We start from the raw sequence: 144,179 nt of genomic DNA, 5'->3' as shown, positions 1-144,179 counted from the left end.
AATCAACATCTGGTCTGTGCTGGTTGACAGCTCCCTTGTGCATTTCGCCCAGACAACCACAAACACAGGACACTCAGGGCCTCATTTCAACCTTGGCAGTCCGAAGACCTCCAGGGCCCCGTTGGTGGTCTCACCGCTGACAGGCCAGCAGTGAAGACCGCCACATTACAAGTGTGGTGGTTTGGCCTCTGCCAAACTACCACATTCCCGCTTGTACCGCGAGGGCAGTAGGACAACCAGGCTGGAGGACAGCACCTCTGGACCGGCTGTCCACTGAAGCCCGCTGGCGGTATTGGGAGTCACATGTCCACCAGGGTTTCCGGGGCGGTAGCACATCTGTGAAAACCCTGCCGGAAAGGCTGCCGGCAACAGGAAATTCCATACCTGTCAGCAGCAGATGACTCCCCCATACCCCCTTCGAAAACAGCACCCCTCTCCCCCCAGACTTGGCGATCGAAAGACTCTACACGTATTGACAGGCTTATCATGGTTGTGTCCATTTTCATTTAAATTTACCTGACTCCTACCTAATGGTTTTAAGAATTTCACCAATGGGACACCTTGGTGCATTCTAATTTACTTCTTTGACACATTTGACATTTGGAAACTTATTTTGCATTGCCTTGAGAAAGTCATGTTGATGAATCATGTGTTGGCTGTTGTTTCTCTTGATGTATGATGGATACTACCTTATGGAATACTTTTGGATGAACAATAAACATGACTATACATCAGTTTCGAATTGGAATCTTCAGTGACACATACGGAAGCAAATTGAATGTACATGGTGTGCCCTGGTATATACTTATGAACTTTCCAGCATCATGTGGTATTCATATGATGCTATCTGCATTCTTGGTGGCTGGATGCTCACCAGTTGGACACCCATCGAGTTACTTGTTAGTAACATATTGACTGCGCTATCTTGATTACAATACATATATGTATAGGAGGTGCGAACATTGTACACAGCCACTTTTCTTTTTTGTTTACCCCTCTCCCCCACCCCATCCTCCCCGCATACATGCACCCACACCCACACGCACCCCGCATACATGCATTCACCAACATGCATACCTACATGCATTCACCAACACGCATACCTACATGCATTCACCACCACGCATACGTACACGCATTCACTTGCACCAGCAGACACACATTCACACAAACATACCAATGGGCACTCACTTCAACAATCACACACGCATACACACTTACATTCACAAATGCATACACACTTACATTCACACACACGTACACAACACCTCCCTCTCTCCTTCCCCCTCCCCTATCAGAAGATCAACTTACCTTGTCCGGTGAGGAGGTTGTCCGCCAGCGAAAGGAAACAGGCGCTTCCACTGCTGGAAGCGCCCCACCATCAGTAAACCACCACGCTGTATTACTGCTTGTAATACGGTGGGCGCAGTCCTTTTGGCATCGCGGTGACAGCTGTGCAACCGCCTCTGCGCCGCCAACCGCCTTCTGGCACCCGCAGCTTCGGCGGTCTGTGTAAAAGACTGCTGAAGTCCAAATGACCACCTCAGTCTCATCTGCATTTATCTGCATATTGAATGGGTCTTTCTGGGCTGGAAGGGTGGGGGGCCTGACACTTACATTTCAAAGGCCAGTTGCCTGCCCTGACAAAATAGACTGATCAACACCCCACTAGGACCCTGGCAGACAGGACTGGACTGAAAGGGGAACTTGTGCATTTCAAAACCACTCTTTTAAGTCTCCCCCACTTCAAAGACATTTTTGGGTATGTAAACTGGGCCTCTGACCCCACCAACTCAGACACTTCTAGACCTACACCTACATCTTGTCAAGAGGAACTGCTTGGCTGCCCAAAGGACTCATCTGGACTGCTTTGCTGAGAAGGACTGCTGCCCTGCTATTGCCCTGTTGCCCTGCTGGCATCTGACTTTGCTGAGAAGGACTCTGCCTTCCCCAGAAGTGCTCTACAAGGGCTTGAATTAAGCTTGCCTCCTGTTTTCTGAAGTCTCAGTGCTAAAAACACTTCGGCCCTCATTACAACATTGGCGGTAAAAGCCGCTTACCGCCGTGCAGAAGACCGCCAAAACACTACAGCGGGCGCGGAATTCCGCCACAGCTATAATGACCCACATCTTGGAATCTGCCGAAATTCAGATACCCACACAAGACCGCCACACCAAAGGTCAGTGATAAACTGGCGAAAACAAAACCTCCACTGTCACGCCAACAGAAACACGCCCATGATATCACGACACACGAATCCACGCAGCGGTCTTTCAACCGCTGTATTCCATTGGCGGTACACACCGTCGTGCTCAAAATACACACACCACTCCCACACACCCAACACTATATAAAACACACACCCACATCACCCACAAACCCCTACGACCAAAAATTAGAGACGAAGGCGACAGAGAGAGCACAGCAATACACATCCCCACCACACAGAGGCACACCACACCATCACCCACACAACATTACACGAACAATACACCACACACCACTACACATCACCACACACATCAACACTTACACCACCCCACACATCACCCACACCACCTCATGTCACGCCAAAGACACCCCAGGTTTTCCAAGGAGGAGCTAAGGATCATGGTGGAGGAAATCCTACGGGTAGAGCCACAGCTATTTGGCTCACAGGTGCAGCACACATCCATAGCCAGGAAGATGGAGCTATGGCTAAGAATCGTGGACAGGGTCAACGCAGTGGGACAGCATCCAAGAAATCGGGAGGACATCAGGAAGAGGTGGAACGACCTACGGGGGAAGGTGCGTTCAGTGGTATCCAGGCACAACATCGCAGTACAGCGGACTGGCGGCGGACCCCCACCTCCTCCCCCACAACTAACAACATGGGAGGAGCAAGTCTTGACCATCATGCATCCAGAGGGCCTCGGAGGAGTCGGTGGAGGAATGGACACTGGTAAGTTAAATCTCAACTATTATACCCCCCACCCTATCTGCATGCCATCACACACCCCCACCCTCACCCCCTCCCCTATCACTCCAACTCCTCACTAATGTACTCATAACACAAACCACACATCCCAACACCAAGCCCTGCATGGAAAAACAAAGCATGGTCAGCCCTCACCAAAGCATGCTCACTGCACATACCCATTACAAGCCCCTCACCATCATCACACAAACCCACACACACGAATGCTTGCACTGGGGTACACAAACACCCACCCATTGCACACCATTACTCACACACATGCACTAATCATGCTCTTATATCCCTGCAGGACCACTACGGAACGTCACCACACCGGAGGGTCCAGACAACTCCAATCCACCCACAGAAGAGGCCCACAGTGACGACAGCAGCTCTGCCCTACTGGATCCTGATGACCAGCCCGGACCATCGGGGGCCTCGGGACAGTCGGTTCCCCTCACACAGGCACAACCCAACACTGACCTTCCACCCTCTGGTAACACCAGCACAGCACCCACCCAGCGGGCCCATACCTCCGTACCCAGGACACGTCAATCAGCGGTGTGTCCACCACTACAGGGACCCAGGATAACCCACCACCCCAACAACAGGGACCTGGGGGCAGTGGTAGTGGGCACACGGTCCAGGGGACGGAGGCACAGGAACACAGGGGAACTGGGAGGGCTGCTGTGCGACAGGGGGCGGACAGGCCAAGGGAACCCACCCTCCACGAGGCCCTCTCCTCCATCATGGGAGCATACCACCACTCCCAAGAGACGATGGCGACGGTACTGGGCAAGTTTCAGGAGACCCAGCGCCTGCAGGACGAACTGTATTTGGGGTTCAGGGAGGAGCTCAGAACCATCAGCTCCGCCCTGGGCACCATCGTAGGGGTGCTGAAGGACATACAAAAAGGGACACCGTGGCACTCCAAGGGGCCCCTGACACTAGCATGGACGATGAACTGCCCACCACCTCCGCCGGCCCTAGTGGACAGGACGCCCCGCCACAGGACCACCACACCAGCACCCCACCCAGACGGACAACCACCCCGCAAGCGGTCCCTGAGATCCAGGAACAGGACAGAGCAAGATGGCAAGACCCCCGCCAGGAAATGAGACCACCCTGATTGTCCTCCCCCTGTCTCACTTTGTTACCCTGTCTCGATTGGAACTGCCCCATCTCCACTTCCTATGCCCATATGGTCAGTGCACCTGTGTGACTAATGGACTGGACTCTGCCATGGACATTCCTCCACCGTCCCCCATCACCATATCACTACCCCCCTCCATTTTTGAGCACTGAAATAAACACCCTTGAACCACAAAACAATCTGGAGTCAGTCTGTGATTTGGTAAATATGTATAATCAATGACAGTGTCAACATGCTTTCCATTTTTATAGCCAACATACCTATGTCATACATCACAAGTCCTTGAAGGATGCAAGCAGATGACACACGTTGCTAACCACACCTGTGAAACCGTAATGGAAAGGTACAACTCAGTGACCAAATACTGCTAGGAAATGACAGACAGGTTAGAGGTAGAAGTGTGAAAGTGAATGTAATGGTAAAAAGAAAACTGTTCTCACCTGTGTGTCACTGGAAATATTGCCGTATGACTGACTCCCTGTTGTCTATGTCTTCTTCCTCAGCGTCCTCTTCATCACTGTCCACAGGCTCCACAGCTGCCACAACACCGCCATCTGGACCATCCTCCTGCAGAAAAGGCACCTGGCGTCGCAAAGCAAGATTGTGAAGCATCGAGCAGGCGATGATGATCAGGCACACCTTCCTTGGTGAGTAGAATAGGGAACCACCTGTCATATGCAGGCACCTGAACCTGGCCTTCAGGAGGCCGAAGGTACGTTCGATCACCCTCCTAGTCGGCCCATGGGCCTCATTGTAGCGTTCCTCTGCCCTGGTCCTGGGATTCCTCACTGGGGTCAATAGCCAGGACAGGTTGGGGTAACCAGAGTCCCCCAATAGCCACACCTGGTGCCTCTGGAGTTGACCCATCATATAAGGGATGCTGCTATTGTGCAGGATGTAGGCGTCATGCACTGAGCCAGGGAACATGGCATTTACCTGCGAGATGTACTGGTCTGCCAAACATACCATCTGTACATTCATGGAATGATAACTCTTCCGGTTCCTGTACACCTGTTCACTCCTGTGGGGGGGGGACCAGAGCTACATGGGTTCCATCAATAGCACCTATGATGTTGGGGATATGTCCAAGGGCATAGAAGTCACCTTTCACTGTTGGCAAATCCTCCACCTGAGGGAAAACGATGTAGCTCCTTACGTGTTTCAGCAGGGCAGACAACACTCTGGATAACACGTTGGAAAACATAGGCTGGGGCATCCCTGACGCCATGGCCACTGTTGTCTGAAACGATCCACTTGCAAGGAAATGGAGCACTGACAGCACCTGCACTTGAGGGGGGATTCCTGTGGGATGGCGGATTGGTGACATCAGGTCTGGCTCCAACTGGATACACAGTTCCTGGATTGTGGCACGGTCAAACCTGTAGGTGATGAGTAAATGTCGCTCCTCCATTGTCAACAGGTCCACCAGCGGTCAGTACACCGGATTCCGCCATCTTCTCAAATGTCCAAGCTGACAGTGCCTAGGAAGGACAACAGCGACCACAGAGTCACCAAAATCCCAGGTATGTACCCACAGATACACAGAACACAACACCAAAGACAAAAATCTTCCTGTATGTGTGTCGAGTGTAGGCCCAGGTATGTGTGACGCAGTTGCAAATTAAGCCATGTGGGCCCCTGAAAAGGCGCCTGCCTGACCTCTAAACTGGGACAGTGGGATGTGAGGTAACTGTGCTGGCGTTGTACACCGTCGCGGTAGGCGGTCGAAGACCGTGGCGCAAAGCTGCATTGGTTAACATTGGACCCTATGGGTCCCAGGAGCCAATGATGAAGTGCGCCGGCAGTGATGATACGCACCGCCGCGGGCGTCACCGCCGCAGACGTGACCGCCATTTTCTATCTGTTCAATCACTTGATACCTGATCTTCGACAGGAGAGGACCTAACTGCAAGTGCTGCTGTGACCTCGGTCTGGAAGAGACAATGGCTGCTGCGTCTGGGGAAAGGGCCCCTGCCTTCACTGCTCAGGAGTTGGAGAAGCTCGTGGACGGGGTCCTCCCCCAGTACACGCCACTCTACGGTCCTCCAGACCAACATGTAAGTACACAGGGAGCACGTTGTATGGGCTATGCCTGGGTGGAGAGTGTTGGTTGTAAGAGGGAAGGGGGCAGAGTGCAGTGAACATGAAGGACTGTGAATGCATGTGCCAAATGGCAAGGGCAGGGATGGGGGCCACTCACTTCGACGGTGCTCTTGCTAATGACTTCTCTTCTTCCCCTGTGCATGTCATGTAAGTCAGCGCCCACCAGAAAAAGGACATTTGGCGTGCCATCGCCAAGGACGTCCGGACCCTGGGGGTCCACCAGAGACAGGGCACCCACTGCCATAAAAGATGGGAGGACATTCGCCGCTGGAGCAAGAAGACAGCGGAGGCTCAGCTGGGGATGGCCTCCCAATGTGGGAGGGGTGCCCGTCGCCCCATGACCCCCCTGATGTTCCGGATCCTGGCGGTGACCTACCCTGAGTTGGATGGGCTCTTGAGGGCATCACAGCAGACACAAGGGGGTGAGTACACAATCATTCTGGGGACTTTGCGTGCAGTTGAGGGGTCTAGGTGTGGGAGGAGGGCTGTGGGTTTTCCTAGGCCAGGGCGACTTCCATAGGCTAGGCCCCTCCGTAATGCAGGCCATGTGGCATTCCCCCCCACCGCAGTAAAGTGCCAAGTACAGGAATACATGCCCCTGTGGCATCCATGTGTGCAGATGTCCACCATAGCAATGTAGGCCATATCAAAGGAATTGCATCTGTAGAGGCCAGGAGCACGGCGTAGTGCAGGGGGCTGCTGTGTCTGTATCGACTGCCAACGGTAGCGGTATGCCATGCACTCAACCTGTCTTTCTTCTGTTGTTCCCCCCCCTTTTTCTGCTCTCCATGTTCTTCTGTGCATCAGCATCATCAGGCGGAGGTACAGTGGCACCGGAGCACGAGGGAGCTGCATCCCACATGGCCATGGAGGGCCACACCACGGACTCAGAATGCACCAGTGGGACGGAGGGCGAGGGGAGCTTCACGTCGGGCACCGGATCACCAACCAGCGACACAGACTCGTCCGCCGATGGGAGCTCCCTTGTGGTGGCGGCACCATCTGTGCCCCACACTTCTACAGGTACAGCCGCCACCTCCCCTACCGGCACCGCCCTCCCAACAGCCCCTCAGCGTTCGCCCCGTGCCCGCTCACCCAGGAGGGTGGGCATCACCTTCGCCCAAGGCACCTCAACCCCTGCCCCTGTCACCCCTGCTGCCCTCAGCGAGGAGGCCATTGACCTCCTCAGGTCACTTACTATTGGGCAGTCTACCATTTTGAATGCCATCCAGGGTGTAGAAAGGGAGTTGCAACACGATAATGCATTCCTGGAGGGTATTCATTCTGGTCAGGCTGCCCTTCATCGAACCCTGCAATCTTTGGCCTCAGCACTGATGGCAGCCATTGTCCCTGTGTCTAGCCTCCCCCCTCCAACTTCCTCCACCCAGACCCAATCCCCTGTACCTCAGCCTATCCCAAGCACACCAACAGACAAGCATGCACACACCTCAACACACAAAAGTAGCTCAAGCAAACATAGGCACCACACATCCCACAGGCACTCACACAAGCATTACACACATACAGACACAGCAACATCCACTGCCTCCACTGTGTCCCCCTCCTCATCGTCTCCCTCCTCCCTCCCAGTGTCGTCTACATTCTCACCTGCATGCTCTACATCTACAGGCACTAGGACTCACACCAGAACACCCAGCACCACACCCCGCTCACCTGCACTCACCACCCCCACTCCCATTTACACGTCCCCTGTGTCCTCTCCCAGTGTGTCTGTGATGCCCCCTCCCAAAGTACACAAACGCGGGCACCCACACACCCAACATCCATCCACCTCACGACAGCCTCCAGTACCTGCACCTGCACCTGCACCCAAAACACCTAAAGTGACACCTCCTACAACCACCTCCTCTTCCTCCACTCCCAGACCCCTTCCAGCTACCCATCCCAGTGTTCGTCATAAACTCTCCCTCAGCAATGTTGACCTCTTTGCCCCCAACCCCACCCCTCCAATTCATAAGTCCCGTAGTAGCACCTCAGCCAAAAAGACTCCAGTACTAGTGGTGCGTGTTACAGGTGTGTGGAGTGCACCGGCCACCAGGGCAGGCAGTGTGACACGGAGCCAAAGCACTGCCAGTCCACCCCCTGTAAAGCATCTCAAGTTGGAAAGTGGCCGACGGGACAGGGTGAAGACTCCGGGCGGCAAAACTGCTCACAAGGGTCCCAGGGGGATTGCAGAGTCAGCTGTGACTCCTCCAAAGGTGGTGAAGGGCCAGAGGAAGTCTGCACAGTCTGGTGAGAGCAGCACGGCGGAGAAGGGCGCCATCCTCTCCAGCGGCCGGGACGCTACCGCCAGCACCGTCGTCACTGGTCAGGAGACCACCGCCAGAGTCATTGCCCAGGAGGGCACGAGTATCGTCACTGGTCAGGAGACCACCGCCAGAGTCACTGGTCAGGAGACCACCGCCAGAGTCATTGCCCAGGAGGGCACGAGTATCGTCACTGGTCAGGAGACCACTGCCAGAGTCATTGCCCAGGAGGGCACGAGTATCGTCACTGGTCAGGAAATCACTGCTGGAGTCAGTGCCCAGGAGGGCCCCGGCTTCCACAGCCCCGCTGGAAAATGAGGGACCGTCATGCCACACACCAATGCACAGGTCAGAGACCACCATGGCAAAGCACCGCTGAACAAGGGAATCACCGCCATGGTGAAGACCGCTGAACAGGGCACAGCACCGTTGAACAGGGCAGAGAACCGCTGAACAGATCAGAGACCGCCATGGCAAAGCACCGCTGAACAAGGGAATCACCGCCATGGTGAAGCCCGCTGAACAGGGCACAGCACCGCTGAACAGGGCAGAGAACCGCTGAACAGATCAGAGACCGCTATGGCAAAGCATCGCTGAACAAGGAAACACCGCCACATCAAGCATCGTTATCCCATGTACAGCTGGGACTGTGACGGTACAGGAACCGTCACGGGGAGCTAAATGCAGTGTGGGCACCATTCCCCCTCCAGAACCGTTGGAGACTGTTATCCACTTGAGAGACTGTGGCTTTGCACTCCCCAGGATTGTTCAGTGGGCAAACCACCCACTGGAGAGACTTGAGAGACTGTGGCTTTGCACTCCCCAGGATTGTTCAGTGGGCAAACCACCCACTGTATAGACTTGAGAGACTGTGGCTTTGCACTCCCCAGGATTGTTCAGTGGGCAAACCACCCACTGTATAGACTTAAGAGAATGTGGCTTTGCACTCCCCAGGATTGTTCAGTGGGCAAACCACCCACTGTATATACTTGAGAGACTGTGGCCCTCATTCTGACCTTGGCGGGCGGCGGAGGCCGCCCGCCAAAGTCCCGCCGTCAGGTTACCGTTCCGCGGTCGAAAGACCGCGGCGGTAATTCTGACTTTCCCGCTGGGCTGGCGGGCGGTCTCCTTCAGACCGCCAGCCAGCCCAGCGGGAAAGAGGCTTCCACGATGAAGCCGGCTCGGAATCGAGCCGGCGGAGTGGAAGCTGTGCGACGGGTGCAGTTGCACCCGTCGCGTATTTCACTGTCTGCGCAGCAGACAGTGAAATACATGTAGGGGCCCTCTTACGGGGGCCCCTGCAATGCCCATGCCAGTGGCATGGGCACTGCAGGGGCCCCCAGGGGCCCCGCGACCCCCCCTACCGCCATCCGGATCTCGGCGGTCCGACCGCCGGGATCTGGATGGCGGTAGGGGGGGTCAGAATCCCCGCGGCGGTGCAGCAAGCTGCGCCGCCGCGGAGGATTCAATGGGGCCGCGGTACACTGGCGGGACCCCGCCAGTGGTGCCGGTCCGACCGCGGCTTTACCGCCGCGGTCGGAATCCCCATTGGAGCACCGCCGGCTTGTCGGCGGTGCTCCCGCGGTCCTCCGCCCTGGCGGTCAAAGACCGCCAGGGTCAGAATGAGGGCCTGTGTGTTTGCACTCCCCAGGATTGTTCAGTGGGCAAACCACCCACTGGAGAGACTTGAGAGACTGTGGCTTTGCACTCCCCAGGATACATCAATGGGCATGGAGCCCCGTCGTGGATCTGGCGTGGTGCTGTAATCCAGCTGAGGTGCCCCCCCCTTCCCTTCCCCCTGAGGTGCCTGTTGTATTTCTATCTGATGCCCCAGCAGTGTTCTCTCCGTTTGTGGACAGGTATCTATTGTGGGCCTCGCCCATGCATTTTTGGACCAGTGGTGCACGGACATTGATATGTGCATACCTGCACTGCTTCTCGTAATGTATATACTTTTGAATGTGTATATATATATCTGTATATATTTGGTAACTGTATTTTGATACATTACAATTTTTCGACTGATTTCCTTTGGTCTTTGCATTCTTCCGGGGGGGTTGCGGGTTGTTACTGTGATGTTTTGACATGCATAGCTGTGTGTGTTATAATGTGCGAGGGTGGGGGTGGGGGTTTTGCGTGTGTGTCCCCCTGACTTTTGCCTCCCCCCTCCCCTATGTCGTAGGTGCAGTACTCACCGTTGTCTTCGCCGCCGCCGTTGCTGGTGTTCATAAATGAGCAGGAAGACAAGGGCAGGTAGGATTTGTAATTACGGCTCCATGGTGTCCTCCTTCCTCATGGAGTGTGTTAAGGTGAGCGTTTTCCAATTGCAAAAGCTGTTTCCGCCGTGTTTTTATCCACGGTGAATCCGCCCCGGAAAAGGTGGCGGATTGGCGGGTTGTGATACTGTGGGCGGTACATTGTCTTCCGCCTGTCTGTTGGCGGTGACCGCCGCGCTGCTTGTCTGTACCGCCGTGGCGGTCAGAGTGTTAAAGTGGCTGTCTATGTTGGCGGTTTCCGCCACGGTCATGATTCCCTTTTTTTGTCCGCCGGACTGTTTGCCGTACTACCCCACCTTTAACACCGTCCGCCAGGGTTGTAATGACCCCTTCATCTCTTCAGGAAATTCCCTGTGCATCAAACATCGACTCAACACCTGCCAAAAACTATGCAAAGCCTGCCTTGCGACCGAGAAATTGCCGCACAGCTGACCGGAGCGACGCAGCCCGACTTCCAGAGTGGAAATTCAATGCAGCGCTTGCCTTGTGATGGAAATATTTGACGTATCGCCTACTGGATCAACACAACACCCATGCCTTCTTCCAGCGCATCAAGGATTTTCATGCGTCGTCCCTGGGCATCAAAATAACCCTGCATCACAGTAAGGAACCAAGACTGTGCGCGTGAAAAACAGCACAAACCCCTCGCACCGTGGAAAGAAACAGCGCATCGTCTGTGCCACATTGGAAAATCCAATGGAACACCAAGGGGTATATTTATACTTTTTTGCTCCGCATTTGTGTCATTTTTTGATGGAAAAGCGGTGCAAACTCACATAATATAACTGTATTTTGTAAGTTTGCACCATTTTTGTGTAAAAAAATTACGCAAATGCGGCGCAAAAGAAGTATAAATATGGGCCCTTATTTCCTCCTCCTCTTCAGTGTCCGTGCATTGTTATTTTTTTTAGCATACCAGGTACTGTGTGTAACAAAGAGACAACTGTTTATTTCTAAGGATTGAGACTCTTTTAAACCTTTCAAAAGTGATATTTCAACTTATTGGATCTTTGTCGTTTTTACTTTATTTTCTTCAGATAAATATTATCTATTTTTCTAAACCTGTGTGTTGTATTTTTGTGGTGATTTCACTGTGTTACTGTATGATTTATTGCACAAATACTCTACACATTGCCTTCTAAGTTAAGTCTGACTGCTCAGCTCCAAGCTACCAGAGGGTGGGCACAGGATAATTTGGATTGTGTGTGACTTTCCCTGACTAGGACTGTGGTTCCTACTTGGACAGGGGTGTATACCTCTGCCAACTAGCGACCCCATTTCTAACACCTAGAAATGATAGCAGTAAGTTGATAAATTCCTCTGCACACTGCAGCTGCATGGGTATAACGAGATTGCAAGACTAATGTTATAATATTTTCATTTTTATCTTGTTTTCTCAATTAGATGTCCTCTTTCTAGATGATTCAAAGCAGCCTGCAGTGTAAATATTGTTCAAATACTATCCTTGATTCAGGCCTAGGACAATATTCAAACACATGTTGGATCCAAAGAGGGTAGAAATATAGCTATGTTTTTAACCTTGTGTATGGGGCATAAATAACATACAAGTGTCTATCCAGCCACAATTTTAGAGTTTGTGTAATAGCAGTGCCTTTGTGGCTGATGTTAAATTAACACAATTTAATGATTTGAGTATTGGTAGAGATTATTACCTTGTCTCAACACCATGGTCTATAGACAGTGGTGATAATAACATGTCAGATGTTAATTTAACTCTTTTTATGCATCTTAACCCTTTTTTTCTGTATGCACCTATGTTTGGTACTGCTGAGTACCCTTGCTTTATTTTCTTTTTTCCCTCATCTCGAGCTGCAACTCAGGTACTGCCATTGTATCATCAGACGAGATGTTCCTACTAAGAGTAAGCGTTTAAGCGTAAAAAAAACGACGCAAAACCAACAACTTCATAAAATACAATCCAATCATAGTGGCTGGATGCTATGTTCTAAAACTTCAGGAAAAACATACTTATGGAGGCTCAATTTGCGAGTTTTAAAAGAGAACTAGGTATTTCTTTGAGTTCTAAAAGTTCTAGGGCCTGATTTTGAGTTTTGCAGATGGGTACTCCTTCACAAATTTGACAGATAACCCATCCACCTACATCAAACTCTAAATCAGGCCCTTAGTTCTTTAGTTTTCTTAAGATATTCTAGTTGTCATGCGAGTCCAAGCAAATCTTCTTGGTCACAATCTGTTAGTTTCCTTTACTTCAGTCCTGTGCCTTCTAGTCTATTAGTTCTTTTGAGAAAAAACAGACTATCTCCTTATCTGAAGTTCTGATGTCTTCATGCCATCTGTTCCATTTTATTATAGTTTAATTTTTTGTTTTCCTTCATCTATCTCTATGTTATTCTACAGAAACCAATTTAATAAATTCCTGGTCTGAAAAATGTTCTTATCAATTTCTAAGGTTAAAACAAAGAAGTATGAATTTCACACTAGCTTCTTGAAATAAACAAGTCGGCATGGAATACAATGATGTAACAGGCCAGTCATGAAGTTCTAATGACATATCACTAAGATACAACATATCCACCTTTCTTAACATCAAGGGAATGAATCATTAACACAATTCTAATGACATACAGTTAAGATACATGAAAGATACTTAAAATAATTCTAATGGCATATAGTTATGATACATATACTTCCTTTCCTTAACAACAAGTGAATGAATCATTAACAATTTAGTATATGCGAACATTCATTACACTTTATACAACTTGGCATCTCCTAACATATTTCCTAATCCTTCCACCAAGAGCACTTCGACATCCCTATATTATATGTCTTTACTAACCAATAGAGTTACATGATAATGGGAGGTGAACTAAGTGTAAATACAAGAGATCTAAAAAAATGTAGCCTGTTTGTTTTTAAAATGGTATTACATGGGAATATTAGACTGTGAGAAATATAATTGTCCTGATATCAAACATTCAATTATACCTATCATGTATTTCTTCCCATTTATCCATAAGAAGGGTGACTACCCCCCTGGAAGGCAAATCGCATCCAGGATTGGGTTGAGTACCAACAGATTATCAGAGTACATAGATCTAGTTATGTCACTATTAGTGAATATAATGGCATCTTCAATTCAAGATACAAATGATTTTTTGAGAAAGCTATCTGAAGTTCTACATGAAGACGGTTTCTGGCTTGTCACCATTGATTTAAAAAACCTCAGACACTCAGATGGTTTAGCTGCTTTGAAATACTTTTTTCGTTTAAGTCAACCAGTCACTTGTGAGAAATGATTATGTAAACAACAGAATTTGTATTAACCAGTAATTATTTAATTTACCAACAACAATTGTATCATCATAAATACGGCACAGCAATGGATGCCTGGAAGGTAGTTTGGTATTGACCCATACCCTATTTCAGGCAGTAGACATTACCTTTCAGATAAATGTTCCTCTTGCAGTTATTGAGTTAATGGTGAGAAGGCGTTCAAGTACATGTTATCTAAGGGAAATTTGGTTTCAGGTTGTTTTGCAGAAGCATCTGTCCATGAGATCTAGCCATTGTATAGATGGCAAAATGCAAGGATAGTGACATTCACTAGAGTCATTTACCACCTGCACAGGCGGGGGTGCCCTTTGTTTCCTCTACTTTTGGCCCTGTCAATTGAACTATTAGCTTAAAAGCTCTATCTAAACAATAGTGTTAGAAATTGGGTTTCTGGTTAACAGAGGTATGCAAATTGTCCAAGCAGGGACCACAATCCTAGTCAGGGTAAGTCACAAACCCTAAGTTAGCCTGGGCTCACCCCTGATAGCTAGGCACATAAAAGTCAGGCCTAACTTAAGAGGCAGTGTGTTAAGTATTTGTGCAACACGTCGAACAGTATAACAGTAAAAACACTACACAAAACAATACCACCTGGTTAGAGAAATAGAGCGTGATGTAATAAATAGAACAAGATCAAAATGGCAAAAATCCAATCAGTAGAACTTGAGATATGATTTTTTAAAGAATAAACTGTGAAATAGCGCTTAGAAACAGCAAGCGCCAACTGGGGATCTCTGGTTGTGCAGGGCTGGGACAAAGTCAAGAATTTAGGCTGACCGCGATAGAGGGCAGGACGGTTACAGGGACCCAGTGAGGCCTGCTGAAGAAAAGTACTTTAAATCTGTTAGCACTAACGTCAAAAATATGGGGAACAGACTGAAGCAATGCATTGGTGTTACTCCCCAAAATGGAGGCGATGTGTTGATCCTTTGCACACAGTAGTGAAGATGCATCGATTTCTCCATGCAGCAGCAGCCATGCATCAAGTCTGAGATGCGGCGGTTCCAAAGGCGATGTGCCAAGGTCGATCCACGCTGGAGAGGTGATGCATTGACTCTGATCCACTCAATGAGGCTGATGTGCTAGTTCCAAGCCATGCAACAGGTACGATGTGGTGGGTCCGATCCGTGCAGCATGGCGATACATTTATTTAACAGGGGCAGTACTTTATACTAACTTCCAAGGGCCCAAGTCAGGATTGGCATCACTTGGCGGAGCAAGACTCACAGTTAGCAGAGTCCAGGTTCTGTGGTAGGTGAGTTGGAAGTCTTTTGTGTTCCTGAGACCTCAGAAAATGAGACCAGTCAGCTGGCCCTCAGAGTCACTCTGGGTGTTGGGTTCAGGTAATCTGAGTTCAGTCTTTCTCCCCCAGGCAAGGAGGACAGCAGGCAGCAGGTCAGCAAGAGTCCAGCAGAAACATCCAGCAGAGTGGCAGTCTTTGTAACAGCACAGCAGTCCTTCTTCCTGGTGGAGTATCCACTGGTCCAGAAGCATACTGAGTTGGTAGGGTCAGAAGCCCAAATATTACACCCAGTGATGTCTATGAAGTGGGGGGGTTCCTAAAACTGCTTTGAAGTACACAGAAGGCCTCCCTTTTTGCCCTGGCTCCAGATACACTACAGGGATCAAAGCAGTCCTTTGTTTGGGGTCAGGACACAGCCTATTCAGATTTAAGTGTGGGGCTGTAACCAGCTCCTCCCTCCCATTGTGCCTAGGATGGCCCATCAAGATGATGATGGCCCATCAGTAACACCTAATCTCATTTGTGTGTGGCTGTCTAGTGGGAATTCACAGAGCCCAGCTGTCACCAACCCTAGACGTCTATTGGAGACAGGATGCAGGCACACAGGGCTAAGAGCAAGAAATTAGCAACTTTCTAAAAGGGACATTTTCAAAATTGTAACAATAAATCAGACTTTACTATTAAAGGTGATTTATTATTAAAATTCCAGAGGTACTAAACATGAGAGGTCTACCCCTTCCCAATCAGGAATTACATCTTATTAAATAAATGCAATAAGGAATCCCTAATGTTATCCTATGAGAGTGGTAGGCCTCACAGTAGTGAAAAATGAATTGGAGACTTTTTCACTACCAGGACATGCAAAATTTAAAAGTATATGTCCTGCCTTTTAATTACATAGCACTCTGTCTTATGGGCTACCTAGAGCCTACCTTAGAGGTAACTTATATGTAGGAAAAGGGTCATTTAAGGCTTGGCAAGGTATTTTAAATGGCAAGTTGACATGGCAATGTAATACTGCACTAAGGCTGCAATGGAAGGGGTGGGACATATTTTAAAGAGCTTCTTAAGTACGTGGCGCAAGCAGTGCCATTCTAGGGATTTATAAGTAAATTAAATATGCCAATTAGGTATATACTAATTAAACCATGTTTTAGGGAGAAAGCACTTTGCACTGGTTAGCATTGGTAATGTGCACAGAATCCTAAGGCCAACAAAAATGAATTCAGCAAAAAGTGAAGGGAAAAAGGCAGAAGGTTTGGGGGTGACTCCGCCGACAGGGCCATATCCAACAAATAATTTCTGTCCCTTTGAATTGAAGGATCTGGGACTGAACTCCACATTTTATTCAGGAAGTCTAATATTCTAGTAAATAATGTTGAGGTGTTGAAAGTAAGAACTTAAATATTCAGGCAGTTTGATTACCTTTTATGATACAAGGTGAATGGCACAAATGCGAAATCATGCAACGGAATTGCTTTTTTCCTGCAAAAATTGAGGTTCGAATTATAAGATATCTGGGAATCAAAGTCATCAACTCCTGGAAGAAGCTGAAGGACCTAATTTTAATCAAGCACTGACTGAGGTTAAGGCTCTCTTCAGAAGACATAAACACGAAAAATAAAAAATGATAGTGCTCTCGAGGCTTAATTTTCTCTTTTATGCTGACACAATTTATATATTAAATCTAAACTTTTATATGCGACAGGCAAATAAATTCTAGATTAGTGTGGGCCCCAAAATCTCCTCACTTGCTGTGGAAGAAATGTAGAAGAACATTGGTAAAAAGGAAAGTGGGCTGTTCCTGATGACAAGTTATATTTGTAAGGACAAACATCTTGAACAAATGGGACTAACTTTGTCAAATGTATACAAAGAAAAATCTTTTGTTATTATTGATAAAGTACTTACTGCTTCATTCTGCGCTTCAGGGTTTTATAGTTGTGCTCAGACACAATTTATTATATGAAAATTATGTTAAATGAGTGAATTGCCATTTATTTGATGAGAGCTTTAGTTTATTTTAACATCCCTGGTCTTTCTGATTTTCATTTATTATGTGATACGGTATTGGGTGAATTTCAATAGAAAGGTTTGCTACCTACTCAAGTATATGTAAAGGTTATTCAGGATCTGTTTCCAAATAAATGTCTTTCGGTTCGACAAGACTTGCTTCAGTTTGAAAATTTTTAATATTAAAATGAATGAAATTGAAAAGGATGATAGAGAGCTGGACAATATAGATTTGAATGTGTGGGTGTGCAGTTGAAGGAGGAACTGCTCTGTACTTGAGGAAAATCTGGATGACTTTCAACAGTACATGCTGCCTGCTCATGGCTTGTGATGCTGAGATGCCAATGACAGCATGAAATAAATTAGTAGTAGAACTGGGTCTCCCCTTAGAAGATGAATATTGATAAAAAATTCCTTGTCTTTTCTCAAAAATTGGCAAATTATGACTCTTGACAAAACTTACTTAAGCTTTGACCAAACATATCTGAGGAAAGTAGAACAAGCTTTTGACATCAGAATAATTGCAATTGGAAAATTTACTTTAGGCCATTCACTATCTTAATATCTTTTTTCTTCTTAGTTACTTTTTATTTTTATCAACCTTTGCTATGGAAATAGGCAACACTTGCCTGTGGGCAGCGACAGACACATTTCTGGCCAGCGAGATGAATGTTAAATAGCAAACAAGAACATGAAGTAGGTAGAAAAGAGACCAACAAGACAAACAGGGGAGAATATGGAAATCAAACAAGACAGTGGAGGAGGCAGTTTTGAGTAGAGTGAAGAAACACTGCTGTCCACACAAGTAAGAAGGCTGATTAGGACCTGGAAGACATCAATGCATGAGCATGCAAAGGAAGACATCTAGTGATCCACAAAAGACAGGGTGAACCAAGAGAACAATGAACCCACTCTTTAGATGAGACAAAACTCTCCACCCAAGACGACAGAGGAGACTAGACCGGAACAAGGAACTCCATGGAACCTGACATAGAAGAAGAGTACTTCAATGACTGGTGCACCCCCATGACACTACCAGGACAAGCAAGTCATCCCTCCTACAGTCTGAGGACAGACCATGGCACAGGCAAGTGCTCGGGGAACAATAGTAAGGAGGAAGAAAAAAATAAGTAATGGAAAACAAAAACTTGAACCATGCAAGGCATGATGTTCTGAAGCATGGGCATTTCTAGAGAATAAATAAGAGACATTGATAAAGAATTTGATGTCAGCGCCTTAAGGGGTCTGCAGCAGTAGATGCCTATTCAAACATAATGAATGTGTGGAAGCACAGTGAGCTCTTGCAAGGTGGGACAAGCATGTTGCGCTGCCCACCACATTTTATCTTTGTTTTGTTTTTAATTGTACCTTTTGCGCTGAATTTTTATAAACAAGAGAGTCTAATCCCATTCAAACTAATCAACTCCCTGGTCCGCCACGGCTGCTGAGGGCCGATTGTTGCTGTTGGAGATTGAGATGCCTCCCACTTCCTGGTTGCCATTCCAGAGCTATTTTCAGCCAGGCAGAGGGCTATGCTTAGTTTTTCCAATGTTACAAACTTAACCGGCATGGATGTGCAGTTAGCATTTGCAAAGTGGGACACGCATATTGTGCTCCATACTGCATTGTCTTTGTGTTGTTTTTGATTGTTTATACCTTTTGCTCCACATTTTTATAAACAAGAGAGTCTGATCCCATTCAAACTAATCAACTCCCTGCTACACCACGGCCTGCTGAGCGCCTATTTTTGAGGAGGGTGATTGAGTTGCTGCCTCACTTCCTGTTGTCCTTCGCGATGCCATTTTTGGGGAGGCAGCGGGCTAGGCTTTGTTTTTTTAACAGCAGATGCATATTTAGACATAATGAGTGCGCGGACGCTCTGTTAGCTCTTGCAAGGTGGGACATTAAGGCCCATATTAATGGAAAGTGAGCGGCACCTTAGCGTCATTTTTTTTTTTTTTACACTAATGCGGCGCTAACTTAACTCCATATTTATATTTTGACACTAGACCTGTCTAGTGTCAACATATCTGAGTTAGCATCATTTTCTGGAAGCGCCAACACACCTTGCATCGCATTGCGACAATGATATGCAAGGTGGGGGTTCTCTTCCAAAAAGTGACACTAGCCCTCGAGTGCCATATTTACCTCTCAATGCTAAAATGACTCACACTAAGGAGGCGGACCTAAATAATTATGCTATGGCTGATTAGTGTCAAAATCTAACACCTGGTGAGACCAGTCGTTAAAGAGAAGCCACACAACACGACTTAAGGAACACACATAGAAAGAGCATTATCAACCTCCAGGACAACATGGAAGTGCCACTGCTCCAGCTTGGCACACGCCGCAGATGTCAGTCAGTGATGACAAGCGGTACCTCCACCACCACCCCCGCATCAACCCCAAACACCACCACAGCAGTCACAAAGGCAGCGCAGAAGGTGGAGAGGATCTTACGACAGCGTACATTGCGCTTCCTTTTCTTCTTCTTCTGGGACTTTGCTGGACCCTCCTAGCTGGTACTTGGGTGATTAGGGTCTCCCTTCGGTCTCTCCGGCCTTGCAATCTCCATCTTGTGTTTCAATTTGTATGTTTTCTTGCTTGTGCATTGTTTTTATACCCTAATGCAGTAGAAAATGGAGCTAACCCGTTTTGCGGGATAAATACATGACGCAAAACGGTCTAGTGCCAGTTTTTCTGCATTAGCGTCATTTTTCCTAAAGGCATGTTGCAATGGTTAGCATCATTTATCATGACGCTAACCATTCCTTAGCGGCATTGTGCGTAATTTTTTTAATATGGCGCACTGATGGTGCTATGGAATGACGTTAGCTTGCGTTAAAAATGATGTGCATCAGTTTTCATAAACATGGGCCTAAAACTTATAACCACATAATAAGAAAGCAATAATTCGCTCTTCCCCTGAATTCATTACAGTGCTGTAAAAAGGAAAGGAAAGGAAAGGCAAAAAAGAAAAAAAGAGAAAGAAACAGACAAGAAATAATTGAAAGACATAATACTCATAATTTATATATGTTTATCCTAATCTTTGTAAGGTCCATGCTCCCAGATACACTGATATTTCTGGAGGGCCCCCACTCTTTGCGCATATAGTTTTTTCTTTGATTTAACCTTCCCCATTTCATACAAAAAGAAGGAACTTCTACTGATTTCAAATTTTGTAAGATTAATGACTTGTGCACCAAAGATGCTATCTTGCAGATAGGGTCTGTGTTTTCGAAATCCCAAAGAGAGCTCCTTGAGGATCAGGAGTCAGGATTACCTGAAGCGTATCACGGATCCACTGGAATATCCTCAGCCAAAATTGTACTATTGTGGGACAAGTAAAACATATGTGTAAACAATCTCCTGTGTTAAACCCACACATGAAACACTCCCCAGAGTTTGAAGGAAACAACTTGGGTATATAAGTCGGTGTATAATAGAGCATCCATTTTGAAAAAAGGTAATTCTTCTGAAATTGGCCCCTTTAATAGCTTTGTGTGCTAATTGGTTATGAAAATATCATGTTCGCAAATCAATCTTACACCTTGTGGTCGCTTCGATCTTAGCCAGAGCAGCTGGAACAAGAGCTATGGAAACTTGTAGCACTGTACAATACCAGTTGTCTACACCTATCAATCCACTTATAAAGTAAGCTAGCAAATAATGTTGGCCAATGAATCAGTTGCTGGCTAAATACTCTGCATAAAATGATGAATCTGAATATATGAAGAAAACAATGTTGAGGGAATTGCAGGGTTACCTCCTATCAACTGTTCCCAGGTTTTCAGTTCCCCTGCCAATATGAAATCACTGAATTGACAAATTCCTACCTTTTCCCCATCTCCTAATGACCTCAGTCCCTAACTGCAGGCCTAAAAGACCGCATTCCCTTAATTGCACGAGGGGGTGAAATTTAGGGAAATGGAATTCCTCTTCGAATTGGGTATATCGGAGTATTATGTGGGGAAGATTATACCTGGTACATTTTGGGAATTTAAGAATCTTAAGGAAAGTGGAGAGCTGGTCGTTGTCTTCAAGAAGCATTTGTTTAAGATAAAAATAATTGCATAAGTTCGAAGGAAGCGCTGACTCTATCATCGAATCTATAAATGTGGCCGGGTAGTATTTTTTTTTAATGGGGTAACGCTAAACCCCCATCTTATATATTCAATTGTAATGTCTGCAGTTTGGTACATGCTTTCTTACCCTGCCATACAAATTGATGCAGCATCTGATCTATTTAGTTGAAATATTTTTGAGAGACTTTAATGGTGACTTTGGAGAAAATGAAAAGAAATAACGGGAGGATCACCATTTTGATCAGGGCTATACGCCCAATATTTGTTAGAGGGAGATTTTGCCATTCATTAAGTAGTCTCCGTGCTTTATTCAGGGTATTTACATAGTTCAGTTGGTATAAATCTAAGAAGTTGTGTGATACAAATGTACCCAAGTGCCTAGTTGCCCGCGAGGCTCTAAAAATGAGACTGCATTTCATTAGGAAAAAGAGCTTCTGAGTTTGTGTGATTTATCCTACATCCCGCTGAGTTAGTGAATATTTGAATTTTATCAAATGCTTTGCCATTATTCTGTTCTTCTGCTAACATATACAAAATCATATAATCTGCAAAACATTTTAATCTTTGGTGCACCCTATAAAGGGGCCTGTATCTGGGTGGCTTGATGCAGAGCGGCGGCCAAAGGTTCAATGAGTACAGCAAATAAAAACAGGGATATAGCACAGCCTTGGTGTGTGCCACGACTAATATAATTCCAGCCATGGTAATATTCACTACCATTTTAGCCTCCGCTTTGCGATATACATTTTCCAGCAAACTTATCAGCTTCAAGGGGAAGTGAAAGTGTACCCATTGACCAAGTCAAAACCTTTCTCTGCTTCCAGCATGGTTATGGCAGCCTTGATTTTATTATTTGTAGAATAGTCTATAGCCCGTAGCAGTGAATTTGTACTTGTTGATATATTTCTGCCTGGTAAGAATCCAGATTTGTTCCCATGGACTACAACTTGTGCCAATGGAGTTAGCCTGGAAATGAAATTTGTACCTTAAAAAAGGGTTTCTTGGTTTCACAGCCTGCTGATGGCTGATTGTTGAGGATGGATATTGAGTTGCTGTCCCACTTCCTGGTTGCCTTTCCTGATGCCATTTTTGGGTGGGCAGCAGGCTAGGCCTTGTTTTTCAATGGTAGATGCCTATTTAAATATAATGAATGTGCAGACTTGCAGCACATGCACACAGCGGGTGCACCACTGGTGCACCAAAGGCAAGTTTATTTGTGCCCATCCATGCCCGGACTGCGCCATGCACCAGTACCTCTGGATGTTTTCTCCCAGGAAAGGCCCTACAGCTGTCTTATTCTCAAGAACAACTTCTAAGGCTTCAAAATCATGCTAAACCCTCATTATGTTGTTCTTTTTTTTAACTTAAGGAACTTTATCAGGGCAATGTTAGCATTTGTGCTTCGTGTGCATTCTGGTTTAGTACTCTGGATTCGCCATGTATAAAGTAGTAGTTCCTAAATTCCAGAAACCAAGATTTGGAGGTGTTGCCTTCTTGGTGGCGACGGCTTAGCTACGGAATTCTCTTCCCCAACATATCACCTGTTGGAAGAACCATCTCTCCTTAAGATTTAAAAACTTGGTTCTTTTCATTATAACTTGTGTGGGCAGCACCTGCTATTTGGAAATCTGTCAGGCTTCCCTTTTCATCCAAGATAAGCAGTCTCTTTAGTGCCTTGATGCCCTAGGGCATTTGTGTGCTCATACAAATCTATGCCATATCATAGTGGGTCGGAAAGTAGGAAAGTATAGTAGGATTAAGTCAGGGAATGCTACCACTAAACAGGAGAGAAGAAAAGCTCACAGTTCTGTGTTTTAACCTTAAAGACTGATTAGAAAGTTTTTCAGACCAGGGACTGCTTAAATTGACTTCTGTAGAATAACACAGAGACAGATGAAGAAGAAATGACAAATGAAAGGATAACATAAGCAACACGCGATCTACAAGAGAAAGGGCGAGACCCAAAGAACAATGAACTCACTCTTGAGGCGAGACAAAGAAGACGGAGGAGGTTGGACTGGAATAGGAAAAGGAAAAGGAAATGCCAAGGAACCTGATATAGAAGAAGAGAGCTGCAATAACCGGTGACAAACCCATGACATCACCAAGACAAGCAAGTCATCCCTTCTATAGCCAGAGGATGGACTGTGGCACAGGCAAGTGCTCGAGAAACAAAGGTAGGGAGGAGGAAAAAAGCAGAAAAGGAAAACAAAACCCTGAACCATGCACCACACTTAGTGATGGTCTGAAGTATGGACATTACTAGAGAATAAATAAGAACTATTGATATGGAATTTGATGTTGGCCCCTTTAAGAGTCTGTAACTAACGGAGTGGGCAGTGGGAAAGTACAATAGGATTAAGCCAGAGAACACTACCAAAAGACAGGAGAGAAGTAAAGCTCACTGTTGTATCTTAGTTATACAGTACGTCATTAGAATTTCATGACTGCCCTGTTACATTGTATTCCATGATGAGGTTTGGTTCTGGAGGATAATGGAGAGGGGGGAAGAAAAGAGTGGAGAGCTGTGCAGAGGGATCCATATCATGGATGTTTTTTGAAGATAAATACATTCAAGTATTACTTACTTCATGACTGATTTACTCCTACATACTCTCACGTAATGACCTCTACCCTTGCACTTCCTACAAGTCTGATTAATTGCTGGGCATGTTTTGTCTGTTGCTACATGTACTTTTATGCCACATCTGTAAAAAAATAAAATCCTTTTTTCCTTTATTTTGGTAGAATTTCTTTGCCATTCCGCATACTTTATATACTTAGCATTGTCATATGATTTTTTCATACCTTTATACTATCCTGTGCTTTTCACTTCCTTTATGCCAACTTCATGAACCTAGGTGAGTTCTTTTCCAGATTATCCTAACTGTTCTCGTGACATATATTCACATCTTTTAACTCTTTTAATTGCTTTATCTGAATGTAACTCCTTTGTCATAAGCAGTTTCTTTTGGGTTCTCCTACTAAATAATCTGTAAAAGATTTTATATTTTTAAAGAATTATTTTGGATTGACCAAATGTGGGTGCACTTTAAAAGAACTGAGATTTGTAATGATTGTTTTTGAACGTATCTAACTTTTAAGTAAATGACTGGTATGTGTTTGGCAATCATGGTATTTAGGAAAGTAAAATTATGACATCTTGAAAGATTCTGTCTTCTTACAGCCCCTCTGAATATATGTATTGTGATACCTGTAATCTGATATGAGGTAGTTGAAATTACTGCTCTCCTCTCATGCTGTATGACCAGGTATTGACTTTACAGGACCCTTGGGAGAATTAAATGAGCCTCCTTGTACCTTGTTGTTGTTTTACCATGTGGTTGGTATTAGGCTAACCTTTTGTCTTTCAGTATTTAATTCAATCTTTGGAACTTTGTTTGCAATATAGCAATACGAGTATATGTCATAATAGGTAGAAATTTTGAAAGTTTTCCAAATTATTAGGATTGGAATTCACTAGTACTGATGAAAAGTGTTACTGTCCTTTAATACTAAAATATCCTCTTTTATTTCATTTTATTTTAGATATCTTTTGTTGTTTTTCTTTTAATGGGTTGTTTTATATTTATTGTAGTGCAGAATAAAGTGATTTCACCTATACTACACGAGCCCCAAAGAAGCATTAGGCAGCTGCAAACTACTTGTTGGCTCAGGAATGATCATTAGTGATTCAATTCTGAAACAAATATGAGAGTTTGTTTTGATTCCGTATGAGCTCCAGAGGACTGTAACCTAAAAATTGAAAGACCTGCTCATTAAAAAGTAGGAGCGAATTTCTGGTTTGATTCAAATGTGGGATTGAAATGATAATATTTGGGGACTGAACCATTTTTATTGGGGTAGATCTGTTTCATACGAATGTGTAAAAAAAAGGGAAAGTGAAAATATATGCTTTGTCTGTTATTGAGAAGGCGAATGTTGTTTGTAGTATGCTAGGTGAGCCTATTTGTGTGAATTTTTGAATTTGAAATTGCTCCCCATCTTTTGAGTTTGTGATTATTAAGCAGGTCAGAAAGGTTACTGACCTCAAGGGGTCTGAGCAGCATGGGGGCCTTGTTACCGTTGTAACCTTGGTGGTGCTACCTTGCTGGATCTTAATTTAGAGGTGACGTCACAAATGAGAAGGGGAATTAGGTCAAAATGATAGGAAGTCGTTTTACGATGCTCCTTAGGCTACTGCTAATTTATATGTTGGCATTTTTACTGCATTTTTATCAGAATGTTTTTACTGGGAGGACAGTTTTAATTCTTTAATATGTGTGTTTTGGACATGTCTTGCTGCTGTTGGGGGGATTCACTGTTCTTCAGTTGTCAGCCGTTTAGGGCAGCAGACCGGTGGTTTGTTAGACCACGGTGGTTCCTGCTGCAGTGATCTTAACAATGCAAATTTGGGGTGGGTCAGACAGGAGGAGAGTTAACAGTCTAGTTCTCAGACTAACACAATTGATTTAAACGCGGGCCCTGTGGAAAAAACTATGACAGAGATGAAATCAGATTCACCTCTGCATCCATACCCATACTTTATCTTCTCTTGGCTGGCCTCCATTCTAAGCCATATTTCGCACAACCTTTTAATTATTCTTGGAAAAATGCAGAATATCCCTCTGCCTGGAAGCATGCCCTGGTCTTACAGTTGGCAAAGAAAGCTGGCCTCTAGCCTGTCGAATTTTCGCCCAATCTCTCTCTTGTAGCACATGGCTAAAGTGCTGGAAAGATTAGTTAATGTCCAACTATCCCATTTCCAAGACAGCAATATTTTGCTGGATTCTACTCAGACAGGCTTTAGAAGCAATAACAACAAAGTATCCATCTTGCTGCCGGTACTGGACAGTATTAGATCAGGGGTTGATCAAGGTAAAGCTGCTGCCCTAATTCTATTAGATTTGTCCACTGCTTCTGGCAGTCTCTCATTGCCTATTGATGTAAAGGTTGCATGAAATTGGCCTGAATTCTGCTACCTTGCAGGGATTTGGATCTTTCTTGAGCAACAGATCCCACTCTGTACAACTGGCCCCTTTCAATTCCTATTCCTGCCTTATTGCAGGGTTCCTCAGGGGTCTTCACTTAGCGCTACCTTATTGAACATATATGTATCATCCTTGGTGAGCATTGTTTGGCTTGGGGCTTTGAGATTCTCTTGTATGCTGATGACACTTAGCTTTTTATTTCTATCAATGAGAGGCACACAGAGAAATTAGGAAATATGATAGTCTGCCTCCCTGATTTAGTAAAGTGGGAGCAGACACTTTGTCTGAAATTCAATGCAGATAAAACTGAAATCCTACTATTCAGAGGGGCTTTCAGAGTTTGGAACGACTCTTGGTGGCTTTCGCTCCTAGGTCCTGCCTCTAAGCCAAAGATAGTAGTCAAGAATTTGGTATTTCTAATGGATAATTCTCTCTTTATGCAGGATTAGATAGATGCAGCTTGCAGGAGTTGTTTTGGACTTCTACACAAGCAGCAGAAACTCTTTGATGGGTCCTGGTAGCATGGTGGAGGAATGTTACTCAATCGCTGACTATAAGTTGGCTAGATTGCGGCAATGCACTGTATATAGGAATGGATGACTACCTGCTTACTCGTCTTCGATCTATTCAAAATGCAGCAGCTAGACCAGAAGGAGCTTGGCCTTGGCCTGTCTTTACTCCGTTCACTGGCTTCTGGTGCCCAAGAGAGCCAAGTTTAAGCTATTATGTTAAATACATAAGGCCCTCTATGACACCGTACCAGCCACTCCGCACGACTGAGTCGCTTTATAGAAACCTGCACAAGCTCTTCAACCCTCGAATCAGGCTCTGGTGTGTGGCAGGCAAATTAAGAAATACAAAATGGGTGGCCACTCTTTGAACCACCTAGGAGCTCACCAGTGAATACTTTGCCTCTTGAAATTCGCCTAGCTGCAGATCTCTTCACCTTTCAGAGGAGGTTGAAGACTTGGCTATTCCCTCTTTAGTGGCTGTCAGTATATGGAGCTCTTGTATTATTGGTTCAGCGTTAGGATATCCTGTAGGGGATGATGGATGGATTCATTTCTGCTGCTGAACTCAGGATGGTCATTTTTTTGGTAGCATGTAAAATTCCACACTTTAGTATAACTCTGTTAAAATTTCATCATTACCTAATGTCTAATTTAGGTGTTTTCAAGTCCTTCTCACCTTGGCCATCCAAGGTACCCTCAGACCCTACTCTGATAACCCCATTTGGGAAGCCATTCCCACATGTGTTATTTTCTTGAAACTCAGATGACTCTAACAGACTTCCCCTCAGCACTTACAGCCAACTAACCAAGGGCATAGCTTGGTCAGTAAGATTGGGGTGGGGGGGAGGAGTAGGGGAGCTTCAGATTTCCCAACAATCAGGCTGGCTAATTTAGAACTTGGCGAAATCTAAATCCCATTATATTCTATGGGGTTTAGATTTCAGCTGTCACAAGCGGTCCAAGGAGAGGACGATATAGGCGCACGGCGAGCGTCCCCTTTGATGTATGTTTGACTATAAGGGGACACTCCCCCTCCTGGATACCAGAGGCTAGCAGCCTCTATGAAAAGGGCCGCCTCAAGGTAATTCCTTGGGTAAGGTAGACCTTTTATTTCACACTCTTTGACTTTCACATAGAGTAATTTCCTCCAACGTGAGACGTAGGGATCCTAGGCCCTGACGAATGCCCCGAGACCTTCATTGGCTCACTTCTGAGGGCAGAAACATGTTGGCTATTAGTTAGGTGACCCTGTGAGTCCTTGTCCTCACAGAGGTGTCCCAACCCCCGTTTTAACTACACCAGTCAGATACCACTATTAAATTTGTTACTCCTCACAGGTGTCTGCTTAGGTGTTTTTAATTTTTTCAGTAGATTAGCTGGATCCCGATCTTTCCAGAAACAAGTTTATTTACGCACTCCCTCCTGTTCCTTTAACAGTGAGGTTGAGTCCGCCCAGGTGGCACTGTCCTACCTGGGTGGGTCTAGGTGGTCAAATGATGAAGCATGACACTATATAGTGTGTGAGACCACCTAGTCCGTAAAAGGAATTTCCTCCCCCGCTGTTCCTCCCCACGCATGCACTCTGCAGTTACCTACTGACATTTCACTGACATTACCCTTCCAAATAGGAATACATACAACCCAGGGCTACGCTGATATCCGCCATGCCCTCTTTAAGAGAACCCCGTACTTTCTTGTGTATTTTTAGATTTCAGCTAACAAGATATCCTTCACCCTAATGACAGAGTAACCTGTCTGCCGATTTCTAAACCAGGCCCATAATGTTAAAATATATTATACAATAAGCGAAGTGCTTGAGATGTGCTTAAGGGGCAGCAGAAAGGGAGATTAATGCAGATTGGTAGGGATACTAAGTGAAAGTTCATTATTTTGTGAAATTGCCAACATTTTTTAAGTCTTTCCAAACAGAGAGCGGGAAAGAGTGTATGTGCATTTTTGTCTTTTTTGTCTGTTTCTGTAACAAACCTGGTGAAATTCTAAAGACACCTGACCGTACCCAACTGAAAGCCCCTGTACCCAACTATTTATCATAAAAAACATTTATTAGGAGGGTGTAATACCCCAAACCCCACTGCCACGAAGCAATACCCCTGCAACTAACTTAAATTAAATACTTGGATGAGAACAAATGTGACACATCAGTATAATTGTGATGAGCAGCTTCTTTAAGGACTGCACATATTCAACACATCAGTAAATATGTAATCAGCAGCTTCTTTATGGGTTACATATATTCAGTCACCTGAATTACAGAGAGAAAATAATACATTTTATCATTCTAAATCACACTTAGCCTCTCTCATACGAATACAATTGGTGTAGTGTCTCTCACTTTAAATTTGCCTATTAGCTGGCCCCTCTGTCGTCTAATTTAACTGAAATGAGTTAGGTCATTTACCTAGGTGGCATCCCCTGCTTGCATTTTTAAGCTTCACCTTGTACATATGAAAGGCTGGGTGTGAGGGGAAAATGTCCTCCCACATTCTTGTGGAAGGAAAGGTGGTATAATGTAAAGGCTTGATAAACAGAACATCACAAAGCAACAAGAGACCTTTTCCATTGAAAATGATCCACCACATCCACCAACAGATAAAACACAAAAACAATCACAGACAGCTTGGCCACATAAAAAGACAAGCCACAACAAATAATGTTTTTACCATGCTTGTAATGTGTTTGTTGCATTGCCCCTCAATTTGAGGAAATATTACATGAGGAGGAGAGAAAGAATATGCAGGTAGAGGATCAAAATATTTGATATGTTCAGGGAAACTGCATGAGCAAGATACCTGTTCCCTCCAGATCTGATCTTGGATATGGTTGCAAAGTGCTCCCATGCCATTCCTGCCCATGTCAAAATACTGTCTGCTGTCCACTTCCTGGTCCCTATATCTTTCCAGAAGACCACCTGGGGCACAGCTGCCATCTCAAAGGCCAGTCAACTTCAGTCCTTGGGAGAGCACCATTATATTATAATGCCACAGTGAATGCTGGGCAGGCAATGGGTGGCATTGGAATTCTGTGTCACTGCCTATTTCCCTCTGTTATTATGTGCCATTGATTGCACTCACATGGCTGCTCAACCACCCTGCATAGGGCACAGTATTTCCACAACAGATATTGCTGGTACACAATCAATATACAACTTATCTGTAAGAACAAACACTTCTTCATTGATGAGAACACTGCATTTCTTGGTTGCGCGCGGAGTGGGGGCAAATAATTTTTAAAAAGAGCACTTACTGTTAGACTTGGCATCCTTGGCATGGTCTCCCCTAACTTTTTACCTCTGTTTTCCAGGTTGTTGATGTGTGCTGGGCTCTGTTTTTGCTGTTTTTGTTACTCTGGGCACTTTACCGCTGCTATCCAGTTCAAGTGCTCCTATGTAAAATATATGTGTAATTGGATTTCCATGATTGGCATATTTGAAATGCTGGTCACTCCCTAGTACAGTGCACTAGACGTGCCCAGGGCCTGTAAATCAAATGCTACTAGTGGGCCTGCAGCACTGGTTGTGCCACCCACATTAGTAGCCCTGTAACATGGCTCAGACCTGCCCCTGCAGTGTCTGTGTGTGCAGTTTTAAACTGCCAATTATGACTTGGAAAGTTTACCCGCTTGCCAGGCCTCAACCTTCCACTTTCTTATATGCAGGGTGCAGTGTACATTTAAGGTAGGACAAATACTAATGTGTTTTATATATCCTGACAGTGAAATACTGCCAAATTCGGTTTTCACTGTTGCAAGGCCTATCTCTCTCATAGGTTAAAATGGGTGCTGCCTTTAAATATGATTAAAGCGTAGATTCCCTTTGGGAATGATAGACATGTGGAGTTTGGGGTCTCTGAACTCAATATTTAAATATACATCTTTTAGTAAAGTTGGTTTTGAGATTGTGTGTTTGAAAATGTCACTTATAGAAGGTAGACATTTTCTTGCTTAAACCATTCTGTGACTCTACCTGTTTGTGGATTCCCTGTCTAGGTTAGTTTGGCAGTTTGTCTGTTTGCACCTCTCTCCAGACAGTGACCCAAAGGGAGCTGGGGTGTAGCCTGCATATCCTGATGAGCCATCTGTACTAGGAGGGAAGGGAGTAGGGTCACTCACAACTGAAAGGGCTGTGCCTGACCTCACACAATGCAGTCTCCAACCCCCTTGTGTGTGTCTGTGGACTGGCCTGGGCAGGGCAGAATCTAACAAACAAGAGAGACTTTCCTTTGAAGTAGGCCTAATTCAAAGGCAGAAAGGGTATAAGAAGAGCACCCAAACCCCTGAAAATTAGATCACTTCTGGAATCAAGAGGAACCTCTGCCAAGGACAAGAGCTGAAGAGTCGAGGAGAAGTGCTGCCCTGACTGTGACTGTGCTTTGTGGAGCTGTCCTGCAGTTCCTGCTTCTGCCTGTGAAAGGGGACAAAGACTGGACTTTGTTATGCATTCCTGCTTGTGAAAAATCTCCAAGGACTTGAACTGAGCTTGCATCCTGTTGTTGAAGTCTCAGGGCCATCAAAGACTTTCTCTGGCAGCACCTGGACTCTCTGCTGAGACTCCTGCCAAGTGGTGCACTATCCAGTTCCTGGGCCCTTGAAAGGTGAAGCTGGCCGACCAAGACTGAAAATCCACGCACAGACCGCCGTGCGGGGAAATTTTCGATGCACCTTCCGTGACTGGGCTGTTAAACGACGCGCCGCCGGCTTCGTGGCTGAAATAAACGCTCCACCTGCATCGCGGCTGGAAGATCGACGCAACGCAGCTGGAGAAACTACACACAACACCGGCTAACAGAGGCTGATAATGACACAAACCCCACGCAGTGTGGTTTTGTGATACTGTGCAACCGGATTTTCAAGGCAACATCGCTGGGCACGGGAAAACAACGCAAAGCCTGCCCGGACCCGATGTGTCTGTCTGGATCGACGAATCGCTCGCACGATGCACGCCAACCCGACCGGAGGAGGATTGACGTACGGTCTCGCTTGCGAGTGAGAAATCACTGGCCTTTTCCGACGCACACTCGTCCATGCTGTGTTATTTTGACGCTACCCAGGTACTTTTGTATGCTAACAACTTTCTCTCTGTTTTCTAAAGGATTTAAGACTCTTTTGCTTTTTAAATTCATAACTTGACTTGTGTATGTTGGATTTTTGTCATTTGTGTCTTGTTTTGTTTAGATAAATATTATCTATTTTTCTAAACCTGTGTTGTGCCATTTTGTAGTGTTTTCACTGAGTTACTGTGTGTGTTGGTACAAATACTTTACACATTGCTTCTGAAGTTAAGCCTGCCTGCTCGGGCCAAGCTACCAAGGGGATGAGCGGGGGTTAACTGAGGGTGATTCTCCTTTACCCTGACTAGAGTGAGGGTACTTGCTTGGATAGGGGGTAACCTGACTGCCAACCAAGACCCCATTTCTAACACTTACCTTTTGCGCCATCTCACCTCTGCCACTTCTGCCACCTCAGTGCTTCTGCCTTCCTTCCTTCCCCACCCAATCCAGACGCTTCTTTCATGCTATTGCCCAGCATAAAAGAAGTGCTGGGATAGGCCTGAGAGGGCTGAAATGCTGCTCAAGGAGGGAGTGGGAGCCTGCACTTTGTCTCCACCCAGTTGTGAAACACAGCTGGGTAGAGAGTTTTATGTGCGCATGTCAGTTTGGCTGGCCTCGGCCGGCCGGCCGGCCGGCCAAACCAACATGTGCACTTGGAGTTCACCTAGCACTTCTTCCCCCGAACTCCAGTGACGCGGAGAATGCTGGCCCGCCCCACTCTACCTGAAAAATAAAATGATAGTAACATTTTTTTAATATCATTTTATTTTTCTGCTTCCCTGCTTCCTCCTTTCAGCAGAGGGCAACGCTCCTCTGCCATAGCGGAGGGTCTGCCCCTGGTGGATAGCATCATAACACCATAAACATATTCAAACATAACAGTGGCACTGATTGCATGCATTGATGATGTGTGTTGTCATGGTACAAAATATAACCTAATTTCATGAATGTATTGCAGGTCATTCTGAGTACTGCCCCTGTCCAATCTCCTAATTTTCTTCCATGGTCAAACCACTCAGCTTCAACAGAGGTATAACAACACAGAAACACACACAAGCCACCATTGACGTACTTTTGGCTTTGGCAGGTCGCACCACAGATGCCTTGATCATTCAGGGGATGTCTTAATCGTAAACTGAAGTGTGCAAGATGACAGTAGTTTGTTGCTTAATGCACATTATCGGCTTACAATGGGGCTTACATATAAAAGCGTAAACCTGTCCTATTGCCTTAAAGATCCCCATGGCAGGCCACAGGCCAGAGGTCAGGTTGTACAAGTGCATGATCAGCTGGTAGTCTTGTATTTCACTTGAACTACTAGCTTGGTCAATGATGACATTTAGAGTATTCCACCACTCACACATACCATCCCAAGGCACTGCTGTTACCTGCAACAACCATACTCACTCTTGTGACTACACTATATTTCTACACACAAATTATTTATTTACTCATTTTGCACCAACCTAGGGTGCTCTCTTGCGTACGTTTTCTTCATTGACATCTTGCTAACCCATTTGCTTTATGTGGAGATTGACACCAAATGCACTGAAACCTACACCTACATACCATAAATTTACACTATAATTAGAAACTTTCTTTCTTGTTTGGGATATTTAAACAGTGAAATTGTAGTACCACAAGGGTGCAATGTGACTCTTCCTCCTTTCTTATTTTTCCAGTTTCAACTCCTGGACTGTATAAAACTATGCAGTGCAGGGGAATTTCTCTGCAGCCAAAACAAACTTAAATTTACATAGCAGAAGTGCACAAACAAATATTCATGAAACATCCTATTTTTTTATATTTTTATTTATAGTTCCATATTTCGCAGCCAACAGAACAGTAATCATGACCAACAGAATAATCCTATCATCAAAAGTAGTAGTGTATCAATGCTCACCTTTGCAAGCATAACACCAGCCAACACTGCGGATTGTTACACAGCAGCGAAGTGTCAGCTACAAAAACACAAAGGTGCACAAATTGCATATAACTACAGGGTGACAAAACTAAATGGGAGAGGTAAAATAAAATAGCTGGAACCATTGCAACATTACTGAAGAACAGCATAAATTAATATGAGTACAGCAACAGTGGGAGAAAATATAAATTGATAGAAAAAGAAACAAAAGGCGGATTGAATGTTTGGTGTTATGTTGCAACAAGGAATGGTCCAACTGAGAGGGGATTCCATCCCACTCCATGTTTTGTTTCCCCCTGCCCCAGCCAGAGAAAGTAGTATCCCCCTGACGTAAGGGGCGAGTGAATAAAGAGGTCTGCGGCTTCACGCCAAAGACAGTGAACAACCATTCCTGTGTACTGTCTTACCTTCAGTGAGTTACCTTGTGCCACCCTGGGCAGGTAACTTAACAAATTAGCGACGAGGGAGGGCGTCCCCTACCTCACTGCGCACTGTGTTCTCTTGCTGTGTGGGCCGTGCACGCTCTGCGGCAGCCACGTCCGTGATATTGTGCCGCCCTCCACCTGTGTGCCGCAACCAATCGCGTGTCCTGCACAACGGTGCTCGATGGCCAGAGAGATTGGTCTGCTCTGTGTTTCAGGCCCTGGAGCAGCGCTCTCTGCAGCTGAGCTGAGTGCGAGCTGCCGGAGAAATCGGCAGCCCGTCCCCCCTAACCCTGTACACATGCTTCAGGAAGGTGGGCTGAAGGCCAGCACACTGCCGTCCCACACTGCTACTGAGTGAGGAAATCCGGACTCTGCAGCTCCTCAATACTGGGTTGTCAGCACCTCTGTCAGGCATCTGCTGAGAAGGTGAAGAAAGGAAAATAAAGACAATAAATTACCCAGGCACCCCAGCCACGTGCTTTCAGTGCGGCACCCAGGTGGAAGGGAGGAGGAGCCCACACAGAACATTGAAGAGACAATCAGGTACCCAGCCCCCTCCCCTCCAGTTAACATTAACTCCTCCCCAACTAAAACATGTCCGGAAGAAGGGCCTGCTAGAAAAGAAAAAAAACATAGATAAGAGAATAGAGATCTCCCTACTGGAATTGGCCTGACATCCGTCACCGGATGGATCACTGGGAAGGGCACCCACATCAACTGTGGCACGCCATATCGTCTATACCTGCACTGGAACCCTTCATAATCGATGGCCCACCAACAGCACAGGCGGCTAGGTGGAAAGAATGGGTTGAGAAACTGGACACATACTTTGCAGCCGTAGCCTTAGACGATGACCGACGCCGTCCCATGCTCCTACATGTGAGAGGGGCAGCCATCCACAAAAGCAGTAAATCTCTCATAGAGAAAGGGCCACCTTTCACATATTAGTCACTAAAAAGAGCCCTCACAGCCCATTTTGAGCCATTAGCCAACCTGGATTATGAAAGGTTCCTCCTGCGTCAGGCCAGACAGCTCCCAGAGGAGTCGATGGAGACCTTCTATGCGAGACTCTGGGAATTGGTGAGCACATGCATACTGCCTGATGCAGAGGAAGAGATTCAAGCACAATTCATCAAAGCCTGTCACTCAGTGAAGCTGAGGGAGGACATTCTACAAGTACTGGGGTTGCCAGTGGTGAAAATGCTCATGCTGGGGCGATCCAAGGAGCTCTCAAAGGTACGTGCGGCCCATATGGAGGCAGCCCTGCAAAGGCCGGTGAAAACTGAACTGGTGAACAGTGTCACCACAGCCCACTCAGACCGAATGAAATCACACCCTGAAGCCAAGCGCAGAAACCAGAGCCTGCTATATGTACAGAGAGTCCTACCCTCATCAAGGAGAGTGCCCTGCCATACCCAAGGGAAACTGTGTACAAACTGTAATAAACCCAATCACTTCGTCAATGTCTGCCGGTCCGCCTCCTCCAAGAAGCCATTTCAATCCAAGATGGTTCATGCCGCACAGATCCACACATCGGATGAAGGAGATGGAGACATGGATGACAACGGCCCAGAAGGTGCCATCCACGTGATTCATGGCATGCAACCAGGAGGCTGCCCCAGGAAGTACATCCCGAAATGCAACATACGAGTGGGGGATGGGTAAGCCAGTCATGGCCCTCATATACACGGGGACATCAATCAATATCATGGCTCTCCAGGTACTGAAGGCACTCCAACTTCAACTGATGCTTCACCCCACCACCACTAAAGTGTTTGCGTTTGGTTCATCCTCTCCACTTCCCCTGGCAGGAGTGTTCAGGACCAACATCACATATGAGGCTCAGATAGTTGGCACCGACATCTGGTTCTTGTATGCTGTTGAGCTGCCAGGCGGCAGAGAAGCTGGGTCTCGTGTCATTTGCATTTAGTGTACATCAGAAAGTATTGAAGGGCTGATAGCAGAACACTCCCAGCTGTATGATGGAATCGGGTGTTTGAAAGAAAGGTTGATACATCTCCACATTAAACAGTCCATTCAATCAGTAGCCCTGAAACATCACAGGATCGCTTTCCATCTGCTCCCCATGGTAGAGGAGGAGTTGTGAAAAACTGGAAGTGGCTGCCATCACTGAGTGAGTGGAGGGACCCACACCTTGGGTGTCGCCGATTGTGGTCTCCCGGAAGCCCAAATAGCCTGGGGAGGTGAGAATCTGTGTGGATATGAGGCTGCCCAACGCAGCCATTCGTTGCAAACGCCACCTAACCCCAACATTTGATGAAACTGTGGCAGAAGTGAGCGGATCCAGGTGGTTCTAAAAAATGGACCTGAGGGTGGGCTATCACCAACTCATGCTTAACCCCTATCCCAGCGCCATCACCCCGTTTTCCACACATGTAGGTCTCCAGAGGTACACACACCTCAGCTTTGGGATTTTCAGCGCCGCTGAAGTGTTTCAGGACACCATAAGGGAAGAGTTAGCGGGGCTGGAGGGAGTGATCAATGTGAGTGATGATATCCTGCTACATGCCCCTACAGTGGAAGAACACCTTGAGAGACTTTGAGCCACCTTCAAGCATCTGCAAGAGCATGGCCTAAAGCTGCACAGAGAAAGGTTTGCGTTTCTACAGACTCGCATTGCCTTCTTCGGATATCACTTCTCTGACGAAGGAGTAATGCTAGATCCTAAGAAGATACAAGAGATTCAGACAGCGCCTGTACCCACCTCTGTCACAGGTGTCCGTAGTTTTCTTGGAATGGTCACGTACTGTGGCAGGTTCATTCAGAACCTGGCATCTCTCACTGCTCCTCGCAGAGAACTGACAAAGACCAACACTCTCGGGGAGTGGGGACCTGTCCAGGAAAGTGCCTTCCGTTCCACCAGGAGTTTGCTGTCAGCTCATACCACGTTGAGGTATTTCGATCCGGCCAAAGAGTCTGAACTGCCTGTTGATGCAAGCACCATGGGTCTAGGCACTATTCTGTCTTATTGTAGCGTTAAAGGGGAGTCGAGCCCTGACAGAGACTGAACAACAATACTCCCACATTGAGAAAGAAGCCATTGCTGTCCACTCGGGTTGTCAACATTTTCACCTCTATCTATATGGCCAGCCTTTCACAGGGGTGACAGACCACAGACCCCTTGTTCATCCTTTCAACAGGTTTACATCCACCTCTCCCCCTAGGATAGAGAAGTGGATTCTACAGTTACAGGAATATCAGTTCACGGTGATGTATCACCCGGGATCCCAAAATCCCGCGGACTGTCTATCAAGGCAGGCCAGGCCAGCATCAGCTCAAGAAGAGGGGGAGGCGGAAGCTGTAGAGGATTATGTCCGTTTGGTGATCGAGCGATCTCAACCATTACCGGTGTCCATGCAAGTGTTTAAGTCCACCTCCCAAGCAAATGAATGTGTTCAACTAGCCTTAGTGACTGTCCGCACAGGAAGGTGGTATGAGGTGGTCCAAAATCTGTCACGAAGGACCAAGGAGGCTGGCCGCACTCTAGCTGCTTTTCATCACATCCGACAGGACCTGTCACTATCTCCGGAGGGGTGTTTGCTCCGTGGTCTGCAACTGGTGGTTCCCAGGTCTTTGCAATCATGGTTAGTTGATTTGTCTCATGTGGCACAGCAAGGCGTGGTCAAAACGAAAGCCAGACTTCGCTGCAAAGTGTGGTTTCTGGGACTGGATCATCACGTGGAGAGAGTGGTGCAACACTGTCACCTCTGTCAGGGTGTGGGCCCCTCTGAGCCTTCAGCACCCATAATCACAGAACCAATCCCATCAAGACTATGAAATCGGGCCAGTGCTGACTTGGATGCTTTACCTGACACCCAGCACATGATGGTGGTCATTGACGATTTTTCCAAGTATCCAGAGGTGAAAATACTGGATACGACCACAGCCGGACTGGTCATTCCTCGTTGTAAAAAATTCATGGCTACTCATGACATCATTCAGGAACTCAGAACGGACAACGACCCACCGTTTTCCAGTCAGGAATTTGCAGAGTATCTCGCCCTCCATGGTGTTGCAGCAGACATGCTAATATGAGAATATTCTAATGATTTGCACATACATGCTAATGAGAAATAATGACAAACGAAACTAATAATTGAAAATAATGAGTAATGAGTAAAATGTGCCCATGGGGAGTGGTCACCACGTATGTCAACAGTACTGAAAAAATGTGAAATTATAAGATTATGTATTAATATGCCATAACTGATGATATAAGCTATGTTTTATGATGCTTTGTATCCTTAACTTAGCCCAACTAGAAGCGTGGTCGGCGCTGGGCTTTGCTTGCTTAAACGTGGGGACGCGATGAGCTGCTGAGGACTGGAACTGGAGAAAAAGACCTTGAACTGTACAGAGTTCAAATTAGCTCTTCTAGAATTTTCTGCAATGTACCATCGTACAGTAGACGATCAGAACAAATTGATACAATTATGTGTAGAGTAGGCTAAATGTACTTTCCCAGGACTCGAGCAATGGAACCACTGACTAAGAGACTGTGGGCAACAATTTCGTTACCTGAAGGGCCGGATGATGTTCTCATTGACAGAAGGACCAATCATATTAATGGAACTTGATGCTTGAACCGACGCAAACAAGTGGTAAACAAAATCTATAGGTTAGAGTCATAACCCCTGATAAGGTTGACCAATTAGCAAATTGTGGGACGGGCTGAGAGACCCTAATAAAAAGTAATGACACGAGAAGGGAAATCAGAGTAGATAGGTGAAAGTTGATGACGTCAGGAGACGCTGTCTGAAGTGCCAAAATTTGGGCTTGCTCCCTGAGAGTCCGAACCTTGCTGATGACTGATGACCTGTAGACGAAGACTGACTGGTTGGTGATCTATCTTGGATAGGTAGATATAAATGTTGACTTACTAAAGAGTGCTTTTTCCTTCTCAGTACCAACTGCACCGCTTAGAAATGTTTTTCTCTCTTAGTTAGATTTTTCCAAATTATTGTTTTTTGACTAAATTGTTTTTCGCATAAAGACCCACATGCTGATGCTAATCTGAGATAGGTAAGCAGACAAGGGCGATTTAATGGTGACTTTGAAAGACTGACTCGCATTGCTGAATTATTCAATGATTTAAAATTTGCCAACATAGATTAATGTTGTTCTGCTATTATTAATAAAATATTGATGAATTATTGCTCATGATGCTAATAAAGTTTGATTAACCTTGAATTTTCTAAATAAAGGTTTTAATTAGATGTGTAACTAATAGGGAATAAAACGAATTAACCTTCTTGAGAGTGATGGTATTTTCTTATTAGACTACGGTTTTGGTATTATATGTTTGGTTGGAATTATTGTTGATAAGTCTCTGGTCACCACTTGGCTAGGATACTCTATGCAATCCAAAAGATTCATTGATCTGTACGTGTCCCCTTGTAAGTTTACTTACTAAGGACAAGGCGTGCTAGCAATGGCATTGCTCATCTGAAGGATGGGAGGGAGATCGCCAGCGAGAAATACCGTGGCTAAATGACTCTGAAGAGACTGTGGTGAGTGTTTCTCCGAGCGCTGGGTCTGAGAGATACTATCTCAGGCCTCGACCGTTGTAGTCTAGTAGGCTGTGAGATTTTGTATTGCTCTGCTAAAGTATCGCACAAAGTAGGTTCTGCATAGACATGGGTGGTCCTAGTATTAAGCAAAGGGATGTCTGATATTTTTTTGGTATTTGCAAATGACGTTATTCAGTTTTGTTTGTGGGTAAAAGAGGTATGTTATGTTGCAATGAGGAATGGTCCAACTGAGAGGGAATTCTGCCCCATTCCATGTTTTGTTTCCCCCTACCCCAGCCAGTGAAGGTGGTATGCCCCTGAAGTAAGGTATGAGTTACTAAAGAGGTCTGCGGTTTCACGCCAAAGACAGTGAACGACCATTCCTGTGTACTGTCTTACTTCAGTGCGTTACCGTGCGCCATGCCGAGCTGGTAACACAACAGTTGATAGCAAAATCACATGAGGTACTCATTGATCATCCTTAAAGCAAACAAACACGTAAACTGCAAGTCCAAGTTGGTGGGGGGTTGATCGACTGGGCTCATGCATAGGTATGGAGACTTTTGGGTCGAGAAAGCGAGAGTAAACGAAACAAGCCTTTGCAATGCAATGGGTCTTGCGTTTGCTCGAGTTAGAGCTATTTGCATTGAAAATTACTAACTGGACTTTTCTTGACACACAAACTGAAAATACAAAGTAAAACAGTTGACATAAACAAGCCAATTCAAAGTGCTGCCATGAGAGTGAAGGAGACACACAAAAGGAAAAAGAAGTTTGTTTGCAGTCATCAGTAAAAATGCAATTATCCATGTAACAGGGTCGAAGGCCAAAGCGGTAATAAAACCACCCTTAAGAGGGACAAATATAAAGCAGTTACCAACGAAAAGAAAGGATTTTTGAAAGACAAGCCCACGAACGAGTGATAGTGAAGGGCGTTAAAAGCCCAGATACATACCAACACGTTGGAAAAGCAGCGCTTGCGTGCTGCTATGCTCAACCTAAAAAAGGAGGCCACATGTATACTAGAGACCCTTTGGTCTCATCTTACGCTATCTGTGTCCCTTGTGCATCACAATCCAGGAAGGGGGACCATGTCTGCAAGTCAACCTCCATCCGATGCGCTACCCTGTACATGCCCACTCATTATGGGTGGGCATGTATTAGGATCACCAATTGCGTAAGATGCATATGCAAGGCTGGCCATGCTCCGGATGAAATTTTTTTGAATAAGCTGAATCTGAAAGTTAACGGTACTATCTTGATTCCTGGTCACATCACAAGTTAGTGAATTTCAGCTTTGAGTCCGCTTATTCTCGCACAAACAAACATGCACAATACAAAAATATCCAGACTTGGAATAAAATCTGTATTCTAGAGCTGATAGACACTCCTGAGGCATCACATTTCACATCTTTTAAAAGATGCAATACCCACAGCAAGAACATTCCCAGAGTGGCTAGGAGTTGCGATAATTAAGCATGCCCCTGTATAATTTATTAAGAATTTTACATCTAGACCTTCGGCAATTTGTTTTTTTCTGCAGCCAAGAGAGCTGAAACAGAATTGCAGAAGGCAAGAAAAAGTATGGAGGAAGCAGTATAGAACAGAAGAAAAAAAATTATATAATAAACTTGTCCAAGAATACAAAAACGTGTTCATAACCGAAAAAACGAAATTCGTTTTGGAAAATATTTATGCTGCAAAATACTCCACAAAGGAAGTTTTTAAAATGGTTGAAACCTTGTGCAGTATACCATCTGACCCTACTTACCCCCACTGCCAACTTTTCTGCAATCAATTTGCAGATTTTTTTTAAAAATAGCAAAGTAGAGGAAATCTTAAATGCACTAAATGACTAGGCTAATGCACTTCATCCTCATTTTGCTCAGTATAAAACAACCTCAACTCTTGATTCTTTAGTGAATATTCCCTTGCTCACAGAAAATAGAGTGATTGAACTGGTCGGTCAAACAAAATCTGGGGCCCCTTCAGATCCTTTCCCTTCTAAAATAATGCATAAGATTGTGGAAGCAATCGTACCTGCTCTGACTCTGCTTTTGAATACCATCTTGGATTCAGGATCGTTTTCATAGATTGAAAAAAACTTCCACTCTCCCGCTTTTGAAAAAGCCAATGTTAGACCCTAAAGAGGTAAAAAACCTACCATCCTATCTTGTGTCAGACGAAATCATAGTACGGAGTCGGTTGTGGCTTCTGACCAAATGAGTATGTTAGATGCAAATGGAAAGGCTGCCATAATCTTATTAGATTTGTCGGCAGCCTTTGACGCCCTTAATCATGACATTTTGATGTCTCATCTGCTGGAGATTGGACTTGGAGGCTCGGCCCTGGAACTCTTCAGATCCTTCCTCTCTCAGATAGAACAATCTGGTTTCTAAGCCTTTTTCACTGCTGTGTGGAGTCCCTCAGGACTCATCATTGAGGCCTACATTATTTAATATCTATGTGGCTCCAGTAACTAAACTGATTCGATCTTTCAACCTCGTTCCTGTTGCATAAGCAGATGATACAAAACATACTGGGGGTCATTACAACATTGGCGGTAAAAGCCGCTTACCGCCGTGCAGAAGACCGCCAACACACCGCTGCGGCCGCGGAATTCCGCCGCAGCTATTACGACCCACATCTCGAAATCTGACAAAATCCAGACACCCACACAAGTCCGCCACACCAAAGGTCAGTGATAAACTGGCGAAAACAAAACCTCCACCGTCACGCCAACAGAAATACGCCCACACTATCACGACACACGAATCCACGGTCTTTCAACCGCGGTATCCCATTGGCGGTACACACCGCCGCGCTCAAGATACACACACACTTACAAAACATCCCCACATTGGACAATTACAAATACACACACCTGATACACATACACACACCACTCCCACACACCCAATACAATATAAAACACACACCCACATCACCCACAAACCCTTACGACAAAAACACAGAAAGAAGGCCAGAGAGAGAGACACTACAAACTACTACCAAGCATCCACAGGTACACCAGACCATCACCCACACTACTTCCACGCACAAAACACCACACACCACTACATATCACCACACTTATCACCACATACACCACCCCACACATCACCTACACCACCCCATGGCTCGGCAAAGACACCCCAGGTTCTCGGAGGAGGAGCTCAGGGTCATGGTGGAGGAAATCGTTTGGTACAGTCACAGCTATTTGGATCACAGGTACAGCACACCTCCATTGCAAGGAAGATGGAGCTATGGCGAAGAATAGTTGACAGGGTCAACGCAGTGGGACAGCACCCAAGAAATCGGGACGACATCAGGAAGAGGTGGAACGACCTATGGGGGAAGGTGCGTTCCGTGGTCTCAAGACACCACATCGCGGTACAGCGGACTGGCGGCGGACCCCTACCTCCTCCCCCACAACTAACAACATGGGAGGAGCAGGTCTTGGAGATTCTGCATCCTGAGGGCCTCGCAGGAGTAGGTGGAGGAATGGACTCTGGTAAGTCAAACTTTTAACTACTTCATCCCCCACCCTACCTGCATGCTATCACATGCCCCCACCCTCGCCCCCTCCCCTATCACTCCAACTCCTCACAAATGTACTAATAACACAAACCACACATCCCAACACCAAGCCCTGCATTCAACAACAAGGCATGGACACCCATCACTAAAGCATGCCCACTGCACATACCCATAACACCCCCCTCAACCATCATCACACAAGCCCCCACACAGGAGTGCTAGCACTGGGGTACACGGTCACACACCCATTGCACACCATGGCACACACAGATGCAATAATCATGCTTTTACACCCCTGCAGGACCCCTACCCAACGTCACCAGACAGGAGGGTCCAGACATCTCCACCCCACCCACAGAAGAGGCCCACAGTGATGACAGCAGCTCTGTCCAACTGGATCCAGATGACCAGCCCAGACCATCGTGGGCCTCGGGACAGTCGGTTCCCCACACCCAATCACAGGCCACCACAGAGCTTCCACACTCTGGTAACACCAGCACAGCACCTGTGAGAAAGTAGCCTCTTTTTAGCCTTGTTACCCCCACTTTTGGCCTGTTTGTGAGTGTATGTCAGGGTGTTTTCACTTTCTCACTGGGATCCTGCTAGCCAGGGCCCAGTGCTCATAGTGAAAACCCTATGTTTTCAGTATGTTTGTTATGTGTCACTGGGACCCTGCTAGTCAGGACCCCAGTGCTCATAAGTTTGTGACCTATAGGTATGTGTTCCCTGTGTGATGCCTAACTGTCTCACTGAGGCTCTGCTAACCAGAACCTCAGTGGTTATGCTCTCTCTTTACAAATTGTCACTAACAGGCTAGTGACCAATTTACCAATTTACATTGGCTTACTGGAACACCCTTATAATTCCCTAGTATATGGTACTGAGGTACCCAGGGTATTGGGGTTCCAGGAGATCCCTATGGGCTGCAGCATTTCTTTTGCCACCCATAGGGAGCTCTGACAATTCTTACACAGGCCTGCCACTGCAGCCTGAGTGAAATAAGGTCCACGTTATTTCACAGCCATTTTCCACTGCACTTAAGGAACTTATAAGTCACCTATATGTCTAACCTTTACCTGGTAAAGGTTAGGTGCAAAGTTACTTAGTGTGAGGGCACCCTGGCACTAGCCAAGGTGCCCCCACATTGTTCAGGGCCAATTCCCCGGACTTTGTGAGTGCGGGGACACCATTACACGCGTGCACTACATATAGGTCACTACCTATATGTAGCTTCACAATGGTAACTCCGAATATGGCCATGTAACATGTCTATGATCATGGAATTGCCCCCTCTATGCCATCCTGGCATAGTTGGCACAATCCCATGATCCCAGTGGTCTGTAGCACAGACCCTGGTACTGCCAAACTGCCTTTCCTGGGGTTTCACTGCAGCTGCTGCTGCTGCCAACCCCTCAGACAGGTTTCTGCCCTCCTGGGGTCCAGCCAGGCCTGGCCAGGATGGCAGAACAAAGGACTTCCTCTGAGAGAGGGTGTTACACCCTCTCCCTTTGGAAAATGGTGTGAAGGCAGGGGGGTAGTAGCCTCCCCCAGCCTCTGGAAACGCTTTCATGGGCACATTTGGTGCCCATTTCTGCATAAGCCAGTCTACACGGTTCAGGGACCCCTTAGCCATGCTCTGGCGCGAAACTGGACAAAGGAAAGGGGAGTGACCACTCCCCTGACCTGCACCTCCCCTGGGAGGTGTCCAGAGCTCCTCCAGCGTGCTCCAGACCTCTACCATCTTGGAAACAGAGGTGCTGCTGGCACACTGGACTGCTCTGAGTGGCCAGTGCCACCAGGTGACGTCAGAGACTCCTTCTGATAGGCTCCTTCAGGTGTTGCTAGCCTATCCTCTCTCCTAGGTAGCCAAACCCTCTTTTCTGGCTATTTAGGGTCTCTGTCTCTTGGGATTCCTTAGATAACGAATGCAAGAGCTCATCCGAGTTCCTCTGCATCTCTCTCTTCACCTTCTGCCAAGGAATCGACTGCTGACCGCGTTGGAAGACTGCAAAACTGCAACATAGTAGCAAAGACGACTACAGCAACTCTGTAACGCTGATCCAGCCGCCTTCTCGACTGCTTTCCTGGTGGTGCATGGTGTGGGGGTAGTCTGCCTCCTCTCTGCACTAGAAGCTCCGAAGAAATCTCCTGTGGGTCGACGGAATCGTCCCCCTGCAACCGCAGGCACCAAAGAACTGCATCACCCGTATCTTGGGTCTCCTCTCAGCACGACGAGCGAGGTCCCTTGAATCCAGCAACTCTGTCCAAGTGACTCCCACAGTCCAGTGACTCTTCAGTCCAAGTTTGGTGGAGGTAAGTCCTTGCCTCCCCACGCCAGACTGCATTGCTGGGAACCGCAACTTTTGCAGCTACTCCTGCCTCCGTGCACTTCCGGCAGAAATCCTTTGTGCACAGTCCAGCCTGGGTCCACGGCACTCTAACCTGCATTGCACGACCTCCTAAGTTGTTCTCCAGCGACGTGGGACTCCTTTGTGCGACTTCGGGTGAGCACCATTTCACGCATCCTCATAGTACCTATTTCTGGCACTTCTGCGGGTGCTGCCTGCTGCTGAGAGGGCTCCTTGTCTTGCTCGATGCCCCCTCTGTCCCCTGACGCAATTGGCGACATCCTGGTCCCTCCTGGGCTACAGCAGCATCCAAACACACTAACCGTACGATTTGCAGCTAGCAAGGCTTGTTGGCAGTCTTTTGGCGGGAAAATACTTCTGCACGACTCTCCACGGCGTGAGGGATCAGTCCTCCAAAGGGAAAGTCTCTAGCCCTTGTCGTTCCTGCAGAAACCTAAGCTTCTACTGTCCAGTAGCAGCTTCTTTGCACCCACAGCTGGCATTTCCTGGGCATCTGCCCATCTCCGACTTGCTTGTGACTTTTGGACTTGGTCCCCTTGTTAAACAGGTACCCTCGACTGGAAATCCATCGTTGTTGCGTTGCTGGTTTGTGTCTTTCCTGCAGAATTCCCCTATCATGACTTCTATGTCCTTTGGGGAACTTTAGTGCACTTTGCACTCACTTTTCAGGGTCTTGGGGTGGGCTATTTTTCTAACCCTTACTATTTTCTAATAGTCCCAGCGACCCTCTACAAGGTCACATAGGTTTGGGGTCCATTCGTGGTTCGCATTCCACTTTTGGAGTATATGGTTTGTGTTGCCCCTATCTCTATGTGTTTCCATTGCATCCTATTGTAACTATACATTGTTTGCACTGTTTTCTAATACTATTACTGCATATTTTGGTATTGTGTACATATATCTTGTGTATTTTTGCTATCCTCATACTGAGGGTACTCACTGAGATACTTTTGGCATATTGTCATAAAAATAAAGTACCTTTATTTTTAGTATATCTGTGTATTGTGTTTTCTTATGATATTGTGCATATGACACTAGTGGTACTGTAGGAGCTTCACTCGTCTCCTAGTTCAGCCTAAGCTGCTCTGCTAAGATACCATTATCTATCAGCCTATGCTGCGAGACACCCTATACACTAATAAGGGATAACTGGGCCTGGTGCAAGGTGCAAGTACCCCTTGGTACTCACTACAAGCTATCACTCCAACTCCTCACAAATGTACTAATAACACAAACCACACATCCCAACACCAAGCCCTGCATGCAACAACAAGGCATGGACACCCATCACTAAAGCATGCCCACTCCACATACCCATAACACCCCCCTCAACCATCATCACACAAGCCCCCACACAGGAGTGCTAGCACTGGGGTACACGGTCACCCACCCATTGCACACCATGGCACACACAGATGCAATAATCATGCTTTTACACCCCTGCAGGACCCCTACCCAACGTCACCAGACAGGAGGGTCCAGACATCTCCACCCCACCCACAGAAGAGGCCCACAGTGATGACAGCAGCTCTGTCCAACTGGATCCAGATGACCAGCCCAGACCATCGTGGGCCTCGGGACAGTCGGTTCCCCACACCCAATCACAGGCCACCACAGAGCTTCCACCCTCTGGTAACACCAGCACAGCACCCACCCAGCGGGCCCATACCTCCGTCCCCAGGACACGTCAATCAGCTGTGTGTCCACCACTACAGGGAACCCAGGATAACCCACCACCCCAACAACAACAGGGACCTGGGGGCAGTGGCAGTGGGCACACGGTCCAGGGGACGGAGGCCCAGGAACACAGGGGAACTGGGAGGGCTGCTGTGCGACAGGGGGCGGACAGGCCTAGGGAACCCACTCTCCACGAGGCCCTCTCCTCCATCATGGGAGCATACCAGCACTCCCAGGAGACGATGGCAACGGTCCTGGCCAAGTTTCAGGAGACCCAGCGCATGCAGGAGGAACAGTATTTGGGGTTCAGGGAGGAACTCAGAACCATCAGCTCCACCCTGGGCACCATCGTAGGGGTGCTAAAGGAAATACTCAACACCAGGAGGGACACTGTGGCACTCCAAGGGGCCCCTGACACTAGCCTGGATGATGAACTGCCCACCACCTCCGCCGGCACTAGTGGACAGGAGGCACCGCCACAGGACCACCACACCAGCACCCCACCCCCTGCAGATGGAGAACCACCCCGCAAGCGGTCCCTGAGATCCAGGAACAAGACAGAGCACGATTCCAAGACCCCCACCAAGAAATGAGACCCCCCTGCTTGTCATCCCACTGTCCCACTTTGTAACCCTGTCCATATTGAAACTGCCCCAGCTCCACTTCCTATGCCCATATGGGCAATGCACCTGTGAGACTAATAGACTGGACTCTGCCATGGACATTCCTCCACCATCACCCCTCACCATGTTACAAACCCACTCCAATATTTAGCACTTCAATAAACACCCTTGAAGCACAAAACAATCTGGAGTCAGTCTGTGATTTTGAAAATGTGTATTAGCAATGACAGTGACAAAATGCGTTTTCAAATGTAATGTCAACATACCTATGTCACACATCTCAAGTCCCTGAGGAATCTAAGCAGATGACACACGTTGTAAACCACATCTGTGAAACCATAAGGGAAATGTACAACTCATACTGGTTGAAATCGACAGACAGGATAGAGGTAGAAGTGTGAAAGTACTTGTAGTAGGCAGGAATGTGTTCTCACCTGTGTGTCACTGGAAATATTGCTGGATAACTGAGTCCCTGTTGTCAATGTCTTCTTCCTCTGCTTCCTCCTCATCACTGTCCACAGGCTCCACAGCTGCCACAACACCGTCATCTGGACCATCCTCCTGCAGAAAAGGCACCTGTCGTCGCAAAGCCAAGTTGTGAAGCATACAGCAGGCCACGATGATCTGGCACACCTTCTTTGGTGAGTAGAATAGGGATCCACCTGTCATATGCAGGCACCTGAACCTGGCCTTCAGGAGGCCGAAGGTGCGTTCGATCACCCTCCTAGTCCGCCCATGGGCCTCATTGTAGCGTTCCTCTGCCCTGGTCCTGGGATTCCTCACTGGGGTCAGTAGCCATGACAGGTTGGGGTAACCAGAGTCCCCTAATAGCCACACCCGGTGCCTCTGGAGTTGACCCATCACATAAGGGATGCTGCTATTCCGCAGGATGTAGGCGTCATGCACAGAGCCAGGGAACATAGCATTTACCTGGGAGATGTACTGGTCTGCCAAACATACCATCTGTACATTCATTGAATGATAACTCTTCCGGTTCCTGTACACCTGTTCACTCCTGTGGGGGGGACCAGAGCTACATGGGTCCCATCAATGGCACCTATGATGTTGGGGATATGTCCAAGGGCATAGAAGTCACCTTTAACTGTAGGCAAATCCTCAACCTGAGGGAAAACGATGTAGCTCTGCATGTATTTCAGCAGGGCAGACAACACTCTGGACAACACGTTGGAAAACATAGGCTGGGACATCCCTGATGCCATGGCCACTGTTGTTTGAAATTACCCACTTGCTAGCACCTGCACCTGAGGGGGGATCCCTGTGGGATGGCGGATTGCTGACATCAGGTCAGGCTCCAACTGGGCACACAGTTCCTGGATTGTGGCACGGTCAAACCTGTAGGTGATGATCAAATGTCTTTCCTCCATTGTTGACAGGTCCACCAGCAGTCGGTACACCGGAGGATTCCGCCATCTCCTCACATGTCCCAGCAGACGGTGCCTAGGAATGACAACAGCGACCACAGAGTCAAACAACTCAGAGGTATGTACCCACAGTCTACACAGAACACCATTCATACACAAAATGTGGCCTGTATTTGTGTTGTGCGACAAGGCCTAGGTCTGTGTGACGCAGTTGGTAATTAGGGCATGTGGGCCCCTGAAATGGTGGCTGCCTGACCTCTAAAGTGGGACAATGGGATGTGAGGAAACTGCGCTGGCGTTGTACACCGTCGCGGTAGGCAGTCGAAGATCGCAGCGCAATGCTGCATTGGTTAACATTGGACCCTATGGGTCACAGGAGCCAATGACTATGTACGCCGGCGGTGATGGACCGCCATTTTCTATCTGTTCAATCACTCGAGACCTGATCTTCGACAGGAGAGGACCTACACTGCAAGTGCTGCTGTGACCTCGGTCTGGAAGAGACAATGGCTTGTGCGTCTCGGGAAAGGGCCCCTGCCTTCACTGCAGAGGAGTTGGAGAAGCTCGTGGACGGGGTCCTCCCCCAGTACATGCTACTCTACAGTCCTCCAGACCAACAGGTAAGTACACAGGGAGCATGTTGTATGGGCTATGCCTGTGTGGAGAGGGCTGGTTGAAAGAATGAAGGGGGCACAGTTCTGCATGCATGAAGGACTGTGAATGCATGTGCCACATGGCAAGGGTAGGGATGTGGGCCACTCACTTAGACGGTGCAGTTGTTAATGACTTCTCTTCTTCCCCTGTACATGCCATGTAGGTCAGCGCCCACCAGAAGAAGGATATTTGGCGAGCCATCGCCAAGGACATCCGGACCTTGGGGGTCCACCACAGACGGAGCACCCACTGCCGGAAAAGATGGGAGGACATTCGCTGCTGGAGCAAGAAGACGGCGGAGGCTCAACAGGGGATGGCCTCCCAACGTGGGAGGGGTGTCCGTCGAACCATGACCCCCCTGATGTTCCGGATCCTGGCGGTGGCCTACCCTGAGTTGGATGGGCGCTTGAGGGCATCACAGCAGACACAATTGGGTGAGTACACTATCATTCAGCGGACTTTGCGCGCAGTGAAGGTGTCTGGGTGGGGGAGGAGGGATGTGGGTTTCCTTAGGCCAGGGCGAGTTCCGTAGGCTAGGCCCCTCCGTAATGCAGGCCATGTGGCACCCCACCCCAACTCTGTAGAGGGCCAAGTACAGGTATTCATGCCCCTGTGTCATCTATGTGTGCAGATGTCGACCATAGCCATGTAGGCCATATCCCAGGAATTGCATCTGTAGAGCCCAACAGCGCGACGGAGTGCAGGGGGCTGCTGTGTCTTTGTTGTCCGCCAACGGTAGCGGTAAGCCATGCACTCAACCTGTCTTTCTTCTGTCGTCCCCCCCCTTTTTGTGCTCTCCCTGTTCTTGTGTGCATCAGCATCATCAGGCGGAGGTACAGTGGCACCGGAGCACGGGGAGCTGAATCCCACATGGCCATGGAGGCCCACACCACGGACTCAGAATACACCAGTGGGACGGAGGGCGAGGGGAGCACCACAGCGGTCACAGGATCTGCAACCAGCGACACAGAATCGTCCTCCGATGGGAGCTCCCTTGTGGTGGCGGCAAAATCTGTGCCCCCCACTTCTACAGGTACAGCCACCACCCCCCTTACCAGCACCGCCCTCCCAGCAGCCCCTCAGCCTTCGCCCCCTGCCCGCTCACCCAGGAGGGTGGGCATCACCTTCGCCCAAGGCACCTCAGCCCCTGCCCCAGTCACCATTGACCTCCTCAGGTCCCTCACTGTTGGGCAGTCTACCATTTTGAATGCCATCCAGGGTGTAGAAAGGGAATTGCAACACACAAATGCATTCCTGGAGGGTATTCATTCTGGTCAGGCTGCCCTTCATCGAACCCTGCAAACTCTGGCCTCAGCACTGATGGCAGCCATTGTCCCTGTGTCTAGCCTCCCCCCTCCAACTTCCTCCACCCGACCCAATCCCCTGTACCTCAGCCTATCCCAAGCACACCTACAGACCAGCATGCACACACGTCAACACACAAGGGAAGCTCAGGCAAACATAAGCACCACACATCCCACAGGCACTCACGCAAGCATCACACACATACAGACACACCAGCATCCACTGCCTCCACTGTGTCCCCCTCCTCGTCGTCTCCCTCCTCCCTCCTAGTCTCGTCTACACTCACACCTGCATGCACTACGACTACAGCCACTACGTCCCGCACCAGCACACCCACCACCACACCCCGCTCACGTGCAGTCACCACCCCCACTCCCATTTACACGTCCACTGTGTCCTCTCCAAGTGTGTCTGTGACGCCCCCTCCGAAGATACACAAACGCAGGCACATACCCACCCAACATCCATCCACCTCACGACAGCCTCCAGCCCATGCAGCTGCACCCAAATCCACAAAACTTACACCTCCTACAACCACCACCTCTTCCTCCATTCCCAAACCCCCTCCATCTACCCGTCCCAGTGTCTCCCACAAACTTTTCCTGGACCCCCTTAACCTATTTCCCACCACCCCCCGTCCAACTCATAGGTCCCGTACTAGCACCTCAGCCAAAAAATCTCTGGGACCAGTGGTGCCTGTTGTTACAGGTATGTGGAGTGCACCGGCCACCAGGACAGCCAGTATGGCACAGAGCCACAGCACAGCCGGTCCCCTCCATGTGAAGCACCAGAAGTTGGACAGTGCCCGGCGGGAGAAGGGGGAGACTCCAGCCAGCAAAGCCAATCACAAGGGTCCCGGGGGGAGTGTCGACTCAGCTGTGACTCCTCCAAAGGTGAGGAAGGGGCAGAAGAAATCTCCAAAGTCTGGGAGGAACAGCACGGCGGAGAGGACCGCCATCATCCCCGCTGCCCAGGAGGCCACCACCAGCCCCATTGTCACTGGCCAGGAGGCCACCGCCAGAGTCACTGCCCAGGAGGCCAGCCCCATCGTCACTGCCCAGGAGGCCACCGCCAGAGTCCCTGCCCAGGAGGCCAGCCCCATCGTCACTGCCCAGGAGGCCACCGCCAGCCCCATCGTCACTGCCCAGGAGGCCACCGCCAGCCCCAGAGTCACTGCCCAGGAGGCCACCGCCAGCCACAGCCCTGCTGGGCAATGAAGGACCGCCTTGGCAAGCACCGCTGAACAGGCCAAGGACCGCTGAACAGGGCAAAGACCGCCATAGAATGCACCACTGAACAGGTCTGACACTGGCAACGCAAGCACCGCTGAACATGCTAGGGACCGCTGAACAGGGCAAAGACCGCCATGGAATGCACCGCTATCCCATTTGCGGCAGGGGCAGTGACGCAACTGGGACCGTCACGGGGTGTGTGATGCACTCTGGGCACCAGTCCCCCTCCAGAACCAGTGGAGACTGTTATCCACTTGAGAGACTGTGGCTTTGCACTCCCCAGGATTGAACAGTGGGCAAACCACCCACTGCAGAGACTTGAGAGACTGTGGCTTTGCACTCCCCAGGATTGAACAGTTGGCAAACCACCCACTGTAGAGACTTGAGAGACTGTGGCTTTGCACTCCCCAGGATTGAACAGTGGGCAACCCACCCACTGTAGAGACTTGAGAGACTGTGGCTTTGCACTCCCCAGGATGGTACAGTGGGCAAACCACCCACTGTAGAGACTTGAGAAACTGTGGCTTTGCACTCCCCAGGATTGAACAGTGGGCAAACCACCCACTGCAGAGACTTGAGAGACTGTGGCTTTGCACTCCCCAGGATTGAACAGTGGGCAAACCTCCCACTGCAGAGACTTGAGAGACTGTGGCTTTGCACTCCCCAGGATTGAACAGTTGGCAAACCACCCACTGTAGAGACTTGAGAGACTGTGGCTTTGCACTCCCCAGGATTGAACAGTGGGCAACCCACCCACTGTAGAGACTTGAGAGACTGTGGCTTTGCACTCCCCAGGATGGTACTGTGGGCAAACCACCCACTGTAGAGACTTGAGAAACTGTGGCTTTGCACTCCCCAGGATTGAACAGTGGGCAAACCACCCACTGCAGAGACTTGAGAGACTGTGGCTTTGCACTCCCCAGGATTGAACAGTGGGCAAACCTCCCACTGCAGAGACTTGAGAGACTGTGGCTTTGCACTCCCCAGGATTGAACAGTGGGCAAGCCACCCACTGTAGAGACTTGAGAGACTGTGGCTTTGCACTCCCCAGGATACATCAATGGGCATGGAGCCCCCTCGTGGATCTGGTGTGGTGCACTCATCCGGCTGAGGTGCCCCCCCTTCCCTTCCCCCTGAGGTGCCTGTTGTATTTCTATCTGATGCCCCTGCAGTGTTCTCTCCGTTTTGATCAGGTATCTTGTGTGGGCCTCGCCCATGCATTTTGGGCCCAGTGGTCCACGGACAATGAATGGTGCATTACCTGCACTACTTATCGTGGTGTATATTTTGTTTAATGTGTATATATATATATATATATATATGTATATATTTTCTTCCTGTATTTTGATATATTACAATGGTTCAACTCATTTCCTTTTGTGTTTGCATTCTTCCGGGGGGTTTGAGGGGTGTTACTGTAATGTATAGATATGCATTGGTGTGTGTGTTGTAGTGGGTGAGGGTCGGGGTGGGGGTTGGGATGTTGGTTGGGTGTGTCCCTGTGTTTTTGCCTCCCCCCTCCCCTATGTCGTAGGTGCAGTACTCACCGTGCTCTTCGTCGCCGGCGTTGATGATCCTCGTATAGGAGCAGGAAGACTATCGGTGGCAGAATATGGAGTTCCGGCTCCATGGTGACCCTCTTCCTCGTGGAGTGTGTAGAGGTGAGCGTTTTCCCTTTGAAATGGCTGTTTCCGCTGTGTTTTTATCTGCGGTGAATCCGCCCCGGAAAAGGTGGCGGATTGGTAGGTTGTGATACTGTGGGCGGTACATTGTCCTCCGCCTGTCTGTTGGCGGTGACCGCTGCGCTGTTTGTCTGTACCGCCGTGGCGGTCGGAGTGTTAAAGTGGCTGTCTTTGTTGGCGGTTTCCGCCACGGTCATAATTCCAATTTTTTTACCGCCGGCCTGCTGGCGGTTTTACCGCCGCTTTAACACCGTCTCCCAGGGTTGTAATGACCACCATTGTGTCCATTCCAGACAATTCTCAAGATACGGCTTCTCGCTCCAATAGCTGCATGGGGGCTATTGTCCAATGGATGAATAGAAATAGTATCATGATAAACTCAGCTAAAACTGAGGTTCTTTTTTTTCTGGAAGAATTCTCCATCCTGGAGTTAATCCTGGTGGCCGCAAAGTCTGGAAGCCACCCGTGATACCGGTATCTACAGTTAAAAATGTAGGAATCATTTTTTTCCACAATCTGCCTTTTAACTAACAGATTAACAAACTCACTTCCTCCTGTTTCTATCGGCTGTGCAAGATCAGGAACATTCTTCTGTATATACCTCTGGAATTACAGAAAACAGTTGTGACTGCACTTGTCTTATCAAGACTGAAATATTGCAATGCCTAATATCTAGGCATTAACCAGTGTTCATTAAAAAAACTTCAGTGCCTCCAGAACGCAGCAGCAAGACTTCTAAAGAAGATTCCTAAATTTCAATCTGTGTCAGGAACATTAAAAGAGCTACACTGGTTGGCGGTGAAGAAAAGAATCAAAATTCAAGGCGCTCTGTCTTGCTCACAAATCTCACTATGGTGCTGCCCCAGACTACCTAAAGAGAAATCTCACCTGGTGCCAGCCCAGTAGGACGTTACAATCCTCTAACTTTAGAACAATCAATGTTCCTAATTTCAGATCCGACTGTGGTGGCAGAAGTTTTAGCCACATCAAATCTTGTGGTCAGAACACTGTATTATAAGACATGCAGGCCTATGGAGCAAAGACTGCTGCAGTCCCGCTGGCACAGCCAGGCAGCACAGACCATCGTGGTGACAAGGCAGGATAAACAGGCCACCGGACATATTATTAAGTTGTACGCCGCAAATGTGATCGTGACGGTCCAACCACCATGTCTCAGCAAGCCGAAAGGGAGAAACTCACCTGCAGTCAAAGTTACACGTCTGGTGCGCTATGGAGCCCATCACACACGTCCTGCTGCTGCTGCTCATCGATGGAGCCCAAACGGCATGCCACTGTGGATGCAACCAACCGTAATTACACACACCTACTTGTTTCATTAACCTTAACAACAGATCGTTGCACTGTCGTCCACATGATATGGAGCTCACAGTACGGTCATCAAGTACACTTGTCAGTGTGTACACAGTCTGAGTCATTCACAAAGAAGGACACATTCACAGCCATTAAATGCCCCATTAGGGCAGGTCATTCACACTGCACTGCAACAGTACACAAAAACACACGTATGCACATCTTAGGCACAGGGACAGTGAAGTGTACACAACATTGTGTCACACAACACAGCAAATACAACTGACAACTAACATTGCACATATGCCATGGACTGTCATCAGATTCACCACACATAGGTATGGATTTATCATGGAACACAAACACCACTCCCATTAAAAATTTGTGGGTGACCCACACATCACCCACATTGCAACACAATGGAATGACAATGGGATGCACAATAGTCAGAGACAAATATCTAAAGTTCACTATGCAAAAAAAAAAAAACTGCACAATAGGGGTGGGGGCATCAGGAACACTCAGGAAATGATGATGCACTGGGACACATTTCACTTTACACACGCCCCTAAAACATTTGCACAGGAATTGGCCCTATATGTTTCTCAGGGACAAACAATACTAGAGCCAAGTGACATTCCTATCTGTATAATGTGGAAGTGCATGCCAAGAAAGCACATACAACAGCAATGGCATGGGACATACATCTATATAATGGGGTTCTTCTTGGGGGAGGGTATGGATGCTTGCTGGGGGGCAGGTGTGATGGAAGGGCTTGGATGTGGAAGGGATGGGTTGGGATGTGAGTGGGGATCTTGGGTTTGGGACGGGGCTGGAGGGAACAGGAAAAAGGGCAAGGTCAAAGAGGAATCTTTCCTTTGCAACATGGGGATAGTCATCAGAAGAGGTTGAAGATTTGGAGGTTGAGGGAGTGGTCGTCTGGTGTCTGGGTGTAGAGGTCTTGGGTGTGTGTGTGTGTGTGTGTGTGTGTGAGGTATGCTTCTGTTTGGATGGTGTCTGTTGTGTGTGTGAGTGTGGCTAAAACGTTTAGTCATACACGTCTTGTCCCTCATTGCTACTGCAGTTGTACATGCCAGATGACATGCTATGACGGGTGAGGGTATGTGTCAGCCAACAATCGATGTTGACACACTCCTATCCGTGGCACCACATGAAATGTACTTCCATTGCAAATGTCCTAATCGACACACAGATTGGCATGCACATATATGTGAGGGAATACAGGAATCATCCCATGAACACAGGTAGACCATGCATGAAACAGCAGCGTACACATGTTGTCAAACGAGAAATGGACACATGCTAACATGTATGGAACAATTAATGTTGGCAACAGTGAGGGCACACAAATCATGTCAATGGACATTCCCCACTTATCAACGGAAAGTACTGATCCGTAGCTGACCCAAAGAAAAATGTATGCACTGTCACATGTATGATGGCTATCTTCACATTACAGACAGTAGTGAGGCACAAGCACACTTCACATGCTGAAGACAAGTAGCCTTGGTGGGCAGGTGCCAATATACTAATTTTACCAGACACATGGCTGAGGACAGTGATCCATGACTTCCTTACCTTTGGCAGGTAACACTGGGGAGTAGTGGTCTGTTGCATAGAATTTACACCTACTACAACAACAAACATTAGATTGATCAATGTACACATGTGTTGTCCCTAGAGAGCAAATATTTTGTGGATTGTACCCAGTTATGTCCTAGGTCCTTGTGCCAATAGGCAAGGCACTTCATTATGCACCACATGACATATCTATCGTCACTTATCTACTGTGTCATACATGGCTATGTCAGGGGGATATGTCAGAACCTAACACATCAACTTGGCAATGTAGCAGGCAGGAGTATCGCCTGTAATCACCCTCTTGTGGCTGCTGTGCTCCCCTCAAATGCCCATCAAGGTCTGGTTATACCACTGCCAGGACATGTAACATTAGGGGCATCATGGTCCATCATGCGCCCCACCCACATTGGGAGGGCAGCCCTAACTGGACCTCTGCGATCTTCTAGGCCCAGCATCTCAGGCCCTCCCACCTCTTGCGACTGTGGGCGTTCCGCTGGCTGTGGATCCCGAGGGTCCGCACCTTCCAGGCTCTCCAAATCTCCTTCTTATGATGGGGGGGTGAACTGAATGGATGCAGCAGGCAAATCAAGAGATTATAATCAGAAGGTTTTGCGCTAATAGTTGAGTCACACACATATCAGAAATACCAAGCTAGAAATGGGCAATTTGTTAACACGTCACAAGTGTAAAGCACACAAGGCAATAAGTACAGGGACATGACTATATACATTCATATTCATCTGCACACTTGGCATGATGGGTACAGAGAGTGGATTCCTTGTGAATGTATTGACATGTGGCCTACCAAATGCAGACTCATGCCACTTTAGGGGAGGGTTCTGTGGTATGTACCTGCACCACAGGATCACTCCATTGGACATATGTGTCTTTCCTACAGAGATGGCATCCAAAATACAATGGTATTAATTTTCTGTAATGTGACCAAGGTACTGACTCACATATCATGGCCTCCCAGGACTCAACACACTGTCTGCACTATGGGACTGTCATTAGTGCAATAAGCTGGCAGAGGACCAATATGACTTATCTGAAGGTGACAACAGAGCTGTGGGAGTAAGGTGCCTGTAATGAGTCAAAGACACACATTGACAATGAGGGAAAATGCACATATGGACTACTTCTGGGATGTACTCAAGTACCTGTTCCTAATCTAGTCAACAGAAGGAGGCATTCACAGCACGTTTTGCCACTAGAGCATCATATTGTCCACATGGACCTGGTGTACAGGGAGTGGGCACAGTGCCACAGTTGCATAGCCACAGTAACTCTCCCACAACCTGGAATACGTCCCATACTGGGAGATGCAAATGAGAGGCCCTGGTCTCTGCAGGCTGAATGTACACAACCTACATGACACTCACATTTCTATCACTTCCATGCATGGCAATACATCCTGTGGCCATCAGCAATTTGGAATGTGTTTTATGTGGCAACCTGAAAGGCAGAGTGAGCAGAGTGAGCCAGAATGTGTTTTACAGACACCAGTTTGACAATGCCAGATGTCTTTTGGAAGATCTGTAGTACTATACACAATACACATTGCTTACAAGCTCCTCAAGTGACTCATACAAGATGCAGACATGGCTCATGCTGCCATGCACATGTATGTTGTCCACAATTTACAACAATCATGAAGAAGGAGATGTCATTGGATGGCAGTAAAGTCTCCTTAACTAGTTATATGCATCCAATAGAAGACAGATCTAGGACCTCAAAAACCTCACACAACACAATGTGACTGAACTTTATTGTAATGTACTGGCTACCAGTATCTGCACAATGTACATCTCATTGATGCCACACAGACTGCAACAGCAGGCACACAAGAAGTCTTACTGGCACATCAGAGCACACAATAGCCTTTGAGGAATGGAAAGGATAGTGTCAAACAAATTAAATTGTGTCTATGAGAATCTTACTTGCTCCTCTGGAGAGCCATAGAGGTGTTCATACAGGGCTGGGACCTCATCAACAAGTCTCTCCAGCTCCTCTGAAGAGAAGGCAGGTGCCCTATCATCTGCTGGCCATGGCATGATTGCTCCCAGAGGCAGAGCACAGCAGCTCAGGTAGTGGGGGTGTTGCTGGCAGCAGTGTCAGAAATCAAGTGAGTGAATGTGCACAGCATGGCAGTTGCATCTGCCACATAAGCGGTCATCACCACCGGTGAACACAGCCGTTGGCCCACACCTGCCATAGGCAACAACGTTAACCTATGGCTGTGTCTGGTACGGTTGGAGCTGCCTACAGTCCTGATGACTTTTGCCAGTGGTCGCGGGCGGTTCCTAATGTCCAGTGGAGTAGGTCAGGCAGTCGCCATTTTGGCAGCCTGAAATACTGTATATAGCTCTGTAAACTGTGTCACACCTACAATATATGTGTTGTGGTATTGCAAACATCCTTATTCTGTCTAGTCATGTAGGTCCCTCTACACAAACACTAGTGTAGTGTGTTGCAGGGCACTGGTGGCATTTGACTGCAGTGCATGGTCCATCATGCCGATGACCATTATGGCGAATGGAATATACAGTCTCATTGCGAGGACCAGTTGCATAGCACAATTGTGCAAACAGGTTTTGACAACCATGGGGGTCACATTGTGACTCTTAAGTAGTTATTAGCTGTGATGTGTACTGGGTGTCATGTCTATCCAGTAAGAAATGATTTACCAAATGGTATAATTGGCATGCATAATGTATGTTGCTGTGGACACACTGACTAGTGTTACAAATCATATCTTGTCACACATAGGTACCCTGGGAGAGGGAGGATGTGGAAACCTCCTGTCTACCTTCCACTGCCAGGCCTTCAGACCATGAAGCAACTGCATATAACTATGTTGTACCGCATGGAAAGGCAAACAATAGTAGACTTATACTGTCAGATCTGATGCCAGCTATTAGTTATCCAACCTGTATACCACCCATTGTACAAGTCATATCAGTTTTGAACTTCCTGGCACAGTATCCTTCCAACATACAGTGGCCCTATCTGCTGGCATGTCCCAAACTATGTTCAGCCTGGTGTTTAAGGATTTCTTCTTAGCGATGTTGAAACACATTGACAGCTACATCAGTTTCAACTGATGTGAGGATTTGGCCAATGTGAAGGCTGACTTTTATGGTTTTGGCTGCCTCCAGCATGTGGTGGGGGCCATTGATGTCACACATGTTGGGTTGGTGCCAGTGCAGGCCACTGAACAAGTTTATCAAAACAGGAAGCCCTTCTATTCCATCAACGTGCAAGTTGGCTGTTTGGCAGATGTCTACATCTCACATGTCTGTGCCTTTTACTCAGGACCAGCCCATGATTCCTTCATAATGCAGAACAGTACTATATCCCAGCTGATGTCACAACTGCACTTAGAGAGGGCCTGGCTGGTTGGTAAATCACGTCTGTCCTGATTGTGTATGTACAATGTCAGGTGGTACACTCGCAAAGTGAGTGACTCACTGTTGCACTTATGTCCCATTCTTTAACAGGAGACTCTGCATATCCAAACCATCCTTGGTTGTTAATGCCAGTGAGAAATCCAACTACGCCAGGGGAAGTCCACTTCAGGGAGGCTCATGGAAGAACATGGCAACCAGTGGAGCAGGCTTTTGGGTTCCTGAAGGCTAGATTTAGCTGTCTGGACCAAACTGGTGGAGCCAGTTTGGGCAGAAAGAAACAAAATAGCAAAGTGAAAGTGTCAGTCATGGTGAATGAAATCATTGGAGTGATGGGTGTCTTAACATTCGCATTTCCTGGATTCTTTGTTGGATGCCCCGCTTGCTGTGTGTGTGTGTGGGGGGGGGGTGTTAATCTGCTGCTACAGAGGCAGGGGTGTCTGGGGCTGATTTTTCCTCTGGCAGGCCCTCACTTATTGTGGCTGGCACCAATCTTGATGTGCCTGCTGTTGATGATCCAAAGGTAGGGGTAGATGGTTGGTGAAAACCCCGGTTCACTGTGGTATGTATGTTCCTCAACACCCCTGTTAGGGAGGCCATGTTGGTATTGAGGGCCTCCATCTGTTCCCGCATGTTTCTGTGCATGTCCGTCTGTAGCTGCTAGGTTTCCCAGAGTTCGGTCAACACCTGGCCCATCACGCCTTGGGCCTCCTGATAGACCCACAAGATGTGGCTGATGGTGTTCTGGCAAAAAGCAGCCCCAGTGGCCTCACCCCGCTTGTCCACAGCATCCCTCCCACGCACCCTACCCCCACAGGCCTCTGCCCTTGCCACAAGGTGCCCTCTCCAAATTATTTCTGGACCCTCATTGTCGGAAGTGTTGTGCTGCAACTCAAGATTCAGGACTGGGGGGCACAAGATGGTAGTCACTGTGCTAGGTACACAGGTTGGGGGACGAATGGTCGCCTGTGATGTTGAAGCAACCAGACTGAGAGATTAATTTGTGGGCACAGTGGTACTCACTGTTGCCTTCTGACCAGGTTGCCCAGATGGGCAGAAACCGTCCTCCACCTCCAGGAATGTCCACACCTCCAGGAATGTCTTCTTCACTGAGGGCTTCATCAAGAGGGGTAGTGGCAGTCTGTTCTGTGGCCTCTATGTGCGCAGCAGTAGCTCCAACTGTTGATGTCAAATGTACATTACTACTAGTTGTATTGTGACATCTACTTCCAACGGTTTAGAGTTACAGCAAGCAGAGAACTTGTACAAAGTTAAGTTGCAGTTAATCCTATTGTGCCAAGTAACTATGGTATTAGGTGTATTGACATGACATGTGTGAAGCTTGTCAATTCATTTTGACTAAAGCAGCTGCTAAAATGTGCAGACGTTTTGAACTTTGGAGGATGGCCTGAATATGACATCTTGCCACATGTGCAGGCAAAACAGTGGCTAGTGAAGATATGGCTTTGCCCATTTGGAGGCCTAGTTGAGTGTGATGCAGGCAAACCCAGGTCTTTTGTTGTATGTGTGACAGGAGTCATCATGTGCACGGTGCAGTGTGAATATTTCTGCTGCCAATACAAATCATTTGAGGCATCTTGAGGCCTTATAAATACTTGTTATTCACACTGGGTAAGGTCGCATTCCTGTCCTCAAATATTTCATCTCGGGTTAGCAAGTCAAGATGGAGCTATGTTGACAGATACGTCTCTGATTTGGGCATGATCTTGCTTGATTACTCCCAGGTGAGTACACTTCAGTTCAGATTTGACAAACAAGGGTATATGGACAAGTGTCCACTATGCTGGTGGTTGAATTAAGAGTAACATCGCCTCTTGGGAGTTGCAGTCAGGTCACTCCGTCTACTTCCCAAGACTTAGCAAATTGAATCCTCCTTGATTAATAAACTTCAATTGAATGTTAAGGAACAGGGGTATTTGAGCAAGTGAACACTGGCCTGGTGTTTGTAGTAAGAGATACAGTGCCTGCTGGGAGTTGTAGTCAGGTCAATCCCTCTACTTCACACCCTTGACAATAGTATCCTCCCAGGTGAGTACACTTTATTTGGGATTTGCCAAACAGGGGTATTTGGGCAAGCGAACACTGGTCTGGTGTTTGTAGTAAAAGACACAGGGCCTGCTGGGGGTTGCAGTCAGGTCAGTCCCTCTACTTCACACCTTTGACAAATAATATCCCCCCTGATGAGCACACTTCATATGGGATTTGCCAAACATGGGTATTTGGGCAAGTGGACACTGATCTGGTGTTTGCAGTAACAGACACAGGGCAGGCTGGGAGTTGTAGTCTAGTCAGTCCCTCTACTTCACACCCTTGACAAATAGCATCCCCCCAGATGAGTACACTTAATTTGGGAGTTCACAAACAGGGTTATTTGGACAAGTGACCACTGTGCTGGTGGTTAGAGTTACAGAAGAAAACAAACACAAATGATGGATGGAATGCGGAACCAATCAAACATTCACCCCAAGTCACAGACCTGGGTTTAATCCATCAATTCTTTTGCTCACCATGCCACCCCAGTTTGGACCAGCCATATGCAAATCAGTCTTGACCCTGTCCCCGTGGGAACAGTCCATCCCGAATTGCCTGGCCAGGTCCTCCCTGGACCGGAAACAAGCATCCTGGGACCGGTTTCAGGGAGTTACCCTTCATTAGCCAAGTTAGCTTGAATCCAGTGGCACAGCGAGCCCGGGACCCATGTCTGGGCATACCCAGCACACTTATGGCAACAAAAGCGAACAAACACAAATGATGTACGGAATGCAGAGCCAATCAAACATTCACCCCAAGTCACAGATTTGGGTTTAATCCATCAATTATTTTGCTCACCATGCCACCCCAGTTTGGACTCAGCCACATGCAAATCAGTCTGGACCCTGTTCCCCATGGGAACAGTCCAGCCCGAACTGCCAGGCCAGGTCCTCCCTGGACCGGAAACAAGCATCCTGGGACCGGTTTCAGGGTATCACCCTTCATCAGCCAGGGTAGTTTGAATCCAGTGGCACAGTGAGCCCGGGAGCCACGTCTGGGCATACCCGGTGCACTTATGGCAACAAAAGCGAACACACCAAAATGATGCCCAGACGTGGGTCCCGTGCTTGCTATCACACCAGGTTTAAGCTGTCCTGACTGATAAAGGGTGATACCCTACACCGGTCCCAGGATGCTTGTCTCTGGTCCAGGGAGGACCTGGCCCTGCAGTTTGGGCTGGACTGCTCCCATGGAGAACAGGGTCAACACTGATCCACATATGGCTGGGTTCAAACTGGAATGGTAGGTCAAGCAAAAAAACTGATAAATTAAACCCAGATCTGTGACTGGGGGTGAATGTTTGATTTGTTCTGCATTCTGTCCGTCATCTGTTGTTTTTGCTTGTGTCGCCCCAAGTGGGAAGGGTATGCCACCTGGCCTTAGCAGTCATGTCAGTCCCTGTACTAAACACACTATACAAATGTTATCCCCCCAGGTGAGCACAGTTTAATTTGTGGTTTACCAAATAATGGGATTTGAAGAAGAGAACACAGGGCTGGTGAGTGGAGTAACAGTAACAGAGCCCTCTTGCCTTAGCAGTCATACTCCCTGTACAAAATACATTATACAAAATGTTATCTCCTCAAGTGAGCACACTTCATTTGAGAGTTACCAAACAGGTGTATTTGGGAAAGTGACCAATGTGCTGGTGTTTGGAGTTACAGGAACAGTGCCTCCTGGGAGTTGTAGTCAGGTCAGTCCCTGTACTACACAAACTATAAACAAGGTATCCTCCCTGGTGAGTACACTTCAATTGAGAGATAACAAACAGGAGAATTTGGAGAAGAGAACACTGGTCTGGTGTTTGGAGTTATAGAAACATTGCCTCCTGGGAGTTTCAGTCATGTCAGTCCCTGTACTACACACACCATACAAATGTTATCTTCCCAGGTGAGTACACTTCAATTGGGAGTTGCCAAATAGGGGACTTTGGACAAGCAAACACTGGTCTGGTGTTTGGAGTTAGAGAAACAGTGTTGGGAGTTACAGTTAGGCCACTATCTGTAGCACACACACTATACAAATATTGAGTATTACTTATCTGTCTGCAGACTGCATTTAGGTTTGTGCATACATTTACCTGTTGAGACATACCATGAGTCCTGGGATCTTTTTTGTATATTGAAAGACTTACAGGCCCCCTTTGAACCAATGGCATGTGATGGACCTTAGTAGCTGTAATTTTGGGTCCAACAATACAGATTGACAGTGTCTACACGTAGATACCCTGGCTATTGAATATTGGTGCGGTACATAAACAAGACAGTGGGTAAATGTGAGCTGTGAGCATGCACAGCAAGGCATTTTTGTGACATCTTTTGTGTTGTGACTAGCCAGACTCCACTCCACCAGGTATTTCTGTCAAGCCCTCAGGATGCAGGATGTGCAGGATGGCCAAGACCCTTTCCTCTCAGGGAACGAGATGTAATGGGGCACTGGGAGGGCCACCGCCAGTCTTCATGGCCTGCAGTTGATGCCGGAGACCATCGAACAGACTGTGCCCCTGAGGTTGTTCCATCTCTTCCTGATGTCCTCCTTTGTGTGCAGGGTGGCGCCTACAGCATTGACTCTTATAATTATCCTGCCCCATATTTGAGTTTCCCACTGAGAGGCGTGTGCTGGACTTGTGTTCCAAACAATTGTAGCTCTACTGCTTTCACCATGACTCTTAACACATCTTCTGAAAAACTGGGATTTTTTAAATGTGACATGGTAGAAAACAACTACGGGTGACAGTGACTCACTAAACAGGGGAAATGTAAGAGGGTGTGAATGTACAAAAGTGTGTACAGGGTGTTCCATGGGATGGTGAAAAAAGGTGTGCCTTATCTATGGAGTGTTTGTGAAAAAAAGCACTCTGGCTTCTGTGTTTTGCATTGCAAATGCAAAGGATTGTGGTCTTTGAAGGGGTGTGTTTCATAGTGTCCTTTGCAGGTGTGTCCACTGTGGCAATGTGTGTCAGCTGTGTTGTTTTCAAATTCATCCAATGTGCAGTTGTCTATTGCTTCTCTAACTGTGAACCGCCATGGTTCTGACTGCCATTTGCTGACCACCATGGGGGACCGCCAAGGTGACTGTGTGCTTGTAACATGCTCGGTGGTTGGCTGCAGTGCTGTTGTCGCTGAAGGTTGTACTGCCGTTTTCTAGGCCACCGCGGTGTGGCGCTGGCAGTCTGCCATTTCTGCTTCGCGGTCGGCGGTCCTGCTTATATATCTCATAATACGGCAGTTTGAAAGACTGTCAACACAGCAATCTTTTTGGGACCGCCAACATGGCGGTCTGGCTGGCTGACCGCCAAACTCATAATGAGGCAATTAACCTATCAACTTGGACTTTAGGAAAATGCTGCAGCAGTCCTAGAGACCCAATTTTAAAAGGCCCTGATTGCAGTGAAAAGTCTCCAGTGAAAAAGTGAGGTTACGATGTTTGGCCAAACTATCATAAAAAAAATATTGTGATTCAAAATATTGTGTCAAGAATATTGGGACATCAAAAATATAATGTACAGGAATATCAAAGGTAAAAATGTCATTTTCAGTGTTGTTTTTAATATCGTTGGAAAAACAAATCATGTACAACATATCATTATACGTAAGGTTGTTTTTAAAGTATTACACAATGTACTAAGTGTTTTTATTGTTTGTGTTTATTATTTTTAATTTGTATTTTTAATTTGATTTTTTTACATATGAAACTATTGAAATTAGCAATTTCAGTTGTATTAAGGGATATATTTAATTGATTAATATTTTTTTATTAGCATGATATTGGGTTTTCAGGGTAGGAAGATTTTGAAAATATGTATGGTTTGAAATGTTAATTATTAGTTAATAATTTTAAAAATAGGCAAATTAATAATTTAAACCTTTTATTTTTATTATATAAATATTCTAATATGTTTCAATTTGATGTTTATTAAGATATATATTCATGGTATTTTTAATTTAAATATTAAATACTTTAAATATTATAAAATATCAAAAACATAAAAACATTAAATAGAGTGTAATATTAAGAAATAGTTTTGTTAAAATATAATTAAAAAAAGAAATACTGTCTAAAATTTCTAAAAATATACAATTTATATAAATACTTTTTAAATGTATTATTGTTAATTTTATAATATGATTTATTAAGGAGTATGTATAGTAGAAAATATTTTCAACAATATATAAAATTTTTATTGTAATTAAAATATCAATTTAATATTTTAAAACATAAATATGCGTTAGAAAGGTTGGTAGTTTAGGTGAGTCTCTTTAGATAACATTTTACTTAATTTTATCTACAAAATATATGGGAGAACTTGGAGTACTGGTTGTGTAGGCAATATTTTTATTGTGCAATATGCTATGCAAACTGTTTTATTTTGAAGTGGATATTGTAATTTTAACTTTTTAGTTTCTCATAACTTCCCCAAATCGGTTTATATTGCAGTGGGAATAGTAAATGTCACCCCTTTAATGTCCAGCACCTTCCCCAAATTGGTTCAAATTGGAGTGGGAATAGTAAATGTCACCCCTTTAGTGTCCAACACCTTGCTCAAAATGGATTAAATTGGAATTGGAATAGTAAATATCACCACTTTAGTGCCCAATGTCTTCGCCAAATTGGTTTAGATTGGAGTGGGAATAGTAAATGTCAACTTTTTAGGGGGTCATTACGAGTTTGGCGGTCGGAAACATCTGACTGCCAAACTCCCAACAAGGAGATCACCACGGTGCTGTCGATCTCTCCACCAGCCCCATTACAACTTTACCACTGGGCTGACCGGCGGGAACCTTGGTTCCCACCCATCAGCCCAGTGGGAAAGGTGTGGCAGCATTGTTCCCGGCTCATAATTGAGTCAGCAGCAATGCTGTCACACGCAGGGTGCACCAGCACCCTTGAAATGCGTACTGTCTGCACAGCAGAAGACAGTGCAAGTTTCAAGGGTGCTGGGCAGGGGAACCCCTGCAATGCCCATGCCTTTGGCATGGGCCCCCGTGGCCTCCTGCTCTTGTTCTCCGCCAGCCTTTTCATGGCAGTCAGACCACCATGAAATGGCTGGCGGAGAACAAGGTTGTAATCAGCAGGGCGGGGCTGAGTTCAGGGCCACCCTAGTTGATTATAGCCAAGACTGCCATCAGTCCATCAGGATCTTGGATCCCAGCGAAGATGGAGGTCGGTTGTCAGGTCTGCCCGCCAACCTTGTAATGTGGCGCCCACTACAGCTGCATCGGTCCAACCACCACCATGAGTCTTGTGGTCTTCGGACCGCCAGACTCGTAATCTTGCCATAGTTTTGAACACATTCCCCGAAATTTATATTAGAATGGAGTGTGAATAGTAAATTTCACCCCTTTAGTGTCTAATACCTTCCAAATTTTGCACAATTAAGATAACACACATTTTTACTATTTTAATTTGTTTCCAATTTTTATTTATTCTGCAGTTTTATATTTTGCATTATACATACTTAATGTAAAAATAAAACAACTTTATAAAGTTAAGTAAACAAAACATTTTTACTATGTTTTAATAATAAAAAAATGTAAATCATATTTACGTACAGTTATATGTTGTTTTACTTTTTACTGTTAACAATTTTTTAGCATTTAATAACTTTTTTAATATACATATTAGCAACATTATTTTAACATGTTTTATTAGTACATATTGAATCATTGTATATAATTGATACTATTATTTAATTTATACATTACATTTATTTTAATATTGTTTGATATGTTTTATGTTTCATTATTTTAAACATTTGTTTAAACATTTACACAACATTTTTATAATATTTCCCGTTCATTTCTGTAGGAAGATAAGGCCATATTCAGAGTTTGGCGGGGGGAACACCCGCCAACCTTGTAATGTGGCAGTTGGACCACCACAACCGCCGGCGGTATGACCGCCACCGCGAGTCTGGCGGTCTGTTGACTGCCAGACTCGTAATAAGGCCCTATTGGCCAGGTGTAGCAAAGGTTTTTACCCATTCTGTGTCTATGGGAAAAAGTGTTCGTACATATGGCCCTATATGTTTACTTAAAGGTATCAATATTTTTGTTTCCAATATTTTTGTTTTTGATATATGTAAAAATCTTATATTTTTGACAATGTTATTTGTGTTTTTTATGTATAAATAGTCAATATTTTGGGTATTGATATTTCATTTCTGATTTTTTTGTGCTTCAATATTCTATGTATCAATATTATGTCAGTGATCAAAAATTGCTATAAGGTCACTTTTTCAGCAGAACCCACCTCAAGACTGATATTAAGAGTTGCCCGTAAGGACGATGTAGGCACATGGAGGACCTTATGTCCCCATCGAATTGTAGTTGCAAGAGTTTGATAATGATTACAAGAGAGCCAAGCTCCAGTTTAAGAATTTGTACTGTTATACCCAAGTTCAGTCTGTAACATTTTCGTAAAATCTTCCCTTCATTTAAATTTAGAAAGGACCAGATAGAAATAGGAGTGTTTTTCAGTGCATAATTAATAGTATGAGGTATCTTTATTTCACAAATATATAGCAAACTATTTAAATGTTTTTTTCTCAATAGAGTTCTACAATTTATAATGAGCACCAGAATGGGGCATGGCTTTTTTCCCTAAATTAGTGAAGTGCAATTTATGCAAGAGGTTGCTAGAGAAGGTTCTTATAAACATAATTATCAATGATCTCTTATTTTTCGTGCTCCATGTATCGATTGTATGTTAACACTTTTTCTAAACCCCTAAAAACTAGGACCTTTGTTTTTGCAATATTTCTTTTTATAAAATGCCTTTTGGCATAGGTGCATAGTTTCTCTATATTGCTTTGTAAAACCTAGAAAGGTTAAATCAAACACAAGTATGCCATCAGCATACATAAGGGTACGCAATGGTTTGTACTCCAATTTGGGAGGAAAATGTTTCAATTTCCAGAATTTCTGTGGAAAATCAAACATGGAGCGAAATCGATAAAGGAGCTAGCAAACAACCCTTTATCAGCTCATTATGCTGGAAGGGTGTGAAAAGTCTTTTTTTTTTTACCCCAAATTGAACTTTAAACCATGTTGAAGAATACAAGATACAGATAATTATTATATGCAAGTTAATTGGTATTCCTATTGACAACAATTTATATGTAAAGTAGATCTGTCCACACAATCAAATATGGTTGAGAAATCAATGAAAGTGATATATACAGCTTGATGTTTTTCCACAACATGAAGGAAGGCAATTTGTTTGTAGCTTCCTGGTTTTGTTTTACAGTACAGGAAAAGTGGCAATGACACTACCTTTCTAAGATTTGGGGACGGAACAGAATCTTAACAATGTGCAAAGATTGTCGTAAAACAATTGCCCTATGATTCAACATTTCGTTTATAAACAGCAATCAGAATTTCATCAGGGCCCGTGGCTGCCTTCCTTCTTCACATAACCAACTATTTGATGAGAGGTTGGTGCAGTGCTTAATTTGACCCAGTAGTTGCCGGTGGGGGCACAGGCGCTTATTTTGGGGGACCAGCACTTCATTCTCTACATCAGACATTTCCCGTACGAACAGAAGGAAAAACAAACAAAACGAAAAGATGGAGGAAAAGAAATACAGAAAATCCATCACCAAGGGAGAAAGCAAAGACTTGTAAGAGTGGGATAACGGGGCAGGGAGTGCCTGGCAGTGAATTAGAGATCTGAGGTGGATTCAGGACTGTGCAGCCTTGCTATTCATAATCTTACATTTTATAGCAAGAGCCACAGGTGTCTGAGCAGTGCTTTGGGGACCGGTACTTATTATTTTACAAATAAAAAACAAACAAAATGAAAAGACGGAGGGTTTGCTGGCATTATATAAGTGCCCAACTGGTCCCTAAAATCAGTTTTCTAGGTACCCATATTCTGCCTGTAGAGATTCCAGATGTAATCTTCCCAATCTTTAGGGGCTATTGGATTTGCAGAGGATTTAATTTTGGAGCCGCAAATTAAGGCATCAGTTCACCAAAATGACCTTGTTCTTCTCTTGAGGAGCTCAATGAAGGTGGTACCAATTTGGATCCAACTCTTCTGTTAGGCTACACAAATCCTGCTTCATTTCTTCCTCAGTAATCTTTTTTGCCTGTGTGCTATATAAAATAAATAGGAATGTTTTCGTGCAAGATTATTTATCTGTTTCGATAACTGGTCACCCATCAATGACATCGAGAGATGAGAGTTTTTCCCTCTATCTTTTATATGTTGCACCACAGCTTGCATGAGCAACTTATAGGAACTAATAGGGTATTCTAAAATAAATCATGGGATGTTATAGCAAGTGAAATATATACATTATTAAAAAACCTAATGTTATGAGGGTTTCAGTGGATGTCAGCTGAGCCAATTTCTGTTTCTAGTGACCAATCTGTAGTTTTTGTAAGATGGATGACTATTACCATATGGAAAGAAACATGATCATTATGCACTGAATATAGTACAGTTATTGCTAGGACAAGTTCAAATACTAACTAGGTTATTACCACATAGTGAATAATTGAAGAACCCTTGGGGCCATGCCTAGTCTCTGGTATAACAGGAGTTTGGCCTCATTTTGAGTTTGGCAGACGGGAAAGCCCGCCCGCCAAACTCCCAACAGTATGGCCCTCCGCCATAGTGGCGACCACCGTGCTGGACCTATTAGGTGTTTCCCACTAGGCTGATGGGTGGAAACCGAGGTTTCCGCCCGTCAGCCTAGGGGAAAACAGGCAGCAGCATTGTCTCCAGCTCGTAATCGAGCCAGCGGCAATGCTGTCACCTGCAGGGTGCACCAGCATCCTCGCAAGGTTCACTGTCTGCAAAGCAGACAGTTAACATTGAGAGGGTGCTGGGCAGGGGTCTCCTGCACTGCCCATGCCAAGTGCATGTGCATTGTAGGGGCCCCCCTGTGGCCCACCTCACCTGTTCTCCTCCAGCCTTTCATTTTGGTATAACCAAGGTCATAATCAGCAGGGCGGCGCCGCTTGCATGGTCGCCCTGGCTAATTGCAATTTCCGCCAGCCCGTCGGGATCATTGATCCTGCCGGTGCTGGTGGTTCCCGGCAGGGCTGGCGGTCTAAACACCAGGGTCTTAATTTAATGTGGCAGATGTACCACCACAGCAATAACGGTCCTGACCACCACCGCGAGGCTGGCGGTCTCAAGACCACCATCCTCGTAATGAGGCCCTCAGTCTTCTATTTAAGATAATAGCACCAAAGGGCTTTATAACACTCGGAATAGGATGTCTGTACTTATGTGCACTGCAGTAACTTGGGAACATGGATTGCAGCAGTCCCTAAATTTATCCATTTTAATAGACAATTATGTCAAGGCTGTGGAGGTACCTTACATATGCCTTTTATGGCCCTCTTCTGTGCCTTTGACAGAGTAAATCACTAGATACTGTGGGTTATGCTGGAAAACAGGAGTGGAAGATGCACTTGTCACTTTACTTAACAGATGACACATGAATACATCAGTCAGGATAAGATATGGGCCAGTTGGTTACTGAAGAAACCAACCGCAGACCCAGACGACCTCAAGAACTTCTGACCCATCTCTCTACTCCCCTTCCCAGCCAAGGTCATCGAAAAGGCTGTCAACAGACAACTCACCAACACATCGAACTCTACAACATCCTTGACCCCTCTCAGGCTGGCTTCTGGAGCAACCACAGCACGAAACCACCCTCTTCGCTGCCACAGATGACATTTGCATCCTCCTGGACAGGGGTGAGACCACAGCTCTCATTCTCCTCCACCTGTCCGCGGCTTTCAATGCCATCTCCCACTGCACTCTTCGGACTCGTCTCCACGACACCGGCATCCGAGACAAGGCACTAGAATGGATCACGTCCTTCCTCTCCGATAGAACCCAAAAAGTCTGAATCCCTACTTCTACTCAGAGGCCACCAAGATCATCTGCGGCATTCCGCAAGGCTCCTCTCTGAGCCCCACTCTCTTCAACCATTACATGGCCCCCCTAGCTACCATCGTCAGTCACCACGCACTCAACATTGTCTCATACGCAGATGACACACAGCTAAGCATCTCCCTCACCAACGACCCGCACACAGCCAAAGTCAACTTCCACAAGGGAATGAAAGCAGTCGCCGCATTGATGAAGGAGTGCTGCCTCAAGCTAAATACCGAAAATACAGAAGTCCTCGTCATCAGCAACAACCCCTCAGCGTGGGACATCTCCTTGTGGTCCACATCCCTCAGAAGCGCCCCGGTCCCCACCGACCACGCCTGCAACCTCAGATTCATCCTGGACTCATCACTCTCGATGCACCGTCAAGTCAGCGCAGTCTCCTCCGCCTGTTTCAACACCATGCACATGCTTCGGAAGATCTTCAAGTGGATCCCTACTGAAACCAAAAGAACAGTCACCTAGGCCCTCAACAGCAGCCGCTTGGAATACGGTAATGCACTCTACGCCGGAACCACCACCAAGGTACGAAAAAGACTACAACTCATCCAGTACGCCTCTGCCCGTCTCATCAAGAACGCCCCCAAACACAGCCACACCTCCTCCGTACTGAGAGATCTGCACTGGCTCCCAATAGACAAGAGAATGACATTCAAACTTTTTTCAACACGCCCTCCAACAACGTCGGACCAGAATACCTCAACCAAAGACTCCACTTCTACACGCCCACCAGGCACCTTCACTCCGCCGACCTCGCCCTCACCGCCGTCCCACACATCCGGAAGGCCACAGCCAGAGGAAGGTCCTTCTCCCACCGCACCGCCAATACCTGGAACTCCCTCCTGATCCACCTCAGAAGATCTCCCACGCTTTCTCAATTCAGAAAGGACCGCAAATCTTGGCTCTTCACCTGATCCCCTCTGACCTCCACTTAATGGCGAGTGTACCGTCCCTGTAAGATCCAAATGCAGAGAGCATCAGGGTTGTATTTTAGCCCCTTTTTTGTTCTTATTATAAATAAATTGGTTGGAAAATGTCTTTGTGCAACATGGCATGGGCGTGGCTGAAGTTGGGAAGCGCCCCATACCAATTTTACTCTGTGCTGATGATGCAGTTCTCCTTATGAGGACAGCAATTGGCAGTCAAATGAGATGCATTCACTGAATTTATGAGTAATTTGGATCTACAAGCATATCTCACCAAATCATTCATAATGATAAGTGGCCCAAAAAATGTGAAATCTAAATCATATTTCATGGCGGGTGGGTGACAGTGGGTAAGGTCAAAACTTGTATCTATTTGGGTATTACCTTGGATTCATCTTTACATTCGGGCCACCACATAAACATCAGGTCACAGTAATTTTCTAGGGCAATGAGGCAATTTCCAGTTTTGCTGGAAGGTTAGGTCGCAAACCACTTGAACGAGAGGCTACAGTTATCCAAGAGCAAACTCATACCTGTGGGACTGCATAGGACATGTGCTTGGGGGTATACTACCCCAAAAGCACGTCAAAGAGTAGAGGACTGCTTTAGACACAGACTTCTTTCTGCCCCAAAGGGTGTTTCCACGTATATTTGTCAAACTGAATTAAGGATAAATTATTTGTTCGATCCTATTAAAATTGTTCCTTTCTTATTATGGCTTAAGATCTGGTTAACACCAGAGGCGACCTTCTCTAGATTAATTTTGAAAGATTGCTTTGAGGTGAATAACATGATGAAGTTCCCCTGGCTTAGTCATATAAAACAGACCTTTTTAACGTTGGGGGTAACAGAATAGTTTTCCAACCCTCAGACCATGGAGAATAATTGTAAACTGTGAAGTAAAAATGTGGGTTTTCTTAGCCATTATACTAAGGAGAGGACAGAACATGCTCAATCTATGCAATCTGTCCCTGTCGTAGTTGGACTCTCGCTCCTAGGCGAGACTGCTGGTTCCGGGATAACAGCACTTTCATTTGTAGGCAACTAAGCCATTCCAATAACAAGTCTCAGCAGTCAGCCCAAGCCTCCCAGCTCACAAGCAGTACCTCACCAAACAGTAAAAGGTGATTTCTGGCAGCCTTAAACATGGATTCTAGATTGCGACATCTCAGGGGAGTTGTGGTAGAACGGAAGTTACCCTTTTCTCTCGTTAGCAAAAAGTCTCTGTCACACATAGGCAATTAAGGAGATGTCGGGAACATTTTCAATATATTTATTGAAAAGACTGCAATCTATGGTAAAATGCATGAGCTGAAATTATTATGATAATGAACAATAAAAAAATAATAATTGTGAAGATGAGAGTTGTGAATACAAAGACCCCCACCATCTTGGAATAAGCATGAAATGCAAAATCCCTAGCATAGAGAACCTAGTACCAGATGTATGAAAAAAGCCTTTTGCGATTCGGAAATAGCGATTTTTAAGAAATCGCTTTTTCTAATTCGCAAAATGCCATGTATCATATTTGCGATTCGGTAATAGCGATTTCTTAAAAATTGCAAATGCTACTACTGAATCGCAAATTGCGATACCGCCCCCCATTCGCATCTATCTGTCGGCCCATATTTGCAGATATTTTGCGTGTCCCAAATTGCGAATTCCTAACTGGAATTCGCAATTTTAGGAAATGCAAAGTCCAGGGTGCTGGGGGCCTAAGGCCCCCTCTGCTGCACCTCAAAACATTTTTTAACAACATGTAAGGTGCACACATGCCAAGAGGGCATTTTAAACGCATTTTTAAAATTTGCACATGGTTACCACCAAGTTCAACTTAGTGGTAATAGCGATTACTTAATGCCCAATTCGCTTTAAGGAATTGCTTCTTACATGTGCTTTAGAAATCACAAATAAGGATTCCTTATTTGCGATTTCTTATTTAGAGAGTCGCAATTTGCGACTCTCTTAACAGGGTCACAATTTTAAGGAATCGCTATTTTAGCGATTCCTTAAAATTGCATTCGGAATGCCTTTGATACATTCTGAAAGGGCTTTTTGCATTCGCAAACGGGCATTCGCACCGTTTGCGAATTCAAAAAGCTTTGATACATCTGGCCCCTAATCTTTAACCTAATCAGAGCTAGGTATGATAAACCTAATCTGCCAGTACCATGTCCATGAGAAGCACCCCCCAACCCTCATTACCTTGGATTGAGGTCTCTGAATCAGACTCTGTGGTAACACAAAGGCTGATTTCTGCAGCAAGGTGAAGTGCAGTCTAGATGGCATCTGGAAGTAATACCTCTAATGACCTTGTCCAAGTGAGATGTGTTTACACAGATCATGTAGGACCCCTGACCCAGGTACGTTCCAAAACAATTGATAAGGAGGCAGACTTGTGGCATCAATTATGTGAACAATCCACAACAAGTGTACATTATGTTTCTGTTACACATCTCCTGAGTCCTAATAAAAACTAAATCAGATTCACTGCACCCTCCCCATTGCTGAAACACGCTATAGAGGGTGCATGAGTCCAAGCTAAAATGCTCTGTGCTAAAAACAGGCTAAAATGTAATTAAAACTAGGCTAAAATCATACAAAGAGATAAAAGGCCTCATTACGAGTTTGGCGGTCCCATGACTGCCATGTTGGTGGTGGTGGTCCGACTCCCCCTGCCATGGAGCCACACCGAGATGTCATCCTGCTGCTCCTGCTTGCAGAAAGACAAAGGAATCCATGATGACGAGAACGTCAACAACCGTAAGTAAACACACACTCACCTCTGTCAACTGTGAAATGTCAAACATTTGTCACGTAACAAACCATAACATAGGGAGTGGTGCTAGGGGCTGCGCGCACATGTCACAGCACATTGACAGACAATTACATACAGCTTCAAAGAATATCACACATACACAACACGCACACCTCAGCCCGCACACAAACACAAGTTACACGTCAATACCATGCATATACGCTTAGCAACAGAACACAGGCTGGCACAACCCCACTCAACATACAAACTCACAACAACAACACAACTACTCCACACATACAAATACAATTCACACACACTCAACACTGGCCACGGACTGGACACACCTACAACACACATAGACGTCCATGTGCCATCATTGAGACACAACACCTCCATCAAACCACAAAGCAATCGACACACACACACAGCAGATAGGTTCAACTAGGCCATGCACAATACACACACAAAAATACCATACACACAAAGCAACACACCACAACAAGATCGGTACAGCAATAAAGGCAGAAGCAAGATCACACATGGAAGGATCCCGTACTGGCACAGATGTAATTTACAACAAGGCCCACCAAACATATCCACATGAACTGACCACATTCACAGCTCAGAAACAAGCACTACTAATAACAAAGGTACTGCACAGGCATACATGTGGGTGAAGGATAAGTACACAAAGCATACACCACTCCAGACACCATACAATACACCATACAGCCCTGAGGGACACACACCCAAACGGTCACAGGCACACAAAGTCAAAGCAAAAAAGGCCAACTCAACACACTCCATGGCTGCACTGATAGTACTCCACAACACACACCACATGTACTCAGTAGCCACATCAGGGTACAAAGCATACACCAAACATGTCCACATTGCACATAACCACATCGAACACACACCACCACAAACAACACAATACCATGAGAACAACATTTATGATGCACATGTACATCTAACACACTACGGACACACCTCACTTGGGGGACCACAGCACTGAACACAAACCCACATACATCAAACCAGCAAATATGGATCAGCAAGCAGCACACACACATAAATACTTACACCCAACCAATGTCAACCAAGAACAACATACACGTAGGAAATCAAATGCAGAACAAAGATGTAACCACAAAAACAATAATTAGTTGGCTTTAATGTCATAGATATGACAAATGTCATTGCCCAAGGCCATTGGCCAGTCCACAATAGTGGCATGAGCACCAAAGGCACTAAAAGGTGCCCCAAGCAAACTGCTGACTGCCTTCTAACCTCCACAGGTAGGGGCATCAAGGGGTTAGCCAGGCACCTCAGGGGACACTGGGGTGTGGCGGTGAGGGGGTTTGGGCTTGGGAGGTGTGGGTTTAGGCTTGGGTTTGGAAGGGAGGAACCTTCCTGGGAGGGAGGGGCATGGGTGCTGGCAGGGGTGGGGAGGCCTTAGAGGTGGAAGGGATGGCCTTTGGGAGGGTGACTGATCTTTTGGTGTGTCACTGGGGCAGAGAAGGGAAAAGGTTGAGATTACATAAGAAGACATTCTTAGGCTCACGGGGATGGTCTGCCGAAGAGGGTTTGGGTGTGCAGGGTGAGGGAGTGGTTGTATGACGTGTAGGTGTGGATGTTATGGGTGTGTGTTTGTGGGAGGTGGGCTTGTGTGTGGTGTGTGTCTGTTGGGTGTGTGAGTGAGGTTGTTTATGTATCAAGGACTGATGGCTGAGGGTGGGTGGAGGTGCTGGGGGATGCAGTGGTGGGTGTGTGGCTGTCTGTTGAGGTGGTGACTGCAGGTATGGTGGATGTGCTGCATGTAGGAGTGTCAGTGTTTGTGGTGTCTGCGGGTGTGGTGACTGGGGTGAATGTCTGAGGGTCTGCTGGGGTGCTGTCTGTCGGTAGGATGGGTGTGGTGGCTAGATCAGTGAATGTTGGTGTGGTGTCTGTAGGTGTACCTGGTGTTGTGTCTGTGATGCAAGGGGTGGAAGGGGTGTCAGGGAGGGTTGTGAGTGTTGAAGTGTCTGCAGGTGTTGTTGTTTGTGTGCACGCCTGTGGTGTGTCTTGTGGTGCTTGTGTTTGTATGCGCTTCCCTTGTCTGTTGAGGTGGAGGATTGCAGATCTGTCTGTCTGCTTTTGCTGATTTGGGGAAGGGGGGATTTGGACTGGAAATAGGAAGGTGAAGGGGGGACTGGAGTCAAGGGGTGACTGGCTGCCGTCAGTGTGGAGGCCAGAGCCTGAAATTATGTCTGTAGGCCAGCCATGGCACCGTGAATGCCCTCCATGAATGCATTGCTCTATTGGATCTGGCATGACAGTCCCTGGATGGCATTTATGATGGTGGACTGACCCACAGAGATAGACCCCAGGAGGTCAAGAGCATCCTCACTGAGGGCAGCAGGGCTAAAAGGGGCTGGGGCAGAGGTGCCTAGGGCAAAGGAGACAGCCAACCTCTTGGGTGAGCGGGCACGGCCAACTGGGTGATGAGCTACAAGGAAGGTGGTGATAGAACAGGGTTGGCGGACAGAGATGATGCTGGGTGGTCCCCGATGGGTCCACCACCACTAGGGATTGGCCACTGCGTGAGTATTCCAAAGATGCAGTGGAAAATCCAGTCTCTCCCGTGGCACTCTCCTCTCCCTCCAGACCAGTGGATCCCTCGCTGTCTGTGGTGTCTTGACCGGAGGTCCGGTGACCAGTAGCTTCCCCACACGATTGTACCCTGTCTCCTTTGCCTGCCAGTGCTGATGCTAAAAACAGATAGTGAAGTGGGGTCAGGACATACACATGAGAAAACTTACATCATGATGCAGATCTACAATAGCTATCCTAAGGACAACTGACGCCCTGTAGGATGTGCCTGAAAAAGGCCAACATCATGTACTAACACAAAACAATGCATGTGTATTACATTCATTAGAGAAACACACCATTATAGCTACCTATTTGAATATCACATTAGCACAGATTACCTATAACAACCCCACTAACTAAACCATACCTAGGTCACCTATCTACTAATAATGGGTGCTATATACTGCAATAAAATAAAACGCAGTAGACATGCAAGGTATTGCCATTGCCAAGGTAGCTAAAGATTGACACAGACTCAATGCCATCCTCACTAAGACCTTGCCCTGGAATCATTCATCTGACCATTACATAGATTTCCGAATAAAGGCAGGCAACCCTGGTATAAGCACGCCATACCTACATCAAGTGACATTGGATAATCCAAATTACCATGGACACATACCATCAAATTACATATCGACCTGTAGCACCTGCCCAATGCAATGAGAGCATAGTATCCTTGGTCTATGTATCACTTTGTCAGCAGCATTGTGCAAGTGGGGGCAAACAGAGTCTACTATACTACATGGAATACAGCTAATGTCAGCACATTGAAAACCTACATCACTACACACAAATTAGACATGGTAAGCAAGGCATCCTTCAGTGGGGTTAACTCAGACTCCCTACATCAGAAAGATAAACATGGTTGGAACACAATCCAGGATGGAAAGCCACATTCAGTGAACACATCCTAAACTATACACAGGTGTATTAGAACCAGCACATCAGCCCCAATGATGTCAACATTCAAACATAACATTGCCAAAATGACTAACCTTAAGTTTTAGATAGCCATAGCAGGGACTTTTTACAAAATGCAATCAGTGAGGTGTGATCATTGAATTCAGTCTACACATGAAGTTGACACATGACTGTCTTGTCCATTGCTGTGATAGGACATCCATTGCCTAAGTACCATTCCTACTATTTGTGTCAGAAGGTTACCATTGTCAGAAGTCTCATGCATGAGGACATCATCATGGTTGTCACATGCTTACACCTCATTCACAATACTGTGTCACAATGGAAAAACAGCTCAAGCACACAGGCATTCGACATGCATTCGACATGCATTAGGGCAATTGCGGTTTAACATTACACATGGCTATGCACATAACCCACTCAACAAGGGAAATAATCCTGCAACAGCTGACAGGAATTAATCTCTGCAAATCATGTAACGTATGATGGACATAAATGCATCACATAAAGCTGTGAGCAACATTTAATCAAGATGCCTTGCCCATTTCTGCATCACACACTCACATAGACATATCCTATGATACATAATAGTGGACTGTGTGCTAGAACCTAGCCACCTTATTACGGTAACAATAGGGATGATCTACCTGTTTGTGTGAAGTGACACCCACCTGAGGGGTCCAGCTGATCATACTAAGGCAATACGATTATCCAGTGTTAGCTATGCTGTAGTATAGGACTGAGGGGAATTCATGGTAAGTACCAGGTCCAGAGCCCAAAAGGATGAGGACACATCTTGGCAATATATGACTCAAGTACACCAATGTGGACACAGTACAACTGTGACACATGCCACTTCCCACACACTCAAATGTAGCATTCAGTCCCTCACTCATTCACCTGGAAGTGGTAAAACATGAATTAGGACTGCACTTACCTCCTTGTGGCTGCTGTGCTGCCTTCAAACTCCCATCCAACTCAGGGTAGGCCACTGCTAATATGCGCCCCATAAGGGGGGTCATGGTCCGACAGGCACCCCGTCCTCAATGGGAGGATAGCCATAGCCAGGCCTCTACGATTTTCCAGTCCCAGCGTCTCTGGCCCTCCCACCTCCTTCGACAGAGGGTGCTGCGCCGACTGTGGGCCCCCAGATTTCGCACCTTCTTGGTGATGGCACACCAAATTCCCTTCTTCTGATGGGCTTTGACCTGCAGGGATGCAGAAGACAAGAAAGGAGATTATGTTAACAAGTCCCACACAAGAACAGCCAGTGTCATATACAACTATTGTCAACAAGTCAATGAGAACCTGTCCAGAAAATCCTAGTGACCTGTGGGCAAGCCCGTCTGCGCCCGTCCACGCCAAGACCGTGCCCAGCGCCAGACCACCTGGCCAACACGCCCCTGTACCACCAATCACCACTACACTGACCTCCACGCCCTCAATCCAGGACGCTCCTCTATCTGCTTCCAGTCCACTCCGACGTGCACCAAAGGACCCTTCTCCTGCAAAGCCTGCAATTTCACCTGCAACCCAACCTCCAAGCTCCAACTCAAAGCCTCAGACAGCCGCCTAAGATGCATCCTGCTTAACACCCGCTCCGTCCACAAGCATGCAATCGAACTCTGGGACCTACTGATCACATCCTCGCCCGACGTCGCATTCCTCACCGAAACTTGGATGAGTTCGGCCTCGGAACTAGACATAGCCATAGCCATACCAGAAAACTACAAGATCACTAGAAAAGACCGCAGCAACAACCCAGGAGGAGGAATCGCCACAGTCCACAAAAACACAATAAGAATCTCCACAAGCTCCCACGACACCATCAAATCCGCCGAGCACCTCCATTTCAAAATCCACATCAATGCCAACACCACCCTCAGAGGAACACTGGTCTATAGACCCCCAGGCCCCAGACCGCAGTTCTGTGACAACATCCCCAACGCCATCAGCTCCCAATCCCTCGCCGCAACGGAGTACATCCTCCTTGGCGACCTGAACTTCCACCTAGAAAACAACAACGATATCAACACCACCAACCTAATCGTCAACCTCGCCAACCTCGGCCTCAAGCAACTCATCATGTCACCCACCCACACTGCAGGACACACACTCAACCCCATCTTCTCAGCCAGCAACCACGCCTCCTTCAGCCACACCACCGAACTCCTATGGACCGACCATCGCTGCATCCATTTCTCCTTTCAGAAGCCGGTCACTCACCACCTCACCACTAAACCCCCCCGCCGCTACTGGAACAGAATCTCAACAAAACAGTTGATCTCCACCCTCACCCAGGCACCCCCTCCCAGGACCCGGGACCCCAGCTCAGCCACCACCTACCTGCACAAATGGCTAGAAAACTGCGCCAACACCCTCGCACCACTCAAACAACCCTCAGACTCCCACCACAGACCCAAGGCCAGCTGGTTCACCCCCGACCTACAGGCCTCCAAATGGGAATGTCGAAGAAGGGAGAAGACCTGGTGCCTTGCACCCACCAAATCCAACCACACAGCCCTCAAGACTGCCATCCGCAAACATCACCAGCTGATCCGCACTACCAAAAGAACCAACTAGAAAAGTTGAATAGACACCAACGCCCACAACAACAAAGAGCTCTTTGGCATCATCAAAGAACTCTCCAACCCCAGGACCTGCTCCCACGAACCCTCGCCATCACAGGAACTCTGCAACTCCCTTGCCACTCACTTCCGTCGAAAGATCAAAGACATCCACAACAGCTTCGAACCCCAGACCCATCAGCCAACCACAGACAACCACGAACCCAAAGCATCAAACAACACCAACCCTCTATGCTCCTGGACCCACGTAAACAATGAAGACACCATCAAGACCATGGCCTCCATCCACTCTGGCTCCCCCTTGGGCCCCTGCCCGTACCAGATCTTCCACAAAGCCAGCAACATCATCGCACCCCACCTCTCCACAATCATCAACAGCTCCTTCGAGACAGCCACCTTCCCAGAGAGATGGAAACACGCCGACGTCCACACCCTGTTGAAGAAACCCAAAGCAGATCCAGATAACCCCATTAACTACCACTATCTCCCTCCTCCCCTTCCCAGCGAAGGTCATTGAAAAAAACGTGAACAGACAACTTTCCCGCTACCTGGAAGACAGCAAAGTGCTCAATACCTCCCAATCCGGATTTCACAAGAACCACAGCACGGAGACCGCACTCATTGCTGCCACAGATGACATCAGGACCATGCTCGACAAAGCCGAAACTGCAGTGCTCATCCTCTTGGACCTTTCCGCAGCTTTCAACACCGTCTGTCACCACACCCTTCGAGCACGCCTCCACAACACTGGAATCCGTGGCAAGGCCCTCGACTGGATCTCCTCTTTCCTCTCCGGCAGAACCCAGAGAGTCCGCTTTCCGCCCTACCTGTCCGAATCCTCCAAAACCATCTGTGGCATCCCTCAAGGATCCTCCCTCAGCCCAACACTTTTCAACGTTTATATGGCTCCCCTCGCCAACATTGCACAATCCCACCACATCAACATAGTATCCTATGCAGACGACACCCAGCTGATCATCTCCCTCACGAAAGACCCCACAACAGCAAAAAACAACCTCCACAAGGGACTTCACGCTATCGCCGGCTGGATGGATTCAAGCCGCCTCAAGCTAAACACAGACAAAACAGAGGTCCTCATCCTCGGCAGCAACCTCTCCGCCTGGAACAACTCCTGGTGGCCTACCTCCCTCGGAGCCGGCCCCACCCCCACCACCCAAGTACGGAACCTGGGCATCATCCTTGACTCAGCACTCAGCATGACTCAGCAGGTCAACGCAGTCTCCTCTTCCTGCTACAACACCCTCCGTATGCTCCTCAAGATCTTCAAGTGGATTCCCGTCTAAACCAGAAAAACAGTCACCCACGCCCTAGTCAGCAGCTGACTGGACTGCGGCAACGCGCTCTATGCAGAAACCACGGGCAAACTACAAAAGAAAATGCAACGTATCCAAAACGCCTCCGCACGACTCATCCTTGAAGTCCCACGCCGCAACCACATCTCTGCCCACCTCAGATAGCTACACTGGCTACCCGTATCGAAGAGGATTACCTTCAAACTACTCACCTACGCACACAAAGCCCTCCACAACACAGGTCTGGCCTACCTCAATGAGAGAATAACTGTAAAGGGGTTCCCTAAAGGAATGCTAGTAGCTCAATCAGGGAAACATATGTGTGTGAAAAACTACAGCGTGAGCTACAATAGTAATGTATCTGAGGATATAATAAACCTCAGAAGAAGATCCCCGTAGGGGCTGATGGATACATAATGATAAATTCAAGTAAATCAATAAATGGTGATATCAGGCTGCTAAACACAGACAAATACTGACGAGAGAGAAAAGGAACAGAATCACAATAGGAAAAACTTTAATTAAATCATGTGAACAAACAAATAATCATGTAATATAAAAGATGAGATGTATAAAAACTAACACTCTAATTCACCCACCACACCACAGTCAACCTAAACGACAATAGACAATATAATGAAATCAAAAGAAGTAATCATACAAACGCAACAAAATTAGCACAATATTTCTTAAGGAATACAACAAATACAAACACAGAAAAACAATACTCAATGGCTAATAAATATATATATATAATATATAATAAATAGTAGTCTGATACAAAAATAATCTATGTTTTAAAAGAGAACGGATCAGAGTGTCGTCGCTACAGCAGGAATATGCTTGGGAACCGACGGCCTACGCGCGTTTCGGTGTTCCTAGTAGTTATGGATCACCTTCCTCAGGGCCATTCCCATTATTGTAATACGATAAAGATCAGATTTTACCAGCCAGGTTCTCAGGTTGATTGAACACCAGATGCTTGATATGCTCGAATCACATAGTCATGTCATTTGAATTGTCTGTGCTGGTAGTTCAGACAGTACTGTAATCATATGGTTGATCCAATCTTTTATAGAGGCATGTAGCCAACTGATGTAATATGAAAAGATGATCTGGCTGCCGAGGCTGAAAATGAATCGAGCTGGTGGCCTTTGTTTGGTGATATGTTTTCAAGTTTCAGGCTAATTGAGCTTTGAATGGAGAGTCCGATATGCCGATATACTCCTCGTTAGTCGATAAGCCAACCTCAATGACAGACTCACATTCCACACCCCGCCTGCCAGCTCTGCTCCGCCAGCCTCGCCCTCGCCTCCGTCCCCAACATTCACTGCACCACCACCGGAGGAAGATCCTTCTCTTACCTCGCCGCCAAGACCTGGAACTCCCTACTGCTCCAACTACGGCAGACCCAAGACCTCCTGGCCTTCAAGAAAACACCTCAAGACACAGCTATTCGACCAATAGCTCCCCCCCCCAGCACCTTGAGACCCTGACGGGTGAGTAGCGCACTTGATAAATTGATTGATTGATTGGCACATAGAAGCCTTTGGATAGAGGGAAATCACTGCACACACTCACCATAAGGGTGCCCATCACACACCTTAGCTACACATGTGTATCATTTCCATGGTGGGTTAGAGAACACTCAATGTACACATCCCATGTAGTGTCTGAACTCCAAAGCTGTCACCTCATGTAGTTACGTGCACAGTTACCCTACCATGTATGCACACTATTAGCACCTACAGGGATCACATGATACAATCTAACTTTTAACCCATATGCCGGGGCAAGACTAAATATAGTTGGAGCTGAGCAACTGTTACTGATCTGCAAATGGTGCTCTTACCTCCTCCTCTGGTGCAACATAGAGCTGTCCATACAGGGGAAGGACCTCCTCCATAAGCTTCTCCAGCTGTTCTTGTGAGAAGGCAGGGGCCCTTCACCTGTAGGATTAGGCATGATTGCTATCAGAGGCAGTACACAGCAGTTCAGGTCGAGGCTTGCTGGCAGCAGTGTCAGGAATCAAGTGAGAAATTCTGCAGGAGATGGCAGTTACGCCCACTTTGTACTCGACTGTTACCGCCTGTGGACACTGCCATTGGCCCAGGACAGCTATAGGCAGCAATGTTATCCAATGGTTATGTCCACTGTGGTAGCAGCCATCTACCTCCATGACCACTTCTGCCAGTGGTAAAGTGGAATATTTGGTGCAACTACATTCTCCACAGTTGTGCCTTGACTACAAATATGTGTATTTACAGATAACTGACTCATGTTGTAATGTTAGCATGCTCATGTCAAAGAAATCAAGGGGGGAACAGTCATTACCCTCTTGGCCATGGGCAGACATGTGTATTGGGCATTTGACCACAGCCAATGTTTGATGTTAATTTCACAAATGGTCGATGGGGTATGATGTCAGGCATATATCTGTATACTTGGACAATGAAAAGAAATGTCATTATGGTGTGACTGATTCCATCGTTATGTCATGTGTGACATGTTTAAACTGTTTCAATTGGCATGTCACCGTTTTTATGTGACAAATATTTTGTCATGTACAAATGACACAATGATTGATGGAAATACCTTCTTATTTCCTCTCACATAGTTTGCCTGGCATAAGAACAGTCAGATAACCTCAGGTGTACCGTCCACTGGCGATTTGCTGACAATGGAGAATCATCATGTGATACAAACTTACTGCCTGGATAGGCAGACAATCAAGGATCTCTGTAGTCAGTTAGAGCCAGATCTCATGCCTGCCATCAAGCATCCAAATTGCACACCAGCCATTGCGCAAATCATGTCTGTGCTGCATTTCCTGGCTACAGGTTCTTTCCAATATATAGTGGCCCTAACTGCTGGGATATCCCAGCCTATGTTCAGTCTTGCCTTGAAGGATGTACTATCTGTATTGTTGAAACACCTGAACAGCTACATCTGTTTTCCTAAACGTGAGGATTGTGCCCATGTGAAAGCAGAGTTCTATGGTTCGGCACAAATCCCACATGTAGTGGGATCCTTAGATGGTAACCCTGTATCCTTGGTTCCTCCACATGTCCGCTTCAACGAGGCTTATGGAAGGACAAGGTGTGTCATGGAACTGGCTTTTGGGCTCCTGAAGGCAAGATTTTGCTGCATCGATAAGTCTGGCGGAGCCCTTTTCTACTCACCTGCTAAAATGTGTCAAATCATTGTGGCCTGCTGCATGCTCCACTACCTTGCCCTGAAGTGACAGATACCACACATCCCAAAAGAGGAGGAGCTAGCAGTGCCACCGGGTGAGATTGCAGATATGTCAAGAGAGGATGACAGTGATGTGGATGAAGGTGGAGACATGCGGGCTGATCTCATTAATCAGTACTTCACCTGAGTGTAAGTATGTAATGATCTGCGGTTTAACTAATTTCCAGGGGTACTATGGGGTTCATAGTTATATGTGAAGGGTCTCTGTTTGTGATCATCTGACAGGTCATTTGATGCTATGCAGCAGATGTTTTCTAGGTTTTACTGACTTGCACTTGAGACTTTCGTGAGGTACACCTTAGTTTGGGGCATTGCAAATCACAGTGTAAGTTTACAAACTAATTGTCATGGAAACTTGTAGGTCATGTGAGCCTTCACCTGGCAAACATTCTGGTGTTATACTTTATCCTTCCAGGTCTCTTCACTATGGCATCCTCATGTGGACATATCTGAGTTGTGCCATTGGAAGATGGATGGAGCTGGTCTGACGTGAAGTGGACATGGCTTCTTGCAGGTACTGTGTTCTAACAAACACAGGATGCCAGGACAGTGGGAGGGCAGAGATCTGTGCTACACAATGGATTTGTTTGCCTGGTAAGTAGGTACAATAGGGTTACTTTTTTGTGATTTTGTGTCCCTGTCACTTGTAATCCATTGCAAACCATTCCCTCTACCTTCACATTGTGTTCACAATTATCCTGTGTGACAGGTAAGTAGCTGTCACTGTGCTCCCTCATTGCAGGTCACAGTGCCTGTGGCACAACACTGACATAGGTGTGTCACATGCCCACAGATGTCTGGTCAGTATAAGTGGAACAAACTCTTACTAAATACTGCACTACTGTTCTCTTTCTGTTTAATGCGGTCTGTAGTTTTGCTAGGCATGGTGTAGGTATGTGATAAGGATGAAGACAATTCCAATCATTCTGTTGACCTATTCAGTCGGACACAGCCTGACATGTCCATGACTTCAGTCACCAGTAGGATGGTACTCACAGATACCAGAGCAAAAGTATACATTATATGGACAGACATGACTATGACAGGCCTGACAATTGCGTTGCCTGTGTGCTGCACAGTGCAATGAAGATGGTTTAAAGAACTTTTCGACTTTGGCATTTGTGTTGTTAGGGATCCTCAGCATGGCATTACTTTTGACATGCCTGACATCACCTACTTATGTTTCAATCAGGAGAATGTGACACATTTCACAAACATACACTCAAATTGCTGAAAAATGCAGAAAAGGGGTTCATCAGTCAGAGGTTACTTCCCTGCAGTGGTTGGTGTCTTGGCATCTTCACCTCCTGGTTGTCTTGGTGGACATCCATACTTGCAGGGGGTTCTCCAGCTACAGAGGCCGGAGTGTCTGAGGCAGATCCTTACCCTGGCAGGGCCTCCCTTCCAGTGGCTACTACAGAGGTAGTAGGAGCTGGTGTAACTTGATCAATGGGAGGGGTGTGGTGTTGTCTATCCCTGCTCAGGGTGTTGTCTCTTGGTCCCCCTGTGAGTGAGATCATGTGACCATAGAGGGCCGACCACTGTTGCATGACCTCCTGGTGGTTGTCCATCTGCATCTGTTTGATCTTCCCCAGCATGGCAAGTACCTGACCAACACGCCTTGGGATTGTTGGTAAGCTATCAAGACATGGGAGATTGTGTCCTGGCCAGAAATGTCCCTAGCAGCCTCATGGCGCTGATCCAAAACATCCCTCCCATGCCCCCTAACCTCACGTGCCTATGCCCTTTTCACAGATTGGCCACTGCCACTAGTACCAGGTCCATCATTGTCAGGGATTTGGCATTGTGACTCCGGTACCTGGACTGAGGGGCACAAGATGGTGGTAACTGTTCAATGGACACAGGTTTGGGTGTGCCTGGTTGCCTGTGATGTTGATGCAAAAGGGCTAGTGGGATTGGATGAGGGTAGGGTGAGGCTGAGAGTTGTCATCTGGCCAGGTTCCCCAGATGGGCCAAATTCGTCCTCAACATCTACACAGCCAGGAGGGGTATCCTCACTGAGGTCTTCATTCAGGGAGATGTGGCAGTCTCAGGAGTGGATTGAATGGTCCCAGTGGCAGGTAGACCTGTTGAAGATGTGAAACAGACTGTTACTGGTTGTATTGTGACATGTCCAATCCTTTCTTAACAGTTAGTTATGCTTTGGGACAGGTACAGGTTGGCCTTGCTTGTTGCCCTTATGCAACAGTGACCTACACTTTCAATCTCACTGCACTGCCTTTTGGGGTTTCATAGGATTAAATTTCAGGTCACTCTGCTATAGGATGTCTGGGTCTCTTGGCACTTCTCTGTCTGTTCATAGACCCATACCAGCATCACTGGTTTCATGCTACCTTCCAGTTGGAGGTTTGAGTTTACAGGCAGCTGCACATTGCCATGTGGACTCTGATGTGTACATCAGATTTGGATTGACAATTCTACCTGGCTATATGAGACAAGTTACACCACGCACAACACACTGCAAATATATGTGTAATTTTGCCAGGTGCGTACAGTTCTATGGGTGATAGGAGGGAAAAGGGACAGAGTATCAGTGGACACTGTAGTAGCAGGGTGTGAGTAGTATCCTTGTGGCAGTTGTCCCTAGCATTCCTGTCATTTGGTGCCCTATGCCCACAGACTATACAATTATCAGCCCCCAGGTGAATACAGTTCTATGGGTGATGGGAGGTAAAAGGGACTCAGTAGCAGAGGACACAGTTGTAGCAGTGTGTACGTGGCTTTGTATAGGGAGCTGTCAATTGCATTGTTGTCACTGCCAGTCCTATACCCACAGTGTATACTGATATGAACAATTTATCTGAGTTTTCTCCATTGTTTTTGAACATAGCTATTCCAATTTGGTACACAGTTGTGATTTTGGTTCTGGTGAAACAGTGCCTGCTGGGAGTTGTAGTGATATCAGATCTGGCAATACCCACACCACGCACAGATACTGTTCCCCCCGGTGGGTTCTCTCCACATGTGAGATGACAGACAGGGGTCTTTGGACAGTTGTACACAGGGGTGGTGAGTGGTGTGAAAGTGAGGTTGGCAAACGGTGATCAGTGAACTTGCATCCAAATACATTTAGGTGACGTTGTTGCGTGGACGTCCCCAACTCCATTCCCCCAGGTATTCCTGTCAGTCCCTCAGGATGCAGGATGTCCAAGACCTTCTCCTTCCACAATGTGAACAGTGGGGGAGAAGATGGGGAACCCCCATCAGTTTTGTGTACTGCCAGCTGGTGCCTGGCGGTCATAGAACGTACCTTCCCCCTGAGGTTGTTCCACCTCTTCCTGATGTCCTCCCTTGTGCGCAGGTAGCTGCCTACAGAATTGACCCTGTCAACTATCCTTTGCCACAATTCCATTTTCCTGGTGATAGTGGAATAGTGCTCCAAAGAGTTGTGGCTCTACCCTGATTATTTCATCCACTATGACTCTTAACTCGTCATCTTTTAAAACGGGGATATTTTTGTGGTGACATGGTGGTGGTATACAGAACAAATTTAGAGAGATGGGGTGTAGGTGCTGTATGGTGAGGGGCTAATTGCTATGATATGGGGTGTAAAGGTGCTATTGTGTGTGTGGTGTGTGTATTGTGCGGCTGTAGGATATGTGGTTGAGAAAGTTGGAGGGGGTGCCTAATCTTTGTTTTGGGTATGGTATCTTGCCTCTGCCTGTCTGTGTGTGGCATAGTAGTTGCAAAGGATTGTGGTTTGTGAAGGGGTGCGTTTTGTGGGTGTGTTGGGTGTGTATGTGTGACAGCTGTGTTGTTTTCTAATATATACAATGTTGTGTTATACGGGAATGACTGCGGACCACCGTGATTCGGACCGCCATTGGAGGACTGCCATGGAATAACCATCCTTGTGATTTGTGACTTGTAATAAGCTCAGTGGTAGGTTGACGGGTTGGCGGGACTGGTGGTTGCATCTCGTCTTTCCTGCTCATGGCAGTGTCGGTTTTTTGGCTAGGTTTTGGCAGACCTGGCTATGTGACTCATAATAAGGCGGTCTGTGTGACCGTCAACATGGTGGTCTTTTGGTAGCCGCAACCGCAGTGGTCTTGCGGTCAGACCGCAAAACTCATAATGAGACCCAAAATGTCGACCATGCTAAGCACATTAGGCCAAATGTGAATCATAATATTAAGGCAATTTGGCATTCAATTTTGAAAACTTTTAAAAAAGGCCAATGGGAGCGCATCCAGGAAAGACTCCACATCGTCAGATCGATTGCAGGATTGGCAGACAGATCCACGGAGCAGAAGTGCACAGAGGCCTCAAGCGCAGGATCACCCGTGAAGGCAGCACCACCCATAGTGCCCAATGGAACCAAATAGTTCACAAGAAGTGGCTTGCTGAAAAGTGGTGGCTAGCCCACCATGGTCACATTGGCGATGTGGAGCATCATAATGTGTCCGACAGAAACACTAGCTCTCCGGCCTGTTTGTCCTGCCAAGTCACCACAGTGGTCTCCTCTGCCTAGTGGTGCGAGGGGGATAGAGGCGGTCTTTGCGCTCTAGGACCGCCAACATTGTAATGCAGTGGTCCGATCACCAAGCTGATGACGGTCAGACTGCTGCCACCCCCATGGTGGTGCATGAACCACCAAAATCGTAATCAGGCCCTACGTCTGTGATGCACTTAGTGAGATTTTGGATTTATTATAGTTTATTAGGTCGTAAAACGCTGGTGCACAAGAAGCCTAAAATAACAAATTTCTTTCACTGCCTATGGCCCTTGCCTGAATTTAGGTAGTGAAAGCTTCCAGGCCTGTTGTGCAAGATCAGGCCGGTGCACAAGAGGACTGAAACAGCAGCTTTCTTTCGCAGCCTGCAGCCCTGGCCTGAATTCGGTTCAGGGCCTTAGGCAGCGAAAGCTGCCAGGCCTGCTGTGCACTGGCCTGCCCCGTGTGCAGGGTTGGCGCTGGGCAGCAATTTAAACTCCAGCATAGGGGAAGAGGACAGAAATGCACCATATCTTTTCGGTATAGCACATTTCTGCCCTTTCCCAGTGGCGCAGAGTGGTGCAGTGTGAGGTCCTTAGTTTTTAAGGAACCTTTTCTATTAAAAATATTTGTAATTTTTGGTCAAGGCAGCATTGGTGGAGGCTACGCAGAGGGTCTTCTGTTTTGGTTTTTATATGAAATTTTTCAACTTATTGTTAGAAATGGGGTCTTTGGTTGGCAGTCAGGTTACCCCCTGTCCAAGCAAGGACCCTCACTCTAGTCAGGGTAAGTCACACACAATCCAAATTATCCTGTGCAATAAATCATACAATAACACAATATAGCACCACAAAAATGCACCACACAGTGTTTGGAAAAATATATTATATTGATCTGGATTTTTGCAGGTCAAAACGATAAAAGATGCAATAAGAAATTGTAGAGATATCACTGAAAAGTGCTATGAAGTGTCTTAAGTCTTTAAAAAGCAAACAAAGGGGGTCATTACAACATTGGCGGTAAAAGCCGCTTACCGCCGTGCAGAAGACCGCCAATACACCGCTGCGCCGAGGAATTCCGCCACACCTATTATGACCCACATCTCAGAACCCGCCGAAATTCAGACACCCACACAAGTCCGCCACACCAAAAGTCAGTGATAAACTGGCGGAAATAAAACCTCCACCTCCACACCAACAGAAACACGCACATGCTATTACGACCCACGAATCCACGTGGCGGTCTATCAACCGCGGTATTCCATTGGTGGTACACAAGGCCGTGCTCAAAATACACACACATCTCCAAAACACCGCCACATTGGACAATTCAAAATACACACACCTGATACACATACAAACACCACTCCCACACACCCCACACTATATAAAACACAAACCCACATCACCCACAAACCCCTACGACCAAAATGTATTCACTAAGGCCAGAGAGACAGCACAGAATAGACTATCCCACCACACAGAGGCACAAAACACCATCACCCACACAACATCCACGCACAAAACACCACACACCACTACACATCACCACACACATCAACACTCACACCGCCCCACACATCACACACACCACCCCATGTCACGCCAAAGACACCCCCGCTTTTCCGAGGAGGAGCTGAGGGTCATGGTGGAGGAAATCCTACGGGTAGAGCCACAGCTATTTGGATCACAGGTGCAGCACACATCCATTGCCAGGAAGATGGAGCTATGGCGATGAATCGTGGACAGGGTCAGCGCTGTGGGACAGCATCCAAGAAATCGGGAGGACATCAGGAAGAGGTGGAACGACCTACGGGGGAAGGTGCGTTCAGCGGTCTCCAGGCACAACATCGCGGTTCAGCGGACTGGCGGCGAACCCCCACAACTAACAACATGGGAGGAGCAAGTCTTGACCATCATGCATCCAGAGGGCCTCGGAGGAGTCGGTGGAGGAATGGACACTGGTAAGTCAAATCGTAACTATCATATCCCCCACCCTACCTGCATGCTATCACACACCACCACCCTCACACCCTCCCCTATCACCCAAACTCCTCACGAATGTACTAAGAACACAAACCACACATCCCAACACCAAGCCTTGCATGACACAACTAAGCATGGACACCCATCACTAAAGCATGCTCACTGCACATACCCATAACAACCCCTAACCATCATCACACAAGCCCCCACACAGGAATGCTAGCACTTGGGTACACGCTCACCCACCCATTGTACACCATGACACACACACATGCAATAATCATGCTCCTATGCCCCTGCAGGATCACGAAGGACCGTCACCACCCCGGAGGGTCCAGACAACTCCACTCCACCCACAGAAGAGGCCCACAGTGACGATAGCAGCTCTGCCCTACTGGATCCTGATGACCAGCCCGGACCATCGTGGGCCTCGGGACAGTCGGTTCCCCTCGGACAGGCACAGCCCAACACTGACCTACCACCCTCTGGTAACACCAGAACAGCACCCACCCAGCGGGCCCAAACCTCCGTACCCAGGACAGGTCAATCAGCTGTGTGTCCACCACTACAGGGAACCCAGGATAACCCACCACCCCAACCACAACAGGGACCTGGGGGCAGTGATAGTGGGCACACGGTCCAGGGGACGAAGGCACAGGAACACAGGGGAACTGGGAGGGCTGCTGTGCGACAGGGGGCGGACAGGCCAAGGGAACCCACTCTCCACGAGGCCCTCTCCTTCATCATGGGAGCATACCACCACTCCGAGGAGACGATGGCGACGGTCCTGGTCAAGTTTCAGGAGACCCAGCGCCTGCAGGAGGAACAGTATTTGGGGTTCAGGGAGGAGCTCAGGACCATCAGCTCCGCCTTGGCCACCATCGTAGGGGTGCTGAAGGACATACAGCAGACCTTGAGGGACACCGTGGCACTAGCATGGACAATGAACTGCCCACCACCTCCGCCGGCGCTAGTGGACAGGACGGCCCGCCACAGGACCACCACACCAGCACCCCACCCCCTGCAGACGGACAACCACCACGCAAGCGGTCCCTGAGATCCTGGAACAGGACAGAGCAAGATGGCAAGACCCCCACCAGGAAATTAGACCACCCTGATTGTCCTCCCACTGTCCCACTTTGTTACCCAGTCCATACTTAAACTGCCCCAGCTCCACTTCCTTTGCCCACATGGCCAGTGCACCTGTGAGACTAATAGACTGGACTCTGCCATGGACATTCCTCCACCATCACCCATCACCATTTTACAACCCCCCTCCAATTTAGAGCACTTCAATAAACACCCTTGAACCACAAAATAATGTTGAGTCAGTCTATGATTTTGTAAATTGTATTATCAATGACAGTGTCAAAATGTGTTTCTAGTTGTAAAGGCAACATACCTATGTCACACATCACAAGTCCTTGAAGGATGAATGCAGATGACACACGTTGGTAAGCACACCTGTGAAACCGTAATGCAAAGGAATAACTCAGTTACCAAATAATCCTATGAAATTACACACAGGATAGAGGAAGACGTGTAACAGTGAATGTAGAGGTAAAAATGAAAATGTTCTCACCTGTGTGTCACTGGAAATATTGCTGTATGACTGACTCCCTGTTGTCGTTGTCGTCTTCCTCAGCTTCCTCCTCATCACTGTCCACAGGCTCCACAGGCTCCACAGGCTCCACAGGCTCCACAGCTGCCACAACACCGTCATCTGGACCATCTTCCTGCAGAAAAGGCACCTGGCGTCGCAAAGCAAGATTGTGAAGCATCGAGCAGGCGATGATGATCTGGCACACCTTCTTTGGTGAGTAGAATAGGGAACCACCTGTCATATCGAGGCACCTGAACCTGGCCTTCAGGAGGCCGAAGGTGCGTTCGATCACCCTCCTAGTCCGCCCATGGGCCTCATTGTAGCGTTCTACTGCCCTGGTCCTGGGATTCCTCACTGGGGTCAATAGCAAGGACATGTTGGGATAACCAGAGTCCCCTAATAGCCACACACGGTGCCTCTGGAGTTCAGCCATCATATCAGCGATGCTGCTATTCCGCAGGATGTAGGCGTCATGCACTGAGCCAGGGAACATAGCATTTACCTGGGAGATGTACTGGTCTGCCAAACATACCATCTGTACATTCATGGAATGATAACTCTTCCGGTTCCTGTACACCTGTTCACTCCTGTGGGGGGGGACCAGAGCTACATGGGTTCCATCAATAGCACCTATGATGTTGGGGATATGTCCAAGGGCATAGAAGTCACCTTTCACTGTAGCCAAATCTTCCACCTCAGGGAAAATGATGTATCTCCTTACGTGTTTCAGCAGGGCGGACAACACTCTGGACAACATGTTGGAAAACATATGCTGGGACATCCCTGATGCCATGGCTACTGTTGTCTGAAAAGAGCCACTTGCAAGGAAATAGAGCACTGACAGCACCTGCACGTCAGGGGGGATTCCAGTGGGATGGCGGATTGGTGAAATCAGGTCTGGCTCCAACTGGGTACATAGTTCCTGGATAGTGGCACGGTCAAACCTGTAGGTGACGATTAAATGTCGCTCCTCCATTGTCAACAGGTCCGCCAGCGGTTGGTACACCGGAGGATTCCGCCATCTTCTCAATTGTCCCAAATGACGGTGCCTAGGAAGGACAACAGTGACCACAGAGTCAACTATTTACCAGGTATGTACCCACAGTTACACAGAACACGACACCAAACACAAAACCCTTCCTGTATGTGTATTGAGTGTAGGCCTAGCTATGTGTGACGCAGAAGTAAATGAAGCCATGTGGGCCCCTGAAATGGCGGCTGCCTGACCTCTAAACTGGGACAATGGGATTGTGGGGTAACTGCGTTGCCGTTGCACACCGTCGCAGTAGGCGGTCGTAGACCGTGGCGCAATGCTGCATTGTTTAACATTGGACCCTATGGGTCCCAGGAGCCAATGAACAAGGGCACCGCCGGTGATGATACGCACCGCCGCGGACGTCACCGCCATTTTCTATCTGTTCAATCACTAGATACCTGATCTTTGACAGGAGAGGACCTACACTGCACGTGCTGCTGTGACCTCGGTCTGGAAGCGACAATGGCTGCTGCGTCTGGGGAAAGGGCCCCTGCCTTCACTGCTCAGGAGTTGGAGAAACTAGTAGACGGGGTCCTCGCCCAGTACATGCTACTCTACGGTCCTCCAGACCAACAGGTTAGTACACAGGTAGCACGTTGTATGGGCTAGGCCTGGGTGGAGAGGGCTGGTTGTAAGAGGGAAGGGGGCAGAGTTCAGGGAAAATTAATGCATGTGAATGAATGTGCCACATGGCTAGGGTAGGGAGGGGGGACACTCACATCGACGGTGCAGTTGGTAATGACTTCTCCTCTTCCCTTGTGCATGTCATGTAGGTCAGCGCCCACCAGAAGAAGGACATTTGGCGTGCCATCGCCAAGGACGTCCGGACCCTGGGGGTCCACCAGAGACGGGGCACCCACTGCCGGAAAAGATGGGAGGACATTCGCCGCTGGAGCAAGAAGACGGCGGAGGCTCAGCTGGGGATGGCCTCCCAACGTGGGAGGGGTGCCCGTCGCACCATGACCCCCCTGATGTTCCGGATCCTGGCGGTGGCCTACCCTGAGTTGGATGGGCGCTTGAGGGCATCACAGCAGACACAAGGGGGTGAGTACACTCTCATTCTGTGGACTTGGCGCACAGTGGAGGGGTCTGGGTGGGGGAGGAGGCCTGTGGGTGTACCTAGGCCAGGCAGAAATATGTAGGCTAGCCCCCTCTGTAATGCAGGCCATGTGGCACTCTACCCCACCGCAGTAGAGTGCCAAGTACAGGTATACATGCCCCTGTGGCATCCATGTGTGCAGAAGTCCACCATAGCCATGTAGGCCATATCCCAGAAATTGCATCTGTAGAGGCCAGGAGCACGGTGTAGTGCAGGGGGCTGCTGTGTCTGTATTGTCCGCCAACGGTAGCGGTATGCCATGCACTCAACCTGTCTTTCTTCTGTCTCCCCCCCCCTTTTGTGGTCTCCCTGTTCTTTTGCGCATCAGCATCATCAGGCGGAGGTACAGTGGCACCGGAGCATGAGGGAGCTGCATCCCACATGGCCATGGAGGGCCACACCACGGACTCAGAATGCACCAGTGGGACGGAGGGCGAGGGGAGCTTCACGTCTGCCACCGGATCACCAACCAGCGACACAGACTCGTCCGCCGATGGGAGCTCCCTTGTGGTGGCGGCACCATCTGTGCGCCCCACTTCTACAGGTACAGCCGCCACCTCCCCTACCAGCACCGCCCTCCCAGCAGGCCCTCAGCGTTTGCCCCGTGCCCGCTCACCCAGGAGGGTGGGCATCACCTTCGCCCCAGGCACCTCAGGCCCTGCCCCAGTCACCCCTGCTGCCCTCAGTGAGGAGGCCATTGACCTCCTCAGGTCCCTCACTGTTGGGCAGTCTACCATTGTGAATGCCATCCAGGGTGTGGAAAGGGAGTTGCAACACAGTAATGCATTCCTGGAGGGCATTCATTCTGGTCAGGCTGTCCTTCAGCGAACCCTGCAATCTCTGGCCTCAGCACTGATGGCATCCATTGTCCCTGTGTCTAGCCTCCCCCTCCAACTTCCTCCACCCAGACCCAGTCCCCTGTAACCCAGCCCATCGCAAGCACACCATCAGACCAGCATGCACACACCTCACCACACAAAAGTAGCTCAGGCAAACATAGGCACCACACATCCCACAGGCACTCACACAAGCATCACACACATACAGACACAGCAACATCCACTGCCTCCACTGTGTCCCCCTCCTCATCGTCTCCCTCCTCCCTCCCAGTGTCGTCTACACTCTCACCTGCATGCACTACATCTACAGGCACTAGGACTCGCACCAGAACACCCAGCACCACACCCCGCTCACCTGCAATCACCACCCCCACTCCCATTTACACGTCCCCTGTGTCCTCTCCCAGTGTGTCTGTGACGCCCCCTTCAAAAGTACACAAACGCGGACACCCACACACCCAACATCCATCCACCTCACGACAGCCTCCAGTACCTGCACCTGCACCCAAAACACCTAAAGTGACACCTCCTACAACCACCTCTTCTTCCTCCACTTCCAGACCCCCTCCAGCTCCCCATCCCAGTGTTCGTCAGAAACTGTCCCTCTGTAAAGTTGACCTTTTTGCCCCCACCCCCCCCTCCACTTCATCAGTCCCGTCGTAGCGCCTCAGCCTAAAAGCCTCCTGTACCAGTGGTGCGTGTTCCAGGTGTTTGGAGTGCATCGGCCACCAGGGCAGGCAGTGTGACACGGAGCCAAGGCACTGCCAGTCCACCCCCTGTAAAGGCTCTGAAATTGGAAAGTGGCCAACGGGACCGTGTGAAGACTCCTAGAGGCAAAACAACTCACAGGGGTCTCAGGGGGATAGCAGAGTCAGCTGTGACTCCTCCAAAGGTGGGGAAGGGCCAGAAGAAGTCTGCATAGCCTGGTGTGAGCAGCACGGCGGAGAAGGGCGGCATCCTTCCCGGCGGCTGGGACGCCCCCGCCAGCACTGTCGTCACTGGTCCGGAGACCACCACCACCGCCGGTGTCAGTGCCCAGGAGGGCCCAAGTATCGTCACTGGTCAGGAGACCACTGCCAGAGTCATTGCCCAGGAGGGCCCAAGTATCATCACTGGTCAGGAGACCACCGCCAGAGTCATTGCCCAGGATGGCCCAAGTATCGTCACTGGTCAGGAGACCACCACCACCGCCGGAGTCAGTGCCCAGGAGGGCCCAAGTATCGTCACTGGTCAGGAGACCACCGCCAGAGTCAGTGCCCAGGAGGGCCAAAGTATCGTCACTGGTCAGGAGACCACCGCCAGAGTCATTGCCCAGGAGGGCCCAAGTAACGTCACTGGTCAGGAGACCACAGCCAGAGTCATTGCCCAGGAGGGCCCAAGTATCGTCACTGGTCAGGAGACCACCGCAGGAGTCAGTGCCCAGGAGGGCCCAAGTATCGTCACTGGTTAGGAGACCACCGCCAGAGTCAGTGCCCAGGAGGGCCCAAGTATCGTCACTGGTCAGGAGACCACCGCCACCGCCGGAGTCAGTGCCTAGGAGGGCCCAAGTATCGTCACTGGTCAGGAGACCACCGCCAGAGTCAGTGCCCAGGAGGGCCCAAGTATCGTCACTGGTCAGGAGACCACCGCCAGAGTCAGTGCCCAGGAGGGCCCCGGCAGCCACAGCCCCGCTGGGCAATGAGGGACCGTCATGCCACACACCAATGTCCAGTCCAGAGAACGTCATGCCACACACCAATGCCCAGTCCAGAGCCCGCCATGGCAAAGCACCGCTGAACAGTCCAGAGCCCTCCATGGCAAAGCACCGCTGAACAGTCCAGAGACCGCCATGGCAAAGCACCACTGCCCAGTCCAGAGCCCGCCATGGCAAAGCACCGCTGAACAGTCCAGAGCCCGCCATGGCAAAGCACCGCTGAACAGCCCAGAGACCGCCATGGCAAAGCACCGCTGAACAGTCCAGAGACCGCCATGGCAAAGCACCGCTGAACAGTCCAGAGACCGCCATGGCAAAGCACCGCTGAACAGTCCAGAGACCACCATGGCAAAGCACCGCTGAACAGTCCAGAGCCCGCCATCGCAAAGCACCTCTGAACAGTCCAGAGACCGCCATGGCAAAGCACCGCTGAACAGTCCAGAGACCGCCATGGCAAAGCACCGCTGAACAGGGCATGTGCCGCTGAAGAAGGAAAAGACCGCCACTTCAAGCATCGTTATCCCATGTGCAGCTGGGACAGTGATGGGACAGGAACTGTCACGGGGAGACTAATCCAGTCTGGGCACCAGTCCCCCTCCAGAACCAGTGGAGACTGTTATCCACTTGAGAGACTGTGGCTTTGCACTCCCCAGGATGGTACAGTGGGCAAACCACCCACTGTAGAGACTTGTGAGACTGTGGCTTTGCACTCCCCAGGATACATCAATGGGCATGGAGCCCCGTCATGGATCTGCCTTTGCACTCATCCGGCTGAGGTGCCCCCCCTTCCCTTCCCCCTGAGGTGCCTGTTGTATTTCTCTCTGATGCCCCGGCAGTGTTCTCTCCGTTTGTGGACAGGTATCTTGTGTGGGCCTCACCTGTGCTTTTTTGGACTAGTGGTGCACGGACATTGATATGTGCATATCTGCACTACTTTTGTAATGTATATACTTTTGAATGATTTTATCATATTTCTGTATATATTTGAGACATGTATATTGAAACATTACAATGTTTGAACTGATTTCGTTTTGTGTTTGCATTCTTCCGGGGGGGTTGTGGGTTGTTACTGTGATGTTTGTGAATGCATTGGTGTGTGTGTTGTAGTGGGTGAGGGTGGGGGTGTTTCGTGTGTGTCCCCCTGACTTTTGCCTCCGCCCTCCCCTATGTCGTAGGTGCAGTACTCACCGTTGTCTTTGCCGGCGCCGGCATTGCTCTTCGTAGATGAGTAGGAATACAAGGGCGGGTAGGATTTGTAATTCTGGATCCATAGAGTCCTCCTTCCTCGTGGGATGTGTTCAGGTGAGCGTTTTCCCATTGCAGGAACTGTTTCCGCCGTATTTTTATCCACGGTGAATCCGCCCTGGAAAAGATGGAGGATTGGCGGGTTGTGATACTATGGGCGGTACATTGTCTTCCGCCTGTCTGTTGGCGGTGACCGCCGCGCTGCTTGTCTGTACCGCCGTGGCGGGCGGGGTGTTCAGATGCCCCCGGGTCTGTGCGTGGAATCCTGGGCTTGTTGTCCGGCTGCACGTCGTTCCGATGGGCTGTGCGTGGAATTTTCTTCCTCACGGCAGGCGCTGCATCGATTTCCTCTCTGAAAGTCGGGCGGCGTTGTCCAGGCGGGCCGTGCGTCGAAGTTCTGGTCGCACCTCCGGCGCCGCGTCGATCTTTTCCTTGCGAAGTTGAGCGGCGGTGTCCCGGGTCGGCGTACAGTGAATTTTTCACCGCGGAGCAAGCTGTGCGTCAAATTTTTCACCGCACAAGGAGTCCAGTTGAAAGAAAGAAGTCTTTTTGGTCCTGAGACTTCAGGGAACAGGAGGCAAGCTCTATCCAAGCCCTTGGAGAGCACTTCAGCAGCAAGGCAAGAGTTCAGCAAGGCAGCAGGGCAACAGCAAGGCAGCAGTCCTTTGTAGAAAGCTGTCAGGTGAGTCCTTTGGGTAGCCAGGCATCTCTTCTTGGCAGGATGCAGGTTCTGGTTATAAGTTTTCTTCTCCAGGAAGTTTCTGAGGTGGTAGGGCAGAGGCCCTGTTTTATACCCAAATGTGCCTTTGAAGTGGGGGAGACTTCAAAGAGTGGCTTAGAAGTGCACCAGGTCCCCTTTCAGTTCAATCCTGTCTGCCAGGGTCCCAGTAGGGGGTGTGGCAGTCCTTTGTGTGAGAGCAGGCCCTCCACCCTCCTAGCCCAGGAAGACCCATTCGAAATGCAGATGTATGCAAGTGAGGCTGAGTACCCTGTGTTTGGGGTGTGTCTGAGTGAATGCACAAAGAGCTGTCAACTAAACCCAGCCAGAGGTGGATTGTAAGGCACAGAAAGAATTAAGGGGGTCATTCTGACCCCGGCGGTCTAAGACCGCCGGGGCCAGGGTTGGCGGGAGCACCGCCGACAGGCCGGCGGTGCCCCGCAGGGCATTCTGACCGCGGCGGTTCGGCCGCGGTCAGAAGAGGCAAACCGGCGGTCTCCCGCCGGTTTACCGCTGCCCTTAGAATCCCCCATGGCGGGGCAGCTTGCTGCGCCGCCATGGGGGATTCGGACACCCCCTACCGCCATCCTGTTCCTGGCGGTTCGCCCGCCAGGAACAGGATGGCGGTAGGGGGTGCCGCGGGCCCCAATGGCATGGGCACGGCAGGGGCCCCCGTAAGAGGGCCCCGAAAAGTATTTCAGTGTCTGCTAAGCAGACACTGAAATACGCGACGGGTGCAACTGCACCCGTCGCACCCCTGCAACTACGCCGGCTTAATTCTGAGCCGGCGTCCTCGTTGCAGGGGCATTTCCTCTGGGCCGGCGGGCGCTCTTTTGGAGAGCGCCCGCCGGCCCAGAGGAAATGTCTGAATGGCCGCCGCGGTCTTTTGACCGCGGTGCGGTCATTCAGCGGCGGTACCCTGGCGGACGGCCTCCGCCGTCCGCCAGGCTCAGAATGAGGCCCTAAGTGCAGAGAAATGCTCACTTTCTAAAAGTGGCATTTCTTAAATAGTAATATTAAATCCAACTTCACCAGTCAGCAGGATTTTGTATTGCCATTCTGGCCATACTAAATATGACCTTCCTACTCCTTTCAGATCAGTAGCTACCACTTCAACAATGTATGAGGGCAGCCCCAATGTTAGCCTATGAAGGGAGCAGGCCTCACAGTAGTGTAAAAACGAATTTAGGAGTTTTACACTACCAGGACATGTAAACTACACAGGTACATGTCCTGCCTTTTACCCACACAGCACCCTGCTCTAGGGGTTACCTAGGGCACACATTAGGGGTGACATATATGTAGAAAAAGGGGAGTTTTAGGCTTGGCAAGTACTTTTAAATGCCAAGTTGAAGTGGCAGTGAAACTGCACACACAGGCCTTGCAATGGCAGGCCTGAGACAAGGTAAAGGGGCTACTAAAGTGGGTGGCACAGCCAGTGCTGCAGGCCCACTAGTAGCATTTAATTTACAGGCCCTGGGCACATATAGTGCACTCTACTAGGGACTTATAGGTAAATCAAATAGTCCAATTGGGTATGATCCAATGTTACCATGTTTAAAGGGAGAGAGCATATGCACGTTAGCACTGGTTAGCAGTGGTAAAGTGCGCATAGTCTAAAACCCAGCAAAAACAGTGTCCAAGGAGTGGAGGGAGGCAGGCAAAAAGTTAGGGGTGACCACCCTAAGGCTGTCAGGTCTAACATGTGTCCCCACCAGCTGAAAGTGGGGAGAGCTACCCAACCTCCTGGGAGCTCTCATCGCTAAGGTGGAAGTATCTGCAGAGACGATCAGCATTGGCGTGGTCAACCCCTGGGCGATGCTCCACCGTAAAGTCCATCACCTGTAGGGAAATGGGCCACCTCAAGAGTTTTGGATTTTCACCCCTCATCTGCATGAGCCATCTGAGGGGCCTGTGGTCTGTCTGAACCGGGAAGTGAGTCCCAAACAGGTAGGGTCTTAACTTCTTCAGTGCCCAGACTACAGCAAATGCTTCTCTCTCAATAGCACTCCACCTCCGTTCCCGTGGTAATAGCCTTCTGCTAATAAAGACTACTGGTTGGTCTGAGCCTTCCTCATTTAGCTGTGCTAGAACAGCCCCTATGCCATGCTCTGAAGCGTCTGTCTGCACAATGAATTCCTGGGAGTAGTCAGGGGCCTTGAGCACGGGGGCCGTACACATGGCTTTCTTCAGAGAATCAAAGGCTTTCTGACAAACCTCTGTCCAATTCACCAACCTAGGTTGTTTCTTGGAAGTGAGTTCTGTCAAGGGTGACCAATGGTCCCATAGCCCTTGACGAATCTGCGGTAGTATCCAGTGAGGCCCAAAAAGGCTCTCACCTCAGTCTGTGTTCTAGGTGGTTGCCAGCCCTTGATAGTTTCAATCTTGGCCTGGAGTGGCTGCACCTTGCCACCACCTACTAGGTGTCCCAAGTACACCACGGAACCCTGCCCAATCTGGCACTTACTAGCCTTGATGGTCAGGCCTGCCTGTCGCAGAGCCTGAAGCACCTCCTTGAGGTGGAGCAGGTGTTCCTCCCAGCTGGGACTGTAGACAGCTATGTCGTCCAGGTAGACTGCACAGTAGGCATCCTTGCCAGCTAGGACCCCGTTAACCAACCGTTGGAAGGTAGCGGGGCATTTTTCAACCCAAATGGCATCACCCGGAACTGGTAATGGCCATCAGGTGTGGAAAATGCTGATCTCTCTTTAGCCCCCTCAGTCAGGGCGATCTGCCAGTACCCTGAAGTAAGATCAAACATACTCGGGAACTTGGCAGCGCATAGCCTGTCAACGAGCTCATCAGCTCGGGAGATGGGGTGAGCATCAGTCCGTGTGACTGAGTTGAGACCCCGGTAGTCCACACAGAACCTGATTTCTGGCTTCGCACCTGGGGCAGTAGCCTTAGGAACCAACACCACAGGGCTGGCCCAGGGACTACTGAATTTCTCAATAACCCCTAAAGTCAACATCTTGGAGACCTCCTCCTTGATGCTGGCCTTCACCTTATCCGATACCCTGTAAAAAGAATTCTTCACGGGGGGGCTGTCACCGGTGTCAATGTCATGAACACAGAGGTGGGTCAGTCCAGGAGTAAGGGAGAACAGGGAGGAGAACTGCTCTAACAGCTCATAGGAGTCTCCTCTCTGGTTAGAGTCAGGGAGTCAGAGAGAATGACACCCTCCACTGACCCATCACCTTCTTTGGCAGAGAGGAGGTCGGGGAGAGGTTCACTCTCCTCTTCCATGCCCTCATCTGTGACCAGGAACATACTGACCTCTCAAAGTGAGGTTTGAGCCGGTTGTGATGGAGGACCCTTAGGGGGTGCCTAGGGGTCTTGAGGTCCACTAGGTAAGTGGCCTCCCCTTTATGCTCCTTGATCTCAAAGGGGCCAGTCCAGTGGTCCTGGAGAGCCCTGGGCTCTACTGGCTCCATTACCCAAACTTTGTCTCCAGGTGAGAACTCAACCAGAGTGGTCTTCCGGTCGTACCACTCCTTCATCCCCTCTTGACTGGCCTCGAGGTTACTCTTGGCCTGCTTCCAGAAGCGTTGGGTTTGGTTGCGGAGGGCCAGCATGTAGCTGACCACATCCTGGGAGGTGTCTTGGGAGCTTTCTCCCAGCCCTCTTTAACAATGCTTAGAGGTCCCCTGACAGGGTGACCATAGAGAAGCTCAAAGGGGCTGAACCCCACCCCTTTCTGGGGCACCTCTCTGTAAGCAAACAACAGGCATGGTAAGAGGACGTCCCACTTACGCCTCATGGCTTCAGTCAGGCCACTAATCATGCCCTTCAGGGTCTTGTTGAATCTCTCAACAAGCCCGTTGGATTGAGGATGATAAGGGGTGGTAAACTGGTAGGTCACCCCACACTCATCCCAAATGGACTTCATGTATGCAGACATGAAGTTTGTGCCCCTGTCAGACACAACCTCCTTAGGGAATCCCACATGGGTAAATATTCCCAACAGGGCTCTGGTCACCACCGGTGCAGTCACTGTTCTCAGAGGGATTGCCTCTGGATATCGGGTGGCATGGTCCACCAAAACCAGGATAAACCTGTTGCCCAAGGCAGTTTTGGGGTCCAAGGGACCAACAATGTTGATGCCCACCCTTTCAAAGGGGGTGCCAACGACCGGGAGTGGGAGCAGGGGAGCCTTAAGCTGTTTTCCTGTCTTCCCACTAGCCTGGCAGGTGGGGCAAGCTCTGCAGAAGTTAGATGAGGCTGTCCTCATTCTGGGCCAATGGAAGTGGGTGACAAGCCTGTTAAAGGTCTTGTCTTGGCCCAGGTGTCCTGCCAGGGGGATGTCGTGAGCCAGACCCAGTAGGAAGGCCCGGTAACACTGGGGGACCACCAGCATGCGGGCTGCCCCCGTACCCGGAACCTTAGGCTCACTGTAAAGGAGATCATTCTCCCAGTAAATATGGTGAGTGCCAGAGGCGTCACCTGCTGCTTGGGCTGTGGCCTGTTGCCTCAGACCCTCAAGGGTGGGGCATTCCTTCTGCACCTTGCAGAATTCTGCCCTGGTTGGCACACCCTCTACTTGCCAGCCAGCAAGTTCAGGTAGGTTACCCAGGTCAGCTATGTCCTCCCCAGCTGGCTCAGGGGCCTCCTCCTCCTCAGGGGCCCCCTCCACCACCGTGGGAACATTTGAGGCGGGTTTCCCGCGCCTCTTGCCCTTCCTCTTTTCAGCTGTCTGGGCCATTGTTCCAGGCTGCAGACGCCCTTGACTCCCTTTCCGGGCAGCCATGGACTGTGTGGTCATGCAGACCCACTCAGGCAAACCTAACATCTCCAGGTGGGATCTGAGCTCTACCTCTTTCCAAGCAGTATGCTCAAGATCATTGCCTAACAGACAATCTAGAGGCATGGCAGGACTCACAGCTACTTTCAGAGTACCAGAGACCCCCCCACTCAAAGGGAACCAGAGCCACTGGTATGTGACTCTTACGATTGTCAGCGACTATGACCTGGTGGAATGTATTAGGGACCTACTGCTCTGTTGACACCAGCTGACTCTTGACAGTAGTCATACTGGCTCCTGTGTCACGCAGAACCTCCACTCATTGCCCATCAACGGTGACCCACTGCCTGTACTTTGAAGTATTTTGGGGCATGTGGGCTTTGGGCACCATTTCTCTTTCTCCCAGGGATACTAGGTAAACCTCTGCCTGCTCCCCAAAGCTATCTGGGTCTGTCTCCCCCCGAGCGCTACACTAGTCAACCCAGGTGTCTGTCCGGTAGTGGACGGTGCTCTCTTGGAACATTGGGAGTCGCCCTTAGAGTGACCATACTGGTAGCACTCTAAACATTTGAGGATGAATTTTCCTGATGATTTATCAAAATTCCCTGGCTTTTTCCCAAATCTGGGAGAGGAATAGTTGCCACCCCCTCCCTGGGAATTCTTTTGGGGGCCTTTTGAGAGTTCCTTATCTGTAAGTTTATCTCCCCCTCTTTCTTCTGTTGGGAACCCTGACCACCTTTGTGGGTGTCCCCACAGATACCTTTCAGGACACTCTGGTGCTAACCCAGAGGTCTGCCTCCTCAGCAAGCTTCCTGGGATCAGTCAGCTTACTATCTACCAAGTGCTGGTGCAACTCTGTAAAAGAAATACTGAGTATATGCTCTCTCAGAATCAAGTCATATAACCCTTTGTAATCATCTACTTTGCTGCCCGCACCCATCCATTCAGTGCCTTACTGGAAAAGTCAAAGAAATCTACCCATGTTTTTGTGATTGTTTGGTGCTATCCCTGAACCTCTGACGGTATCCCTCAGGGGTCAGCCCAAACTTGGCAAGTAAAATGGCTTTCTGAAGTGGGTATGTGTTTTGATCCTTTATGTCCAATGTGAGAAGTGTGTCCCTCCCCAATGGTGGCACATAACTCCACATAGCTGTAGCCCATTGCCCTTCAGGAACCTCATGAGCCCTTAGTGCAACTTCATAAGCAGCTAACCATTTATCTATGTCATCTCCCACCACAAAACTGGGCACCACAGTTTTGGGTATACAAACCTTCTTCTCTCCAGCAGGTCCTGTCTGTATGCTGCCACCATTACTGCTGGACTCAGACTGTCTTGCCTTGATCTCCAGCTCCTTGAGACTCATGTTCATGAGCCAACAATAGTTTATTTTCAGCCAAAGCTCTCTCAGCTGCAGCGTCAGCTCTTTCAGCTTCCATCTGTTTGGCTGCTCTTTCAGCCTCAATCTGTTTGGCTTCTCTTTCAGCCTCAGCTTGCTTGGCTTCTCTCTCTGCCCTCCTTTCCTCCTGTTGAGCCTCAATTTTTAGCCTTGCCATTTGCAACTGAAACTATCTCTCCTCTCTCCTTTCCTCTGCGGTCAGGCTTTGATCAGAGACACTGCTCCCTGGTTTTGCAGGGGGCACAGTTGCAGTGGTAACATCCACTGATGGCAAAAAATCCTCTGGGGTGCCATCTTCTGGCTCCCCTCCCTCCTCAGCACCTTCACCTGAATGGGCTTCTGCCCAGGCCCTCAGCGCCTTTTGAAATTCCTCCTTTCTGGAGGCCCCTTGGGTGGGTACTCCCATCTCCCTGAAGAACCTTTTCAGCTGTTTGACAGTGTATGTCTCCAACAGGGCTAGGTAAAAATCTCCTGCTTGAGACCCAGCCATGTTGAGTGAGGATTTTGGTCAAAAATATTCAGGAAAAATGAAATTGCAGAAAGAATATAAAAATCAAGTTGACCTTCAACTGTGGGTAGGTAGTGAAATACTTAGCTACTGTATGTCACTGCACAAATACAAGTCCTATCCTCACCGCTGATCATCAATGTTAGAAATGGGGTCTTTGGTTGGCAGTCAGGTTACCCCCTGTCCAAGCAAGGACCCTCACTCTAGTCAGGGTAAGTCAAACACAATCCAAATTATCCTGTGCCCACCCTCTGGTAGCTTGGCACGGAGCAGTCAGGCTTAACTTAGAAGTCAATGTGTAAAGTATTTGTGCAATAAATCATACAATAACACAATATAGCACCACAAAAATACACCACACAGTGTTTGGAAAAATATATAATATTTATCTGGATATTTGCAGGTCAAAACGATAAAAGATGCAATAAGAAATTGTAGAGATATCACTGAAAAGTGATATGAAGTGTCTTAAGTCTTTAAAAAGCAAACAAAGTCTCTTTCAAGCACAAAGTACCTGGTTTGGAGTGAAAAATCTCCGCAGAGGAGGAGATGCGTGGAAAATGGTGTGTGCGTCGGTTTCGCCCCTTCACACACGGACTTGCGTCATTATTTTTCACGCGGGGAAGACGTTGCGTCGATTTCCGGCGCGCGGACAGTCTCCTCTGTGGGTCGCAGGGTTTTCAGATGCCCCAGGGTCTGTGCGTGGAATCCTGGGCTTGTTGTCTGGCTGTGCGTCATTCCGGTGGGCTATGCGTGGAATTTTCTTCCTCACGGCAGGAGCTTTGTCGATTTCCTCTCTGGAAGTCGGGCGGCGTTGTCCAGGTGGGCCGTGCGTCAAAGTTCCGGTTGCACCGCAGGCGCCGCATCGATCTTTTCCTTGCGAAGTCGAGCGGCGTCGTCCCGTGTCGCGTGCGGTGAATTTTTCACCGCGGAGCAAGCTGTGCGTCAAATTTTTTGTCGCACAAGGAGTCCAGTTGAAAGAAAGAAGTCTTTTTGGTCCTGAGACTTCAGGGAACAGGAGGCAAGCTCCATCCAAGCCCTTGGAGAGCACTTCTGCAGCAAGGCAAGAGTTCAGCAAGGCAGCAGGGCAACAGCAAGGCAACAGCAAGGCAGCAGTCCTTTGTAGAAAGCAGTCAGGTGAGTCCTTTGGGCAGCCAGGCATTGCTTCTTGGCAGGATGCAGGTTCTGGTTACAAGTTTTCTTCTCCAGGAAGTGTCTGAGGTGGTAGGGCAGAGGCCCTGTTTTATACCCAAATGTGCCTTTGAAGTGGGGGAGACTTCAAAGAGTGGCTTAGAAGTGCACCAGGTTCCCTTTCAGTTCAATCCTGTCTGCCAGGGTCCTAGTATGGGGTGTGGCAGTCCTTTGTGTGAGAGCAGGACCTCCACCCTCCCAGCCCAGGAAGACCCATTCAAAATGCAGATGTATGCAAGTGAGGCTGAGTACCCTGTGTTTGGGGTGTGTCTGAGTGAATGCACAAGGAGCTGTCAACTAAACCCAGCCAGACATGGATTGTAAGGCACAGAAAGATTTAAGTGCAGAGAAATGCTCACTTTCTAAAAGTGGCATTTCTAAAATAGTAATAATAAATCCAACTTTACCAGTCAGCAGGATTTTGTATTACGATTCTGGCCATACTAAATATGACCTTCCTACTCCTTTCAGATCATAAGCTACCACTTCAACAATGTATGAGGGCAGCCCCAATGCTAGCCTATAAAGGGAGCAGGCCTCACAGTAGTGTAAAAACGAATTTAGGAGTTTTACACTACCAGGACATGTAAACTTCACAGGTACATGTCCTGCCTTTTACTCACACAGCACCCTGCTCTAGGGGTTACCTAGGGCACACATTAGGTGTGACTTATATGTAGAAAAAGGGGAGTTTTAGGCTTGGCAAGTACTTTTAAATGCAAAGTCGAAGTGACAGTGAAACTGCACACACAGGCCTTGCAATGGCAGGCCTGAGACAAGGTAAAGGGGCTACTAAAGTGGGTGGCACAACCAGTGCTGCAGGCCCACTAGTAGCATTTAATTTACAGGCCCTGGCACATATAGTGCACTCTACTAGGGACTTATAGGTGGTATGATCCAATGTTACCATGTTTAAAGGGAGAGAGCATATGCACTTTAGCACTGGTTAGCAGTGGTAAAGTGCGCAGAGTCTAAAAACCAGCAGAAACAGTGTCCAAAGAGTGAAGGGAGGCAGGCAAAAAGTTAGGGGTGACCAGTCTAAGGCAGTCAGGTCTAACACTTATGTAATGGAATTGCATAATAACTTGCATCAGATAATTTTCTAATCCTGACAAAGTCAATTAAAGATATCACACGTGCTGGCAAGAATGCAAAAACAAGGAAGATTTGAGAATACTTCCAGTACTGAATTTTCTTTGAATTACTTCATAATAAGAGTGTTCAGGGATTAGAACTGAAGCCACGCTACGGGCCTCATTACAAGTTTGTTATGTACACATTTGCAATCAGTAAAGAGCATAGAAAACAATAAGCATTGGAAAAAGTATAGGTAAACAGTGAGGGTCCTAGGGGAGGGCCAAATTATATTCTAAAAAAGTGGAATGTGAAAGGCAGTCCGCTACCCAAGGAAGTGGAATCAGTAGAAGGGAGCTGGAGTAACTAAGAACCCCAAGAGGTGAGCACCAGAGTGACCCCCTGCAAATCAGTAGAGCAGAGGTAATTACCTGTTTTTCCCCAAAACCAACAGGAGGACTTTGGAAAAGGATTATGCAAGTCCCAATTAAGACTGAAAGAAGCCAAAGGTCGATCTTGACAGAAGAGGACCTGCAAAGGAAGGGGACCAAGTCCAGTTTGTGATGGAGTGTCCAGTTGTGACAGGAGTCATTACCCACCCTTCTGTGGATGCCAGACCAGGTGGACAGTGGACGAAGAAGGTCAGCAGTGCAGCACAGGAGATGAAGAGGAGTCCCAGAAGTGATGCAAGTGATGTCCCACGTTGGCGGTTGTGAAGCAGTAGGTGAGTGGTGCTTGAAAACCACCAACAAGACAGAGAAAAAGGTTTGCAAGGCTGAAGAAGACAAGCGAGGTCCAGGGGTCTCGACCCAAGCAGGCGAGTCCAGGGTGACCCTCAGCAGCTGGGAGAGCTACAAGAAGAGGAGGCAGCTCACACAGGCAACCCACTAGCAGCAGACACAGGAGTCGCAGTGAGGCTCACTCAGCACACCTGAAGAGGAGTCCCATGTCACTGAAGCAGCAGGCAGGAGACTATGCTTTACAGGAAGGAGTACTGGGGGCCGGGGCTACATGGACCCCGAAGATCCCTTGGAGGAGGAGCAAACAAGCCTTGGTAGCTGCAATAGTTGTGGTGCACAGGGGTACCATCCTGCAAGGAGAGGCAAGGGCTTACCGTCTCCCACGTAGGACAGCTGGCAGAGAGGACCAAGGGGACGACTCCAGACCACCATCTGTGATGCAGGATCCATGCAGTTCCAAGGAGAGCAGATCCACGCTGCCAGTTGTCATTGCGGTTGGTGCCTGAAGATGTAGGGGAGGGACTCCTTCACTCCAAGGGAGATTCCTTTTTACTTCTTGTGCAGGCTGAAATATCGCCGCCCTCAGAGGATGCACAGCTGGGGAAATGTTGCAGTTGCTGGAAGGAGCTGGAGAAACAATGTTTCAGAGCGGAGTTGTCACTGAAGTTGCAGATTGTCAGTTCCTAGAGGGTGCAGTTGCAGTCCCAGTAGCCAGAAGATGAAGTAAACATTGCAGAGGAGTCCTGCTGGAATCTTGCACACCGAATCAATCTGAGGACCCACCCAAGAGGGAGATCCTAAATAGCCCAGGAAGGTGGATTTGTCACCTAGCAGGGTTACCACCTATCAGGAGGGGCCTGTGACATCACCTACCTGATCTGGCCACTCAGATGCTCCCAGGGGCCTCTACCGGACTCAAATTCAAGATGGCAGAATCAAGTGGCCACCTGGAGGAGCTATGGGCACCACCCCTAGGGCTGTGATGGACAGGGGAGTGGTCACTACCCTTTCCTTTGTCCAGTTACGTGCCAGAGCATGGACCGGGGATCTCTGGATTGGTGCAAACTGGTTTATGCAAGGAGGGCGCCAAATGTGCCCTTAGAAACATACCGGTGGCTTGGGGAGGCCATCCCTCCCAAGCCATGTAACACTAATTTCCAAGGGTGAGGGTGTAACCTCCATCCCCACAGGAAATCCCTTGTTCTGCCATCATCTTCCTGAGCTTGTCAAGGAGCAAGAGGACAGAAACCTGTCTGACGGGTGGCAGCAGAATGGGCTGCCCGGAAATCCCCAGAAGACTGATAGGAGCAATGCTGGGGTCCTCTAAGGAGCCCCCAGAGTGCATTGAATTATACAACCAATACTGGCAACATTATTGGGGTATGATTCTCACATGTTTGATACCAAACATGCCCAGGTTCGGATTTACCATTATGTAGCTGGATACAGGTAGTACACGGGTAAAATAGCTTCCCCGCACTTATGAAGTCCAGTGCAATGGAGCTGGAGTTTGTAGGGGCACCTCTGCTCATGCAGGGGTGCACTCACACACAGGTACCTGCACCCTCTGGGCTGGGAGGGCCTACCATGGGATGATTTATAGTGACCTGGTGCAGTGACCTGTAGTGAAAGGGTGCATGCACCATTTCACGCAAGCTGCAATGGCAGTTCTTCACACATATTTGGCATGGACTTCCATGGGTGGCACAATACATGCTGCAGCCCATGGGAAACCCCTGGTTTCCCAGTGCCCTGGATACCTAAGTACCATATACTAGGGACTCATATGGGGGCACCAGTATGCCAATTGTGTGGTAGGTAAAGTACTAAGCAACCAAATTTATAGGGAGTGAGCACAATCAATGGGGTCCTGGTTAGCAGGATCCCAGCGAAAACAGCCAAAGCATACTGACAGCAGAGTAAAAGTAGGGTTAACCAAAAGGAGGGTACTTTCCTACACCATTAAACATATAAAAGTACACAACTGCCTAGTTATGAGTCAATGAACAAACATCCAACTTGCAAGATGCTATGATATACTGTGACCTAAATAGGAACTGCCTGTATCCCATATATCAGGTCTCCATTATTGAAAGCTGGTGTCATTGTAATATGTGGGGATCAAGCTAAGCCAATCTGTACGTGGCCAAAACATATCTACCTGCCACATTTGGAACCACATGTTACAAGACAATCTGTGTCTGCCTGTTCCACATCTTCAACAGGTCTACTTGCCACTGGGTCAGTGGAGAGGACACCTGGGACAGCCACTTCTCCCCTGGATGAAGCCCTCAGTGAGGAGAGCACTCACACTGGATGGGGCACCCCTGGTCCATCTGGGCTACCAGGTCACACCACAACTGTCAGCCTCGCCCTGCCCAAATTGTCTCCGCCCAGCCCTGTTGCATTTACATTTCAGGCAACCCAATCCTGTGGCCCAAGGACAGTTTCAACCATCATGTGCCCCACAGTACAGGTACAGGAGACACAACTCGAAAACCCGGACAATGAAGAACCTGGCACAATTGGCAGTGAGCAAACTGTGCCAAGTGCGCAGGCACGTGGGGGTAGGCTGCGTGGGAGGGATGGTGTGGGCCAGCGGCATGAGGCTGCTAGGGACAGTTCTGGCCAGGACATCATCTACCAAGTCTTGGGAGCCTACCAACAATCCCAAGGTGTGATGGGCCAGGTACTTGCCGTGATGGGGGAGATGAAGCAGCTGCAGAGGGACAACCACCAGGAAGTCATGCAATAGTAGGAGGCCCTCAATGCCAACATGGTCTTCCTAACAGGGGTTCTGAGAGACATCAACCCCACCCTGAGCAGGGTATGCCCACAACACCAGACTCCTTCCATTGGCCAAGTAACACCAGCCCCTTCAAAATCTGTGGCAGCCAGTGGAATGGAGGCTTTGCCAATGGAAGAACATGCCTCAGACACCCTTGCCTCTGTAGCTGAAGAACTCCCCAGGTAGGCGTGGACATCCACCCAAACAAACAGGAGCTGCAGATGCCAAGACAACAACCACTGCCAGGAAGTGATCCTCAAATGACTGGTTCCCTTTGTGTGTCACAGATGCACCCTGTTGACTCTTCTACAACCACTGTCCATTTTACAGGGATAGTAGGACACTGGATTTGGGACTTCAAATGGAGTGTCTAATGGTGGCAGTAACTAACATCCAAGAGACCAATGAAGTAAGGCACTTGTCAGACTCTGTCTATCTGAATAGGTTAACAGATTGTAAAAACTGCCATCAGCTAAACCCTTATCAAACACCTATACCATGCCTACAAAGTTAACATGGCCCATGACACAGACAGAGGTCAGTGCTACTGTCCCTAGTCAGGGAACCATGGTCAGGTATCTGTAGGCATGCTACTCACCCATGTCAGTATTGATACACATGCACAGTGGCCTGCAATGAGGAAACACAGTGACAGCAACACAGAAGTCAAAATTGTATAGTTACCAATACAATGAGAAGTTTGAGTGAAAGAACTGCACAAGGAGACGTGTTTTAAAAACAGCTCTCCACACATATGACACCATTGGACCCAGATAACATGGCAAACAGGTCTATTGTGTAGAGCGCAACACTGCCATCCCACTGTCCTGACAGCCTGGGCATGGGACTCATACACCACCAACATCATGTCACACAGTAACTGGACCAATCCATGGCCACCTCACATGTCTGAACTGCAAAACCCAGCTGGCAGTGACACCAATCAGAAATGTCAACATGAGGATGGCATTGCGAAGAGATCTGGAAGGAAACAGTGATGAAGAAGGAGTTTAGGCAGGGAAAGGCAAACATGACCTAGAAATACATGTTTCAAATACAATGGTTTCTCAGGTTGTGCATTTTGACTCCCACTAAAAAAATGGTTTATCACGAGAATCACAACTCCATGCCCCAATTTGACTGAAAACCTGAGCTGTATGCTGCTAAGTAACTAATAGCCACTCTGATGGTCACACAAACACACTTCTCAATCATTTCTGACCCCCAAACCACCCCACTGAGTCAGTCACATTACAGACCATCACATACTTACACTCAGGTGAAGTAATGATTGATGAGATCTGCCCACATGTCTCCACCTTCATCCTCATCAATGTCATCCTCACTTAGCATTTCTGCATTAACACCCGGTGGAACTGCTTGCTCACCTTCATCTGGGATGTATGGGATCTGATGCCTCAGGGCGAGGTTGTGGAGCATGCAACAGGCCACAATGATCTAATACACTTTGGCGGGAGAGTAGATGAGGGCTCCACCAGTCTTATCGATGCTGCAGATTCTTGCCTTCAGGAGCCCAAAAGTTTGCTCTGCGACACACCGTGTCCTACCAGGTGTGGAATTCGCGTGGCGTGGTTGGATACCTCACTGGTGTCAATAACCAGGGTCGGTTTTGGGTAGCCAGAGTCCCCTGTAAGTAATCGTTACATGTGTGCTAGCATTAGTCAAGGGCATCATCACATTTGGCAGCAGACATAGCATACTAACAAAAATGACATATGTGATGTACTAACCAACCAAGCACTCCCTAGGTACAGTTGTGTCACCTGCTGTGGGATAGCACTGTTCTGTGTAATGAAGGCACATTGGACTGAACGTGGGAACCTTGCACATACTTGGTAAATCTAGAAGTCTGCCAAACAGACTACTTGGACATTTATGGAGTGAAAGTTCTTCCTGTTCCAATAGACCTATTCATTGCCATATGGGGGAACCAAGGCTACATGGGTACCGTCAATGGCTCCCACTACATGTGGGATGTGTGCCGAACTATAAAAATCAGCCTTCACATGGGCCAAATCCTCACGTTATGGAAAATGGATATAGCTGTCCAGGTGTTTTAACAATGCAGTTAGTACAGCCTTCAAGACCACACTGAACAGAGGCTGGGACATGCCTGCAGTTAGGGCCACTGTATTTTGGAAGGTGTCTGTAGCCAGGAAGTGCAGCACTGATATGACTTGTACAATGAGTGGTATATCATTAGGATAACGAATGTCATGCATCAGATCTGGCTCCAACTGACGACAGAGATCCATGATTGGCTGCTCATCCAGGTGGTTGATCTGAATCATATATCAATTCTCTTTGGTCAGCATGTCTGCTAGAGGACGGTACACTGGAGGTTGTCTGACCATTCTCATTCCAGGGTAGCTATGTAAGAGAAAATAAAGAGGTATGTGTATCACTCATTGTGCCCCTTGTACGTGGCAGCACATATGTCTCACATAATGATGTGAGATGCCATATGATACAGTTGAAACATGGTACACAGCACATGCCAATGGAAATAATTGCATCTCAGTGATATGTCATCCCCTTACCTCTATGATGACATGGAAATGTAACTGGAAGCCTCAGCGAGTCTCTGTGATACTGACACCAAACTAGGCATTTCATTAAGAAGCCAAAAACAATATCTTGACAATTTCCGAGAGGGTGCTGACTGTGCCACCAAAGATTCCGGCATTTTTACTACACAACATAACAACCTGTCCCTTCATTCTGGAAAATCATACATGGTCAGTGCCAGCGCTGGATATATTGTGGTAGATATATTTCCCAACTTGTAACGCATGTTGAACTTAATTTTACAGACCGTCTAAGGGCTTTAAAATGGCAAATGCCTGACCTACCATACTGGAAAATAGGAAACTGCCGCCACCGCTGGAGAAGCTTGTGGAGGAGGTCCTACCCCTGTATGGACATGCACAAGAGGATCAGCTAAGTGTACCATGAACACATATGTTTCTGTGGCTCTAGTAGGCTATGTTTTGTTTAGCCTACACTCATGGGCAATATGTAAGAATGTGTCCTCAAAGCCCTGAAGGTACTACCAGTGTGCTTAAAAGATTGAGTTCCTGGACATGTCCCTATATGAAGTGACAGGTGTAGAGTTCTGAGGCATTGTGGAGACTGTGCAAGGAGTATTCCCTGACCCACCTTGTGACTGTGGCACATGGGTAGCTGAGGTGTCATGGCAGCCATCACCAGGTATGTGCCTGATGTGTGGACATATGTGCTAAAATGACAGCAGGAGGTGTCAATGCTTGTTGTTTTCTGGTTTCTCACCACCTGTGTGACCTTACTGTATCTGCATTCACTGTAGCCACACCCGGTACCCATATACAGCCTGTGATGGTTAAAAATCATGGCTAACTGCTTAGGTTCCTCAACTTCAGCCTATGCCCAGTGTCTGTGTTTGACTTATTGAACTGACTTGAAATTTTTGCGCAGTGCACATGATTTTCTTTCTTGTCTATGTCATCCATGCAGGTCAACACCCATTAGAAGAAAGGGATTTGGCATGCCAATGCCAAGATGATGTGGACCCTGGGGGTCCACAGCCGGCGGAGTGCCCACTGTCAGAAGAGGTGGGACGACCTGAGACGCTGGGTCCGGAAGACTACGGAGGCCCAGCTGGGGATGTACTCCCAATGAGGATGGAGTGCCCGTCAGCCAATGACCCCTTAAAGGCCCGCATTTTGGTGGTGGCCTACCGTGAGTTGGATGGGCGTTTGAGGGCAGCACAGCAGCCACAAGGGGGTAAGTACATACAAAATACATATTTGCCCCTTCAACAAGAGACTGAGTGAGAGACAGGATGTTAGCTCTGACAATGTGGAAATTGTAATGTGTCACAGATCTTCTGTGATCACATTTATGTACTTGAGTCATGTATTGGCAACAGGTGTGCACATTCATGTGGTTTTAAGACATGCTACTCAATTGTGGGGCTCCTCAGTCTTATAGCACAGAGTGGAGCACATATGACAGTGTTTTTGGGTTCCAGTGATCTGCTTTTACTACCCTGGTGGGTGTTAGTTCCCACCAACAGATCAGTCCTCCCTAATGCCATGCTAGAAAGGTGGGTTGGTTCCTGCTCTCCGTCCTCTGCTATGTATCAGGGAGTATGCCTATGTGTGAATTGAAGTCAGGTTGGGGCAAGCCATCTCCAGTGTCTAATGGTTTCTGATGAGTCACAGCATTATATGATGCAGTGGTGTTCATCAGACATGTCAAATAACACACATAGCTAACATCTTCACACCTGTTGCAAGGTACTTCCCCTTGGTACGTGAGGAATGTACCTAGACACGTGTGATGTCCCATCAGAGGTGACAATATGCATGTTGGTTACCAGTGTGCATATGCTACATTTCCACAGGGGTGCAGATGTTGGTATCAGATGTAAGAATGTGATTGGCATGCTGATGTCCTGATAGCAGACACTTGACACATAGGTGGTCATTACAAGGCTGGTGGACTTTAGACCACCAGCCACGTGGTGGCGCTCTCTCCACCGCAGACCCGGCAGTGAAGATCGCAGCATTATGAGATAGGCAGTTTGGCTGCAGCCGAACCGCCACAATGAAGCCAGTACCTCCAGGACGGCCGGACCACCGGGCCGCAGGTGAGCACCTCCGGTGGCATCCGTGAGACCACCGGCGGTGTTATGACTCAGCAGACCGCCAAGCTTTCCGTGGCGGTCACATTACCATGAAAACCCTGGTGGTATTGCACCCGGTGACAGGAATCTCCATTTCAGTCGCTGGCACCCTCCCCCCATGTCCACACACATGCATGCACCCTCAGCCCCACGCACATGCAAACACCCTCCCCCCACTTCCATGCACATGTATGTACCCCCCCACTTCTACACACATGCACGCACCTTCCCCACCCAACCGCCCACAACCATACACACACTACCACTCGCACTCACGCATACCCACCCCCTTCAGCAATCATGCACACCCCTACCCCCCACACCTCCATTTACACACTTCCACTTTCTGCATTCATGCACACGCACTCCCCCTCTCCGCATTCATGCACATGCACTCCCCCCTCAACATTCCCAGCACCCCATCCATTCACGCACCCAGACACCCCCATTTGCACACATTCCTGCACCCAGACCACACACATGCACCCAACTCCCCCTCCGTTTGGACGATCAACTTACCTTTTCCAGCAAGGTGGTCATCCGGGAGAGGATGGGTCCTGGCGTTTTCCACCGTCAGCACTGCACCGCTGACAGGACTCCGCCATGCCGTATTACGTATTGCAACGGTGGGCGTGAGTCTTGTTGGCATGGCGGTGCTGGTGGTGGAACCGCCTCTCTTCCTCTGTCGGCCAGGCCAACGGGGTCGAATTTCTGCCGGTAAACCAGCGGAAATCATTCCTAACTCAAAATATGGCACTCTTCAGGTCACCATCACTGGTGGCATCGGCTTTGGTGGTCTTGGAAAAAGACCGCTGAAGTTGTAATGACCACCATAGCTTGCCCATGGTATACTTGTATAGAAATTATACATTGCAATGGTTGTCCACTCACAGCAAGGGCCCAGACAGTACAGACAGAGGAATTTCAAGCCACACTGTTGTATTTTGTCATGTATACTTGCTGTAGCTGTGACAAATAAGGCCAGGTTGCTTGAAAACATGCTGTTGGACAAGGATCATATTTGGTTCAGTTCCGGTAGTTCTTAAACACCTGGGTGTAGGTTCGTAAGTGTTGGGTTGCCTCATGGTTGTCCTGCTTATGTCTACATCACCTATGCTTTTGCTCTAGGAATCCACCACAGACAGATGCCAAGCTTCTGTGGGTAGTGATGTTGCTTCTTATTCTGTGACAAAATGGTTTTCCCATGTTGGTGTTAGCAAGGTCTTTTTCCTTCCTTCCTGTACAGCACAGTGGTCTATTTAATAGCTACACACGGTAGTAAACTGCTAATTGTGTGGTGGACATTGGTGTGAGCTTAGTTGCTTTTACATGACCATTTTATTTATTTATTTATTTATTGGATTTGTATAGCGCACAGCTACCCGGAGGTTTCCCGGCGCCAAGACAATGCAAGACAAAAGGCAGAGTTGTTTGTTTCCTGGATACATTTTTTATTCATTGCTTGAACCTGAGTCCATTGTCACTCCTTGCTACATCACAATTGGTGGATGTGTGTGTGACATGTGTATTACCTCCCTGACCAACATTTGGCAAGAGTGACATGTTGATATGTCATATGATGGTATGTGTTCATTGTGATTTGGTTGACTCAATTTCACTTGATGTAAGTATGGTTTGTTTGAATCAGACTTGCCTGTCTTCACTTTGCAAGATTTGTTATTGCCTGGTACATGACATCCGTTGCTTGTCTACTGGTTTACTATGTAGTTGTGAATAAGGTACCTGTATTAAGTAGAATAGTCACCTACTCATGGTATAGTCAGTGTGATTTGTCAACTTCAGTCATGAAGTCTATTGTAGGTTTCATTTAGCTTGCTTTGCTGGTGTGTGACATTTGAGAAATTATGGGACATGCATGGTATTGTATTTTTATATGATGTTGGCACTTTACTTGAACTTCCTGTGAGGGGGTCAGTGGACATGATGGTATGTGATATCTGTCTAATTACAAATGGAAGCATTACTATGTGTATGTGACAACCCTACTTCGACATCTATTTTCAGCATCAGCACCAGCAGGCGAAGGAGACGGGGTACATCCGAGTGGGGAAGCTTTAGGCCACAGGATCTCAAGTCACAACACCACAGAGACCAAGGAACTCAGTGGCCCGGAGGGAGAGGGGAGTCCCACGGGGGAGACAGAATCTGGAACATCTTCATCTGAGTCTTCCTCCAGTGGGCACTCCCTAGTGGTGGTGGGCCCATCAGGAGCCACTCCTGTACTATCTCTGTCCACCACCCTAGTTCTATCACCACCCTTCCTGTAGCTCCCCACCCAGTTGAACATGCCCGTTCATCCAAGAGGGTGAGTGTCTCCTTTGCACAGGCACCTCTTCCCCTAGCCCCTGTTCCCCCAGCTGCCCTCAGTGAGGAGGCTATTAGCCTCCTGAGGTCCATCTCTGTGGGTCAGACGGCCATCATGAATGCCATCTAGGGACTGGCAAGCCTGATCCAACAGAGCAATGCGTTCCTGGAGGGCATTCACTGTGTAATCTCTGGCCTACAGAGATATTTTCAGGCTCTGGCCTCCACACTGATGACAGCCAGTCACTCCTTGTGTACCGTCCCTCCTCCACTTTCCTCTTCCCAGTTCAAATCCTCCCTTTCCTGACCCACCCAAAGCACATAAACAGACAGGCATGCATCTACCTCAACATCCAAGGTTAGTGCAGACAAACATAAGCACCACAAGACACACCACCAGCACGCACACAGACAACATCCACCTGCAGACACAGCAACACTCACAACCTGCCCTGACACCCCCACCAACCCCAGCATCACAGACACAACACCTGGCACACTTGCAGACACCACACTAACATTCACTGATTTATCCACCATACCTATCCTACCCACAGACATCACCCAACAGACCCTCAGACATCCACCCCAGTCACCACATCCGTAGGCACCACAACCACTGACACAACTACATGCAGTACACCCACCATACCTGCAGTCCCCATCCCAAAAGACAGCGAACCACCCACCCACCACGGCATCCTCCAGCACCTCCACCCCCTCAGACCAAGACACATAAATTTCCTCACTCACCCACCCAAAAGAAACCCCCACACAGAAGCACACATCCCATGAACTCACACCCAAGACATCCACTCCTAAACGTCAGACAACCAATCCTTCACCCTCCACTCCCAAATCCCTTTCAGATGACCGTCCCCGTGTGTCAAAAAAAGTTTTCCTTTCCAACCTTGACCTTTTCCCTACTCCCTCCCCCGTAACACCCCCAAAAGAACTGCTTCCCTCCCTAAGGCCATCCCTTCCACCTCCAAGGCCTCCCAAACTGCCCCTGCCAGCACCCATGCCCCTCCCCCCTCCCAAAAAAAAGAAGTCCACCCCTCCCAAAAAGGTCCACCCACTCCTAAACCAAAGCCTAAACCCCCCAAGCCCAAACCCCCTGCTCCCCCACCCCCCAATACTCTCTGAGGTCCCTGCCTGCCCTCTTGATGCCCTTATCTGTGGAGGTTACATGGCAGTCAGGAGTCAAGTAGGGGCACCATTTTGCGCCTTTGATGTGATAATTGAACAATATGGACTGGCCTATGGCCTTAGACATTCATCATTATTTCCTTTTCACTAATTGAAGCCAACCAGTTGTTGGTGTTTATGGCTACATCTTTGTCCTGCATTTCCTTTCCTAGGTATGAGTTGTTCCTGGTTGACATTGGAAGTGTGTCAGTATTTTGTTGTGTGTGCTGCTCACTGCTTTATGTATTGTTTGAGCAGTATGTGAGGTTGTGTGCAGTGCTGTTGTCCCCCAGGGGTAGGGTGTGTGTTCTGTGAGAGGTATGTGTATGTAGCTAAAATGTTTGTGTCATGGTATTTTGTCATTTTTGACATGGTATGTGTTTGTTGTTGTGTTGTGCCGCTTTGTGTGTTTTGACTGTTTGAGTCTGCGTGTATTGTGCATGGCATGATAGGTTTGATGTACTGTGTGTGTGATGTGTGTGTCGATTGCTAGGTTGTATGATGGTGTTGTTGTGTGTGTTCCTTCACACATGGTTGTACATTGTGTTGTATGAGTGTCGAGTCCCTGGCAAGTGTTGGGTGTGAGCGTGTGACATTGTTGTGTTGTTATGAGTTTGTATGTTTGAGATCTGCGAGGCTGGGCCTGTGCTTTGTTGACGTGCATAAATGTGTATTTATGACATGTGGTATGTGTATGTGTGTGTGTGTGTGTGTGTGTGTGTGGTGGCTATAGTGTGCGTGTTCCTTGACGCAGTGTGTGTGAGTGTGTGTGTCACTATACTGTTACGTGTGAGTGGAGCTCTTCCCACCCCTTTCCTATTATATGTTATGTAACAGGTGAGTGTGTACTTACAGTTGTTTTCATCCTTTTCGGCAATGCCTAGGTTGTCTTTCGGTGAACAGGAGCAGCGGGATGACGTCTAGTTCTGGTTCCATGGTGGCTCCAGATGTGTAAGGCTTTCTGGAGGTGAGTGTCTCCTTTTATACTGTTCGTTTCTGTCTGGTGCTCCGTGGTGGTTCGACCGGGGTGGTGACATTGGCAGTGTGCAACCTCCTAATAGGTCCAGTGGAAACATGCTCTCTGCTGGACTGTTGGTGCCTCCATTCGACCGTGGCGGTCGGTCCTGTCTGACGGCGCTTTGGAGGTCTACCCCCACCAAACTCATAATTTGGTGGTCTTCTCCGCCAGCCTGTTGGCGGTATGACCGCCATTGCCTACATGGCATTCACAGGACCGCCAAACTTGTAATCAGGACCTAAGTTTTGAATATTAAACAAAAGGCAAATCCCCTCTTGAAATTAAAAGAATAAATTGCCCTTGAACTTGGAAAAATAACTTTCACCTTCCTTGACAAGGCGCAAGCCTCAATAAAAAAGGTTTTTGGGCAAAAGCTTTTTAGGGGGGGCAGGAGAGAAGATGGCACACTTGTGGCAGCTTTCCCAAGCAAGGTCCTCGTAGAGGTCAGGTGTCCCACACGGGTCAATGTCAGGATCAAGACCAATTTGGCAGAAATTTCCCATTCCCAGGAGCTGATAGGACCTGCAGAGGCGGAAACTCTGGCAGAGGAATCTTCACTCCTTCAAATGGGTTTCCCTCTAAGTCTGGTCCCTTCTTCCCATGTAAAGCTAGGGAAAGGTTAGCCCAGTTTGTACACAGCAGGAATTCACCAACAATGCTTGGTTTCTCCAGACAGTCCAGGTTATCCAGATAGAGCTTTATGACTTCCACTAACTGAAGTATCAAAACATGATAACCTATTATTAGAATCACCCTACTACCAAACACAAGCACAAATTAACTCAGCTAACAGACTATTGTGTAGATACTTGGTTTGTCAGACTGTACGGTTTTATGAAAAGCAGTTTATAAAAAATGTATCAAATGTGTTAAAAATGTATACAAAATAAAATATTGAAAACATATACAAAACTATTAATACTTTATGTTACAAATGTAAAAGTATATATCTAAAACATATATAAAACAAGTTATTTTACCAAACCAAAAGATCAGTCATGATTTGAACTTGAATCAGTATCTTGTAAATACATTATTTATATTACTAAAATATTGTATTTTTATTAGTGTACATATTTTATACCCATACATCTACAAACCACAGCGTAAAACACAACAATTCTACAACACGTAGACTACATAACCATACTTCAATATTACCTACATTAGTGAAAATGTTAGACTTTAATAGGTATACATTGACTGCTCAACTCCAGTCTAAGCCACACTGGAAAAAGGTAGACTTTGAAGTGTGTAGATTTACTTTTCCCACTCCAAACTAAGCAACATTTGGGGAAAGTGCTGGACTTTGAATGGTTTAGATGTACTATCCCCAATCTAAGCCAAACTGGGGAACATGTTGGGCATTGAGGGTGTAAGTGAAATATTCCCAATCTAGTCTAACCAACATTGGGGAAAGTGTTGGACTTTGAGGGTAAATGAAGGACTTTGAGGGGTATAGATTTAATATTCCCACTCCAAGCTAAGCTATACTGGGGAACATGTTAGACTTTGAAGGTGTAATTAACCATTCCCACTCAAATCTCAGCCACACTGGGGAAGTCTTGTACTTTTTGGGTATAGATTTACTATTCCCACTCCAACCTAAGTTACTTTGGGAAAGTGTTGAGAATGTATATGAACTAACCCCACTCCAATTTATACAACCCAGAAAAAGTGCTTAACACTGAAATATATATACTTAATATTCTAAAAAGGCTACAATAAAGTAATCAAAAAAGCAGAGTAAAAATTAAGAAATAATAAGCATTAAAATGCAAACAATATAAACAATAAAAAAAATATTTCTTACAATAAATAATTATAACAAATATAGAAATCTCATTTTTAATAAATTCAACTCTAGTGAAAGTCAAAAAAGTTACAATTGTAAAAGTTCAATAGAATACAATTTTACAAAATTAAAATAATGTATAAATAATCAAAGAGGAAATGCGCATAAAATATTCTTTTCTACTATTAATATAAAAACAATAATAATACTGAATACCTTTTTAATTGTAATCTAAATTCTTAATAAAACTAACAATAGGTTTAAAGTATGTTTCATTAAAAAAATTAAAATAACCGAATTCTAAACATATATATTGTAAATAATTTTTATAATAAATGAACAAGTTACTTACCTTAGGTAATGCTTTTCTGGTTGAGTCTCAATCTAACAGCAGATTCCTCACCCTAGAATATTCCCCACGTATCACACTGGATCTGGAAAGTCTTGAGCAGTATCTGTGGGCATCGGGAGGTGTCATCCTTCAGCTCCTTGTTGGGGTCATCTGCATGGGAACGTCACGGTGCCTATATAGGTGCCAGCCAGCGCGCTGACATAATTTTCTTTTATGACCATATCAGCCCCCAAATGCAGGGCCATGTAAAATACAATGTACTTGTTCTGACCAGTGCGCAGTGTCTATAGGGATTCTTTTGGGGAAAAGAGCCCAGTTTGCAGAACAGGGAGGATGGAAGTGTTAGTAAGTAATATGTGGTTGGATAGAGTCTCTACAAGAAAAAAGCATTACCGAACGTAAGTAACTTGGCCTTCTAATAGAGACTTCTAACCCCAGATTCATCACCTTAAAATAGATACCCAAGATGTATCTTCCTGGAAGTAAGCCTGCAAACTGGCTTAGACCAAAAAGCTGTTGAGACGGGCCACTCACCTGAAAAGAAGGATGTCTGCAGGGGCGACGGCATGCCCCGACCTCCTGGAACACCTCTCAGCAATTCCTGGTGGACACAGAAGCCCCAGCAGGTGTCTGAAAAGGAAAGGGGGAGTGGAAGAGAAAGAGACAAAACACTGCCACGTCTTGCCAGTCCAGCCAGGCACACTGTATCTTCAGGGGGTAGGTCGTTGTTGACAGAGTGATAGTAGAGTTAGTGCACTCAACTTCCTTGAAACTGAATCTCTCTTTCTGATATGGGCACGGGAGCGGTAGAAGAACACCGGGATGCTCCAGCACTTTTCTTGGATACTAATAACTGTTGGCACAATTACTAACACTGCATTACCAAAAACCCAAACTGAGTACCATAACAATAAGTACTGCAACACTAGGGCTGGCTTCACAGAGATTCACTGTTGCACACTACAATTAGAACTGTGGTTGCACTTATCATGCACAAGAAAGACAAACAAGGGCAGTAATTATATCACGTATAACTTTCCTGCATGCATAGGGTTAAACTACAAAAACAATCCAAGAAATACAAATTTCCACTCTGGGTTTAAACAGTTAGGGTGGCACAGTTTGGTTTGGTTTCACTGTGAATGTGAAAAACTCTTCAAAAGCAAATTTCTCAAACACAGGCATGAATGACACAATTTAAATCCAAGAGTTATGCTATTAGAGAAAGAAAAGTCACATAAATGCTCTTTTAAAATTGCACTGTCACTTTTTGTAGTACTTGAGCTCAAGCAGATTTCCTGAAGCACATTTAGGCAAGTAACTACAATAATAATGTAGAATGTTCAGAAATGCATTTGTCTCTTCAAGATAAGCACTCTGCCAAAATACAAGGTCTGAAATACACCAACTGTTCTAGGAAAGTGCGGCGCTCAAAGAACAAACTCCCTGGAGAATACTAGTCACTTAGCTGCAATCTTTTCCGGGACTGCTGGAGGAATGCCTGATGTCAGCTGGTACAGAAACAAAGAAAAGAATTGCCTCAAAAGTCCTGAATACGAGGATGCCAGCAGGGTCTGGACTGCCAAATCAGATGCTGAGATCAGGAAGCAAAACAAAGCCAAGCAGGGAGGCATGCTTCACTCTACTATTTATAGCCAATCAGGAAAGCAGTTGGATTTCCACAGGTGGGTGAGTCACCACACCCAATTAGAAGCACATGTCTACACCACACCCAATTAGAAGCACATGTCTACACCTGCTCACATTAGCAAATAAGCATTAGTAAAACAAGCATTGAAAAAAATATTTGTGTAACACAGCACATCATGTTTACTTGAAAACATGAAGGTTTAACCAAGAATAGAGATATGATTTAACCCCAATCCCTAGGGATGCTGACAGATAACGCAGGAGGCACCTTGGGGATTCCTGCCAAAAGCCCTCGAGGACCGAACGGGACCTGACTGTCCAAGCAGTAGTGCTTCCTGAATGTGTGAAGTGATGTCTAAGTGGCAGCTAGATAGATGTCAAGGACAAGTATTGAGGAAATTCGATTTTTAATACGATCGTATCGACCCGCCATTTTGTGGCCCGCCGCCATTTTATGTTGCCTTCACTCAGGCAGCACAGCGAACGAAGTCCATTCTGCCTTTTCTGCTTATTCTGCAACATGGTGTTCAAAACAGCCTTCTGCCTCTATCTTTACAAGGCTGGTATTAAGGTCTGACCGAGTACACTAATCCCTGTCTGGTTTTCTAATCCTTGTTTCAACTATCTGTAGGCTCACACTATTCTCCGCCGATCTTATCTTATCGTCTGGCCTTCGCTGTCCTTTGCTAGTATTCTCTCATTTCACAACTGTCCTCCAAACGCACACAAACTTATCGCACCACATGCAACTTCGTTGTGGATCGGTTAATGAATTAGTTCAAGGGAGGGGTGACAAACACAGCTGGAGGGAAGGCAACCTTAAGTCACTTGATACTTTGTTTTCCAATTCCTTCTATTGGTGCTGTCTTGTTTTCCGACATTTCTATTGGCTCTGTTCTATCTTTACATTATTCTTACTGGCTCCTTTCTATGTGTTCTGGGAGTGTATGTAGTTAATAAATGGTTTTTATACGGTATATAAGATTGTGCGCCACAAAGTAAAGTGGCAGTCTCCTGAGAACATACCTTGTGTACTTCTTGGACAACTGTACTAGCTGCAGCTAATAAAATCTGATCTTTTACGCCTGACAGAGTGTCCCGTGTCTCTGTTAGTTGAGGCAGGTGAATCCAAGGAGATTTCAGGCGTACCCTGCGCCGCCAGGCCCACAAGGTTCTGGTTCTTCAACTGGCGCCCAACGTGGGGCGGCTTCAGCGGTACCGGTTCTGCCTGAAGGTCGTGAGGAACCCCGCAAGAAAATTCTGGAGGAATCGCGAGCCACGTCAAGCGACCCCTGTATGTCGAAGTGGTCCGAAGGTCTTTTTCAGCGCGGTTACTCCTTCCTGACGGCTACTGACGACTGCTGCCCTGACTGCCGCCCTGCCTTGGCCCTTTCTTTGATGATGTATGGTAAAGCGAGACGATAGACGGGCCTCTGTTGGTGTAAGAAGACATCCTTAGTTAAGTATTTGGTGGGTCGCGCCCACAAATTTTGGTCTTTGTTTTGTCCTTAGATTTGGCCATTGCAGTGGCCAAAGCCGAGGGGTAAGTGCATTTGTGCTGTGTAAACTGAAAGTTTTACCCCCTTGATGTTTGTGAACAGCCAGTAAAAATCGTGAGATGTCTGGTCTGACTAAGTTTGGAAAACTTTGTTGCTTTGGATGTAATAGGGACTCCCAGCTTGAGGACTCCTGTCCGATTCCTTCGGTTGGAACTCCCACATATGAGCTCTATTCTAAACATGGTGTTGGTCCTATTGCCTTTAATAATACATGGACCCGATATACAAAGAAAGATGGTGTTTTAAAATGGCCAGAAAATGGTAGTTTCGAAACTGATGTGCTAGATAATTTAGAAGCAACGTTATTTAAAAGAAAAGCCCGGCCGGCAATGTTTGACTCTTTTCGCCTTTGGCGTAAGGAAGCCAAACAGAGAGAAATTAAACAAGCGAAACGAGATAGGAAAACACAGGGAATGACGATTATACAGGCTGCTCAGCAATTCAAAGATGATGAAATAGATAATGCAATGGAAATTTCAGACAGACAGCATCGAATGGCAATAGATAAATGCTATCCGACGTTGCCTATCTCTTCCCTTGATAAGAGAAAAGATTTTGAGGAAGATTCCTTAATGTCCCACTTATTGAAATTGCCTCCGCCCTATGTACAAGGTGCTAATGCACCCCCGATGTTACAGCCTGTTCGGCCGCCAGTTGTGCTTCCGCCTGCTCCAGCTTTTCCACATTTGCCTCCTCAAGTATTGCCTATGCCAGCTTTGCCTTTAACTCCTTTGCCTTCTGCTCCTTTGGCAATTCCTAATGCTCCTTTAGTTAATTCACCTAATACCTTGTCCCCTATCCTTATGTCAAATTCTCCATCTATGCGTAAGCGATTTGCCGATACTGTCTCTGGTCTCTTATCACCTTTCTTTGAAGCTTTAAACGTGTCTCCAGCTTTTTCTCGAAGACAGTCTCGTAGTCAATTCCCAGACTCCGAAGAGCGAGAAAAATTGGACTCACTTGCTTGTAGATGGATCAAGAAGGGTCCCCAATATAGTACGTCTGATATTATGTCCACCTTTCTGCAATGGAATGCACCTACGCAGAGATATGTTTTTAAAGTTATGTGCGATACTCTCGCTAAAGAATGGGAGGATATGAATTTGGGTTCGGTCCCACAGGATCTGTTAGATGTTCAGGCTGACTTTGACAAAGGACTTATTGTGGGTCCTAAGGTTGAAAACGCTGTCAGAACACTTATTTCTTTCAGATCCCTATTGTTCTCACAGACTTTTCCTGATTCTGATCCTTCAGTTAGGACAGCACTGAAAAACTATCCCATGAGAGAGGTTTCTCCAATATGGAAGGAAGAAGTTGCAGCAGCAGGTGCTAATCCAGCTATTCCTGCGCATTTTCAGCGCATATGGATACATGTCCCCTGGAAAAGGTCTGAAGTTTTAGCACTTAAACAGTCACTACCAGATTCACGCAAAAATCCTGCTGGTTACTATAAAGAGTTGTCGCAAACAGTTGATGCATGTACTATGAATCTAGCAGATATTGACATGTTGATGGGAAATGTAGTTCCACAGACAATATGGGCTAAAATTCGTAGAGAGGATCACGCTCAAGAATTAGGCGGCGATTGGAACCCTATTATTGCCGCAGATAGAGGTCAAGTAGGTGGTGCAAAGCCCGACGCTTTGATCTCAGAACTCCCTGGTAGGATTATTACATTAATGAAAACAATGATGCCTGCTTTGAGAGTTAATTGGGATAAGCTAGCAGCATGTAAACAAAAGAAAGATGAAAGTGTTTCCGATTTCTTTACCCGATTCGAGGAGACATTCATTGATCACAGTGGTCAAGATATGGCTACAGAAGGGGGACAGCAATTATTTGTGGATAAGTTCGTATATAACTTGCTTCCTGAACTATCACACAAGCTAAAAGACTCCGAGAGTTCATGGGCAGTTTCTTCTTCCGCCCAGATATTGGCTACTGCACAATATTATGAAAATAGAGACAAAGAAGAAAGGGAAAAACAAGAGAAAAAGACGAAAGAATTAAAAACTAAAGTTCTCTTGCAACAGGCTTATCCTCCTCGTTATGTTCAGCCTCAGTTTCAACAGCCTCCGCAGTTTCAGAGGTTGTATCAAAAGCCTGAACCATTCATTCCAAGACCTTTGCTAGGTCCCAATCAATGTGCTTATTGTAGGGAGGAAGGTCATTTTAAGAACAGTTGTCCGGCATTGTTGCAGCGTAATGGAGCAACATCTGCTTCACGAGGTCGTGGTGGTCTTCAGTCAGCGAATAGAGGTAGAGGTCGAGGTGTGTTAACCCAAGGGCAGCGTTCTTTTGTTCCTCCAAATTCCGGAAATTACTTTGACCAGCAAAATGTTAGGTCTACACAGTATTACAGTGAGGATCAGTATATTGAAGGAGGGAATGAAAGTCTTCATTTTGAATAGGACAGCCATGGACAAAGTAAGGGGGTTACGTCAATTCCAGTAGATCAGAATGGACCTTATGTTAATGTCACTACAATGGGTGTTTCAGAGCCATTTCTTTTAGATACTGGTGCCATGAGAAGCTCTATCATTCATTCTAAACTCCCTGGCGCACCTTTGTCTGGCTTAACGAATGTATCTGTAGGATTTTCTGGCGCCCCTGTTCGCAATCCAGTTTCTTGCCCTTTGCCTGTTTCAATAGGCCCTTATGATTTAGAAGCTCCGCTTCTTCTGATGAATGGTTGTGGTGAAAATCTGTTGGGTTTAGATCTATTAAAAAGAATGCATGCTACGATATATTGTTCACCTTCTGGTGTATACCTCACTCTAGGACAGAAAATGACTAGTCCAATGTACTTATCAAAAGATCAATTCCCACCTGAATTGCTTTCTCTTCCCGAAACGCTTTGGGCTACGGGTCCGAATGACGTTGGTTGTCTTGAGATCCCACCTTATGTTGTTACTCTTAAGCCCAATGCTGAAATGCCACGTATTCCGCAATACAGAATCTCTACTGAAGGTGAGAAAGCACTTCTGGAAATTGTCCATGATTTGATTCAGAAGGGTGTGGTTGAGGAAACGAGAGGAAATACATGTAACAGTCCTGTTCTTCCGGTTCTTAAACGCACTGATCCTTCTCAGCCTCCTGTTTATCGTTTTGTAATTGATCTTCGGGAGGTAAACAAGATTGTCGTACCGCAGTTTCCTGTAGTCCCAGATATCACTGCTCTGTTGACGATGATACCTTCTACAGCGACTTGGTTTTCAGTTGTTGATTTAAAGAATGCTTTCTTTAGTATTCCCATCGCCGAAGAGAGTAGAGATATTTTTGGTTTTTCCCTCGGAGGCCGAAGCTTCCGGTTTAAACGCGCACCTCAAGGTTATTGTGAAAGTCCCTCTGTTTACAGTCAAGCTCTAAAATGTCATCTTGATGCCTTTTCCTTACCGTCCGGTGCCGCTCTCATTCAGTACATGGATGACTTATTAGTTGCCGCTGATTCAGAGGAGATTTGCAAAAACGTGACCGTTGCACTGTTGCGTCATTTGTTTTATCTGAATCACAAGGTTTCTCCTTCTAAATTACAATATGTCTGTCGCGAGGTGACTTATTTGGGTCATCTCTTGTCAAAGGAGGGACGACGATTGACCCCCGAACGAATTCAGGCAATTGCACAAATGTCAGTGCCATCCACACAAAGAGAGGTACGTGCCTTTTTGGGCATTACTTCTTATTGTAGACAGTGGATTCCGAGTTTCTCTTTATTGGCTAAACCGCTGTTGGCGCTAACTTTAAAAGATACGCCTCAGCCTCTTCCGTGGACTGACGAGTGTCAGAAGAGTTTTACTGATTTGCGTATTGCTTTGTGTTCTGCTCCTGTATTGGGTACTCCTGATTACAGTAAGCCCTTTACGCTCTATGTCCACGAAAGAGAGGGTTGTGCATTGTCAGTCTTAACGCAGCGTTTTGGAGATCAACAGCGACCATGCGCATATTTCTCAGCTACGTTAGATCCAGTAGCTAAAGCATTGCCTAGTTGTCTTAAGGCGACAGCGGCAGCAGCAATTTCTATTCGACAGTCTGCTGGAGTAGTACTAGATAATACTCTCATTGTTATGGTGCCACATGCAGTGGATATTTTACTAAATAGGACAAAAACGCAGCATCTTACGAGTGCTCGGTTGTCCGGATATGAGCTGACGCTTTTGGCTAGTCACATACACATCAAACGATGTAATACCCTGAATCCAGCTACTTTGTTGCCTCTTCCAGAAGAGAGAGATGTCTCTGAACAACATGATTGTTTTCTCCGTACTGAAGAAGAGACTAAGGGTAGAATTGACCTAAAAGACACGCCATTAGTGAATCCAGATGGAACACTATGGGTAGATGGTTCTTGTTTCAAGCTCCCGAATGGAGATACAGTTTCAGCCTACGCTATTACTACTTTGCATACGATTGTGGAGACAGCACGCATTAGACATAATTCAGCTCAGGCAGCTGAATTGATAGCCTTAACTAGAGCGTGTGTTATCCAAAGGAAAAAGAGTAAAAGTGTACACTGATAGCCAATACGCTTTTGGTGTAGCGTTTAACTTTGGGCGCTTATGGAAGGAAAGAGGATTCTTTACTTCCCATGGTACTAAGATACAACATGGTCAATTAGTGACTGAACTTCTTGAGTCACTTACAATGCCTACTCAGATAGCGATCGTGAAGTGTAGTGCACACAAAAAGATTGTGGACGATGTTGGTCGAGGAAATGCATTTGCAGATGAGGTAGCGAAAAAGACAGCCAGAGACAACACAAGTCGAATGTATGTTGCAGGTCCCGCAAACTGCGTAAGAGAAAAGGGAATGTGTGAAGATACAGTAGAGAGTGTGAAATCAATTCAAGGAGAGGCTACGGAGAATGAGTTGAGAAAGTGGAAGGAAAGTACTGGAATGTTAGATGAGATGGGATGTTGGGTTGAATTATCAGAACATCAACGTTGGCTGTTACCAGATGCTTATGTACTACCTGTAGTTACTATGGCACATGGTCCAGCTCACCTAAGTGCAAAAGGAATATGTAAACTTCTGGCTCCAGTGTGGCAAAATGAGGGGATCCCAAAGTGTGCAAATAATGTAGTAAAACATTGTATTGTTTGCTTGATGTACAATCCGGGAAAGGGAACCCCAACTCCAGCAGGTCATTTTGCTCCTCCAACATATCCATTTGAGGTGTTGCAGATCGATTATATTCACATGGAACGATGCAACAACCTCAAATATGTTCTGGTGGTAGTATGTGCTTTTTCTAGATGGGTAGAAGCCTACCCTCTGAAGGACAATACTGCTTTATCAACTGCCAAAATACTTTTGAAAGAATTCTTCCCTAGGTTTGGTTTGCCGCGCATTGTCTGGAGTGACAATGGGAGCGAATTTGTGGGTCAAGTCATGCAAAAAGTTTGTGCAGGTCTTGGCATAAAACAGAAGTTCCACGCGGCGAATCACCCACAGTCGGCTGGTTTAGTAGAATGCTACAATGGAACCTTGAAGCTTAAAATTGCTAAGGTGCAAGCTAGCACAGGACTTAATTGACCTGATGCTTTACCATTGGCTCTTCTGTCCACCAGAACAGCAGTACACTCTCGTTTGGGGCTTAGCCCTTACGAAGTGATATTTGGTCGCCCAGCTAATGTATGGGGAGTTCCTCGCCCTAAGAAATACTCAGACTTGCCATACCCGATGTTGATTGACTACTTGCATGACCTTACAACTAAATTGCGTGTTCTTCATCAACAGGTTCAGAGTGCTCTACCAGAGGCTTCCACAGACCCAGGTCATTCCATCCGACCAGGTGACTGGGTCTGCACGAAAAATTTCCAACGACAGAGAAATTTGGAGCCCAGATGGAGAAAGCCACGCCTGGTTCTTTTGACCACAAGAACAGCAGTTAAAGTCGAAGGAAAGAAAAACTGGGTGCATGCCGTGCACTGCAAGAAAGTGCCTTTGCCCTTGCCTTTCGATCAGTGGGTCCGTAGAGGCATCAGTGACTCTGAAAGTGAGAAAGTTCCGCAATTTGTACCATTCAGTGATGCGCGTCTAATTGGAACACTTTCTGAGAAAGAGGACGACGACATCCTTCAAGAAGCAATACCATCGCATCGTCGCTTGAACACGACAAATCCAGGAACATTGTTTCAAAACCAGACTGCCTCTGGACAGGAACGCTATAATTTGAGACCAAGACCAAAGAACTTGTAAATTTCTCTCCTATGTAGTACTCTATCCCGGTTGCAGGGTCACGGTAGGTGTCTTAGTTACGACCTGAGTAAGTGGCAATAGGCCTGCAGGACCTCACAGTGTCATAGGACGGTAGATAATCGTGACTACAGTGATTGAGGAAGATTGCCGTGAGCATCCACTTAGAAAGATGGAGGCTACATTAGATAAAAGAGAAAGTAAAAATGTAAAGAATAATTGTAAAGAAATATATAGTCGTTGTAGTATTGCTCTATGCGTCATTATATTGTCGTGTATTCTTTTGGCATCTGTAAACTGGATCATTATTACTCTGCAGCAAAAAGTTGTCTCTTCTCCTACCTCTACATCTTCTTCTACTATCTCTCCGCACCTATTTCACACTCTTCCCCAGCATGAACTCATCAGAAGAACTGAATACTTTAACAATTCCTTCGTCCAGTTGTTACATCAACATCAGTTAGTGATCAATACAACTGACTGTTGGGTGTGTGGACTCATACCACATACGGTAGAAAAAGGAATGCCATATTTAGTTCTTCCATTCTCCTATGAAGGTTCCGCTTGGGCTTATTTTGTCATTTTCAATAATGCATATCAAAGTAAAATTAAACAACCTGTCAGTTCACATAGTGTTGGTTCAGATTTCAGTCATAGTTTATTGATAAAGGGAATGGTAGCTATGGCTAAAATCATGGAAAAAAGTGAAGCTTCCATAGATGAAAGAAAAGCATATACCAATTGGAACATAACTAATTACATTTCCAGCCTCAATGATAAGGTTGAGCAAGGAAAATCTCCTCCGATACGGGTCATACCCCAACAAGGAAATTTCTGTCTGCAAATAAATGATAGAACTCCAAACACCGGACAAAGAGAAAGTTTATGTTCCCATACATATGTTTATTCAGCCCTGAATTCACTGCCGTTAGTACCATCTCAAGGTACATACTTCGTTTGCCACGATAGGGCTTATACATGGTTGCCAGCTGATTTCTCTGGTACTTGTTATATAGCCTTTCTTCTTCCCCCTACATACACCGCTCCTGCGAACCATCATAAAAATAGATATGGCAGAGGGATTGTGGATTCGAAAGACACAGCAGGACAAGAGGGAGGAGATTTCCTCAAAGGATTTCTTCCCTTCTGGGGTCCAATGGCCAACAGCAGAAATATAAGGCAATTGGTTCGTGTCGTAGAAACCACCATAGACATCACTGTAGGAGCTTTAAGTAACATTACAGCTGAACTACAGGCTGATCGTCTTATGACCTTGCAGAACCGTGTTGCCTTAGACTTTGTTCTTGCGGACCGTGGTGGAGTATGCAAATTGATCGGATCAAGTTGCTGTATTTTCATACCTAATGACGCTCCGACAGTATACCAAGCTATCTCTAAGTTACACATAATCTCCGAGTCGATTCATCAGGACGAAGGAGATTGGTCCTTTTCAGAGTGGTTTTGGGAATTACTGTCCAAATGGGGTTGGAAGGTATTGACATTCTTTGGAGTAATTTTAGCTTTTATATTCTCTTGTTGTCTTTGTATGCACTGCGGTCCTGCCATCTGCAACCTATGTGCTACTGCATGTATTCCCAAACCCAAGTCACAAAGAGCAGAGAATATCAAAATGATGGTACAGCAACAGCTTGATGACCTCATGGCCATAGACATCGACTCAGATTAACATGAGTTTGTGTATCTTGCCTGAGTTCTGGCAAAAGGAGGGTCTGAGGAAATTCGATTTTTAATACGATCGTATCGACCCGCCATTTTGTGGCCCGCCGCCATTTTATGTTGCCTTCACTCAGGCAGCACAGCGAACGAAGTCCATTCTGCCTTTTCTGCTTATTCTGCAACATGGTGTTCAAAACAGCCTTCTGCCTCTATCTTTACAAGGCTGGTATTAAGGTCTGACCGAGTACACTAATCCCTGTCTGGTTTTCTAATCCTTGTTTCAACTATCTGTAGGCTCACACTATTCTCCGCCGATCTTATCTTATCGTCTGGCCTTCGCTGTCCTTTGCTAGTATTCTCTCATTTCACAACTGTCCTCCAAACGCACACAAACTTATCGCACCACATGCAACTTCGTTGTGGATCGGTTAATGAATTAGTTCAAGGGAGGGGTGACAAACACAGCTGGAGGGAAGGCAACCTTAAGTCACTTGATACTTTGTTTTCCAATTCCTTCTATTGGTGCTGTCTTGTTTTCCGACATTTCTATTGGCTCTGTTCTATCTTTACATTATTCTTACTGGCTCCTTTCTATGTGTTCTGGGAGTGTATGTAGTTAATAAATGGTTTTTATACGGTATATAAGATTGTGCGCCACAAAGTAAAGTGGCAGTCTCCTGAGAACATACCTTGTGTACTTCTTGGACAACTGTACTAGCTGCAGCTAATAAAATCTGATCTTTTACGCCTGACAGAGTGTCCCGTGTCTCTGTTAGTTGAGGCAGGTGAATCCAAGGAGATTTCAGGCGTACCCTGCGCCGCCAGGCCCACAAGGTTCTGGTTCTTCAGTATCCCATAGGCTAACGCAGTACAGGCACCCTTGACTTTGGTGGAGTGAGCCTACATGCCCTTTGCTCCAGTAAACCCTATGAAGACCTGATCTTCCACCCTATGATCTTTGGTGCAATCACTACAGAGCCTTTTTTGGGCACAAACAATGGAGTTTTTCCTTCTCCTTTAACATATGAGGCGATGTGTAGAAGGCAGGCACAGTAATGCTCTGGCCATTGTCAAACAAAGTCCCCACCTTTGCAGAGGAATGCATCTGAAGAACCAGTTTGTCAGGGAAGAAGTTGGTGTATGGGTTAGGACCGACAGAGGCTGAAGTTCACTGACCCTCCTGGCCGATGTAATGGCCACCAGGATAACTGCTTTCAAAGTCAAAACTTGCAGAGGGCAGCTATTCAGGGGCTCAAAGTGAGAACACCTAAGGAAAGTAAGGACTAAATGGAGGTTTCATTGAGGCATCACAAAGAGAGTAGGCGGGAACGAATGGTGCAAATTGTTCAAAAACTGAGACACAACAGGTGAATTAAAAAGGGACATTTGGTCAGAGGGCTGAGTTGGCTGACAAATACATTTTAACAATGCCCAGAGCAAGACCTTGCAGTGGTAAAGGAAGAACAAACAGCAAAATCTCAGCAGACAGAGGGACAATATGTGTGAGGAACACCAAGCTACAAACTTATCCGACAGCAGGTATAGACTGTTTTAGTGGAAGGATGCCTGGCTGCCAAGATAACATTACAAACTTCAGAGGAAGAGTGAAAATGCTCAGCTATTGTGAGTCAATCTCCATGCATGAAGGTGGAGCATGTCCAGATTTGGGTGCAGAACTATTAAATACTGGGTGTCTAGTTGGCAGAGATATGCACTCTGTTCAAGTAGGGACCACAATCCCAGTCAGGGTAAGTTAGATACATACTTTAAATTAACCTCTGTGGGGGCGTGGCTTCAGACTTCAAGATAGCAGTCGCACTCTAAGAGTGCTCCGGACCTCTCTGTCATCTGCCCTAAAAAAGCCCCGGTATCCTGACTGGAACAGCCCATCCACAGCAATCGTGGCCCCCCCCCTTGTGACATGCCCGGGGGATCGTGACAAGTGCAGAGATCTAAGGGTGCAGCAATCGCAAAAAATCCAGGGAGCCTGGGCGAGGCCGGAGAGTGGAGCAGGTTAAATCACACCTGTGGGCCCAGTTGTGAGCAGTGCAGAGGAGGCGCTGGGAAACCCTGACGAAGACAATGGGCCAGAAGATCAAGCTTAAAACTGAATCGTCAGCAGTGGAGAGGAGAACCAGTGTAGCCGGGGCCCAGGTCACAAGCCTCCCGACCCGCAGTGAGTGGAGGCACGGCCGAGGCCCAGGCAAGGGTGAAAAGGCCCAGAGAACTGCAGAGGCAGCCGGCAGGGCAGTTTGGGCACCCGAGGGTGTCCGGACAAAGCTCGACACTGCAGCAGGGCCCCTCACACAGGGGACTCTGACCATGTGTGGGGCCCCTCAGACAAAGGATGAGCCTGGTGGACACACCAGACTAGGCAGTGGATCAGCCCGTGGTGGGTCCCCACACAGAGGAGGGCAAGCGAGGCAGGGATCTGGAAAGTGGGCTCCTTCCGGCCCGCAATAGTTGAGGCCTCAGCGGGGCCCGGGGCGGGGCAGCGAGGTGGGCCGCTCTGTAGCACACTTCGGATCCAGGCATTTTGCCTGAAGTAGTGGCACGGGGGGCTTGGAGCCCTGCTATAGCTGAATCCTCGGTGCTTGTGCATAGGGCCACGCCAAAGGTCGTGCCCGGGGGAGAACTAGATGAGGAGGACAGAGCCCCAGCGAGCAGAGAGACTGCCGGGGCCAGGTCACCCGCGCTGTGTGCCAGCGGGGTCCGAAAGAACATCCTGCTCACTCCCAGGGAGGACTGGACCTGCAAGACATACCCTGTAGACCTGACAAGCCAGGCTGGACTGAAGACACAAGGTAAGGGACAAGCTGGGGTGGAGGCCAGAGACGAACTGCTCGAGTAGAATTACCAGACTGCACTGCTAGGGTGTCAAGCACAGCCTGGGGTGCAATTGTAAGTCGTGCCCTCCACCCTGGGGCCATTGGTGGGAAGCGCTGCCGAAGCCCAACCACATTCTTGGCACAACCCTGCCGCCCGGCCGCCTGTGGAACGCATAGGCAGCACGGACACCAGAACCCGTGGATTCTTCCAGCGATGCAACAGAACAGGATAAGAGCAGTGAGTACATGAGACGCCTCTCCTAGAGGGTAGCCGGACTTTACTGCCGCCTCGTGTCCACCAGGTGCCACAGCGGGGCCCCTCGGGCTGGGCTGCCCGAGTGCCGGAGGGGCCACGCAGACAGCCCTGACACATGGCTTTTGTCCTCTGGACAATAGTTGCTCTGTCCCACACTGTGGAGGCGAGATCGAGGGGACATCATTGGTATGGGGTCCTCCCCCAGGTCTTGGACTGAGGAATGACAAACACAATAAGCAGCCACTGGCCTTGCAGCAGCGCATCCACAAATATGCCACTGAATCAACCCACCAGGGAAATAGTGCCCAGACACCGGGGACCCGTGCGGTAGAGGGGCTGGGCACCGTTCTCCTAGCAATTCAGTCATCACAACAAGCAGTTGAGACTAAAATCAGAGAAGTGCGCGAGGATGTGGGCCTGCTCCGACAGGACCTAAGGACAGCAGTGGGCCGCATAAAAGAAGCAGAGGATCGAGTCTCAACCATCAAGAATGAGATCGTTGAAGTTAAGTCCAAGATTGCCCAACTGTTGACGGGCACTGGTGAACTCCATCACAGAGCTGAAGATGGAGAAAATCGCTCCTGGCATAATAATTTGCACTTTGTAGCATTCTCTGAGGATGCGGAAAAGAACCACACTGCGGGATTCGTGGAACAGTGGTGTCGGGCATGGATGCCAGAGCAAACACTGTCCTCATGGTTTGCGATAGAACGGGCCCACAGATCTCTGGGTCCCAGGCCCCCAACAGGAGGGCAGAGGAGGCCTATAATTGCCAAATTTCTGCACTTCAAAGACCGAGAGGCCATCCTTAAAGCAGCAAGAACTCAGGGTGATCTCCGATGGGAAAATCACAAAGTCCTAATATTTGCGGATTACACGCGAGAAGTGCAGACCAAGCACCGTTCCTATGAATCGGTCAAACAAAAACTCAGAGCGCTGCAGCTGTCGTATATGCTGTTGCTCCCTGCACGCGTCAAAGTCCTCTTTAGTGGAAAATCCTTTTTCTTTGACACACCAGAAGCTGACTGGGAGTGGCTCACTGAAGAACATCAAGTTGTTAGACAGGGACCCTCTGTCGGTCCATGGGGCTCCCCGACGTCCAGAGGCAATGAATCGTTGGGCCTGAGGTGCAAGCGGATGCGCACCCGATCCCGCCACAGCAAACAGAGTGAGGAGACCCGGGTGTCTGCGTCTGACTCTGTGGGACCCTTGGCTCTCCCTGAGCCGGTTGTGACCACCCATTCGGAAGAGGGGTGGAACATAACGACCCAAGCAACTGACCGCCTTAGTTAATCTCCGTCCCTCATATGAAGTATAAAGGTGACACTGTACCCGTGAGCCCCGGGAGAAAGAAAGAGAGACCTCATGATAACTAGCGGGCCCAGTTGGGGGGGCTTTATTGACGAACTACGACTATATGGATGGGTCCACCACTCCACATTAGCTACAGGCACTCTGGATTTGGGGTTTCATTTGTGTTTTTGGGCAACAGATACTTCGGGCATGGAAGTATGGGATGGGTGGCTGTTGGGGGGGGGCTGGATGAAGTTTCAGTAGAAGTACTGCAGTTATGTTTCAGGCATGTTAACAATGTTTTTAATGTCAGGCCGTCACGTCATTCCCTTAAATTTACTCTCTGACCATGGCTCCTCCTAATGGGGCTTTTTGCTCATGAGTGCCCTCCTCTGAGGAACTAAATCCATACATAGATCTAAATGCCTTTTAACGCTACTCTCACATGCGTGTCGGGACCCTGTAAGGCAGTCATATCCTGGAACGTAAATGGACTCCTAGATAAAATCAGACGGTCGGCAATGTTTGGCACTATCCGCGCTTCGCCCCCTCTGTATTACTACTCCAAGAAACACATCTGCTGGGCTCACAATGCCCCATGCTACTGCAGGGTGGATACGACAGGGTATACCATGCGGGATTTACCAGAGGCTCTAGAGGAGTAGCAAAACTGCTGCATTGCTCAATACCCATAGTGACTTCCATGATTAAACTAGACCCACAAGGTCGATACGTTGCGGTGGCAGGGACACTAAGGCGGTCATTCTGACCCTGGCGGTCAAAGACCGCCAGGGCGGAGGACCGCGGGAGCACCGCCGACAGGCCGGCGGTGCTCCAATGGGGATTCCGACCGCGGCGGTAAAGCCGCGGTCGGACCGGCAACACTGGCGGTCTCCCGCCAGTGTACCGCCGCCCCATTGAATCCTCCAAGGCGGCGCAGCTTGCTGCGCCGCCGAGGGGATTCCGACCCCCCCTACCGCCATCCAGATCCCGGCGGTCCGACCGCCGGGAACCGGAAGGCGGTAGGGGGGGTCGTGGGGCCCCTGGGGGCCCCTGCAGTGCCCATGCCACTGGCCCCGCAACTGCACCCGTCGCACAGCTTCCACTCCGCCGGCTCGATTCCGAGCCGGCTTCATCGTGGAAGCCTCTTTCCCGCTGGGCTGGCGGGCGGCCTGAAGGCGGCCGCCCGCCAGCCCAGCGGGAATGTCAGAATTACCGCCGCGGTCTTTCGACCGCGGAACGGTAACCTGACGGCGGGACTTTGGCGGGCGGCCTCCGCCGCCCGCCAAGGTCAGAATGAGGGCCTAAGTGGCCAACCTGTTCATCTCCTAAGTGGATACGCCCCCACTGGTACACTGGAACGGTTCCTAGAGACCCTCCAGGAGATTTGAGCGTAACTTCCCTCTGGACTGACCATCTTGTAGGGCGACTTTAATACTGTCATGTGCCTGGATACGGACACCACCTGCTGCACCATCAGTGCGCCGGAATGCCTGAGCCAAGCTGCTGTGTCGCTGTGTGGATGGTCTGATTCTCTGTGATGCGTGGCAGATCTGGCACCCCAGAGTGAGGCAATACACGCACACATCAGTGGCCCATCATACACATGCAAGAAAGAGCTCCTTCTCATGCCAGCATCAGACGTTGGCTGAGCTGCAGGCGTGCAGATACTTGGCTTGGCCATTGCCTCCCGCCTTCACTTCGTACAGACATACTACCTGCATGCTGCTTACCTCACCCCTAATAAAATGCAAAAGGCAGGGCTTCAGCCCCACTCTGCCTGCCCCAGTTGCTCACAGACTAATGCTGACTTTTATCACATGGTGTGGAACCGCCCATGTATAGAGACCTGCTGGCGGGCAGTGAACACTGAAATATCTGGAGTGTTGGGGAGTGAGTTAGAGACAGCCCTGTTTCTACTGGGTGTCCTGGAGGGAGTAGGGAGCAGCAGGGCGGATCGTATTTTTCTGGGGATAGCATATCTGGTGGCCAAGCGAGATATAGCTGCCAGTTGGAGATTGGAGACTGTGCCCACAATCGCCCAGTGGAGACAATCAGTAGATTGGTGTGCCCAGCAGGAAAAGCTAGTCTATGAAATGAGGGGCTGCCCAGCTAAGTACCATAAAGTGTGTGGTATTCGATGACAAGGTGTAACCTCAAGTATGGTATTGATTGCCCAGTGTGAAGGTCCATGGGGGATATGATGTGTGAAGAAAATTTTATATCCAAACACTGTCTGTTGTGATGACAGTGAGTGCATGCCAAGATGTAAACGTGACCTGTTGTGAAGCTGTTGTCATAAAAATCAATAAAGATGTTTATTTAAAAAAAATAACCTTTGCTCACCCTCTGATAGCTTGGCACAGAGCAGACAGGCTGAACTTAAGAGGCAATGTGTGAAGTATTTGTGCAACACACACCCACAGTATCACAATGAAAACACCACAAAAAGACTCCACAGACGTTTAAAAAAATATAGAATATTTATCTGAGTCTTGCAGGAATTATCAGCAGAACCCATGTCTGAGGCCCAGAACTGGAGATGCGCACCTGAGGCAAGGGTAGGACTCACAGATATCAGAGTCCAGCAGCAACATGAGAGATGCAGGCTGGCAGTCTTTGATGTCCCTGAGACTTCAGGAGAACAGGCGGCAAGCCAGCAAGCCCTTGGAGTCACTTTCGTTCAGCAGGATTGGTCCAGCCCTTGTCCTCAACAGGACATTGATCAGCCAGAAACAGGGCAGCTCAGCCAAGCAGAGAAGCAGTTCCATGGTACAGTCAGTCCAGGTAGAATTGTAATCCTTATAGCACAGCAGTCTTTACTCCAGCAGAGTGCTTTCCAAGCCCAGTAGTGATCTGATTTGCTTGGGTCAAAGCCCCAGTACTGATACCCAAAAATGCCTTTGAAGGGGAGGTGACTTCAAAGCAGCTCCTTGAAGTGCACAGGTCTCCCTTTCATCCCAGCCTTACCTCTAGAGTATTAGTAGGGGGTAATCAGCCCTTTGTGTCAGGACAGGCACTTCATTAGTGAAGTGTAAGTGTGAGCTCGCCTCCACCCTTCCAGCTCAGGAAGGCCCATCAGAATGTAGATGAATCCTTTGTCAAACCAGCCCTTCCTTTGTTTGTGGCTTTCTAGAGGGAATGCACAAAGTGTAGCTATCACCTAGCCCAGACATGAATTAGAGACTGGCTGCAAGGCACACAGAGCAGTAAGAGCAGAGA

The sequence above is a fragment of the Pleurodeles waltl genome, chromosome 4_1 (assembly GCF_031143425.1).
Source record: "Pleurodeles waltl isolate 20211129_DDA chromosome 4_1, aPleWal1.hap1.20221129, whole genome shotgun sequence".
In the NCBI taxonomy this organism is placed as follows: domain Eukaryota; kingdom Metazoa; phylum Chordata; class Amphibia; order Caudata; family Salamandridae; genus Pleurodeles; species Pleurodeles waltl.
Note: the sequence above shows the minus strand (reverse complement) of the source record.